Here is a 121,896-nt window from a genome sequence, read left to right on the forward strand (position 1 = left end):
AGAGATGGAAAAAAAGCGTAGAATTTTAATAGAGATAATAAAATTAATGCTTATATATTTTGGATAAATAAATATCATTAGATTTATATGGATAGAGATAATAATAATAATAATAATAATAATAATAATAATAATAATAATAATACAGCTTTATGAGGACAAGTCTTATAAAAATTGAAAAAAAAAAGAGGAATGCAGAATAAAAAAAGAAAACATAATTACAGAAACCATTATTTGTGGTTTCATAAAATTTGTTTTTTGTTTTAAAAAATAGTTTTTTAAAAAGTAAAGGAAAAAATTAAACAAGTTTAAACAAACAAATTGTGTTTATTTTTTAAGGAAAAAAAATGAAAAATAAAAAATTTAATCTAAAACAAACAACACCTTAGTTGCTAATTATTGGTTTTGGCAAAAACATTTAATGCATTAATGATGAGTCATTAGCATTAATCCTTTTTTATAGCATTAATAATGATGATTTTACTTTCCTCCAAAAATCATCCACTTTTCCACCAATTTATCCCTCCAAAAACCATCGAAGGCTATAAATGTCTTTTTGGATGTCATGATCCAGAATCATTAGGAGCCATTTAGCACTACCCTTTTATTTATAGGTTACTGTGATATCAACATTATAGGTCAATGCTATATATCAATCTGTAAGAAAACAACTGCACATTGTGGAATGCAAAGCTTGGTTTGTTAATGTTTCATGAATGTCAGTAGTTGTTCTTGTTAGCTCAAGTTTTTTATAACACTCTATTTTGATGAGCAGTGAAAATAATAAATTGAATAATTTATTATATAGATTATGTTAAGTCTTTTGTAGGAATTTATATTAAAAATATCATTCAATAAAGACTCAAATTAATCCTATTAAAGATCAAGGTTAAATGCACTCTTAAAGAATTAAAAGACAAAATTGGTTATTAACATAGATTTTTTTTTTTTTTTTTAGGATTAATAGTCATTTGTTCAAATAGAAAGAAGAATTATGCCTATTTAAGCTTATAACAAAAATATCTTCTTTTGGTTTTTCAAAATTACACTTAAAATTAGTCGTTGATCCGCACTTCGTGTGCCGTTACTTATATTATCTAAATGTAATTAACTTAAAAATATCAATTACTTACTCAAATAACCCAAAAATTCAATTTCAGAAATTTTTCATTTAAAAATTTAATTGAAATTTTAATGAATGAAATTACACAATAAAATATTTTATTATTGATAAAACCGAACCCATAAATCAGTTTGAATTGTTCAAAAATCAAGTAAAATTCTTGTAAACCAAATAAAAACTGAATTAAATCAATGAATTGGAACAAATCGATTCGAATCAAACTGTAATAGTCTAGAAACCTAGACTTCTTTTTCTTTTCCTTCTTCTCTTCTTCTCTTTCTTTCTTCTCCCCAGTGCCGCTCAACTCTTATCTCTCTCTCTCTCTGTCTCTCTCCGACTACCTGAGACAGGCTCGACGAGCTTTCATCGCATGCCACCACCACCTCTCGGTCTCTCTCTCTTTCGCATTCGTTCTCACGGAACTCAGCAGCACCAACGACTGAGCAGCGATCTCTCTCCAGTCGCCACCGCTCGACGTCGCGCCTCCTCGCCGTGACTCCAGTGAGCGCTGCAGCTCAGGCGAGTATCGACTCCTCTGCTTCAGCCGACACAGCAACTCCGTTCGCTCTCTCTCACTATTCCGACGAACACAGCCACTGTGGCCATAAACTCCGGCCAAATAATTTCCAACGTTGAGTTTTGGGTATTGAGACTAATTCTGGTTATTTTCTAGAAAATTATGAATTTTCTAGCATTTTGTGGCCAGTTAACTTAAATTTAATTTTGGGTATTATTTTATAAGTGTTGCCTTGGTTACAAGTCTTTAATGAATTAAGACAGATTTTTATTATTACTGAATTAACATAATTGACAAATTTTGGTAGGAATTATAATATAGATTTGAGATAAGTTTACAAATAATAAAAATATGCTTTTTATGGCTATTGATAATATAAAATTTTAATAATTAAAAATGGAGAAATTAGTTCTTTAATTCAAATTAAATTAATGACTATTGAGGATGAAGGACCAAATGAGGAAGTAAATTAAATAATTGGCGAATTATTTGGAGACCGAAAATTATTCAAGTAAAAGAGAATCTATTGGTGAAAAGATAATAGTTATTTTGAAATTAGAATTGTGATATATGAATTATGATGGTGGTGAATTAGATTATTTTGAAAGATATAATAAGTTAATGGAAATATTAATTTTTGAGGCTAATCTAGAATGATATATTGAGAACAAATTGAAGATTTATTTTAATTTATAAACTACCTGTTGAATATAAATTATTATTATGACGGTTGGATATCTGGATTGATATTTCCCGATTGATGGGATGTAAGAGCAATAATTAATAAATATATTAGATTGCTGATATGAAAACAGGTGGAAAGTCTTATGTTAAGGGAAATACTGCCAGAGATTTCGATAGAAATTAGATTTAGTATAGTATTGAATATTTAAGCAAAAATATAATAAATTAATTCTTTAATTCCTTATTTAAGGAAATTTCATTTTCTAATGTGATTTTTCTTTATATATATATCTAATCTAGATCAACCGAGTTTGTCTACAGCTCCTATTAATCAAAATCCAAATTAAAGCTGCTTTTCTTCTATCATTGTGAGTAATAATAAATAATGCATATCATTATTTGCATACATGCATAATTCATTCTATACTATATAAATACATTTAATACTTGGCTCTTATTTTCACATATTAATAAAATATTATTGAAATATAATTATTAATGTCATTGTCTATCTTACAAACATAATATTTTAACTATACGATTGTTATATAATCATGTACACTATGATTATACTTATGTTTTGCATATTGATTATTGACATGATTTGTTTTATTAAATGGATTGTTTGAATTACTTGTGATATGATAAACTTATGCCTTGTTTGCGTGTGGAATTGGGATGATGTGGGCCACCATGAGATTGTAAAGGTGGTCTCCAATATCGTTGGCTATGTAAGGGAGATTGGCACCCTTGTGTGCATATGATGAAATATGATATGAATGATATAGAAAACTATAGGATGGCCTCCTGTTATTAATGAAAAGAAAAGAGGAAATGGAAAATAATGTGAGGACTGGTCAGGTGAGGATTAGATCAGTTGGCCACATATGGGGATTAGCTCCTTAGTGTACACGTATGAGAGGACAGACCATGTGTGAGGACGACTTGTTAGGGGTTTCGGTGACGCCACTGACTAATCTCCACTTGATATGATTATGTGAAGGTGATATCGTTAAAGATGCTGATGTCGTGATATATGCTTAATTAATTGTGTGTTCATTATACAAATTTGGAAAGCATTTTATGTGACTACTTGGTTATACATTATTTATTATTATTCACTGAATTTATGAAACTCACCCCTTTCCTTTAAATTTTTCCTATGAGGGAGATATTTTGTTGATCCAGATAAGCACTGCATCCTTTTTCGCAAAGACTCAATAGTAATTTTCAGCTTTTGATAATGTTAATATATATAGTATTGTGTGTATGAATAATCCACGTCCATTTATTGCACTCCGCAGTTAGGATGTTTGCTTTACATATTATTATGTAAAAATTAATAGTGTGCTGGTCAGTAAACCTATGAATTATTATTTATTTGCCTTTTTAAAGGTTATGGATGTAGTTTGCCTATATTATGAATGACGTGGATTGTATATATATATATATATATATAAGCCTGAGCTATGCACTATATAAAATATTGAAGCTGAGCCAGAGATATAATTTGACAGATTAATTACATAACATCGAAATATGGGCTTATTGTTCCTAGAGTCAGCTTCTAAAAGAATTGAGTTTTCATAAATTAGGTTTACTACGGATTTCAGGGGCATTAAGTTTACTTGGGCCCTAGTGTCAGTCTGGCCCATGGTTTAGGTCGTAACAATTACATTATCTAAATGTAATTAACTTAAAAATATTAATGAAATAAAATAAAATAAATTAAAAATTATAAACTCATAATAATTTATATATCAATTAAAATAATTGTAAATAAATTTTCAGAATATATTCAAGCTCCAATTAAATTGTAGAAAAATAAAATAAATTTCTAAAAATGTTTTTTAGAAAAATAGAAAGATGAAAGGAGAGAACCATCTAGAATTTTATTTTTGTTTATAATTTAGTTGAATAATTATTATTATCAAACATTTTATTATTAAATGTGTTTAAAATCTCCAAAAAATACAATTGATTATTTTAAATTTTAACAAAGAATATACAGTAGAAGAAGAATTCTTGAAATATTTTTATATGAATTTTAAATATAAAAATCTAAATTTGTATTTATGTATTTATTTATATATTGTCTCATTACTTTGATTAGTAACATGATGTTTAAGATTTAATATCATTAAAATAATTAATATAAAATTAATAAATAAAAACATCAATTAAACTATTAAACATTTTAATAATATTTTTTTGTTATCGTCTTAATAAATATCCAAATTAAATTGATTTGTTTCCATGTATAAAAAAAAATTAATTTGTTGCCACAATACTTTAAGTTTTTAAACTTGATGTTTAAGAGAGTATTGATTATGATTTAATTAAACAACTTTGTAATTAAAGAAATATAATTGCATTAGAAAACAATTCAGAATACAAGTCAATAAATAGATTAGCAAAAACACTTAATTTGAGCACTTTGAGCACTTACCCATCTTTCATAAAGCTACCTATAAAAAAGTCCACTTCAATTGTTTCAAATAGCACAACAACACAAGCATCTCCGAGTTCAATTATCGAATCCCCTTTGGCACCTAACGGAATACATTAAGTTCAATTCTATATAGCTAGATTTTAGGTTCAAAAATTTAAAAGATAACGTTTTAGTTGAATTAGATTATGTTTTAAAATATAAAGTTTTAGTTAAATTGGATTAGGTTTTAAAAGTTATCAGTTATCATTACTATATATTAAATATTAAATTGAAAATAATTATGTTGACCAATCAAAATACAAAGAAATAAGGAAAAATTCAAAAATTTTTTAGCAAAAAAAAAAAAAAGTAGAATATTGAACAAGAACAACGCTTTAAATTTTTTTTTTTTTTCATTTCAACTTTTATATATATGTGTTTTCTTTATTTAAAATATTATTTGAAAAACTTAGAGCCAAATATTATTTCATAAATTATATCTTTCAAATTTTAAAACACCTATATGTGATCTAAAAGAGTTTTCGAGGGAAACTAAAAATTCAAATCTTACATTGGACTTCTCAAAGTTGCCTATTTTATGCTAAGCTCATATCCATTTTCCACGTTTTCTAAATCTGCTGCCAAACAACTCCCTTTTCTTCTCACTTTCTCTCTAACGTAAATATTTATTTCTAATGGGAAGAAAATCTCAGTCTATCCTTGCAATGGAGTGCTTCGGCCGTTGTATTAATGATGAAGTTGGACATGGTTTATGGTCCCCATTTTATCCTTCCCGACGAGGTCCTGGCATATCCCACTTATTCTTCGCAAATGATTTACTGTTGTTTTTTGAAGCTAGTGTTTCACAAATTAATATTGTTAAAGAGTGTTTCTCCAAGTTTGGAGTGGTTTCAGGCCAACAAATGAATTATGCCAAGTCGAGTGTCTACTTCTCCCCATTCTTCTCCTAAGTTAGCTTATGAGATTTGTCAGGCTTCTGGTATGTCTCTTTCAACTCAGCTTGACTCTTATTTCGGTGTTCTGATCTTTAAGGTCATATTAGTAAAGATGCTTTTGATGGAGTATTTGTCTCGTTTGGATTCTCATTTATAGGGCGGGAAGTCTACGTATTTATCTTTTGCGGATAGGGTCACTCTTGTCAAGTTAGTACTAACAGCTCCGCTAATCATATTAAGCAAACTGTATTGCTTCCGGCTCTATGTGCAATGCATTTGATAAAAGGGTCGGACAATTTTTATGGGGTGATGAAGGAAAAAAAATAATAGTTCCTCTTGCAAGGATTTAGCGACATGTCCTGTTCAGAAGGGTGGCTTTAGGGTTCGCACTTATCATGCTATAAATGCCTCTTTCATGGCTAAGTTGGGTTGGCTGCTCTTAATAGATGATAAGCCTCTAAGGGTGGCTATATTGAAAGGAAAATACATGGGAGGACGTTTTGGGACAGATTTTTTCCTGCCAAGAAATAATTCCTTTATTCTTTGGACAGGTATCATTGGACAACTAAATATTCTTAAATCTAGTTTTGGGAAAGTTGTGTTTAATTTGAATTTTACCAATTTTTGGCACGATCTTTGGCTTATTCATGGTCCTTCAAGACCTTTAGTTCTTGGGATCTTCCTGCTGAGTTAGAACATGTGCCTGTTTCTTATTTCTGGGATTATACCGGTTGGAAGTGGGATAGTTTAAGTCCTTGGTTATCTTATCAGTATCTTATGCTTTTGGAACCTATTGTTTATCGTCGCGAACAAATGAATTGAATAGTTGGGCTTGGCAGCTTACTTCAAGTGACTACCTAATTGTTAAATTTGTTTATGCTATTGTAAAATATGTTAATTCTGCAGCTGATGATGTTGTTTAGAAGTTGATCTGGAAAAGGAAATTCTCGCAACGGATTAGGTGCTTTCTTTGGCTTTTCTAGCACCAGAAGTTGTTGGTAAAGCAAGAACGACTTAAGCGGGGATTTACTAACCAGGCTTCTTGCCGTTGCTCATGAGGTATGGTCAGCCTTAATGTCTCCTCCGTTCCTGATTTTATTTAAGTCTACTCCAGCTGCCTCCTAGTTAGTAAATGTTGGTAATCTTGTTTTTTGCATCATCAGCTTCTTTCTCCTTTAAATCTGTTTGCCATCGTGATGTGGTAGCTATGGAGATGACCAAATATATTTGTGTTTAAAGGACTGTCCTTGCCAAGGGATTCCAAACTGCACCTTTTATATAATTGCTTTAAGGTGTAAAATGTGTCATGGGTGAATGCTGCTAGCTATGGAATGCCTCGGCTAAAACTGTTGTTGTTGTTGCTTGGCAATCTCCTGGTTTTGCTTGGGTGAAATGAAATACTGATGGTGCTTCGAAAGGTAATCTCGGTCATCGTGGTGGAGGTGATGTGGTTCGTAATCACGTAGGTCATTGGATTTTAGGGTTTTCTATTCGACCTGGTGTTTTTACATCTATGGTAGCCGAGCTGAGCGCGCTTTATCATGGTCTTTGCGTTGCTTGGAGCCTAGGCTATAGAAATGTGATGGTGATTCGCAGGCCACTATGCAGCTTGTCTATTCCAAGTGGCAACATCTTAGGCATTCTGGAGTTCTTTCTCTCATTCGAGAGTTATTAAGTTGCTCTTAGCATATCAAAATTATGCATGAATAAGGAGCAGCAAGGATGATCATGGATTGGATTCGGATTGGATTATGCAAAATTTATATCTGATGTGTGAAGATATTCATATATTTATGTCCATATCCACTCCACTCAGATTCAGATCGGATCAGATATTATCCGTTTTATTATGTTTAAAATAAAAAATAAAAAAATAATATTTAATAAAAATTCATATTATTTATTGTGCTTGAAAATATAAAAATTCTCAATAATAATTCAAATATTATATAATATGACAATTAGAAGAGACTTTAAGAATTATTAACCGCAAAAAAAATCATGCTAGTCATCGTAATGATAGACTTATATTCTTTTGTTTGAAATAAAAATTAAAAAAAATGTAAAAATGGTGAAAGAGTTAGAGATAATAATTTAAAATATATATAAATGGAAAAGAAAAAAAGAAGAGAAAAATAGAGGCAGCTGCATATCTAGAAATTATAATCAATAATTTTAAAAATATAAGAAAATAAAATAAAATTACTTCTCACAGATCGAATTATGCTCTATTTATATTCCATCCATATCCACATAGATTTTATTTTAAAAATCCATATCCGATTCACCATCATTCAGATCGGATCAAAGCGGATATCCAACTATACGGTCATACGGGAAAGCTAATAAAATTATTGATAGACTAGTCTGCATGGCAGTGGATGGAGAAGTGGGACTACATATCTAGATTCCCCTCCAAGTGAGTTGTTTCTTGTACTCCGGGAAGACATAAGAGTTTCTTTGCCAAGAGTAGTTCATGCTTCTAGCTAATCTGTTTTTTTGTGCTCTCTCCCTCCCTTGTATAAAATATATATATATATATATATCCTTGCATTTTAAAGAGAATTATTTATTAACATATTATTTAAAAGTAAATAAGGATGAAATTGTAAAATTTTATAGCGATGACATTTTCTTTCCTCCTTAATTTTTCGTTCTATCGCACATAGAGTGAAAAATACTGAAGAAAAAATAAAATAAAACAATCGCTAATCGGACAGTCATCCTTTTATCGGGGCAACAAAAACAATAGGTGGATTCTTCCGGTTCACCGTGGAAACACACGATAAATACGATGATTAAATTAATTGATTAAACAAGACATAAATACTTAATATCCCCACGTGGCAAGCAATTAGGGGGCCTGGGAAGGACGAAGAAGGACCTAATCTTCCAGAAACTTCCAGCCAACTTGCGGCGTGAAGAACAATCCAGAAACGCGGTCATGATCACGCCACATGTCGATTATCATTACGTGGCATCCAACGTGGCATATACTACGTCCTTGTAAATGATACGCATCATATTAAAAAAATAAAGTTTGTTTGACAAATCTCAAATGTTCCTCTGAAATACACACCACGGCTTCGTTTTATTCAAGAGCAGACCCCCAAGCGCTCAAAAGAGAGAGAAATAAAGTTAAGTTTCTGCAAGTTGAATTTTTACAGGAAATTTGATTTGTTATTTTGTAGTTTTGTTCCCTGAAATGGCGAGTAATGGTAATAGAGGAGAGGAAGAAACTAAAATGGAGGAATGTAAAGAGACGGCGGTGTATATGTGGGGTTATTTACCGGGTGTTTCACCAGAGAAATCGCCGATAGTCTCTCCCGTTAAAGTACCGTTTCCGCCGTCGATTGGCGGAGATGATTCTTGGAAGGATGTCTGCGGAGGTGGCTGTGGATTTGCGATGGCCATTTCAGGTTGATTTGTTGTTTTCTGGACTTCGATTAATTACTTTTTATTTATTTATTTATTTGTTTCTGTTATGAATTAGTAAGCTTGTCTTAATGATTTTAATCCGTCAAGTTTTAAGATTTGAGGTCCTTTATTGAACGAGCGCGTCCTATTTTTACTTCAACTCTTTATTTGTTCTTATTTATTTGTTCTCTGAAGTAGCTTTTTTTCTTGTTAATTGCTTTAAGAAATGAGTTCGTAACTGTTATTTAGCTTAGATCTGTTTACTGTTTTGCATGTTTGCTCTACTGTTTTACCTCTGGATTTGTAGTTTGTTTCCTCTGATTTTTGTTGATAAGCCTTAAAATATAGTCAACCAAGCAATTCAAGATTTAGGCTTAATTTTTTTTCTTGCTGTGGTATAATTTGCAATTAGGATCTGGAAAGCTCATAACATGGGGTTCGACGGATGATGAAGGTCAAAGTTATCTGACTTGTGGGAAGCATGGGGTAATACAGTGACCTTCTGATTAATGAATTATTTTGCTGCAATTTTCTCTTTGAATTGATTTGCATCTTCTTTCTGCCGCACATTATCAAGGAGATTCCAGAGCCTTTTCCTCTTCCACATGAAGCTTCATTAGTGAAGGCTACTGCTGGCTGGGCCCATTGTGTATCTGTTACAGGTATTCTCTTTTACTCTGATTTATTGTTACTTATTAGTATTTGATAAGTGTGCATTGATGGACTTTGTACAGTCTTTGGCTACTTGATGTCTGCGTACAAAATTACTGCTTTTGTTGGTGCGTTAGGAAGCAATAGTTCCTGGAATTAGTTTTATTATATTTTCAAATAAATTCAATTAGTTTTGATTTTGCTGCAAAATATAGTACAATTACAATTCATTTCTTGCATGTGCTAGTTAAAATTGGTTTTGTTTTTTATTTCAATTTTTAAGGAAAATGTGACATTATATCCATCTTCTTATAGTCCGGCACATATGAAATCTTACTATTTTTTGGATAATGCTAATTAGTGGCCCTGCCCATTTACAAGTTCAAATTAAGAGTGTCTGCAAACTGGAGTACTTGGTGAAGCTCTCAATGGGTACAGTAAAAGCTCATTTTTATAAGCTTATACGGACAGGTTTCAGTCAAAATTTTGTTATGGGATTTGTAAAAGCTCATTTTGATTTTGTTTGTGTTTGTTTAGCTACTTGTGGAAAACTATATGGATAAATGATTTTAAGCTGTCAAAATTGTGTTTTAGCATACTAAAAAACTGCCTTTGTTTTGCACTGTGTTGTGAGTTTTTCGTAATAATATGTTATACAAATAACATGAAATATTAAAATACAAGATATATATTTGAAATATCAGAATGCTAGCAAGGAAAAGAACAAAAAGCGATATAGCCTGTGGGTTGGTCACCAAATCTTCACTTAGTTTCATTAAGGTCATATAACTTCAATTTGTTGGTCTTTTAGTTGCTAAATTTTGATTTTGATTCAAATGGGAAGTCACCCATTGGAATCCAGTGCCCAACAATACTAGCATAGCGCTAAAAATAAAGTATCTTATTCAAAAAAAAAATCTTATTCAACAAATTTATGTGATCGTAATGAAATAAGCATAAAGTTTGGTTATAATTTACCCATTTGGAGTTTTAAGCTCAAACCAGATGACTTTTTAAATAAAAAAAGTTTTAGCAATAAAGTCGATATCAGTTTATGTCAAGCTTGCTTAAAGTTAAATGAACCAAACTTAAAACACCTAGTATTTGTCTTGTCTCAGCTCATTTGTGCCCTTATGTTTGTTTCGTCTCAAGAGGATGGATGATCAAAGAGTAGAAGAGAGAGAGAGAGGAGGGAATATAGAAGTTTATCCTTCCTTTGGTATGTTTGGTTAGAACTTAGAGGAAGGAAATGAGTTTAAACTATGTTTTTATATATTGAATGAAATATTGAAGTAATAAGCTCTTTTTCTTAAGGGTAAAAGTTTAAAGTATCCATCTAGCAACTTCAGCTCCCCAATCCTTTCAAATTGTGATGATTGGTTTTTGTGGCTTCTTAGCAGGATGGAACAGGTTACTTCCTTTCTCATTTTCCCCTAAACCAAATATGAGAATAATGGCTTTCCTTCCAATCCTTTCTCTCCTTTTCATTCCTCTATTTCTGTTCTGCAAGCCAAAGTAGTTATAGTCAAAGTGGGTTCACATGTCAAATTTTCCATTTACACAACGAGCTTGTGACATTTCCCATATGCAGAGACAGGGGAAGTCTACACATGGGGATGGAAAGAGTGTGTTCCCTGTGTAAAAGTCATTCGTGATTCAGCAGCTGCAGGAAGCTTCCAAAAGGATAATAATACAAAACAAAATGCAATGGTGATGGAACAAGGTAATCTTCATTGAAGCTTTTGATCTCATAGTGAAAAAAGCTTCATCCCGAAATACGAACTAATTTTACAAAGGCTAAAAATTCTCAGTGAGTTCAAGGTCTCAAGGATCAAGTTTAACCAGTGGAACAGTTTCTCACTCTGACAACAGAAAGGCTGGAGAGGAAATTATAAAAAAGAGAAAAGTCTCAGCAGTTAAAGAAGAGTTTGAAAGTTCACCTTCTGGAGATGAATTTTTTACAGTTTCACCTTCTCTTGTAACTCTGGGTCCTGGAGTAAGGATCATCAATGTTGCTGCTGGGGGGCGCCACACTTTAGCACTATCAGGTAAATCAACTACTTCTTGGGTCACTACATTGTGCACCCTTAAAAATTTCAGGTAGTCCCTTGGTGGTCACACTATGTAGTTTTGTAGGTTATATGAAGTACGAAGTAGGTTGTATGAAGTACTACAAAGCTATGGAAGGTTTTTGATGTAAAGCAAGACACCTGATCCATCATATTTTTAACCAAAGTTTCAGATATGGGACAGGTTTGGGGTTGGGGCTATGGAGGCGAAGGGCAGCTAGGGTTGGGATCCCGGATTAAAATGGTGTCTTCTCCTCATCTCATACCTTGCATTGATACATCTGCTTCTGGGAAAGACCGGTCCCTGATAGCTCATCAAGGAAGCATGGATCCATCAGCACAAACTCCTAAATTCCATGGAAGTTATGTAAAGGAAATTGCTTGTGGAGGCCGGCATAGTGCAGTAATAACAGGTTAGCATTTAGTTCTTCTAATGATAGAACCATGTCAAATTGTTCCCTGTATTATTACTTTGTGTCCTTGCCATTTCTCTCTCTCTTCTTTTTTTTTTTATATTAGTACTTCATCCCTTCCAGTTTCTTGCATAAATCTGCTCAGTTGGTTTGCATGCAAGTGCAGTTGCATAATACCTTGTGGTTCTTGATTTTTTAAATAGTGAAACTTATAATCGGTTGGCAATATTCTGACGTGCCTCTTTTCTCTTATCTCTTGATCACATTGTAGATGCTGGAGCACTGTTTACATTTGGATGGGGACTCTATGGGCAGGTAAACTATCTGCATATTGAGTGAATTTTCTTATATTGCTTGTCATCTACCGTAGTGCTGGTTGGCTTTTGAGTGCGTTTCTTAAGATCCAATTGGTGCTTATCATAAATAGTTGTCTCCGTGGAAATTTTGTGATCTAGTGTGGGCAAGGAAGTACGAATGATCTGTTGAGACCTACTTCTGTACCTTCTTTATCGGGAACTCGAGTAGAAAGCATTTCTGCTGGGCTATGGCATACCGTGTGCATTACAACCGACGGCCATGTGTATTCCTTTGGCGGTAATCAGTTTGGACAACTGGGAACTGGCACTGATCAGGCTGAGGTACATATGAAAACTGTCTTCTGATGGATTTCCTGGATCTATGTAGGCTATAATTACAGTCTTTTTCCTTTTATGGAGATATGCGGTGGAAACTGGCTCACTACTGGTTTTTTGTATCTGGAATAATTGATCCCCTTTTCTCTCTCTTTTTATTTTTTCGATCTTTCTCTTGCTTACCGATCTGTTAAGTTTGACGTGTTTAAGGTATCTTGAATGTGCATTAATATTGGATATAAAAAAAATCTTTTATCCTTGTAATGCTGGTGACCCTTTGGGGTTAACTTGGTGAGAGGCCTGCTTTGGATATGTAAATTAACTCAAGCATTGATTTGCATGTTATCCTCAGACTCAACCAAGGCAATTGGATGCCGCGAGTTTGGAAGGTAAGCGTGGAAAATTAGTATCTTGTGGAGCTCGACATAGTGCCATTCTGACAGGTACATTTGAAAATATTGGAATCTTGCATTTCATTTCAATTGTTTTTTATATTTTACTTGTATAGTGCTCTATGCACATTAGGAGATTAAATATTTCATGAAATAGTTCAAACCACTTAAGATTCTAATCGATCAAGTTTTTATCATATAGACATTTATCCAATGAGGTTCTCCTTCTTACAGCTGTGGACTTGAATTGAACCCTCTCACTACAACATTCGTCTTGCCTTTGCTACATCGACCCTTCTGTATCAGTAAATTGTGACCGAATGATACAATCAGTTAAATTTGTGACTGAAATTCTGATTATCTTTTGTTTTTGCTGTGTTCTTTATTTAAATTACTTCTTCTATAGTGCGTACAGCGAAGTTAATCATGGTCAAATCTCACTTTTGACCTGGCTCTTCGATTTGTGAATGCAGATGATGGCCAGGTATACAGTTGGGGATGGAACAAGTATGGTCAGGTATTATCCGCAAATTCTTCTCATCAAAATTAACACATTGGGAATTTGGATCACATCCATTTTAGAAAATATTGTGTTATATCATTTATCAATGGTTTTTACCTTGCAGCTTGGTCTGGGGGATTCAATTGACCGTAACATTCCATCCCAAGTTCCTATTGATGGTTGTCAACCAAAAAATATCAAATGTGGTTGGTGGCATACCCTCCTGCTAGCTGACATACCAATTTGACTCCTGTTTGTATGAACGGCTCGAGAAAGAGTTTGATAGTTTTGTTTGACTGCCTCTCCTTAACTACTGTTTCTTTAACAAACTGTCCTCTTATGAAAATTGTAAATACTTTGATGTGTTAATGTTACTTTTCCTTTTTTTTTTTTATTTAGAAACTTCATAAATAGTTCCTGACACTTACCACTAGAAGAACAACCGAATTCATACACACACAATAATCCTTGTAATATACAATAGTGTCTTTTAGGTTGAGATGTGTATTGCCTTAATATGAAAGTAAACTCTACTGAAAAAGTGACATTATACGATCAGATCTTGCTTGAGATGGGGTTTCTTTTACGCTGCTGCAGAAGTTGCATGAGAGGCCAGAAAATATCCAGTCTGTGGAATCCCTTGGAAGTCTGTAGAGAATTGTAAAATGGAAAATGCCTTCTCAAATCTTTTGCAATAAAAAGAAATAAAAACAATAATTAATAGAAAAAAACAATAATAAATAGAACAAACAATCTAGTAACTTGCCCCAACGATGAACCGAGCCCAGGTGTCATTTGATCGATTTTCTAGCACGCCCTTCAAGATGGTCAAGTCCAAGCCGCGGATCACCTGGGCAATCTCTAGGAACAGACCATTCTCATTACAAAGCATCTGCAATAGAATATATACATTGGTTATGTGGAACAACTGAAGGAATCAGAGAACTCGGAAATACTGGATAGTTTGACAGACCTCAATAAGCATGTGTCCTGGAAATGCAAGGTCTTCCACTAGTATTGGACACATCTGGATTTCGTTTCCCAATTCAAAGGCCCAGCTAGTTCCTTTTTCGTTAGTCTGTTTGGTTTTCGATGAGCTCCAATTCTTGCAACCAGCAAGCTGTGAATCATTGGCATTAAACCACTCGTCAGAATAGCCTCAAAAAAACAAAATTTCAATTAATAAAGACCCAGTACCAAATTCTCTTTGGATTTTCTATTTACTTTCTGGCCCAAGTTAAATTGATGTTATTCCAAAATTTTACCTGCAGGAAGTACTACCGCACCTCACCTATTATTTAAGAGGCTCGGCCCACATTATTAACATACTTGGGTTGCTCCATGGAAAATTATTGTATGGAAAACCTCTGATTTTCGGGATGCTGACCAGCACCAGTCAAATATGGTGATGAAACTGTTTTTAGTATGAATTTCTCGAAGTACAAAAAAGATTTTCGTTTTCTTTTCTTGAAATACAAAAAAAGATGAAATATTGAACTTAATTCCTTTGCCAATTTCCTTTGCATGCCAAGAATATGTGAATGTAGTCCTCCAAAAATATTTGCTTTAGAACAAAAGCCAGAAAGTGCAATTACTGATTAAGCACCGACTAAGATTTCTTTATATAGAATATGCAAGTTTTAAGTAACAAATGAACCAATAAATTGGCAGGACAAATTTATATGAAAGGTGGACAAATTTCACTTACCTCCTGATGCACACATTGTTTCAACTTCTCAGCTTGATCAGTTACATTTCTTAAATACAGCATGTGTTTTATGGTTCGGTCTAAAAGGCTGTCGATGCTACACTGGATTATCAAAGAACAAGCAAACTTTTGTTCACATAGCGGATAGAAGAAAAAGAATACAATAAAGGAGCTATTAGTTCTGCGACAAATGAATTCTGAGGAAGCACTCACCTTCCCACTATTTGGAACAAGCTCTCGCAACTCCTTCACTCGATCTTGGATCAGCTGTCGATCTCTTGGTCTTGGCCTATGTTGATCACCAGGTCTGGCCCTTCTTTTGACCTTATTCCCCTTCTGAAGCTGCCTGTCATCACATACTCTTTGCTGCTGCTCTTGAATAGAATTTGTGTTCATCATTTTCCCCAAAGTACTTGAAGTACCATCAGCATTCTTGTCCTCACTAATGCATGCAGATGGAAATGGGATTGAACCATTACTCACCAAGGCAATCGTATTATACTGGTTTTGTGGTTTAGGAGAAGCAGCAAAGTCTCCTGAAAAACTAGCAGATGACTTGCAACTATTGGATCTATTAGAAGTGTCATGCGAGCCATTATATGCATTGGCAACTACAGCTTCCAACAGATTGCCACCATCACCTTCTCTAGTAAACAAGGATGGTTCGGTCCTTCCACTATGATTTTTGCTGCAGGTCAGAGTATCCTCAACCATGAAAGACGTGTCCCACAGCTTTTCTGTCTGTTTCCTAAAAGATTGTCCGAGTGCTTTATGCAGCTCACAATCCTCAGGAAATTTAAGAAAATTGCTAACATCTATATTATCCATGATGGTTGGAAGGTTGCCTCCAGATGGTTCCCCTGTCATTTCACTTGCAGGAAAAGAATTCATAATATCAGGGAAGGGTTCCCCAAATGTATCTGAATATGCCTGTAGTTCTTCCAAAGAGAGTTCAAGCAGCTTGCTCTCCACCATCTCCAGTTGGATGGCATCTAATAACATACTTGAAGTTGATATTTCAGTAAGGCTAATAGGTGACATAACAATCTTATTTTCTGTTTCATATTTGAAAGCTTCTGGCAGATCTTCTCTAGCTGGCATAAATGCTTCTTGTATGCTTATCAGGGGCAGAACTTGACTTCCAATGGACGGATTGTCACTATTTAGCTCTACATTGTTGACAGGTATCAGTAAACCTCCCGTCTTCACCGAGGAATATGCTGTAGTTGCATTTAAATATCCAACGGCACTAGATATTGGTGGAGATATTAGCTGAGCTTCAAATTCCTTCTTTATGGAGAAGGCCCCACCATTTCCTGAAACACTGTGAAGGCCGTTGAATCTATCTTTGACATATTCTATTATATTGATATCTTCAGCAACCTGAAAACTAGGGACAAAATGCCATGCATGAGAGAAAACCTAATGAGGTGGCATAATACACATGCATGCAACATAGGCATATGTATGGACAAAATATAATATGCACATATTATTCCCCAATAATGCTGATGACTCCATACTAGAGAGTTATCCAAATCTTAATAGAGAAAAGGAAAACCAGATAGTAGTCATTGAAAACGGTGATATCTAAAATGCTCTATTCATGACCAAAGGAATTGTCCAGCAAATTGTACTATTAACAATTCTACTGTATAGTGAATAGTGGCCAGTTTAAACTGAGAACTTTTGAAATAAAAAAGAAAAAGGTTTAAAGTGAACAAACAGCGCACCTCTTCCAATGATCCAAGTTGCAGAACTCTATGTGGAAGCACAGGTACCAGCAAAATAGTCTGCAGAGGCATTATAAACTTATAATTGATTGAACCATCATTCATCCGGCGGCTAATTGTGAAATTTAAGCAACTAAATGTCAAGCATTCTCGACCACATTTGTGTATGTGTATGCAGTTGCCATACGCAATGACATATGCCTAAAGAGGAGCTAACTAATAGAATAATAATAAAATTTTATTTATATTTTATTAAGATGTCATAGAATATGGACTAAGTTGTAAAATTCTAAACTATTTTGCTTATATATTGAGGGTTGCACTGCACTTCTTACCAACAAATGACATATGACCCCATTATATGATATTAGTCAGAATTAACTTTACCTGGATACCCGATGCAAACTGAAGCAGCCATTCTTCTGGACACTGAATAGAAAGAACAGTATTTTGTGAAGGTTTTTGTTAACATACTTAATCCATTTAATTATCTTTTGTTGCCAGAAAACTCACCTCAGGAATTAACCGGGCTCTGTTAGTGAAAAGATTATTCAAACACACCCAGCAAGGATCCCCTGAAAAAGCCACCTTCCCGACAACCCTGGAAATTTTCAGTAACCCCCTGTCAATCCCTAGTCCCTTTAAAAGTTGAATGATGTTGCATCTAATAGAACCACACTTTGTAAGTCCACTTAGTTTGGTGGTTAATACCCTTATATGCAAAGAAAATGCACGAAGTACAAAGCGATAATGTGATGCCAGCCCTTTTATCTAGATATGCAAAGTATACGATTTAATGACCTAATAAAAGCAAATTATCATAACAAAAGTAAATTATAAGGGGAAAAGATATATAATTCTAAATTAGATGGCTCATTTTTACCCCTCTCCCATGGCATACTGAAGGTGCATCATGTTAGCCACCACATGTCCAACTCGATACTCCTCTGAGCTACCACTGGATGTATTTCTTTCGAACTGTCGAGAGAAAATATCTTTTGCATCTTTGTAGTAAGCAGCATCATCGGTTATACATTCGGCGACTTCTCTTGAATTTGGAGGATTAAAATGCCCATCTTCCCAAGTCAAAATCCTGTCATTAAGAGAAAAATATAGATCTCAAACTAAGCATTTTAGACAGATACTGGCAAACAGTAAAGTATATACTCTTTTAGAAGCGACAGTGATGAATAAGCTGCATAGAAGGTAATTAGACTTGCGTTACAAAATTAATTCCCTTAATTTCACAATATAGATCTAAATGACAATAATTCCATGGAAATTCTGATTAAGAAGTCTTCACTTAAGTGTTAGTCATATATAAGTTGGAGGATACAGAATCCCAGATGCACAAACAAATTAATAAAGAAGAGGCTGTTAGGCATGGAAGGGCCACTTAAGCATGCAATACATTGATGTGATACACAAGCAGATGTATTAATTCACTCCTACTTTACTATTAGCATTCGCCTAGGCATGCATCATCAAGATCCTTACAACTGATTACATATTGACGACTAACAACTTGTACAAATTATTCTGAAACACCTCATTATTATATTATAGGTTGAGAAAATGAGTTATACTTCAGAAACAATTTAATGGTTCCAGCATATTCAACCTACGGCCTTTGAGAGGCATACACAATTCCATTCTAAGAACCTTCTAATAATGACCTAAAAACCACTTCTTCTCTCCATAGATGAGCATCATACAAGGCCACAACATGATATAACCTTAACCATCCTAGAACACCAAAATACTTTGCTGTTCTGATGAATCTTAAGCAATGATATCTTTCATGATGATGGACGTATAAGCTGAAAAGCAAAAACTATGCCAGAATCAAGAGATGTTAGACATCAGTGTTCAATGCACACAGTGGTCAATGCACTCAAATTCATAAATAACACAACTTTAGCAGAAATTAAAGCTAACAGGTGTAAAATTAGACAAAATAAAATCAGTTAGATCTCAAAAGAAACAAACACTAGTGGAGAAATTGTTAGGCAAGAACAACTTACCTTTGGCTCCCATGGCTAAGATTCCATAGTACCGCATAATTCCAGACTGAATTATTGCAAAGACTTTTCAACAACTGCCTCAAAGCAGTAGTTCCCATTCGTTGACTTTCCAAGAAATACACAAATGTCTCTATTACATATAACAAATTTCGCCAAATTATATCCTAAACACTTCACTAGCTGCCTCGATAAGAACCTCTTCCAGCTTGTTTTATCCGCAAACCCGCCCTTCGTTTTATCGGTGGCCCCTTGGAATTGAGCATTAAAAGTACCATTGCTAATACAAGATAAACCTACCAACTCCTGATCGCTAATTTATGCTTATGTTAGAACACTTGAACAAGGCAAAACAGAAAATTCAACTCGATTTTGGCGATCATTTGGTGCAAGCAATCCATGAAATAAACTATAATCAGAGAAAGACCTTAAAAGAACTCCCTCTGCTACTATCAGTTTTAGGTTCAAAGGGAAAATTAAGCGATTAAGGTAAAGTTGAACGATCTCTGCGATAATGGCAACACTCTAACCAGTTATATTCTCAAACACTAAAAAAAATTCAGCTTAGACCACAATCTGTACGTGATCGAAGGCAAACAGCAGAGAGGAAGCACGATTTTGACAAATGAATCACTCACTTACACTGCAAGCCACAAAACGAACAGGGAATCAGCTAATTGCAGGTGGTTTGAGGAACTCCTGTTGAGAAAATGACCAGCAAAAAACAGAAAAGTTCTGTTTTCCACTTAAAATTCATTTTCTTGGCAGCCAAACAGCGGAAAAGAAAGAAAAAATGAGAATTAAAAATCCTACTTACAAGTGGAGGGAGGGTTAGTGATATTGGCAGTGTTCAAATTCGTTGGATTCCATTATCTCCACGATGTCTCCTTCGTGAGGATAAATATTGAAAAGGAGAGAGGAACAGGAGGAGTGGACAGATTCTGCTTTGCTTTTCCACTCTTTTCACACTTCTTCCATGGCCAGAAGGCGAAGGAGCCCACCTTAATATAACACCTTCGCCCCCGGTAACCAGTTACTTTACTTTGTTTCATTTATACTTTTTTATTCCAAATTTGTCCACTATAGTCTGAATTTCAATAACTTGATAAATTCCTTGGGATTCCGGGCCCACAGCTCAGTGGAACTTTTTGTTTTTCTTTAAATTAAAGGAAGGGTAATTAACTGTTTTTAAAAATTAATTTTTAAAAATTAATTCAAATGTTATGTTATCGAATCCTAATAAATTGTAAAATACGCAATACAAATTATTATCATTATATTTGACCTAAAACTGGCGGCATCAAAAGCCGACAAATGAGTTTGTGCCAACCAGCGACGAGATTTAAAGGCCAAAAAAATCCCAAATGAATATTATATATTTGTAATTCGAATATGAAGACACTTTGGACAATAATATTAAAAATAAAAATTTATATAACTTCTACTGGGTGTTGAGATTTTAGCTATTGTTTATTAATATTAATCAAATATAATTATATAGGTCAAAATTCAAGTAATAATCTAAATGTTAGTATTAATTTAAATCTTGATGCTGCCATTGCCATCGGGTACTCCTAATGAAATATATATAGGTGGCATTTAAATATTCAACATTTTTTTTTTTTGAAGAGTTAAAAAATTATATTCTAAAAATATAAAAATTATGATATAATTACTTTAAGATAGTTTTTTATTTCATTTCTTTTTCTCGTAAAATTAAATTTTATTATTTTAAGTATATTGTCAATTCAATTTTAATCGATAAGGTGGAACCGGTCCATAAATCTCTGAATAGTGACTTTTGCCTAAAAATATTTCCATACTTTTGGTACCAAAAGTAGGGGAGAGAATGCTAATATATGAAAATGAAAAATTATATCAACTTACCGAATGATTGTTGTTTTGGTAAGAAATTCAACGGGCTAAAAAAATATTATGAAATATAAAAATATTATGAACTATAGAATATAAAATAATTTTTATATTTATTTATTAAATTGATAAAAATTTTTGTGAGAAAATTTAAATTTGAGACTTTTCACTTTAAACAATTTTAATATGCACATTATTTTTTTTATTTTTAAGGACTTTGCAAAATTTAATTTTTAGCACTATATTATTACAGGATAAAATATGCCGTTACATGAAGATTACTTTTATCCAGTCAATCATTAGTCCTTCCATGCTAGAACAAATACAGTATTTGCAAGTGAAAAAGAAAATATATAGTTCTTATTTTCTCAACCATCTATTCTATGAAGATTCTCATGTAATCTGACTAATGACTACGATAGTGGATGGTGTTAAATAAATAAATAAATAAGAATTATACCTAAATTTACATGGAAGCAATCGTGTAAAGTCTCTAGTTTTAACTTTTTTTTTTAATTTATCTTATAAAATATAAAAAATTTTACATTTTACCAATAAAATAATAAATTTTTTCAATTTTCACCCCTAAATTTTTAAAATTTTTCTCCCTTAATATTTTTCCTCGTTCTATCATTGCATGAAGGAAAATTGTCCAACAAAATCTACTACTTTTTACATTAATGCAAACTCAATTATGAACAGAGTCAAATAAAAACAAAAGATTTATATATTCGACTTTAACTAGTTTAAGATTAACACTTAGTTCTCGTATTATCTGAACAATCTAATCTTACTTAAATGGCAAGTAATAAAATTGACCAAGAAAAAAAAATTTTTTTTAAAAATCCGGTATTTGATTTCTATTTTTAAACAGATTAGGGCAGGTACCTAATTGCCATTATAAGAAAGCATCTTTGACTTGGTTCGCATTATAAAATATTAAAATCATGCAACTTGCTCTTATCAATCAAATTCAAAGTCTAATTATAATAAGAAGAGTCCCGATGCAATGAAACAGACCTTTCTAACGCCAAACCATATAAGGGCTGAAACATTATTTATGTGTTAATACTAATTTATGAGGTGAACAGTCAAGAATCATCCGGACCTAAAACTAAATTCTATTTTGGTAGGTTTTTGCCATTTAGATTCGGATTTAAATTCAACCGATCCAAACCAAACAACCAATTTAATTCGAACCAAATGAATTAATTAACTGAATCTCTCATAAACATTTAACCGAATCGAACCGAAATGAATCGGTTCAGTCGGTAGTTTTTCACGTCCCTAATTATCAATCATCTTTCAATTTGAATATTCAGGCTCCACTAACTTGTAGCTTATAGATTATGACAGGAATATTTGCCTTTCCGATTCCATTCTCTCTTTATGGACAAAAAGAAGAAGAAATTAAAGAGAAAAAAAAAAGTAGAGTTTGAGTAAAAAGACAAAAAAAAAAAAAAAATTGAAAATATAGAGAAGAAAAGGAAAGATAAAAAAATAGGGAGAAAAAATGAAAATTGTTCACTTTAAAATCGGTCAGGTCCTCAAACTAATAAGGGAGCAAATTATGAAAATTACTTCTTATAATATTTGATAAAACACTAATAAAGTAGTTGACAACTATTACGACAGCTAATAATTACTAAAAAAATTAATTTTGCCAGATAAATTTTAATTCAAGTTCTTTTGGATTGTTATGGTTAAGAAATTTCTAATTTAGTTGAAACTTTCAGCCACGTGATGTATAAAGAAACATTATCTAACAACTTAAAGTCAATAAATTTTATAAATTTAATTTTAAAATTATAATATTTTATTTTTGAAAAAAATAATTTTGAAATTGTATCATTCTTACATTTAATTTATATATTGATATACTATATATATTAACCACCTAACTTATAAGTTAAGTGGCTTATTGGAGTGGACAATGACAATGAAATCGACTTAAGAATTGGATTGGGCCGACATTTTTGCATTTCAATATACAAGGATTTTATTTCTTATTTAATTAATTCAATTCCATCAATGATATTGTAAATAATTTACACTAATAAAATATTTTGGCATCAATTCAAGCGAAACAAGGCTAAATCTTAAGGAAAGAAACGTACTTGTGAAATACTCAAAAAATATTTGAAAATTATTTATCGGTTTTTCTAATGTTTAGAATGCTTAAAAAAAAAAGTTGATTAACGAAAAATATTTTTTTGATAAAAGTGAAAACTAAATCATTTTAAGTAAAAATAACTTTTTTATATAAAAAAAATAAAATTATTTTTAGACATTAAAAGACTTATTATAACTTTAAAAACACAAATTCATTAATTCATCAATTAGTTATGATTACCGATTATTGTTAATAATATCAATTATAGGACACTACCGTTCAATATTACTACCGGTCACCAGCAAGTGGTACTTTTTCTTTCTCATGTTTAACAATTAAAAATAGTTTGGCATTGTAGTTAATTCTATTGGCTAAAAATTCCAAATAAAAACTACTATCACTAACCAAAAACAATTACACATCTTAAAAAAAAAAAAAGAGAGTGATAGCTAAACTTCAACATAATTAAATATGTTGGAAATCTAACAGTACTTATCACCGCGTGGAAGGTGATAACTCAACGACATATCTTCTCATTGGCCGGATTCTGAAAGTGCTGTTATCAAGTTGGGTTGGGTTGACATCATGGATAAAATAAAATAAAATTCACAATTATACACGTGGCAAAACCATATGTAAATATTTGACACCTAAAGCTAAACAAATATATAAATTTATTAAGGCTGAGGTATGTACAGTTGAATTAGGCTGCATATGTATAAAATAAAAGAAATTGATTAAAAAGTCAATCATGAAACAAATATTTATCCGCAAAATTTGAATAAAAAACAAGAATAAGATAGTAACGTATGAACTACCTCTCCCTCCACTAGGTTTAACCAATAAATTAATAATATTAATGCTTGGTACCTTATGGAAAATATTTTTCTTTCATAATTTATTTTCCGTTGTTTAATTACAATATTAAAAATTAATAAATATATTAAAATTTTTAATTTATAAAATCTAAAATATTATTAATAATATAAATTTTGTATTTTAAAAATTTTATAGTTAAATATGAAAAAATATCAAAAAAAGGTAAATTATGAAAGTTGTAGGTGATTAGTGGCAGTCACAGATAGTGGACGGGCCCGGTGATGGTGACTGGTGGTAGAAGCGGAGTTAAAACAATTATTTTGGGAGCTAAACAGAATCTTTTTAAAATTTTTATGGGTCAAATGTAATTTTTCTATATTTTTAAAAAATGTAATTTTCATAATAAATTTTTTTTAAAATTTTTTGAGGGGTTCTGAGCCACTTGAGCCCCAATGGACCTCCTCCCTAGCTGATGGTGAACAGTGACGGTGACTGATGATAGAGAGTACCAATGATTATAAATTAAAAAATATGCATTTATAAGACTATAATAAATGTCAATGTCCGGATAATGTTTTTCTCTCTTAAATGGGAAGTCATTTTCCTTAAAAATGACTTAATTTTATTTTAACGAGAAAAATATTTTTCGTTAATTTATTTTCACGAACGCCACAGACAGCGGAAAATTGTAAAAATTATTTTTTTACAAGTTATTCTATAGAAACAAACAGAGCCTATTACAGTCATTCATTAAAAAGAAGATTACCTTTATTAAATATCTGCAATCACAGTACAAATTGATAATTATCAATAATAGTTTGTATTTACATGCTTCAGTTATTTATTGCAATTATTATCAAACAGAATTTTTTTTAAAGCGAAATATGGTTATGGTAAAACATCACTTCCTCAATAGAAGTAAGATTTTGAACATCATCATTTCTAATATTGTTAAGCTCATTAAAGAAATAGTTCTTCACATTGCTTCAATACACAATTATAAAAAACAAATGCATAAAAAGAAAAGCAAACTGTATTGAACTATATATAGTACCAAGAAATCAAAGGTTATATTTATAAAAACCATATAACATAAATAAGGAGAGGAAAACTAAATGTTTTATATTAATATTAAATCAAGCTTAAAAGTTTAAGCTTACTACAAAACCTAACTCGTTTGTTGATGGAGCTTTATTTCCGGCACAAAGTTTCTCTGGTTTTGGGGCAGTTTTCGAAGGACAAGAAGGTTAGTTCGTTAAGGCACTGTCAGGCTGCTTTCATTTATAATGCAACAATGGTTGAAGCTTTGGCAATGCGTGCAACTCTGGCATGGGCTGATATTCATATGGCAGGTAGTGGATATATTTTTTCGGATTCTCAAAAATATTGGTTTATGCTCTTCATTCAACTCAAACAGATAATTCAGACTTTGGTAAAATAGTTGATGAATTAATGTAAGAGTATTCTTACTCGTAGAAATGATACTTCTGTTCGATGGACATGTAGACAAGCAATTATAGGTGCTCACACTTTAGCAAGAGCATCCTATCAACATGTTAATGTTTATTTTCTTTCTATTCTTAATGGATGTGATGTTTTAATTTCAAAAAAAAAATAAATAAATAAAGTAGAAGATAGAAAATTAGTACAATTAAATAAAACTAACCTATTAAGAGTTCTTTTATTATTAAATCTTATCATCCATAAATTTTTAAAAAATAGATTAGATACTCTAGCTGCTTTCTCTTTCTCTCCCAAATCTAAAATCTAAAAGTTCTTTTTTTTTTTTTCTTCCACGGGTGGCATCGATGAGCTCTTACCAGTGGTCAACCTTTTTCTTTTTCTTTTGTTTTTTTTTTGAAAATATATAGATTTGAGTTATTGTGGCCCAATTATTGAAATTTGTTGTCGCCTATACATTGAGATTTTGTTCTTAGATCTAATTTTGAGTTATTGTCATCATTATGGTGATTTTGTCTAACGTCTTTTATTATTTAGATAGTTATGCAGAAAAAAATGCAGATTTCCAGAAAAAATTTAAAAGTAATTAGATCAAACTTGTAGAAAGACCATGGAGTCAAACAGTAGCCATGAATAGTCACCAAGTGAAGCAAGCGATAGCCGATGACACAAATATTATACTCTGTCAACTCAATCAGATACTTCAAATTAAGATTGTATCTTTTTATTCTTTGCATAAATGGTTTATTATTAGACTTTCTGTACAAAAATATAGAAACATGTTGATCTGTATTTCATATCAATATACAATTTCTTCTTAATGAAATTTCTAATTTGATTTCTTCTAAAAAAATATTAAAATTAATATATTATTAATATTCTTGCATAATAACTGAAAATAATATCAAAAACATAGAAAATGAACTTTAAAATCTATAAAAACAATTAATTAAAGCTTATTATCCATAAAAATATAAAAAAATTGAATTAAAATTATTTAATATTCTTACATAATAAGTAAAAATAATATTAAAAAATTAAAAAACTTTAAAAACTATAAAAAATATTAGTTGTATGCTAAATTTTATAATAGAGAAATTGTAAACTACTTAACACTCTTAAGTATAAAAGCTATAAAATTAATTATATAATAAATAAAATTAAATCCAAATAACTATATTACATAGTAACTGGAGAAAAAACAAAGAAGAACCATAACATATGCAGTACCTAGACCAATGAATTTACTTTTGAAGTTTACTGCGTCAGAAGACGTTGAAAAATTAAATTGGGTTTTTACTTTTTACAGCCGACAGAATAAAAAGAAGTGATGAAAGTTGCTGGCTGGACAACAAGATTTGCAAGTGCTGCACGTGGGCGGGTCCCCATATTCTTTTTGGTATATCCAGGTGTAATTCCCCCACTCAATATAGTATCTTTGGATTATTTTGAATTTACGTTTTAGTCCTTACAGAAATGATAATAATTTACCATCCAATCAACATTTTATTCGCGGTAAATTCCTTAATTGTTCAAGGAACGGAGAGAGCAAGCAAGCATATATACAATCACATAAGGAAACACTTAACTGTCATAATCCTGTCCTAATAATTACTAATTCGATGTGTGAATTAACTCATTAATTAGTTTTTGTTACACTTAATTGTAATTTTATAATTTTATATTACATACATCTCAAAATATAAGTCAATTTTAGAGTAATTGTTTTTGTCTCAAAATATGAATTACTTTGAATAGTTTAAAGAGTAATAAAAGATGTTTTTCGATAATACCCTTATTTATATTAGATACTGTATACTCCATCTATTCAACTTTAGTAGCTAACATATGATATTTTCACACGGACTAAGAAAATGATTGAAATATATTGATTTTTTAAAAATATATGGTAGAATCTCTAAGTTATCTTTTTTAATATTAAAAGCTCCCCACTTAGTTTTACTAGAAAACCCTAATAAATATGGATAAAATTGAAAAATAATTAATTAAAATACTCTTAAAATCCTAAATGAGCACTTAAAGTGAAACACGGTAAACTACATTTATTGCTATTAGAGTGAAACAGAAAGAGTAATAACCACTTTCACAAGTTATCTTAGTTTTGAGATAAATGATAATTTGATCAAATTACCTTTAGTTTTGTTATACTCCATTTGACCCAAAATATAAATTGTTTTGAATATTTTAAAGAGTAATAAATGAAGTTTTTCTAACATTACCCTTATTTATATTAAATTCAATAAATACTTTCACAAGTAATTATTGATTTTGAGATAAAGAATAATATGATCAATTTACTCTTAGTTTTGTTATAATTTAGAAGAATTAACTGCTTCCTTAATTCTTGTGCAAAAATCTAAAACAATTTATATTTTGTGACAGATGGAGTAATTTAGAAGAATTAATTAAGCTCCATGTAAAAATTTTAAGCGACTTATATTTTTGGACAAAGAAAGTAATTACCTATTAAATTTTTTTAAGTCAGGATAGAAGTGACGTTGACATTAATTTTTTTTTTGGGTCCATAAAAACTTAAATAATATTTAGATCAAAACGCAGGGGGCTTACGGTTATGTTTTTATTACCCAATCTTAAAAATTTCTTTTCTTTAAATTAAAAAGAGCAACATACAACAAGAATATTTCAATGTCTTTGTAAATTGTAATGAAGATACGAAATAAAAAAAATTTAAATATATAAAATTTTTTTAAAAAATATTTTTGATATTTTAATTCTAAAAGAGAAAAAAAATAAAAAAAAGTAGGCGTTATAAAATTGTGAAAACGCTTAAATTCAGCTCAAAAGTTTAAACTAACAAAAGAGGCGTGTATCATATTATCTATGATTTTTCTTAATTGCATTTCAATTAATACGTTAAACACCAATGCTATTTTGTTATAGCTGCAAAAATAATACAATTTATATGTATATTCACCCTTTTGTTAAAGCAAAGTCCACACAACAATATTTCGTAGTTTTTTGGTATGCCTTATAATAGTTTAAAAAGTTATACTAATATCATATATCAGGAGTTGAGTTAGACGAAAATGGGATACGAGGTATGAAATATACGAGATACGATAATTTTTAAAAAAAGTAGAACATTCACTCGCTTAAAACACACTACACTAAATAAGTAATACATTAATATTTTAATTAAATAAATAATTATTTATAATAAATATAAAATAAAAAACACTATATTTCTTATCTGAATGACATAAAAGCAAATATTTCATCACGTGATATGTGAACGTACGCCATATAATAATTTTTTAAAAAGTAGGAGATTTTCACACGTTTAGGACACACTAAACAAAACAAATATAATACATTAATATTTCAAATAAATAAATAATCATTTATAATAAATCATAAATGTAAAATAAAAAATACTTAATTTCTTATTTCAATATAATTAGTGAAATTCTCAAAATTATTATCACTATTGAAAAATACATTAATCGTGTTTGTGTGCATTTTTTGATGCAGGTCATACTAGGGGTGTCAAAATGGGTCACAGTTCGCAAATATGATTCGCCTAACACGCGAAATAAATTAGTTTGGGTTGAAGTTAAACGAGTTCGTGTCACAAAACGAGTCACCCATTTATGACACAAATATAAACGTGTTGTGTTACGGGTTGATTCAGAGGTTTAAGGAGTGACCCATTTATTTAAGAGTAAAGAGGTAATTTTAGTGTTAAATATAAATTCTCAAACTAAAACCTATTTAAAGTTTATTGTTGTATTAATTTTTTATTTTAATTATAAATCTTGAAAAATTTATGCATTTTATGTGTGAAATTTTATTTTTAAATATGATTAGAGTTAAATAAGTTAAAAGTTAAAAATACTATAAGTAGGTTAAGTGAGTCGTATATAGATCAACATATCCACTTAACATGTTTATAATATTAAGTGGGTTACACGAGTTGTGTATGGATCAATACGACCCACTTAACCTGTTTATGATATTAAGCGGGTTAAATGTGTCGTGTTCATGTAAACCGTCTAATTTTCGTATTGTGTTTATATCGAAATTATATAAAAAATTATTTCATCATTTAATATTGCTCGGCACATTGCACGTGTTTTAAGGCTATAAAAAGCTACTTAGTCCCGATTACCTAGGTGACACATGTGGATATGGGTGAGAAAAATATTGTTCAAACGGATAATAGGCGGATAATTCCTCACATTTATTTTTAAATTACTGTTTTTTTTTTTTTGAAAACGTCTCAAATTACTGTTTAGTTCTTCACTCAATGACCAAAATGCAATTTCTCAAATTGAAGGAGTAAATAGTTTAAGAGGATCAAATGCGAGAAACTGCAGTAATTTCTTTAGATATTAAGGATAAAATAATATTTTTGATAAACTTTAAGAATTTTGTAGTAATTTATCTTTTCATACATACAAAGGATTTGCTTTACTGGCTAAACAGACAAAAAGGAAAGGGTGTCCACATTTCTTTTTCTCCCGAGAACCTTATATTCCTCAACCATATATTAAGAATTGAATTGAATTGAATTGAATTGAATTTAACTCATTAAAGATGAGTAAGAAAAAAAAAGTATTAATAAAGTTTATTTCTAAAGAAAAATAGGATAAATTCATAAATTTATCCATATATTTTTCATGATGAAATTTTTTATAATATTTTAAATTTATTAAAGTTATAAATTTTGATAATATTATATATATCTCTCTATATTAGTGATAATAATGTTTAGGTTTTCAATTTTTACATATAAATATTAATTTAATATATAGTTAATAAAATTTTTACATTTAAACTATTCAATCAATATCTAATTGATAAAAATTTAAAATATTTAAGAAAATAAAAATATTAAATTCACGAAAGTAAACATTGAGACTCTCATAATTTTTTTTTTCGAAGATGGCTGAATTTACACAATTGGCCAAGCAAAATAACCAGCACTCAGCCATAGCACAGCATCTTCTAAATGATTGCAAAAGTAAGTGGCACAAGGGCAAATACAAGTATTACACGTGTTCCAGAGGACCAATTTTATGGGGCACAGAGCCCTCCAGCTAAGGGAGCAAAAGACATAAGTGGAGTGAAACTTAAGGCACCAACCACCAATAGGGGCGGGCAAAGGCAAAGGGCACTAAAGTGTACGACGTTATCAATGTGCAGTGCCGTACTCTGGATTTTGTTTATCTGTTTCCCTCCACTTTCAGGCCCACGTTCGTCGTTCTCAGCGTTACAACACGCGCTACGGAAGGCCCATAAATATAAAATATTGGACCTCACGCAAAGGCCTAAAAGGGAAAAACCAACCAGCGGTTGGACCGCTGGCAGTCCGTTTCAGGGCAAGAAAATTGCGTGTGCTTTGTTTGGTGGAGCCCATGAAAGAAGTGAAATTTATTCTTACTAAGGGAGGCACGCAAACTTCCAATATTCCATTTCCATGTGTATAACTCGTAGTAAGCTCACATTTTATTTTTGGTGGTAGAATGTAAATTTTTTTAAAAAAAATAAAACAAATCTTGATGAAATAAGGAAATTTTGCACAGAAATATGTTCTACATTGAGATGAGTCCAAAGTGTTTGTGAGTGGTTAGAAAATATGGTGTTAAAAATGAAAAGCAATATAATGCTGTGATGCCTGCTGGCCATTTATGAACAAACAAAATAATTCCCCATTACGTCTTGGAGCATTCCTTTTGCTTTTCCAACTTTCTTTATCTTTTACCCAAAGCCTGCATGCATATCCTCTTCTCTTCGGACCAAAACAAGGCCACCATACCTCAAAAAGTGTAGCCCTTGGATGAAATCTAACCCTCGTGGGTGTCCTTTATACAGTTGTTTGCTTCAGTAAACTTGTTTCACAGGTGAGAAATAAGAATACACAACCATAATTTATTTAACTTATTAAAAAAAATTAAAAGAGTCAAAATAATATTATGAACTGTATAATAGGAATAATAATTTTTTTAAATAAGTCTCTTGAATTTCGAGCAAAGTTAGGATTTAAACTGAAAGAAGAAAAATCTATAAACAAATAAATTAAGAGAAACAAAGTGATTAAAATATATAAAAAATATCAATTATGCGTGGTTTAATTGGTCTTTTTGTACGTCTGATGTGTAGCCCATATAGAAATGTTAAAGTAACTTTTTTTTTTTTTAGAAGAGATTGTTTTGCTGCCGCCTGAAATTTGTGAAAATTCTATTATTAAAGAAATTCAACTGCAACTTCTCATTCTCATAGTTATATGGAGAATGAGAATACACTTACTATGGCTTTATCAAATATACTTACTTCTATTGCCAGGTTACATCCAATTCAAAATATACACTTGACCACAAACTTATATATATGCTTTCACCGTCAGTTTATGCTCAAATCATATACATACTTGCCAAAAACTTGTCAGAGTAAGCAATTAGGGGAGGAGCTATGTGTTGAAGAAGGGGGCAATTGCTCCTCTCCTCTGTTGAAAAAACAAAATTTCCCATAGCAATATCGCCAAACATAGTCTTAAAACACATTCAAACATTTTACCCCTTTTCATCTCTCTATAATATTCTTTTAATTAAATTTTATACTGTAGTAATTTGCCCCCATTCTTTCTAAATCGTAGCTCCGCTCCAAACTACAACTGCACACAATAATCATAATAATAATAATACTTTTGCTTACACTATGCTCTTCTATTGCCTGTGATAATAAGGGCCATGTCTACCAAAATAAAATTTCCCATAGACTTAGTGGAGGAATGATACAACTAACTGATTTATGGATATCCATTTTGAGAACATATTTGTTGGCTTAATTTATCAGGCAAAAGAGTCGACTCTGAGTACTATCTTCTAACCAAACATTTGACATGCCCCAAAAACGCAATCAATCATATTTAGTTTACTTTTACCTAATATTTGTAATAAGTTTATATAAAATTCATTTTATTTGCAAACTAATTTTATTAAAAGATCCGTTTATAAATGAATTTCATGCTAGATCAACCATACACTTCATTCTAAATACATAGTTATATAATTTTGCTAGTATGTATAAAAAATTTATTAGCTTTAATTGATTATAATCCTCTTTAGTCGGATTCGTTTGCAAATTCTATTAATTTTGGTAGACTATGAATTAAGTATAACTATTTCACTAAAATTAGAAATATAAAATTCTTCATTTATGCCGAACACAAAAATTTAGATTTATAAATTAATTACACAAATTATATAGAACTCATAAAAGAGTGTAATATGATGCTTAGCTGGACATTCACTGCTGGAAAGATGAAACTGGAGAAACAAATAAATATATTGTATAAGAACGCATCACAGGCACTTGCTCCCCATATCTTCTATATGGCATTACAGCAATTAATCAATAGCAATGCCAAATATCCGAAATTGAAGACAAAGCAGCAAGAGAACAGATTGAACCATCCTACAGTTTTGGTAAATAGAGATCAGAGATTAAATCAATCATATACTAATTTGTTTTTGTTGTGCAAAAGTGAATCCTTACACTGGTAGTACATGATATGTTACCTTCAAGATAAAAAATCACCACAATCGGAAGTCATAAACAAATGCAGAAGCCTGAATGAAATAGGACTTTCTATAACAAAATTGATCAGTATAATTCAGTTCTTGCTAAATACATATTGACATATCAAGTGACTGCAAAAAGGTTAAACAAAGTAAAGAAATTCTAGATGCAAATATCTCTAGATATTAATCAAAACTTATTTTAACAATAGCGTCAATGCAAAGGAGATACAAGAAATTCTCTTAAATCCCAAGCCTTTATTCTATCTAGTGTTTGTCCTCCTTGGGGATGTCTTTTTGAGGAACCTTTGATTCCAGTTCTTTGGGTGTTTGCTTCTCTGCAGTCCTGAATATGGTTACATTAATTTCATATTAGCATCTGTGAGATGGAAATTAAATTAACAAGTTGGTTAAGAACCCATACAATAAGCAGATATGCTAGAAGAACAATCAAAAGCAAGTTGATAAGAACAGAGTCAGATTTTTGCAAATGTCGATTGACAAAAGAAAGGAGGGAGACTTTACAAGATATGATCTATCCAGTATCAATTTCAAATATTGAAAATATGTGTTTGCAAAAATGTTGAGCTGGACACTAGTTGTGCTAGTGGAATGACCCAACTAGACCTAGTCAGCCCGAACCGTTTAGCGGTTCTAGAGGACCCTGAACAAGAAGAGGCAAAGATGCCAGATCTGGACAGTGCAAGGTTCCAACAATAATCATATCACTAATCTTCCTTGAATCAAAACATTCCTTATAACCAATCAAATTAAAAATTTGGCATGTCGTAGTTTGGACAATTCATGACACCAGATTATGAATCTTTATCCTTCAAATGAGTACAAGAAGGATTTCAAATGAATATTGTTGGCACTTGGCACCAACAAAAGGACTTCCCTATCATAGCAGTAATTGCATTCTCATTCAATTTAAACATACAACAAATAGAAAGTGCATAATAACCACAACCCTTTATTTCAGTGTTTCCAGTAATACAGTTGTTGCCATTTCCGAGTTTCAGAAACATTTCCTTCATGGAAATGTCTGGAAACTCCTTAGAAGGATTTTTGGGCCATTTAATAAATTGGGTAATTTGAAAACGCATTTCCGCCCTCAGAAACATGTTTCTTTAATTTAAAATAAATACAAATGTACAAAATATGTATTTTTATGAGTATCAAAATTGTAAAATGAGTATTTTTTTTTTCTTTTGGATATGGTTAAATGTTGATTGGACCTGCTTTATTGCATAGTTAATGACGATTTATTTTTTATATTTACAATTATACCCCTATTTTTTCTATATTTATGAGTTTTCCCATGTTTCTATTTCCTATATTTTTGAAAATGCCATGTCAACATGTCTGTTTTCACATTTCCGAGTTTCCACATTTCCATTTCCATGTGATATGGAATTGCGCATAACATAATAATTCCTTCAAATCAAACCCTCAAAAAGAGAACAAAAGTAAAGAACAAATTCAAACTGGCATCTGACTAAAGCCATATTCCATGCAACAATACATCATCCTACAACTCCAATACAGGCAAAAGACACCAAAATCTACAACTCCAACATAAGCAAAAGGGGATCGATATTATTACTCCCAAAGCAACACAAATTTTACAATTAAACTAGAGAAAATTTTCAGAAGTAGTACAAATTGAAGCACTAAATCCTGTATTGCCTTTATGATAAATCTGTCAATGCTCCATATGAAGCTAATCAAGACTCTTATGCACCCAAACTTCCCATCAGTAAAGAAAGTAAAAGGCGAAATGGTCACTAACAAGATGAAACTGAATTCTCCTAGTTAAATCAGAAAACTAACTGCATAGTAGAACCTTAACCTTTTCCACATCATTAATTAATAGCATACTTCTCCTTTGCAACAACATAGCAAAGAGAAAAAGAACCTATTACAGACAGCAATATGCTTTTGACAAAGTTCAGACAGCAACAGGGAATAGGCATTATGCAGAAAAACCACACATAACTGAGACCTGCCAAGTATATTATTGGAACTGAGGACAAACATCGTGGGAAGAATTTCTCCTTTAGATGATTGGAAAAAAGAACCGAATGCAAGTGCGGAAGCAGAGAATCCAATTCAAAACCAGACTTACTAGAGTTGAATGTTTAGTCACAAATGCCCAACTTGCCAAAAATATTAACTATAGGAATGTCTCTGAAAGACATTCAAGTCCTAATAGCAGTCCCTTCCATAAGAGAAAAGGCAGCTAATATTATTCTATTAAATATCCTAAATCTCCAACTGTGTTGATCAGTCTTAAATTAAAATTCAGAAAATTTCAGCTGAGAAATAAGAACCTATATAATCGAACCCTAAAGCATCCATGGTACACAAATACAACGGCAAAAAAAAAAAAAAAAAAAAAAAAAAAAAAAAAAAAAATCCAATCTTATATCTCTAATAACCGCAACCAGGTTAAAGAGCGGAACCCAGAAGAGAAACCATCCAATTCAATGAAGAACCGCAATAAAAAAAAAAAAAAAAAAATTCAACCATATGTATAGAGAGGGCGTACTTGGAGGCGGCAGCGGATTCCTCCTCGAGCCAGTTGCGGATATGCTTGACGTTGCGCCTAAAAATGGCAGCCGATTGCTTAACATCACTTCTCAGCAACAAAACGACGGCGCTGACACCGGCCACCGTGATTATGAAATTTGTTAAACCCATCTCTGCTTCCAAACCCTAATAGATATCTTTTTCTTTGCGGACAACAATTGAAAGAAAAATGTGGATATTGGATTAGCTTTAGCAAATAAATTTCTTTACCTACACGAAAATTGTAGGGAAGTGATACTCAAGCATCACGGCAGAGCCAACTGCGAACTATCACTTGGTGGCTACCCATGTCGAAAACTGATAGCCGTTGGATTCCATAAGACTTAATCTACACCGTCAGTATTTACGAACCGAGTTTCTTTCAAATATATAGGGATTTATAATTAAATTTTAAATGCGATATATAATATAAAATAATAACGTATTATATTTATTAAAAATTTTAATTTAAAAACTTTTTATTTTATAATTTTAGGTAAACTCTGACTAAATTAAAGAAATTTCATTATAAATATGTAAAAAATTATCATCCAAATAAGTTTAATATTAAATTTTTATTATATAAAAGAATTTTTAAATGTTGAATCGTGTTATCAATTAATTTAATATCAATTAATTGTTCAATGATTCTTTTTTGAAAAATAATGTTTATTTTGAAAAATAATGATTAATTATTTATTTACTGAATTAGTGTCAACATTTTTATCCATCTAAATTTCACTAATAGGATTTTGAATTTGAACTTATTGACCTTTAAATATGTTGCATACTTCCACCACTTCTAGATATTGCAGGCACTTATATATATATATATATATATATATATATATATATATATATATATATATATATATAAATATACTCTTCTTCTCTTTTTTTTTTTTTTTTTTTTTTTTTTTTTTTAGTTGTAGAAAAAATTGTGGGTTTATTTGGAGAGAATATAACGTCCTTTTATGTAATTTTTTTATTTCTTAATTAACTTATTTATTTATTTTAAATTTGTAACTTAGAACAATAGAGAAACAAAATACTTGAATAAACTCATTAAGTGATCAATATTGGATCCTAGCATGATTTGCTTTATAATTTTCATTTATTGATTTGACTTTTACCCATCAAAATCAAATTTAATTAAATTATAGCATTTTCAGAGTTATTTTTGAAATTCAAATTGATAGTCTTTTAATATAATTTATTTCTTATTATACGTAGAGTTCTTAAATGAGTTTTATTTTCAATAAAAATTTGTTATTTTTAATAAAAATTTGTTATTTTTTATTTTCTTTTTCATCATTGAATTAATTTATAACCATTATCACTTTAATTTAGCAAGAGATTTATATCTCCCTTGCAATAAATAGATGACCTCCTGATTAAGCATTTTTTTATTTTCTTGATATTTTTTTTTTTATATCCTAAATATGTTTGACTTGAAAGAAAACATTGTTTATAAAATTGAAAAAAAATTAGAATTGTATATTTCTGTTTTGGTCATTTTTTGGGTTACAAGAGTTTGTGTGTATGTTCATATATTCCTTTCTCTAATGCACTGGGTAAGTAATACTATCACTATAGTCAAAATAATTATCATTATTAATTCATACCATCTTCTCATTTCTTTTCTTTTACCTACCTGTGGAAAAAATTTTATTATTATTTTTTATTATAGCTGTATGTAGATATTGATTTGAGATTGAGATTAAGGATTGGAGATTAAGTGATAACTTGATTTTCTTTTTGATACCTATCAGGGTTTTAAGAATCTATATTTATAAGTTAGGGACCGAAGGATTATATATAAAGATTGGATTGAACTTTATTTTGAGACTACTTCATTATATAAAAATAGAATCAAGTATATAAGAAATAACATTACAAGTAGCTTATACCGCAAAGTCTAATACAAATTATCCAATTGTATTTATTTTAATCTAAATAAAAATAAATTTATGTTTTAATACTATACAGATAAAAAACTAAAAGAGTATAAAAAATAAAAATATACGATGTCGACGTGCAATGCACGTCATAAAAAAGACTAGTTACTATAAATATAGTAAGATGTAAAAATTAAGGATTTTAGTAAGTAAGTTAATTTCACCAAATATGAAACTTATGGATAAGTGGATAATATAGCTTCTTATGAAGCCATGTCATATGATAAATGGCTTCTTATGAAGCCATGTCTTATGATAAGTGAATTTTTAAACAATATTTTTTTAGAGAAGAGGTAATATTATGAGCTATGCAAAGCCAATTCGGCAATTATACAAGATTCTCTATAAAATTAGGAGTAATATCCCAAATATGAAAATTGGCATAGAAACAAGCCTTCCTTACTATAGGATGAGTTTGACCGATTAACTTGTCTTCTAACCCAAGCCATTGAAGCATTGACTAATTGAATTAACAAATTTTTGCAATCAGCTATAACCATTCCACACTTGGAGAGATCAGTAGTCCCTCAACAAAATAGCAGATGAAACAATATTTTAATATTATTATTCTGCCAGAATTGAAGATTTCTGTGGAACCAATATTGTTAGATTTGGTAAAACTGCTTAAAGGTGCTCATCCATCTATAAATATGAGTCGTTTAAGGTTGTTATACAGTGATGACCCTATTCAACATTCTAAGTTGAATACCAGTGCAGACTACTTAGCTGATCTTGCTGCTTCAATGGGTCAAGGTTGTCATGTTTTGGATTCACGTCCTGTGGGTTTGAGGGAATGGTTGTAGCATGATGTGAGAGGCATTGCCTACTCAAGATTATGTCTTTAGCCTGTTTGTTACTTCTTTATTTGCCAAAAAAAAAAAAAATTTAGTTAGCCTTTAAGTTAGAAAATCTACTTAAAATAAGTTAAAAGCTTAACGCATATGTGGCAGTGAAAAATGGTCGACCAGTCCAGGTTTTTCGACCAGTCCTGGGGTTTGTTCGGTTCCTTTGGCAAAGTTATGGGGCATCTTTCAAGGTTTGAGGTTGGCAAAAAATTATGGCATCACCGCATTGCATGTCGAATGCGATAATGATTTGGTTGTGAAGATGATTAAGGTCGTGGTGGCTCTACCTTTAGGATTTCAGCCTGTAGTTGCCTCTATCAAGCAAGTAATGCATGAACGAGGAATTGTGGCTTTGTCCCATATATACAGGGAAGCTAACAACTGTGATAATTGATTAGTGAGTTTGGCGTTTTCTCTCAATTTCGGAGTTCATTTGTTTTCAAATTGTCCTTCCGAGCTTCACGATTGGATTGTTCATGATGCTACTGGTATAACATATTCGAGATTCTATCTCTAAGACTTTTGCCTTTTATTTCTACCAAAAAAAAAATATATTATTCACTTATCCTTTGTTTTAAAAAAAAAAATTCAACTTTGGAGTTTACATTATATAAAAAAAAACCTTATGAGTTTCTATTTAGAAGTAGGTTTCACTAATTTAAAAGCTAAACCATACATATTCCATTATCCAAGTCACACATCAAGGTGGGGAATTATAAATGGATATCCCACAATTTTATTTAAGCCACACCTAGAAACAGAAATAGGATGGGTACCTATAAATTTTAGCTATTTGTATCTATATCCATTTTAAATTTTACTATTGATAATAATCTCAAAATCCGTTTAAGCATCTATATTCAAATTCATTTAGAATTTTACCATCATACCCATTCTAAATTTATTTAGAGTGCCTTTCATACGACGAATATGGTATATGCAATTTTTAAATTATCCAAACCCAACTTATTTAAAATATATTTTTTAAACTAATAGTGGGCCATGATCAAACCCGTTTAATATAACAAGTATCCAAATACTCATACCTGTAATCCTATCCGTATTGGTTACGGATAATTTCACTATACATACCCATTTCAAACCTATTTATAACTATCTATATCTTTATGGGGTTTACTATATAGTCACTAGATTTTACTTAAATACACTTATAAAGACCTCAATTTTGATAATTTACTATGTAGTTCTTGCATTATGATTCCGTTATACTATAAGGTCCAATCACTATTTTTTTTTTTTTTTAAGTGATTGTGGAATGTCAAAAAACACTCCAAAGATAATTACTATATAGTCCTTTCTGTTTGGCAAAACACACTAATAAAGACCTCAATTTTCACAATTTTACACTATTTGGTCCCTATATAATATTTATCATTAAAAGGTATTTTTGACATTTTACAACTATTTAAGGAAAAAGCTACCTTTGAATCTTATAGTATAACGAAATATAATATATGGAGTAAATAGAGTAATTTTAAAAATAAAAATTCTTATCAGTACATTTGAGAAAAAGTTAAAAACTATATATGAATTACCTCTATCTTTATTAAGGGATCAAAGCGGTCACGTTTAACATTTAAAAAAAAAAAACCAAGGATAATTCTAAAATTATTTAAAAACGTGCTCATCCTATCACTAATTCAATAAAAAAAAAATATAAAGACTCGGCATTTAAGATAAAAAAAGGGCATTTTCTTGACCTTGTTGTAATTTTAAAATTTCATCAAACTAATTAAAAATATTTGTCATCATTATCATATTTTTAGGACTCTTGTTACTTAGTCTAAGGCATCATTATTCATCTCACACTTATGAGTCATGAGAAGTATCTAGATCAATGGATGACAAAATTAACCCAATACAGAACTCCTATATTAAATAAAAAAACAACAATATCATTAAATATTTGAACGCCCACTTTGTTAGCAGTTGATCAGAAAATGACCAAATTCCTTATTTTAACACTAGAATATATATCCCACCTCATCAGATTTGATGCTGATAATGAATATCTTTAATATATGCATTTATCAAAATTAAATTTTAGTTTATGAATAGTTTGAATTGATTAAATTTAAATGTTATTCTTTTATTTGTTTAGCAGAAATAAATCACAATACAATACATGAAATTTAAGAATTTCATCATGATATCAATTCAACTATTTTAGAAAAGTGAGAAATTTTATATAAGAGGATAGATTTTTCAATTTTGTCAATTTTTATTAATAATGAAATTTAAATGATTTTATTTTATAAAAGTACCTCTGAAATTTATGACTCTTACTTTCCAATCAAACAATGGAAATTCTATAAATTTTACGCTTGCATTAAGTTAAACTACTATTTAACTTTTTTTTTTTTTGACAACAACTATTTAAAAAGAGTTTATGGAATTAAATATATTTAGAAATTCTCTCAAATACCAATTCTAAAAATCTAACCATATGGATAAATTCATTTTGTCACCTGAGGAAACTCATAAATTAAATAAATAATTACTTCCAAAAAATATGCAAAATCATTTTATTGAATATTAACTTATAAAATTAAATCGATTAAACATTTATTGGATATTAAAAAAATATAAAAAATATTATTTTAATATTTTATATATAAAAGTTAAAAAACTTATTAAAATTCGTATTACTAGTATGAAGACATGTGTTAAACATTTTTCAGTGAAAATTACACACTTAAATTTATACATTTGGCGTTTCTGATTTGTTGGGGGGTTTGGATCTGTTCAAAAGGGAAAATAATACCAATTTGGAAGGCGACAGTGTGACAACAGATTGCTCAATTGCCTTTCAAGTTTCACCTAACCCCTTCCACAATAGCACGCAGTTTTTGAGTTGGCTTAGAGTATAGAGTGTGATCGATCTCTACTTTGAAGCTAATAAAATTTTATTGGATTTAGAAAAGGACATGAAGATTAATCTCTGACCGTCTGATCATTCTTATGATGCAAACAATGACTTCATCTACGATGCAGACAATAAATGGAGTGGGTATTTTTGATGAGGCAAGCAAAGCATATATAAATAATTTACATTGTCAACCCCAATTTTTTCTCCTCTTCTCCAAGTAAAGGAAGATAAAGAAATTGTATTATTGATTCCCATTTGCCTGAGGGAATTGCTTTCAGGAATATTAATACTATAAGGATATTTGTTGGAATGTTTCCCATTCAAATCTTCTCAAGTGCAATATAAGAGTTTGAAAAAATTATTCAATTATGTTCAATAATATAAAATCATTTGAATTAATTTCTGTAAAATAATTTATGCAAATGGACTGTTGCTAATATAATATTTCTATTTATAATTATAATTATAATTATAAATGATACAAAAATTCAAGATTTTCTTCTGACTTGTGACTAGTCTTCTTCATTTTCTTGTTATTCTTATCTTCTTTCTTTACTTCATTCCTTGGTTTTCACTCTGTTTTTTCCTATTCTTGATTATTATTATATTATTATTTTTTTACAACTAGGAGGTGTGATGAGTCCAAATGAAGCAAACTAGAGAAAGACAGAGAGATCTAAAAAATTATGGTGAAAAAAAAATTAGAGCCAATCAACTGAAAAGAAATTGCACTACCTGTATGCATATCATTGCAGGTTTAGATATATTTCAAGAAATAAAATCCAATTAGTCATCATTTTTTGTTTTTTTCCCTAAATTACAAGTTCAGGGATCTAATTGAATTAAAAAGTCGATTTAAAATTTTCTTTTTCTGGAATTACAAGTTTATACACGAATTGAGTTTTATTCTTGTTCCATTATGCCAAATAATTTGCTAAATCATTATCAGGTTTCTTGCCATTTGGTTCTAGCACGTTGTCCATTAGTATGGTAATTAATATGAAATTGCAATGGTGACAGATCTTATCTTGCTGTTTTCTATCGTATTGGCTTAAATTAATTAGCTTTAGAGGTGCTCCGTCAAATTTCAATTATATATAATATTTAAAAAATACACAAAGATGATTAGATATTGCAAAATACGTACTCCAAAACCTCATCTGAAAATACAAGTGGCGCCTCCAGAGTGCACCACCAACACTTTCAGATCTCTTACTCTAAAACCACGTCTAAACAAACTTACAATAGAAAAGTGCAAAATGAAACTAACCACAAGTATTATATATGTCTTAAAAAAGAAACGCTAAATAATTACAAACCGGCCAACCAAATTAAAAAACCCCAACAAACCTATCAAAATAGTAATAAATATACTCATAAAAAACACATTCTTTAGTGAGATTTGGTGAGATGTAACAATACAAATACATGTGTATATATATATATATATATATATATATATATATATATATATATATATATATATATATATATATATATATATATATATATATAATAAGGCTTTTGTAAGTTTGGAAATAGCTTTCATTTAAATGTAATTTTCAATTTCTTCGTGTGGGTTTCTATTACAAGTCTTCTTCAGGATTTGCTCAGGCTTAGTTAGCGTAAAGAGCTGGACTCCATTTCATTACGCCACATCACCACCTCTCTGGTTTTTAAACCAATCCTTTCTCCCTAACTCTCTATCCTGCCCCTTATATTATTGCTTTCCGCTCTCCATACCTAAAACTAAATCCTGAAAATTTAAAAAAAAAAAAAAGGAAAAAATGGAAGGACTTATTCCTTTTGTGTACAGAGCCATAATGCAACACAGGAATGGAAAAGAAGGACCTCTAGATTCATGGCTAATGAGTGAGTCGCCTTCTGCTTCCTACATGAGACTTCCAGGCGATTCGGGTCGGTTTCAGGCATCGGAGATTCAAATTTTCGGATCGGATTATGGGTTTTCTACTACTTCTTCAACTTCTGCTACTGCTAATATGAATTCTTCTTCTTCTTCTACCACTCAAATTATCGTATCCACCGGATCTCAATCTCCTCTTCTTCGCTTGACTTCTCGTCGAGTAGCTGCGTGAGGATGAATTTAAAACAAAAGAAAAAGAAAATGCTGTATGATATTATAGTAAGTTCTCTTTTCTTAATTTTATGTTTGAATGGTAAGTAATAAGCATGTGGAAGACCAAAGGGGAACGCATGCTTTTGTGGTATGTTTCTATTTAGTGTTGGAGTTTGCTGAAGGTAGAAGAAGAAGAAGCATGTGAAAAACCAAAGGGGGACACATGCTTCTTGTAGTGTTAATAATAATAATAATATGCAGAGCAGAAGATTAGATTTGTGTAAATACTTATGATTTGTAATGTTTGAGAAATCTCAAAGTTTATTTGTAAGCCAAAAAGAAAAAGAATAATATAATAATGTTATGTTTCTTGGCCAAAGGGCCATATTGTTGTATTAAGTGTAACAGTGCATGCTTAATCTGAGGATTCCTGGCTTGATTATCAATTGATCTTTTTATTATTAGTATTAGTATTACTATTTTTAGAAAATTTTCCACTTTCTGTGATTTTTGGTTCTTAAACTAAGTGATGTATATTCAGGAAAAGCTCTCTCCTTGTGCACTTAGCCAACAAATAATAAAATATTAAGTGTTTGTTCTGAATATGCGTTCTGGGAAAATAGGTAGTATTCAGATCCGAATATTAAAATCTGGTACGGCAACTAAAAAGAATATTTAAGAGTAAGAAAAGACCAATAGAATATGTATAGTCTATTTACAAGAAACAAGCCCCAACCTGCCAACGCCGTATGATTGAGTAAATCTTTCTTCGACTATTGCCGGTCCAAGACAATTTCTAATTCTTTTTCCTTCACATGTTTAAACTTATTCAAACTTATTTTCAAATAGACATGCTTCTGTACCAAGTACCCGTCCGCCTGACCTAACGCTGCTTATTTGCTCTATATATCAATTTATCATACTTGAATATGTTTTTTTCTTCTTTTCTTAAACCTTTCTTTGGCCCAAATTCATAATAAACTTGAATTTTATGAGTTCAGTTTGGATTTATCTTTTAGGCTGATAAATCAAAATTTTTAACTTGTAGAAAATTTTACCTTTTAAATTTTAAATATTGATTTCAATGCAAGGCTTAAATTTTAAATTTCTATTATATGCCCCACCCTTTTTAGTAGGCGTATAGGTTTCGAGTTTTTGGATCCCTGATCCGTCGATCCCAGTCGGCAGGTACTATCTGATCCCCCTTTCTATTCCGGTCCTTGAGGTATGGAGGATAATTTCAGTTCGATCGCATAAGCTCTACCACTTTGCCACCCGCAATGAACGTTGGGATCAAATATCATAGTGATTATTCCCCTTTAATTACCTCTTGTCGCTTTGATGTTAATCTTTACGCCCTCTGTTCCTGATATGTCGATGCCGACTGGGGGAAGGTTGGTGCTGGGAGATGTCATCCTTGCTTTTAAGAGATGTGTGAAGGATGTACAATCATTTTTCAGGTTCAATAAGTTAGACGTTAGCTGTATGGCTATCTCTACTCGACAGATGGATGTCTGTTGACATGGCAAAAACTCGGCGATGTATTCTCTGGCATTACTGAAAAGGAGCTCTATGTATATCCTCAGAATATTTGATTGAGATGGTTGATGGCAGAATCTGTGTTTATAGGAATTGGGACTAATCCATAATCAGGGAATGTACTTGCTATATCTATTTCTAGTGTCAGCAAATTGCCTGCTGCAAATCTTGCCAATTATCTTCTGGCTCCTACAAACATATTTTTCAGATGTTTGCAATTCTTCACTGTAACAAGCCTTACTTAATTTAAATATTGTTATTGTCAATTTGAAAAGATTTTAGGGTCAACTTAAGAAATTAAAAGGGATAAAGTTAATCTATCAATGTCAAAACTTTGCTAATTAGTCTATGTTTGGATGTGGATAATATTGATGAGTAGGATATTTTTTTATTGACTTTATTTATATATTTGTATATATAATTAAACTTTATATTTTTGAAACATGGAGTGCACCTTATGCATCCAAATTTCTGGATAAAAGAATGTTAAAAAAATTATTGATAAATGATTGTTAAAAAATTTATAAAAAACAAGTAAATTTAAGTGAAGTAAAAATAAAATCAAAATTACTTCTTGTAGTACTATTGAATTATTGATATGTGGTGCTATGGTGGTGGTGAATTTAAATATTACAAATGTAATCACTAGATAAACAGATTTCTTTTAGAATGCATTGACTAAATCGAGAATTAAAATATTAAAAAAAAATAATATTTGCTAGATTTAAAAAAGATGTAGTTTTAGAGAAAAAAAATATGAACCATTTGAATTTTATCAATTAACAGAAATACCCAAAACATTTTCTTTTATTGACATGAAGCATCTCTGTTGATTTTCCATGGGCCGACTTCCATTCCATTATGGATGGATCCAGCCCAATTATAATAACCACAGAATTCATCAATTTTGTTGACTGAACATTAATATCTTCTTTGGAAAACAACATCTTGATTCTTTTTTTTTTTATATATATATAAAATTTGATATTGTAATATTTTTAACCCTGAAATAAATGAATTTCATAAAATTTTATAAAAATTTATTTAAATTAAATTTTAGTGTTTAGTATAAAAAAATAAATTTAATTCTATGGATTTAAATCTAATTAAACAAAACTCTATCAAAGAAGGTGAAATTTCCAAATGAATTTCACAAACTTAAATAATCCAAAGTTTTATGACAAAACTCCCCCTCATAGTTTTCTAGCATTATTATGCAAGAGTATTATCGATATTATCACATTCCAATTCCTTTCCCACATCTCCCAAGGAAAATCTCGAATCGGATTCCAAATTAACAGGTTAGCATGAGCTTATCCATGCGGTTGGAACCGGACCATTTCGGTTCGGTTCCGGTTCCAGTTTTTCTGGGGCGGTTCAGGTTCTAGAAAAGCTGGAACCGGAACCGAACCGAAATGGTCCGGTTCCGGTTCCGATCCGATTACAAAACCGACGGTTCCGATTGGTTTTCCAGCGAATCGCATAATTTTAAATTTTAAATTTTGGATACCGGTTTAAAAAAAAATTTTATGTGAACATAAAAAATTAAAAAATACAGTTAAAAAATTTTAAAATATGAAGACCGGTTAAAAAAAAATTATTTGAACATAAAAAATTAAAAAATACACCTAAAAAATTTTAAATTTTGAAGATCGGTTTAAAAAAAAATTATTTGAACATAAAAAATTAAAAAATACACCTAAAAAATTAAAAAATACTTCAATTAAATTTATTTTTTTAAAGACTTGAATTGTTGAGTGTTGAACATAATGATTTTTTTTAAAAAAATTTTGAACTGAATTTTTTTTTTTAAGTTTGAACAAAATTAAAAAAAAAAAAGGGCTTGAACTTAATTTTTTTTTTTGTTTAAAAAAAAAATTTAGTTGCCTACGTATCCTCTTGGGGTTTAAAGGAATCAAAGCCCATGTATTTCTTACTTACCTTATATCAATTTCACCCCTTTTACCTTAATCGCTATTTGCACCACCGGTTGATGTTCCCGTTGAGGACCCATCGTATAAATCAAATAAATCTTCATTTTCTTTTGGATTTTCTTGGGCTCTTAGTTCGGCTTTGGTCCAATCATCCACGCACGCTTGTGCTTCTAATGAATTGGGTGTCATACGAGATCGTGTTTCATCAAGTATGTTACCTCCTTGACTAAAAGCTTGTTCAACCACAACAGTGGAGACCGGAGCTGCTAAAATTTGTTTTGCAAGTAAAGAAAGAATTGGAAAAGTATTTGCGTGACGACTCCACCAATCTAAAATTGGAAAATCTGCATCTGCATAATTATCACCAAACTCAAAAGAAGTTGTTAGATAATTGTCAAATTCAGAAATAGAACTAGATTCCCTTGTTCTTTTTTGTCTTTGCAATAAAACTTGTTGAGCAACATCAACACCACTTACCCTTTGTGTTGAAAATTGTGGAATATTAAATTGAGAAGAAGTAGAAATAGAAGTAGATGAACTAGAAACTTGAACAAATTCATTATATAATTGCATAATATTTTGTTTAACTTCATGCACTAGTACATTTATATTAACATTATCTTCTACATCAAGATTTAATACGTCATAATAAATAGTCAAATAATCACATAAAACATTCATTCTACATCTAGGATCAAATACAATAGCAACAAGATAAAGAGGTGGTATATTTTTAAAATAAGATAACCATTTTTTTTATTGAAAAAATACAATCTTTTAATAAATCATCATTTTGAAATTCTTGTAGTACAGTAACAATATTAATACACATAGGTAAAAATAAATTAGATGTGGGATAATAAACCCCACTAAATTTATAGGTAGCATCATTAAAAATTTTTAAAATATCTAAAATTTTTGCACAAATCTCCCAATTTTGTGGATATAAATTAATATCCTCAATATTATTAGTAACAAAAAAACATAATGATTCTTTATAAGAAAAAGACTCGTTTAGTAATTCATATGTTGAATTCCAACGAGTTGGGACATCCCTTGGAAAACGTTTTGGTCTTTTATTATTTTCTTTACAAAATTTTACCCAACTTTTCATCACTTGGGGATGTGTCCATAAATATGAAATAGCTTTTTTAATTGGAGAAATAAAAGAATCAAGAATTTTCAAACCATCTTGTACACATAAATTTAAAACATGGCATGCACATCTTATATGAAAAAATTTACCACCAATATTTGGTTCACAAATTTTTTTAAGTTCAATAATTGATCTAATATTTGCAGAAGTATTATCAAATGAAATAGAAAAAATTTTTTTTGTCAACCTATATTCATCTAAAATTGAAACAATTACTCTATAAATATTATTTGCAGTATGTTTATCATCAAAAACACGAAAACCATTAATTCTTTTTTGAATTTTTCAATCATCATCAATCCAATGACATGTAATACCCATATAAGAATGCATTTGCCAATGATCACTCCAAACATCACAACAAATTGAAACACGAATTTTCAATTGAGAAAATAAAAGCTCTAATTTTTTTTTTCCTTTGTTATATAAAGAAATAATAGTTCGTTTTACAGTATTTCTTGGTACTCTTTTAGCACAAGGATTTAAAGCTTTTTGACAATAATTATTAAAACCTACTTTTTTACCAAAACTAAAAGATAAATGTTCCATAGAAATCATTTTTTGCTAATTCTTCTTTTTGTATTTTTTCAGAATATTTAAATAAAGAAAGGTTAGAAGCGTACCCGGAAATTTGTTGTTGAGACCGATCAACTCCTATTTTTGTTGGATGTTTTGCCTCCAAATGCTTCCAAAATGATCCATAGCCGCCCGCTTGTTTAAATTTATAAGATTTTCCACAATAATTGCAAATTACATCGTACATTTTCTCACCTTTGAATTTTTTTGTGAAATGAATGGAGAATATGTCGGAACTTTGTTTTGCTCTTGTAACAATTTTTGCTCGTTGCTCTTGCTCTTGCTCTTCATCTTCTTGAAATTGCTCATTAAATTCGGATTCTTGAGTTGGAATATCCAAATTTTCATTTGGAAAACCTTCAAAATTAAATTGGTCGGGAATCATATCATAGATGTCGTTTGTAGGGATAGATGATTCTCCAATTTTTCCCTTGCCCTTACCCGAATTTGAGTTTCCTCCACTTGCCATTATTTGATAATAAAATATAATTTGGAAAATTGAATAAAAAAAATTAGAGAGAATAATTACTTAATAAGAGATATTGTAGAGTAGAGAAGAATAAATGAATATTATAGAGTAGAGTGTAGTATATGTATATTGTAGAGAGAGTAAGTAGAGAGTGTAGTATATTGTAGAGAGAGTAAGTAGAGAGAGTTGAGATTTTTTTGTAATGAATTTGTAAATAAAATGAGGTATTTATAATAAATCCAAAAATTCATTTTTCCAAAAATACCCTTAAAACTAGCCGTTATATAGCCGTTTATGGCTGTTGGGAGGGGTAATTAAGACATTTCACAACAAATTAAAAAAAAAAATTCAAAAATCTGACAGTTACAACGGCTAGAACCGTCGGTTCGAACCGGCCGGAGAACCGGTGGTTCCAGTCCGGTTCCGACCGATTCTCTGGAACCGCCGGTTCTGGTTCCTCATTTGCTGGAACCGGAACCGAACCGAATTTTTCCGGTTCCGATTCCGGTTCGTCCTGGTTCCGGTTCTCACCGGTTCCGGGCCGGTTCGAACCGACGGTTCCGGTTCCCGAAACCGTAATTTGGCCATGTCTACATGCGATTATGCACTCTTCGAGGAATCCATTTTCTGAAAGATCCTGACTTCGTGCTTTGGTGGGTCTCCGAGATCCTTTCAATAACCTATGTTGTGTTGAAGGAATATTTATATGATCCGATCGATTGCGTAAAGCACGCGGTAACAATAGAACCGAGGAAAGTATACAAAAAAGACAATTATTTTCTATTTTAAGTATAAAAGCAAATAAATTTTCAATTTTTGAATTTATTTCAAATATGAAAATTCATCTACAAATGAATTCTATCTAAAATTCATTTGTATATATCAGTTATATAACTCTGTATTATACATATAGATGTTAAGCATATTAATTTTCTTATAACTTTAGTTAATTAACATCATTCAATGAAATGTTACTTATTTGAAATAGCTTTCAAGATTCAATTACCTTAAAACTGTTTCCACAAAGTCAAGTTTTTTGCAACAGTATATGCAAAATATGTATTTTTTTTTTAGTATTGGGAAGGAAATTCGAATCTAAATCTATTGTCAGGTTATATATATACTTATCATTAGATTATATCTTGGTGTGTAAAGAATGATGGTGTTAATGTACACAATGCATGAGATATTTTTTTTTTTCTATTTTTTGTAGTATATGCATTATCAGGTTATGAGTAGTATTCAAGTAAAACTTTCTCAAAAGTGATAAACTCTAAATCTTTGAAACTCTTTCTCAAAAGTGATAAACTCTAAATCTTTCAAACTCCTAACCTTACACGTAAAAATTTTTACATACGAATATAAGTAAAATTATAAATAGTTGGTTGACAAATCCCTTAAGAAAACTAAGAAAAAATATGTTGTCAAATTAGAAAATTTATAAAAATATGGTAATTTGGCTCACAAATTGGAATTTGAAATGAAATTAGATACCAGAAATGACATCTTTTATTTCACAACAAAAAGAAGTTACAGAAACCCACTACTGTAATTCAAGAATTGTTCATTCTAAGATCTTGTAAAATAATAGACAATTCTAACGGACTACATATATTATATTGTTCTAGTTCTAAATCCAAAAGCTGCATTTGCTCTTCTTTATATTTTAAATTATGCTTTTTTCTTAGGTCCAAGCGCCATGGGATCTATGTTCCCTTTTTATGGGACTGACAATATTGCCAGATCGTTATTGTGCCCACTTGCCCCTGCGTTTTTTAATTTCCCAGAGAGAAGAGAGAGGAAACCATTAGAGAAATAAACAAGAAAGAGATAGTAGTTTCAGTTTGGTTCAGCTTTTAAAAGCGGGTACTAAATTTTAAAGTTTGCATCCACTTAAAAATAATAGAATATATATATATAAACTTTTTTTCTTTACTTTTCGTTTGATTTATGAAAAGATAGTATTTTGATTTTTAGATCTTCATTGATCTTGTGCTTTTTAATTTTAATCCATCTTCGTCTTATGTGGAGTTATTTTCTCTCCATTTTATATGAAGAATTTAGTTTTAATTTTTTTTGAACAGAAATGCAATATGTGAAATATCTATTTGAACATATGTTAGAATTTGGTAATAAAAATTAATGAATCAAAGTCTTTATATTCCTTATAAGTAATAAATTATTGGATAAGCAACAAATTAGGCTCGATAATAAAAATCCAAACTAATTGTATAGCTAATCACTTTGAAAATCCAATTGTTTCACCATCCGATCTTTTTAGAATTTCTTATAAAATCAGCGAATTTTGTTGTACTTTTTTTATTATCACATGATGTTCTATGTCTAATTTTTTAAGAAATGAATATTTCATTGATTATTTATATAAGCAATGAAATGCAAATATTTATTTTTGAAAAAATCTGTTAATAATGCACGAGAGAAATTTGAGATGGACCGTAAGGGGTAAAATAGATTATTAATAAAGCATAAACAAAATCAAGATCCAACTTGTTGAGTGGTATAGCTAGTTGACTTAAACATGAGCAATTTACAGCACACTTATGACAGGTTGAACTGGAATATACCAAGGAAACCTTAAAAAATCAGAAAAGCATTCATAATGTCATAACCTCCGAGAATTTAATGCAGTAAAGTGTAGTTATGACACGAAGTATCAAACTTCACGTGCACTGTTCTTTTGGCAAATGCATTGAAACTTGGATACACGCAATTTTATTGGGGTTGAACCACGCATTGTACTATGAACTAAATATAAAATGATCAATTGGTAATCTCAAATAATGCAATTACAAATTTATAATGTCCATTCTGAGATTCAAACTGAATCCCAGATTCGTATCTATTAAAATATTCATAGATCTCACATTAAGATTTAGTAATCCTTAAATTGTATCCAACCAAAATAAATAAATAAATAAATAAATTTATGAATAGATTTTAAACTAATTAAATGATTAGCAAGAATGCAAATTAACAATAATAGACTCCATATTTAATTTTGTAAACTAAATAAAAAAATCATACGGAACCAATCACATTTCAGGTAAAAGAGTAGACAATAATGTTTTACAAAAACAATGCACACGAATGTATGGTTCTAGTGATAAGTTCATACATGGTTTGATAATAGATTTGACTTTGACTTAAATTCAATTCAAAATTGAAAAATAGAGTGATCTAAATACGAAGGATCTTTAAAATTTAGTATGGAGTACTTTTTAACTTTTTATAACTCATTGATAATATCTATCTATACGATATAAAAGTGGGATTAGGGGAGAATAACAGGATTTCCTATCACCCTTAAAAAAATTTAAAATGTTCTAAAGTACACTTAATGATGATCAATTAAAAAATTATAGTTTATTAGTTGTTGGATATAATTTATAAAAATTATTTTTTCAGTCAATCATGGACGACCTAATTATTTTCTCACTTATTTGAGGAGTGAGAAGTCTCGAGTTCAAATCCTTTGGACTACAAGTGTTTCACCAATTTGATTATTGTGTACCCTACAGTGTTATTTCGGCCCATTAGGCCTCTAATGAATAAAAAAATTATTTTTTAAATAAATACATATAAATAATTAAGCATTTCAAAATTTTAAGTTTTATCTTTATTAAATTTATTTTTTAATGAATATATATGATAATGAGATATTTAAAAATTTTTATATTTTATTTATTAAATATTTAATTCTTTTAGAAAATATATATAAAAAAGGAAGAATTTTTTCTTTATGTTTGTATGATATGATTGGATATTTTTTCTTACAAAAAATAAATTTTCAAATAGAATATTTATAATATTTTTTTAGGAGAGAGATAAAAAAAGAAGAAAAAGGTATATTATTTTTATTAATGTTTTTTTTTATATTTTTAAGATTTGATTGGATATATTTTTTAAAAAGTAAATTTTCAAATAGAATTTATATAATTAAACCTAGATGGTAAACAGTTGAAAAATTTTAATTTTAAAAAAATAATATTTTATTTTTATATTTATATATCTATATACATTGAAATATTTTTTTTTATTCAGTGAGTTACCAATTTGATTGTTGTGTAGCCCGTAGCATTATTTCGGCCATCAGACCTCCTAATGAATCGAAAAAAATAATTTTTAAAATAAATACATATATATATAATTAAACATTTTAAAATTTTAATTTTTATATTTACTAAAATTATTTTTAATGAATATATACAATAATGAGACATTTGAAAATTTTTTATATCATTTATTAAATATTTAATTCTTTTAAGATGTACTAAAAAAAAGAAAATATACTTTTTATTAATATTCTTTTTTCTTTATGTTTGTATGATATGATTAGATATATTTTTAAAAAATAAATTTTCAAAAATAATATATATAATATAATATTTTATTTAGGAAAGAGATAAAAAGAAGAAAAAATATATTATTTTTATTAATTTTTTTGTTCTTTATGCTTGTCATATTTGATTGGATATGTTTTTTAAAAAGTAAATTTTTAAATAAGATTTACATAATTAAACATGGAATGATAAACAATTAAAATTTTAATTTTAAAAATATATATATAATATTTTATTAATATATTTATATATTTATATACATTGAAACGTTTTTTAGGTGAATTTTGAAAGAGTTTTATTCTTAATAATAACTTTTTATTTTCTTTTTCGTTATTGAATAATTTGTAAATATTATCATTTTAATTTAGTAAGAGATTTATATTTCTTTTGTAATAAATAGATGGCATATTGATCTTTAAGCATTTTTAATTTTTTTGATATTTTTTCTCTTATATCCTAAATCTATTTGATTTAAAAGAAAATAGTATTTAACAAACTGGAAAAAAAAAATTAGAACTATATATTTTTATTTTGGTCACTTTTTGGGTTCAAGAATTTATATCTATGTACATATATATTCCTTTCTTTGATACACTGTAGACATAATATTATTAGTAGAGTTAAAGTGATTTCCATTATCAATTCAGATCATCTTTTCATTTCTTTTCTTTGACCAAACAGTAAAAATAATTTATTATTATTCTTTATTATAGTCGTATATAAATATTGATTTAGAGTTGAAAACAGAGGGTTAGAGATTGAGCAATGATTTGACTTTCTTTTTGGGCACCTATTAGGGTTTTAAAAATCTGCATTTATAAATTATGGACTAAAGGATTAAGTTTAATAATTGAATTGAACTTTATTCTAAGATCACTTCATTATATAAAAATAGAATTAAGTACATAATAAGTAACATTGCAAATAATTTTTACGGTAAAATATAATACAAATTAATCACTCGTATTTATTTTAATCTAAACAAAATATATATATAGATAAAACATTGAATATATAAAGAATATAATCAACAACAACCATGTCATACAAAAAACTAATTTTTAATAAAAGAGAGACAAAATTGGTTGACTTTATCAGCCGTCTTTTTTATATTTGCTTGTGCCCCTTACTTGAGCTCTCATTGTAACCTAGTCGTTTCTTTTTTCCTTTTTTTTTTTTTCCTTCCTTCCCTATAAAATTTTTGTACGCTAATTACCAATAAATCACTCTTTCTTTCCTAATGGACAACAGACAATTGCTGCTCACATTATTTCTCACAATAGCCATGCTATTATACAACAGGCAAGTACTAGCCAATCGTCGTTGCCCCAACTGCGGCCAATCTCCGGTGCCATATCCATTTAGCACGAGCCCAGCCTGCGGCGATCCATTATACAAAATTACCTGCAAAGCAAACGCATTATGGTTTAACGCACTAAACGGATCCTCCTACTTAATCACATCCATCAACCCATTAACCCAACGGTTAACTATCCGACCGCCCGGCTTCGCCAAGAACACGTGCATGGCAGCTGATTTTGCAAGCCAAGGCTTTCAACTAGACAGTAATCTTCCTTTCAATATTACTGGCAGTAACACAGTAATTATCATGAATTGTTCGCAGTTAGTTTTTGAATTTTTCTCGGCTTTAAACTGTTCTTCTACCAGTAGATGCCATGACTATGTTAAAGAAAATGCAGTAGCAAAAGCAGCATGTGGGGCCATACCAGAACAGATATGTTGTTGGTTTAAAACTGGTGGGTCCCTCAATGAGTATAAAATTAGGGTTCGGACGGAAAGGTGTTCTGCTTATCAAAGTTTTGTGAATTTGGATTTGGAATCCCCGGTGAGTAAGTGGCCGGAGCCTGGGTTGGAGTTAGAGTGGAGTTTACCACAGGAGCCCATGTGTAAAACGACAGCGGATTGTCAGGATTTGCCAAATTCTTTGTGTTTGCCGGATCCGATTGGTGTTCGAACGAAAAGGTGCTTCTGCCTTGCTGGGTTTATGTGGGATCCCATCAATGGAGTATGTCTACTGAGTAAGTATGCTACTTTTCTTGTCTAAACTATTTTTTTTTTCCCTTTAAAAAAAATGATTATTTAGTATCTCAAATTTGCTCATAATTATAAATTTTAAAAAATAACTAATATTTTTGTCAAATAAGAAATGGCGAAATTGTAATTGTGGCTAAATTTAGAAGATTAAATAATTTTCTACTACTGTTTTTAATTGATATTAATATAGTTGAAAGTGGAAAATAAAAATTACAGACACTTAAATTTAAGCTTTACATTGAATTAGAGTTTAATTTAATTAGTTGAGAATTGACTTGGAGTGTTACACTCCAGTCCATATAAAGAAATTCAAAATATCAAATTTATTTGTAAATAAATTTTCATATTTGGTATTATTAATTTAAAACATCAATTGAATTCCAACTTCAGCGGGTTGAGAAAAATCTACAACTTCAAACTGTTTAGCAGCATGATTGATGATACGGTAAGACACTTCTTTTTGTACAGGTGAGAAGTGCAAACATAGGGGTCATTGTCATCAACACAAGACAAAAACTCCATTAATTGGTGGTAAGCACATTAGCAGCTAATTACATACGATTCAGATGATTAATTAAAACTAGGGTATATTCGAAATCTGAATTTAGATTTTTGCATTGTAAATCATCTACTTATTCTAAACTATTTGTAAATTATATTAAGGTTCAGCCCTTGCTGTGGTTGCAATGCTTCTTGGAATAATAGTTATCTTTTTAGTCTACAAAAAGCAGCATCTTCATCAGAAAAGGGAAAAATTAGCACAAGTAAATTTAAGCAAGGTAAGAGAAAGAATTTTAAGTGTAAACAGCGGTGGATTAATGGGCAGGATTTTCACAAGCAAAGAAATAACAAAAGCAACAAACAACTTCTCAAGAGACAATCTCCTCGGCTCTGGAGGTTTCGGTGAGGTTTTCAAAGGTATTATAGACAATGGAACCGTAACAGCAATAAAACGTGCGAAGGCAGGAAATACTAAAGGAATTGACCAAATTCTTAATGAAGTTCGAATTCTCTGCCAAGTTAATCACAGAAGCCTAGTAAAACTTCTGGGTTGCTGTGTCGAGCTCGAGCAACCTCTTTTGGTATATGAGTACATCCCTAATGGAACGCTTTTCGATAACCTCCACACAAGTAACAAGAAGGCACATTTAACATGGACACGTCGTCTTGTCATTGCTCACCAAACAGCAGAAGGTCTTGCATATCTACATTCTTCTGCTACACCGCCTATTTACCACCGAGATGTTAAATCTAGTAATATTCTGCTCGATCAAGAACTCAATGCCAAAGTTTCTGATTTTGGTATCTCCAGGCTTGCAGTGACAGATACAAGTCATATTACAACTTGTGCTCAAGGAACATTAGGCTATCTCGATCCAGAATATTACATTAATTTTCAATTGACCGATAAAAGCGATGTTTATAGCTTTGGAGTTGTGTTATTAGAGATGTTGACTTCAAAAAAGGCCATTGATTTTAGTAGAGTTGATGAAGATGTGAACTTGGTGGTCTATGGCAGGAAAATTTTGAAACAAGAGAAATTATTGGATGCTATTGATCCTGTGCTTAAAGAAGGAGCTAGTAAGTTAGAACTAGAGACTATGCAAGCATTATGGTCTTTAGCAGAAGCTTGTTTGGATGACAAGAGGCAAAATCGACCGTCGATGAAAGAAGTTGCAGATGAGATTGAGTACATTATGAGTCTTGTTATAGCTGATGAGAATTCATGTATTAACTCATCAACTATAAAAAGTGTTTAGTTATTACAAGATTAACCAAAGTAAGGCCTTGTACAACTTTAGCATTTCTGTGCATGCACCTGTCTGGTTAAGTCTTATGGGAAGCTTAATTTTAATTTACCAAAAAGGTTTACATACACTATATACAGTACCATGAATGCCCTTTGCAATGTGGAATATTTTCCCATTTTTGTCTTGATACATATTTATTTAAAGAACTCATTTGTCCATATAATTAATTATATAACGCTAATTGATAATATATAAACAAAAATTAATGAAATGCAAAACTCTTCGAACTTCGTATGTATGTATATATACACACTCATAAAGCCATGGAAAATACTTGCCTTATTACTCATGCCAAGCTAATAGTTAATTACCATGTAGAAAACTGTTTAAACTTTTCACTAGTTTGTCTCTTTTTCTACCACAAAAGAGACAATAATACCTTCATTAATTTGAGCCACATAAATTTAGATTAAATTTCTATAAACTCGATCTATGGACTCAACTATGAATCAAACCAATAAAAATGAACTTATACGTCATTTATAGTATTAGCTTGGTTTTATTCCATCATAAAAATGGACTCAACTATAGACCGATAATACGACCCTAGCTAATTAACAAGTACTCTTGCAAATCAACAAGGAAAATCTAGCGGAAAGTATGCAATCACGGAAGTACCCGACAATCCCTTTAACCCCCAAGTACTCTTGAAGAGAGAAAGCAAAGAATTTAAAACAAGAATCAGAAACTTACCTTCAAGTATTCTTGAAAACAACTCTGAAATTCTTGGCGCAACTAATCTTGTAGAACTCACAATCTTAATTACTAAGGAAAATATGATTCTGTTCATGCAAAGATGAAGAACACCATCTTTTCTTGAAGAATAAAAGAAAACGTAAAGTTTTTGATTAATTCAATGTTGGCTGCGATCTTAAAGATATGAACTTATTATCAATATTTATGAAAAATAATAAATAAAACAAATGCTACAATCTTAAAGAAATGAAAAAAAAAAAAATCACTATCATTTCCTACCCATCAAATTATATGTGCCGCATAATTTCATTCAAGATTAACATTTTTTTTTATATACAATATAAAAGTTGTCATATCAATTAAAAGAATTCTCTTACTTTGTGAGACTGAAGTGACCAAACTTTGCAACCATTCATTTGGGACAATTTAAAAGTTATCAAGTGAACCAAGTAAAATTTGAATGAATAACACTTGGTTAACGTGTTTTAGTATTCTCAAAAGATTATAACTCATGAATTAATGCACCTTATGGAATATATAAAACCTCATTAAGTTTTTGGGATGGAAACTAAATGAAAAAACAAAATAAAAGAGCACTTACGGATCAAATTAATCATAAATAAAGCATATGTTTGATAAAATTGAATATGATACCTTGAATGAGAAATCTGCGGTGAAGAATTATCTAAGAAATAGCTTTTGTATTTAGTATTTTGCAGGAATAATTCACAATATCTCAATAAAATTTCCATATAAATTAAATAAATATTAAAAAAATGAAAATATTGGAGAAATTCACAGAGATATTTTTAGTTTCCTTGAGCTCTTCTCAAAGTTGAACTTTTGCTTTCAATTGTCATCACAAAAACATGAAATTAGTGTCTGTTTGGATTCATCCAAAATAGAAAAACTGAAAACAAAATTTAGGTAAAGTTTATTGAATTCAAAGATGAAAGCTTGAGATTTTCATAATAGTAACACGAAATTAACATTTTTAGTGGAATAACTCTAAATGATTTTTTATCAGAGAATAGAGATGATATCATGGGCTAGTTTCAAATCACTTTATAAAACATATAGATATGCATATACGAGTATTTTATAGATAATAATATATTCAAAACAATTCAAAGTGATACATATCTATTTAGAGAAAATAATTTTTAAAAAAATATATATCAAATTAAAATATAGAAAAATCCAAAAATCCAAAAATTTCTAAAAAAAGGAAAAATAGAATGCTAAAAAATAAGAGCGCCACGTCAGCAATTTTAAATAATTATTTGCTCCAGAATTATATATATATATATATATATATATATATATATATATATATATATATATATAGATTTTATAATTTCCAAATAAATAATTAACGAAAATCAATTTTCAATGTATACACCAAACCAATAGTTAAATACTACTACATCCCTTCCACTTTAAAAGCAATATTTCATCTTTTACAAAAATTAAGAAAATGATTAGGTAGAATGCCTAAATTACCTTTCTTAAAATTATATACTTCCTATTTAATTTTACTACAAAACTAATGCTAGTTCTAACTTATTTAAAGCACTATTATTAAAGTAATACTTTCATTTCATTTTTTCGTACCTTTGTATAATGAAAAACTTTTAATTATTTGTGTAGTCAAAATTTGAATTTAATTATAATTAAAATAATGATAAAAAAGAGAAAAATAAAAATAAATATAAATATAAAATACACCAAATAAAAATGGGTAAAATTGAAAAAAAAAACTATTAATATACTCTCAAAATCCAAAATGAACACTCAAAGTGAAACAAAATAAAATATTTATTTTACTTTTTTTGAGAATAAACATAGATTAAATTAACGAATAATAGAGGCTAAATTCACCTGAACAAAATTGTCTAAGAAAGAGGGAAATTCCTCATCCCAAATTAGCTCCTCATGACTAGAAATGAGGGCTGTTTTAGCTAAGTAATGAGCTACTACATTACCTGATCTGTAAACATGAGAGAAAATGCAAGAAAGAGAAGCAAATCTTTTAGAACCAAAGTCCTATTTTCCAGTTCCGACAAAGGGACGTCGTGATTTTGCAGCTTCTGAACCAATGGAAGATAGTCCGTTTCAAGAATAATACTATTAAAACCCAGGTCTCTAGAGCAATGAGCAGCAAAAATAAAATACTTATTTCCTCATATTACAGTATAACAAAACATGTGTTATCACTATTTTGTCCCTTTGTTCAGTGAGAAGGCATTAATACCCTCATCTCATTTATTACTATTTGACTAGTTTCGTTTGAGTTGATAGTCTTGTTGCGTCGGTGCCCACTCAAATGAGATCCACAGAAAAAAAAAGAAGAGAAAAACGTGTTATTTGAAAAAGAAGAAAAGTTGGCGATTCTTTTGACAAAACGGAGAGCCGTAAATGAGTTATACACGGCTCTCTCATAACCTGCCTATAAATAGAGGCAGATGCGCCTCAACACACACACACCAAACGAAGAAAAAAAATGTAGACAAATAGTTTTCTAATTTTAAGAAGGGTTTTCTAAAATTAGGGGAGAGAAAAATAGTGAGGAAATTATTTTGGGGTGTTTTTGGGAAACACTTTGTGTGCCACAATTTTTGTATTACTCTCTTTGTATACCTACTATTTTTTAATAGTGGAAGAATTATTCAGAGTTTGTCCCCGTGGATGTAGCCCTAAACAGTTAAAGGTGAACCACGTAAATTTCTGTGTGTCATATTTTGATTATTCCGCTGCATCAATTTTCTCTTAATTGGTTGAAAGGACCCAATAAGTGGTATCAGAGCTGATGTCCAAAAACTGATATCAAAGGTGATCCCTAACAAGTCTAACTAATAATTAGCTTATTTATAATTAAATCCTTTTGATAGCATTTCAAAAACACTTATGAGATGCCAACATGATTAAAGGCTTTGAAATTAAATCAATGATAACTAAAAGTGAAGTGTTTTACATGTATATTTATAAATTAAAGTGTTTAATATGTCAAATTAAAAGTATAGAATGTCACACGGTTAAATAATAAAATTCAAAAGTGAATTTATATATTTAGCCGATGACTAAAGTATGAAAATAAAATTTTTTTGAGTATAATCTTATCAATTGATTCGGATCCTCTCTGTATGTTTTTTTTTAGCTGACCTATCAATTATTAAAATATGTGAATATTATTTATATACAAAGATAAATACAAAAATAAATAAATGAAAAAAATTATTTTTAATCACTAAAGCTACGTGTCAATCATGTGATGGTCTGATTAGTATTCTCATTTATGTGAGAAGTGAGAGGAGGAGCGCTACACCTCTATTATATAGCTCATAATATTATTTCGGTCTATAAAAGACTTCAATAAATTAAAAAATTACTAAAACCACATAATACACCAAAATTTAATTTTATATCTATTCTCTCATAAAACAGACGATGTCACCTTCCAATTCACAAATGAATGGGTTATACCAATTAATCCAATCCAGTTTTTTATACATTGTCTTTTGCCTCCACTTGTTTGGGAGAGGGATGTGAAAATCCAATAGAAGCAATATTAATTTGAGAAAAAAAAAAAAAAAAAGAGGAGAGGATTAATATGATTTGATTTGAAAGAGACTGCGAGATACAGATATCCTTGTCAAAACAGACATTAGTACATATCGTAGGACCTATTAAAAATTCCATTTCAAAGAGTAATAACAGTAAGCTGGACAAGAATCATCATAGCATAAGCTCTTCGTCTTGGGACTTGAAACATAACATATCTTGAATCTTGAATCTTGAGAGATTATTGCGCTTTCCACTGTGACAGGAAGTAGTAGGAACCCTTTTCGTACTGTCGACGGAGCAACTAGCTACCACTCAGAAAGGGACGCGTGTTAATTTAAGATAATGGAAATCATATTGTTAATTAGGAACCAATGTACATCTTGAAATTACAGCCAGACATGTAAAACGAACTCACGTAACCGAGATTGGACTTTCATTAATTAAACCAAAAGCGATTCTTATTATTATCGTTTTGTTTGATACTCTAGCAAAATTAAATCTTCTAACGTGTAAATTTAATCCTGTACTTCTGCCTATTATTCTTATGATTCCAGCAAAAGCTATTATTCTTATGGTCCCCTTAATTTTACCGACAATTATTATAATCATACACTTTTATGTTTTAATAATAATCATATATCTCACTCAAATAAAAATTTTACATAGATTTAATTATGATATTATATTTCACATTTTATTTTGGTGAGAAATATAATTATTACTGAAATATAAAAATACGTATTTATAATTTAACTTCCACAAAGCTTAGGAGGCAAGCGCACAGCCGCATTATAGATAGTGGGTCAAGGAGGAGCTAGCATTATAGATAGTGGGTCAAGGAGGAGCTAGAAATATTTTCTAGTAGGATCATTTTATTTAATTTGATTTTTAGTAGAATCAATTAGATTAAAACTCTAAATTTTTCACTATATATTTACTTTTTTAATTTTTTTATCAATTTAATCCTATTTTATAAATATTTTTTTAAAAATTGAGTGGATCAATTGACCCCACTTCACATAGTGTGGCGCCACCCCTAGGCGGAGCCACATTATAAATAATGGGGTCAATTGATCCGCTTAACTTTGAAAAAAATATTTATAAAATAGATTAAATTGATAAAAAAAATTAAAAAATATATATATAGTGAAAAATTTAAAAGTTTTTAATCTAATTGAACCCACTAAAAATCAAATTAAATAAATGATCCAATTGAAAAAAATTTCTAATTTTGGCACTGTTCGAAGGCTACAAAAAAAAAATTTATCAAAATTCAGGATCAAATTTATACATCAGGGCAAATTAAATTGCCATCCTTAATATAACAAAAACTAGATCATCATATTTGGATTAGTGCTATGATTAAAACAACAAAAATCTTTTAAGTAGTGCGATCTATATCTATAATTATATATGAATAAAAATTGCTTTTAATAAATAAAAGAAGACTTAGATATGATCATGCTTCTCGAATAACTAGTTCCAGCTTTAGAATTGTCAATTCCGATTCCAAAGAAATATGAAACTGAATTGAGATGCTCTTAGACGGATCTAAATCGCAAATTTTAATTCGATTCCAATTTGAAATTGAAATTAGACGACTTTTTCAAGTATTTGTTTTAATTTTTTATGTGTAGTCCGGTCGGTGTATGAGAAATGTTCGAATTCTCTCAATCACAATTGTTTTCACCAATTTAGTGGATCCAAGAGAGACTACTCTTATTGTGTATTCTACAGTATTATCTCGGTCCATCCTCTCAATGAATAAAAAAATAAATGAATAAATAAAATGAAATTTAAAAAGACATTTTTTATGTTTAAAAGGCCAAAATAGGTAAATTAAAAACTACAAACTTGAATAGTGTAAAGCACCTTTGCCCTTTTATATATGTATAGATATTTATTTTCTTAAAAAAAATCAATATATTTATTGTACCAAGGGATTTGCAAAATGTGAAAATACAATACTATCATTATAATTTTCATTTTTATATATGAAGAGTCCCACAAGCAGTCAAGTGGTGACAATGTATATGCCTGCCCTTAACTTGCAGATCCTTCTAGGAAAATGCTAAATCATTTTGAGATAAACTATACCAGCCATGTACAATGTAAAACCATTTTGAAATATGTCTCCTCTCCTCTTCTCTTCTTTCCACGCTCCAAATAACGACACAAAAATTGTCCATCCATCTCTTACCCAGATAATAAAAAATCTTCAATTTCCTTCTTTAAATATATTTACATTGCATGATACACAAGAATAAGTACACCTAAACATCCCAAACCAACACTAACATGGCCAAGACTAGTCTGCTTATGATATTAAACCTTATGTTTTCGCTTCTATCCACGTACTCCCCGTCTACTATTGCCGTGCGCTGTTGCGGAGATTGTGGCCGGACTTTGGTGCCATATCCACTAAGCACCGGACCGGATTGTGGTGACCAAAACTACAAGATTCGGTGCACTTCAGGCACATTATGGTTTGATACACTAAATGGTTCATCCTACGTGATTACATCAATCAACTCATTAATTCGACGAATTATAATTAGACCAGAAAGCATAGCCAACAATTCTTGCAAATCTAGTGAATTTATCCATATTAATTTTCCATTTAATGTTACCAGCAGTAACACCATAGTGTTACTTAATTGTGCAGAGTCAATGTTGCACTTGAAACCACCTATAGATTGTTCACCTGCGAGCATTTGTCATGCCTACACTAAGGACAAGGCAGGTGCGTGTGTTAATGCACCGTTGTGTTGTGCATTTAGGACTAGTGGGTTGCAGAGCAGTGGTTATGGAATTAAGGTTCTGGGTCGAGAGTGCGCTGCCTATCAGAGTTTTGTTAACTTGGATTTGAAGATGGTGGCCGTGCACAAGTGGCCGGAGCCTGGAGTGGAGATAGAATGGGTTTTGCCTCTGGAGCCAGTTTGCAAGACTCCAGTGGACTGTAAAGGCTTGCTGTACTCCAAATGTTTGACTGATCCAACGAAATTTGGAGAGAAAAGGTGCTTTTGTGATGCTGGTTTTAAGTGGGATCCTGTCAATGGATTGTGTCAAAGTGAGTCTTTCGTTTTTCTTTTCATTTTTAACAATTTTCTGGATTGGTTTCTGCTTTGGTTTTTGGCATTAAGCTTGCAATTAGGAATTACAGTATCTTTGAAGTTACATTTTCATAGTAGGTATTCAAAATTTTCACTCAAACAAGCTCCAATGCCTGTATCACATGGAAAATTTTCATTTCAAATGACCCTTTATCCAAACACAACGAAAAATTATTGGCTGTGGAGTGAAATCCTTCTCTTTTTGCAGATGTCAAGTGTCGCCCAGGGAAAGCTTGCAAAAAACGAAAGAAAAAGACTGCAATGTTTGCTGGTACGTACGTAGTTACCCTGAATCATATATATAAGTTCCATATCTTGGTCTGTATTTTATCAATCAGTTGAAATTTCGTTGCAAATCTACCATTCATCAGGTGTAGCTCTTGCCGGAGGAGTAATGCTGCTCGTAGTAGTAATCGGAATTCTATTCTATAAGCAGCATCATAACTCGAGAAAAGCACAAAAGAATTTGATCAAAGAGCGAAAAGAGATTCTAAATGACAAAAATAGTGGCAAATCGGCAAGGATTTTCACAGGCAAAGAAATAATAAAAGCAACCAACAGCTTCTCCAAAGAAAATCTTATTGGGTCTGGTGGATTTGGAGAAGTCTTTAAAGGTATTCTTGATGATGGAACTATAACAGCCATCAAGCGCGCCAAGCTTGGAAACAACACAAAAGGAACCGACCAAGTACTTAATGAAGTTAGAATTCTTTGCCAGGTAAATCACAGGAGCTTGGTAAGACTTCTCGGCTGTTGTGTTGAACTTGAGCTGCCTATCATGATTTATGAGTATGTTACTAATGGAACTCTGTTTGAGCATCTTCATTCGAGCAAGGCGACTCCACTGACCTGGCAACGCAGGCTTCACATTGCACATCAGACAGCTGAAGGTCTAGCATATCTCCACTCTGCGGCTGTTCCTCCCATCTATCACCGTGATGTAAAATCTAGCAACATCTTACTTGATGAGAAGCTTAACGCGAAAGTTTCTGATTTCGGGCTTTCTAGGTTAGTGGAGACAAGTGAAAATAATGATAGTCATATCTTCACTGGTGCACAAGGAACTCTTGGTTATCTAGACCCTGAATATTACCGGAACTTTCAGTTGACGGATAAGAGTGATGTTTATAGCTTTGGAGTTGTTCTAATGGAGATTTTGACTTCTAAGAAGGCTATTGATTTTAATAGAGAAGAAGAAGATGTGAATTTAGTGGTTTATATGAAGAAGATAATGGAGGAAGAGAGATTAATAGATGTTGTTGATCCAGTTCTTAAGGAGAGTGGAAACAAATTGGAATTGGAAATGATGAAAGCTTTGGGATGTTTAGCAGCAGCCTGTTTGGATGAGAAGAGGCAGAATCGACCTTCAATGAAAGAAGTTGCTGATGAGATTGAGTATATTATTGCTATTACTTCAGGAAAGGTTACTAAGAAATCCTAGCTAGTTGTATGTTTTGGCACAGCCATGAATGATTAAGTGCTATTAATTTATTGAATTTTGGTTGCTAGTTGATCTTTATTGCTTCTATTGAAACTTGTCTTTAATTTCACTTGAGGAACCCTTTTCTAATGCTTCATTCTTAAGTTGATAGCTTTTTCAATATATGGTTTTTTAATATATGGATTTTCAAGATTTGAATTTGGATCTTTTCTCAGAATGAAATATACACTTGCCCTAAATAAGAATTTTAGTTTTAAATAAATAATTATTTATTTATTTATTTAATTATTACTTAATAAATTACATTAATTGCCTTCAAAATTAATGCGTATTAGTTATTTTCATTTAGGTCACAACTCTAATTCTATATATTTTTTTTTTCAGTCACTAAATTTTGATTTTAATTCTACACAGTGGTAATTGAACAAATTCCTGTTGCTGGAAAGCTGAAATGTACATAAAATATTTCATAAAGAAAATATAACCATGGAGGAATATAGGATATTGGGAAAACAAAGGTTGCAAAATATAAGATGTGTTCCTTCGTAGAAAACTGAATTAATTTTTTAGAAAAATTTTTCAAGAAAATTGAAAAACAGAGATTAGATCAGTCAATTTTCTATTTAAAAAATAATTTTTTATTTGAAAAATTAAAAAACAGTTTTTCAATTTTTCAAAATTTAATTAAGGTTTAGAAAACAGTTTTCCTCGTCAGTTTTGAACTTGCGTAGGCCAACTCGATACCTGAGTATAAAATAATGAGTAGATTCTTTTTTTAATAAAACATTTTATTTTTAATTATTATATTTGAAATTAAAAATTAAAATTTAATGACTAAAAAATTCCAAATCAAAATTCCAAATCAAATTTATACATACGTAAACCTACTAAACTTGCCTCAAAAGTTAAAATTGTCAAATTAAAATTTCGTTTAGACTCCTGTTTATTTCTAGAAAATATTTCCTGGAGTTCCCAATATTTGAGGTGCTTAAAAAAATCAACCAACAGAAAATATTTTTCAAGATCAAAAGAAAATTAAAGGAAAATATTTTTGAATATTGACAGACTTATTGCAATCGTATATATAAATATTTATTAATTTTATTAATCACAGTTAGCTACCACTATTGATCATCTGACTATTAAAATTTATCATATTTAACAACAAAACTTTTAAGTATGAAATTTCTATAACTATAAATATTTTTATAATCTTATAAATTAAATACTGTAGTTTTTTTTTTTTTTTTAACTGATTTTCAATATTGCATCCAAACAATAGAATATGAGTTAATTGACAAATACTTTTCAAGGAAAAATATCCAAGCTAAAGGAGAGAATAAAGGTATTATTCTTTGTGCAATCTCCATGACAACCTAGATAGCTTAACTCGAGAAAGTGATTATTCTTTGTGCAATCTTAATGACAGCCTAGAACCTAAAGTGTCATATAAATGACTATATTACCGTTTTGACTTGAGCCATCTAATTTTACCTAATTTATTACTAATTCCAAATATCACCAATATAGGATGTGTTTGGAAGCCTAGAATTGAAAGATCTTTGTACAAATTTGATTAACAATATAGACTCAATTGTATATGAAAATTACTAACAGAAGCAAATCCTAGCAACAATACAATAGAGAAGAGGAAGTTTGAAGTGAATCTCAATGGCTGACAACTTCGTTACAATTACAAAGGATTTTCTTGAAATAAAGGCCAGCAAGGACTGATGTGGGGATAGAGCCGGCGATCGACTGTAAAGAAACGTGCGTGTCTGTAGGATTAGGATTGTATAAGGCTAAAACCACGCAGGATACATCATACAACAGTTTGGCTTGGATTTTGTGGTTTTTTTAACAATAAAAACCACACCAAACTAAAATAAAATAACCAAAAATTGAGAAACACCAACCAAGCCAATCAAATTTCCAACGGGTTCAGTTCAGTTTTTTGTTTAAACCGAATAATGCTCATCCCTGCTCATGACCATAACCAAAATACTTTATGTGCATAAAGGAAGCTAATTGCAAGTAGTGAATGAAAAAGAAAATCCGCATAAATTGACGGTTAACAGAAGAAACAAAATTTTACATGTGAAATATAAGATACTATCATTTGTGTATTCACTAACTCCAGAGCAATGACATATGAGTTATACTATCTAGATAGATGCTAAGATCCAGAACATCACATGAGATGATATGCTAACAAGAAGCCAAGTGAGGAAAGCAAAAAGTACGGAAATCTCAAACCTATTACATGGAAGATATGCTTGGGACTTGCAAAAGTTCAAGTCTCTTGCATAAAGAACAAGGATGCCCGCTGATGAGCTTGCAGCTGCGAGTGATAACATAGCAGTCACCTGCATATTTTCAAACCATTATTTGTCATGCGTACGCTTATATCTCTTTTCATTTCATCTTATGAATGCTTTATTCAAACAATCCAATTTAGGTGCAATTCCTAGGATGCAAAACTTTTTATAATTAAGCATCACAAGAATAAACCAAAATTTCAAAGGAGAGACTAGATAGACAAATAGAAAATTTAACGCCAACATAAATATCCTAGGTTCAGCCTCCATGCTACTGAACAAAAATAAGGAGCAAAGGTCCACCAACTGTAGCCAGACATTTAGCTTTCATATACTACCATGAGTCAATTACTAATATGACAACTGCATAAACCATTATTCATTAAGTATGATTCTTTACTTTGACATACAAAAATGAGAAGAGATGAGACAAAATTTGAAGCTACCAGTAACACGTGATCCTTGATGAATGTGGTTTTTATGCCTAACAAGATTAAAAAAAAAAAAAAAAAAAAAAAAAAAAAGAAACCAATCTGTGGGGCACAAACCTGCTAAAGTGCATCACGGATAGAGAAAATAGTGGAAACAGTAATATAGTGATAACTGACGTATTAGTATATGTATATATCACAAGAATAAGGTGATAAAAGAAGAATAGAATATTACCCAATCACCTACAACAAACAAGCTCACTAGGACAGGGTTTAGAAGATCTCTCTTTCTTCTGAAAGCATAGATGTCAAGACATGCAAGTCCAAAGCTCCACAGAACTTGAAGCCCCATCGATGCAATCAAATAGCTGAACCCAAGGGCATACATCACTATTAAAAAGAATGTTATAATCATTATTGAAGTGCAAATCTGGAAGAAAAGATCAGAATGATAATTACCTAAAACATTAGTTAAATAGTGAATATGATTCAGGCATATTGAGGTATACAGCATCAACAATATGGGATACAAGCCATCACAGAATAGTCATTTGGTCAACTTGCTTTCAATTCATTTGACTATAAAGAGATAGTCAATGGCCCATTTGTGCAAGTAAACCAATGAGTATTGATAAACTAATATACCAAATAAATCTCCAGAATTTAACATTAAAAGAAATAATAATAATTTGTGCTGTATGACAAAGATTCTTTGCAATAGCGTGCAGAAAAGAAAAATTAGTGCTCTAAAATGTTGTTATTTTCTTTTTAGGCAGTAGGAAAATTAGAGGTTGATAGATATCTAGGAAAAAGAGAGTTCAGTATTTCCAATTAACTTGCAAAATGCATGCAGGGACTCTAAAGGAACAAGAGTGCCAACACTTGTGTACCGGAAGAAAAAAAGGACTGTGCTGCCGCCTAGTGAAAAGATTTATGACCACATCAGATGATTTATTTATAAAAGCTAAAAGAAGTCATGTGACATTTAAGACTCCAAGAGACCTCGTTCCATTTCAGAGTATAACAACTATGATCTCAAAACAAAATTATGGTAACTAGAAAATTTTCGCAATGTACTTTATGTGATGGCGATAACATTATATGACCTCATATGTCCACCAAATTGCCATAAAAACACTTTGAACAAGAACATCAATACACAGGGAAAAATCAATTAGGTTGGACTTTGGACATGCTGCAGCTCATATAAATTGATGTTAGAATTAGCTTCAACAAAGTGACAAAATTACACTTATCAGAAAAAAAAAAAAAAAAAAAAAAAAAAAAAAAAAAAAAAGATAAACTGCAAGGCAGAGTAGAGGACTATTTTAATTGAATAAGAAAAGTAATTGGTAAGCTTCTATTCAATAAGGAGGAGCCTGTATCACAATTTTCAATTAGCCTAAAGTCCCAATACTTAGAATTACCTTCAGAAAAGGACAGGGAACAATTAGGGGCTTTTTCCTTAAGTACAGATGCAAGCAAATAGTCAGACAACATTATCACAAGAATTTTACCATACAAACAAATACACCATACAATAGGCATGGCATCTGATATAATAATGCCATGAGAATAATTCGACAGTATGATGTTAAATTGCCAATTCTGGATTTCCAGTAGAAATCATATTTACTAGAACTCAATGCTTCAAAGGGCTTTCAAATTCATTCATCTGCCACTATTACAGATTGTTAAACTTAAAGTTCTGCTTAAATTTTTTAGGATACAGTATGAATTTGGCCAAAAATAAAATGGTAAAAATAATTAATATCTACCCTCTCACTCAGTCAAAACCATTTCTTATTGTACAATTGATACCTCTAATCCAAATTGAACAGCATGATAAAAATATACAAATTGTATTTTCAATTGGCATTTCACTGGACTTATTATAATCTGTAGACCAATATCTATGGCTGCATTGCACATTAAATTTGCACACCGCCATATACAGTCCAAAAGTCAGGCCGGCAAAGCAGCCTAATTCAGGTTGACGAGAAGCACATATTAGTTATCTACTGGGTGAAAGTCCAATTTTGGCTAATGGTCCAAAATTCCCACCTATTCTTTTACTGTTTTTTTGCACTGAGAACTCATTGTCCAAATTTTAACTGAAAACAGACAGGCGACCACCTAATTAAGGGGTCCGTGTATCCAATGAAAAAACAGGACAAAATTTTATTCACAGGAAAAATTATGGAAGGAAGGTCGCCATCCATAAAAACACTGAAATGTAGATAGATAATAATAAAAAGTCAATCAGAAAAAGTACTTTAATTAATATAAAATAAAATAAAACAATTAGGATTTTCTAATTCCACACCAAATGACTAAACATACATCGTTGTAAATCACCAGTAATACGATCATTTAGGGGAAAAACAAAAGGCAAAATCAAAATGAGAAAAAGGGGAGCTGAAGAAGCAGAAGAAGAAATACCAGAAAGCAGTGTAGCTAGAGAAGCCAGTGGCAGAGGCCATAAGTCCAATCGAAGCAGCGGCAAATGCACATTGCGAAATTCTCAGAAATAGCCCACTAATTGTTCCTGGACTCCCTATCAACTCCTTCATTTTTTTCTATCTCAAATCAAAGGGTCCTTGCCTTGATCAAAGGACCCCAAGAAAAATTTTGATAGAAAAGGCAAACCCTAAATTTCAAAATGTCTCCGTCACTCCATATCTAGATTATTACCTTTATTTCACTTATCAGAAAGATCAGCCCTAGAACTCGAGTATTACACTCTATTCTGAGAGTAGTTAGGGCTTTGATTTGAAGGAAATGCGTTAGATGCAGGTGATGTAATTCTCATTCCAAAATGAGACTCGATTATTATTATTCTGGATTTGATGGCTTGATGGTTCTTTTTATGTTCTTGAGATAGGAGCACTGCAGCTGTTTAATAGTGCAGAGTCAGAAGCAGTGAGCCAGTGACTACTAAAAAGCAAAACCGAACTGAAACTTTCCAATGTGCAAACCGAACCGGCCGAATTAACGACTCATTCATCCCTCCGTTAAATAAGTTATGAAATTACTTCAATTTAAAAAAAAAAATTGTAATCACTAAAATACTACTTTTAATTTTGTGAAGATATCAAAAGATAAAAAATACAATTAACAAACAACAAAACCAATTAAAACTATGTTACTTTTAATGGAATTGGAAAAAGTTATTATTAATATTTTTAAAATTCTAATCAGCTTAATAGGTCATAATTGAATTGAGGCGATTCAACTTACAATAATAATAATTAATTTTAATTTTATATTAGTTAAAATCGGCCATATGAATATTTTGTTCCTATTATATTTTGTTCATTGCTACATCTTTGCTAATATTCGAAAATAATATATGTTTTGAAACAATTTTTCTCTATCCGATTCTAGGTCTATCTCTTTCATATTTAATATCTACAACCATCAACACATCATACTTACAAATTAAAACTAGTTAGGGATCTAAGCAAAATATGAGGAAATCATCTTTTACATTATTCTCTTATTTTATTTCTAATTTATGCTACTTTCACCTTCTATCGGATGTTGCCATTTCTAATCTTGTGTTACCATATGTCTATCTTAACATTATCATCTATGCAATATTTGTCTTATGAACAAATTGGACATTCAAGACATTCTTAATTAGGAAGAGTTTATGAATTTCTTTTAATTATAAAGTTTATTATTCTGGAAGATTATATATTTTCTTTTTTTAGTAAGATTTGTATTTCATAATTGGTTATTTAGAGCATTTCTAATGCAATCATGGATTACTCAAATTTATTTGTTTCGCCAGAAAAAAATTAAAGTTAAAAAAATAAAAAAATTTTCCAATGCTATTATTTATTTAGTCCGTGAGTCTCACCGACAAAAAAAAAAAGACATTGCCTATTATGCTCCCTATTTTCAGAGGGTCTCTTGAACAACGTGACTCATCTATTTATTCTTTTTTTTCCTATTTACTCATTTTTTTTTATTTTCTTTTTATGTATTCTTTTTTATTTGCATTCAAACTTTTTCTGGCGTTGAAACTGATTTTTTTTTCACGCTCGAGTTCTAATACCGGAGATGCTAAGTACAAAATAGTGTAAAAGAAAATCCCTAGCAATTGGACCAATGAAGGAACTCGATCAAGACAACCATGGCCTGACAATCCACTAACAAAATCAGGAAGGTAGAGAATATGATTTTAGTTTACTGCATTTAGTTATACGTTTAAATTTAATTATACATAATTTTGAGAAATAAAATAAACATCAACAAAAAAATTCTAATATAACCAGGATACATTGGAAAGCCATTTTAAAAATCTAACGTCTATAAATACATATTCAACCACATCACCATCTACAACTTCTATTTATTAAAACACATCAACTACAATCTATGCTTGCATTGAAAATGCTTTTAGAGCATCTTCCATGCAAATGTAGATTATGACTAATTTGTCATATAAAATAAAAGCAGACGTGAAAGGTAATATGGTTGAATGTCTATTTACAAATATTTATTGAATTTTTAAAATTTCTTCTAAAAAGAAAAACAATCTGATATCAAAATATGATGGACCAAATGCTAACACTACATTCTCAAATTTATTTTTGTAGGTCTACACGAAATGCTAACACTACATTCTCAAATTTATTTTTTCAGGTCTATAATTTAAAACGGAAGGTTGCGGCTGAGTTTGCAGTAGTGCTGGCATGGAAATCTGGTCGTCTCGCAACCATATGCTTTGGCACTAGAAAAAAACACTTCAGCTGACGTCTATACTGGTGCAAGGCGGTACCTTCTTAACTGGCGTAATAGGAGGCATCGAGACGCAGTTTCGACAATGGCAGCGTCAACTCTAACTCGGCATGCATATGTTGCTCCGACAGTGGCTGCATTAATGCATGACTGGATTTGTCATGTTGATGGTGCAATTTTCTCAGCGTTGGACTTTAGCGGTTATGGCTTTGTGATTGAGGAAAGTGAGGGCCGATTCCTATGAGGAGTATTTGGGTTCCAGGAAGGTGGTGGTAGTCCAGTGGTGGTTGAAGCTATCGCACTTCTTTCTTGTCTTCTCTTTGCACAAGATTTTTTACCTTATAATGGATGTATATTATTTGATTGTCAACATCTTGTTCATGCTCTTGTCACATCTTCCATAGATAACTCTGAATTTGGTCTTATTATTTCATATTGTAGCAGAATTTTGGATAATAGACATGATATTAGTATCACGTGAATTCGGAGGCAAGCTAACATGGGTGCTCGTATTCTTACAAGAACATCCATCCTTTATACTAGGCTCCAAGTTTGGGATATTATCCCTTCTTGTTTGCTGGATTTTTTTTCCTTCAATTAATCAATGATCATCTTCCTTTCAAAACAAGAAGGGAAAGTTACGTGTAGAGTGAAATTGGTTGTCGCCGGATCTTATTCACTCGTCGCTGCCAAAACAACTTCACTTCTATTCAACCAACTCGGTTGGTTTCCTTTTTATTTCTTTCATTTTCCTTCTTTATTTTATTTCCTCTTCTTTCTAAACACAACATTAGTGATTTTTTTAACCTATTATTTCTTTTATTCCCCGTTTGTTTTTAAAAATAACTCGGATGGAAAAATATTTTCTAAATAATTTATTTCTCATTATTTGATTATTAAAATTAGTTAAAAATATTAAAATTTTTATCTCATAAGACCATAAAAATATTAATAATAATAGACATTTTATAATTTAAAAATTTTATTGTTAAATATGATAAGAATGCAAAAGAATAAATGTAAATTATGAAAGCCACCGGTGGCAGTGGTAGGTGATAAATGGTGACTGGTGGTAGTGAGTACGATGATTAATATATTAAAAAAATGGATTATAAGGTTTATTAATGGTCCGAAAAATGTTTTACTCTCTAAAAAATAAGAAGTTATTTTTCTAAAAAAATAATTTAATTTTCCTTTGACCAAAAAAATATTTTCCGCTGACTATTTTTTTACACACTCTAAATAACGAAAAATTATAAAAAATATTTTTTTACAAGTTATTTTACGGAAATATAGCCTTAGTTGGACGTTTTGTTCCTCTTGGATAATTATATTCTTTAGATTACGGGCTAGGGCTTTTTCTTAATCAGGCCTTGGCCCACAATCATATAGCCCTAGACTAATCCCGTAGTTCAGGATTCATAAACCCTAATACTACCTTTCTCTAAAGCCAACGGTGAACTGTAATTAGAGACTTCAACAAAAAAATGGGAGCCAAATTAAAGAAAAGAGAAAACGAAACTCTGGCAGAATTCGAAGACCATGAAAATTTTGATGCCAATGAGAAGAGGAAGAAAAAGAAGAGCAGTGAAGAGGGAGAAAAGAAGGAGACGACACTTCCATCGATGATAAAGAACAAAGAGAAGAGATCCGCCGCGCACGCTAAGCTCAGACACCAGAAGAAGCTTGAGAAACGAAAGAAGCTCAAATCACGCGATGCCGATGAAAAACGCGCTCTCGAGCTCGGCGAGGAGGTTCCTTTCCTATTTCTCGCTCTCCTATAGCTTAAAATTTTTATTATTTTTTTTTGTTTAACTATAGACTATACAGAATTCGAGATCTTGTTTTTTGGATTGTTTTTAAATGAATTTTTTTTTTTTTGGTTTTTATTATATTTACAGCCTCCTCCAAGGCAGATTCCACGTACCATCGAGAACACTAGGGAATTTGATGAGACTGTATGCAAGCCTGATGACGATGAGGTATTTATGTCTAAAACAACTAAAAATTTATTCTTTTGGAATGAAAAATGGAAAAATTGGAAAATCTTTAGACTCATTTAGCTGAAAATGTGATTTGGATGCTATAATCATCTAGGAATGTTTAGTGAGTGAACTAGTTATATAGTTTTACACCCTTTCATATAGAAATGGCATTAAGTTTGAAACTTTTTCTGGAAAAGAACCAGAAGGCTGGAAATAGCAGTTCCATGGTGCCATTTAATAGTTTTGAAGTTTTTTTACTATTAAATGTAAATTCACATAAAAACAAACTTCATGGGCATCATTGCTCCTTTTGAAGTTTATAATTTGGGACGCTGCATCTATGTGCACGCCATGAAGATTACACTTTGACAGTTACAGAATTGATATTTTCTGCTAAGTATTTATTTAATATGACTTGTTTAGATAATTTGTTGTGGAATTTCAATCAATCAATTTCCTATATTGCGACAAAAAAGGAACTCTTTTGCTGATGGATTGATTCTGTTAATTTACAGCTATTTGCGGGTAATGATGCTGATGAATTTAGTCCAATTATGAGGCGTGAACGAACTCCTAAAATATTGATCACCACTTGTAGATTCAATTCTACTGTATGTGTTCGTTCTCTGTTTAATTTATCTTTGATTTGCGGATAGTAAACTAGGAGTAGAAGATATGTTGTATTTTTCAATATGGAAAAAGAATTACCATTAATTTATGTTTCTTCCTGTGAACATTGTTATCTGATATCTATTGGTTCTTTTCATTGTCACTTGGTCTCAGAGGGGACCACTTTTTATATCAGAACTGCTTTCAGTCATCCCAAACGCGCATTACCAGAAGAGAGGAACTTATAAATTAAAAGAGGTGCTTTTTATTAGTTATTCTCTCTTTTGTCTTCCTTCTATAATATAAGATGTGAAGCATGGAGTTATCCCATCATGTCTTAGAAGTTCTATAATTACATTTATGCAGATTGTAAAATATGCGAACAACATGGATTTCAGTGCTATTATTGTTGTCCACACTAATCGCAGAGAACCAGGTTAGTGGCTCATTTTGCTATTCAATAAAGGTCTCATGTTTCTCCTTGTCGGTATTGTAGTGGTTCAAAATTTGAATGACAAATTAATGGCGTCTTATAGATGCTCTTCTGATCATTAGCTTGCCTGTTGGACCTACTGCACATTTCAAGCTCTCAAATCTTGTGTTACACAAGGATATTAAGGTTGATGCCTGAACTTACTTATATTATATGTTTACTTTTTTTTATTTAACATCATGTGGGCTAGCATTTGTTTAAAAAAGTAAATTTGTGCTATTTAATTAAATGAAAATAGATGTGATTTGGAGAACTCTCTTCTGCTTGAATAATAATGCATGGAAATGTTCTGATACAGTGTTAATTAAATATAATTTTGATCCGAGAATTCAATCATTTTATTTTTATTGCTCGCAGAATCATGGGAATCCAACTAGTCACAAGCCTGAGCTTGTGATGACCAACTTTACGACACGCTTGGGTCATCGAGTTGGGAGGTATAACATTATTTTCCTTGCTCTACATTATACCTTTGTATTTCATAAATTTATGACTTGATTTTCTGTGTTATAGCTCAAAACCTTTTATTTTTCTTTTAATTCTTATACAACATGACTTATTGCTTTCTTTTGTTGGTTTGCTCCCTCCAGACTAATACAGTCACTTTTCCCTCAAGATCCAAATTTTCGTGGTCGGCGAGTTGCAACCTTCCACAATCAACGGGATTTTATATTCTTCCGTCATCACCGGTGTGCATCAACGGCAATCTAATGAACATATAGATATTTCTGGAATCATTTCTATGTTGTCTCACTGCTATGTATCTACACTTTTATGTGCCTAGGTACATCTTTGAAACTAAAGAAAGTAAACAGAGTGATTCAAAAGGTAAGAAAGAAAAAGATAACAAGGGAGAGAAGATTGCTCAAGAGAAAGTAGTTGCTCGCCTTCAGGTTAGGGTTCTCTAATAAATTTGTTTTTATGGATTTAGTGTTGTGTCCAGCAGGACTTCGAAATTTGGTGTGCACTGTGCAAAATTGCTGGATGATAAAATTTTCGTTTTACCTTTTATTTTAGCTAATAGTATGAATTAACCTAACCGCTCCCTAAAAATTTGGACAGTTTTGAAGCCTTGTTCCCATTAAAAAAAAGTTCCTCTGATGCATTTATTGTTATTGTATCAATCTACGTGGTTATATTTTTTCTGATCAAAGGCCCATGTAATATTTGAGACTCATAAGGGTAACAATCTCGCTTGAACACGCAGGAATGTGGTCCTCGATTTACGCTGAAGTTACTAAGTCTACAGCATGGAACATTTGATACCAAAAGTGGTGAATATGAATGGGTTCACAAGGTAATTTGTGTCACAATGGACTTTAATTTTCTAAAATTGACTTGTTAAAAGTTATTTAGGGCTAATTTTTCGTTTATTTTGAATGTGTAGCCGGAAATGGACACCAGCCGAAGGAGGTTTTTTCTGTGAGTTGCATTTGATCCTTTGATTTTTTTTTTTTTTTTTTTTGGGTGTAGAAATAGTAGTAATTCTTTTGAATAGTGTTGTACTGACCAAATGGTCTCAAGGTTCTGACCTGTCTTTTTGGGAGATGGCAGTCTGTAAAATTTGTCATCAGTTTGACCAATTTTTTCTGTCTGTGGAGACACTTACAATATATTTAGTTTTCAAGAATCTTTAATTCTTACAATATTTTTTTTCCTCAAAATTCTCTGCCTTTCTTGTCTGATAATTAATAAATTATCCTTTCTTATTTTTGGGCGGATGAAAGATGCCTGGATTTATGTTCAGGATTTGATTTCTGTCACTTTCATTATCCAGAGTGGAGAGAAAAGGAATGAGTTTTCTTCTTCCAGATCCCTAGTTCATGCCTAGTAAAAATATTGTACAAGGAACAAAAGTACAGGCTAGTAATGTCGTAAAGATTTAAGAAAGGAAAAAGAATAATATACATTGGATTTTCCTGTACGTAGTCAGAGATCTCCTTTGCAGGTCTTGAGCTTTTTTTTTTTTTTTTCTTCTCATGGTTGATGCAAAGCTCTAGCCATCTAATTTTTCGTGTACTAAATTCCATCTCGTAATATGAGAGGACATCTTCTTGATCAGATGAAGGCAAATCAATACAAGTACCCCTACGAAACCGGCAATTTGTAATGGAGATTGCTCTGCCGGATTCTTTCCTATTAGATAGACACAGTCCGCTGTAATCCAAATCCAACCTAAGGTTTCCAACATGAACTTGATTGTGATAATAGAGCTTTTACTTCTGTTCTCTCCCATCATTCTCTGTATAATCCTCAAACACAGAACGGCCACGACGAAAAATGCAGTTACCGACCATCCCCGATAATTGACTAGCCTTCCACCCACAACCATGACCTCTTTTCTGCACACACAGGAATCACACTCACCGGAAAATGTAGATGAAACAAGAGCATCGAAACCTGTATAGTAAGGCAATATAATGGAATCCAGGTAAAGACTTGCATGTAGAATTCCAGAAATTGTTGATGCTTCATAAATAGCATACTTGATATCTCTATCAACACCATTATCGAAAGCGAGAGCAGATATGTAAAGCATTTGAAGGATTGCAGGACCAATACAAGTAAGAGGAAATGCAGTATTGATCCTGTAACCCTTAGACAACATTAAAAGGATGACCGGAAGAGAAACCGGACCTGATGGTAGCAAGAATCTCTTTGAACGGCTAATGGAAGTCCCATCTTTTCTTAATATATCTATTACCATAATAACTAGTGTTGTCAGGTATGAAGCAGCTGCAAACAAGAAAACCAGAATGTCTACATAAGCGGGATAATTTCCAGGATAAGTGCTGTCGCAGAAATAATGATATGGGCAATTAATTGGATCTAATGTTTCTTCTACTTGCCATCTAACACATTTGAAGAAGATTATACATATATCTTCGGAAGCCCATTCCGGCTGGAACGCCGGATTCTGTGGCTGCAAGAGTTGGGTGTTCATTATTCATGGGTTGCGTTGCATTTCTTTACAATTAGTGTTCAATGCTTGTTTTCATATAATTTTAAGCAATGCGCCTTCTTTCTGTTGAAACATTGTAGGTATTGGTGAGATGGACAATGAGACTCCATCTAATTTATATTTATATGGTCTTAGTATTTCTTATTCTGAAATAGAGAACTATCTATTCAATTTAGGATGTTGCTTGTTAAATAATCTGTGATTTACCTAAGGAAAGTTCTATAGCTTAGGCCTGACCTGATTAGGTAAAAATGTAAAAACAATTTTGAATTGATTTTGTTCAGGAAAATTGGAACCATCGTGTGGTTTGGTCCTCTCAGATCCAAATCAGGCAGCAACTTGTAGGTTATTTTATTTGCTTCCTTATTTCAATTAGTTCTATGGTTAGAATTAGAAACCAAAATAGGAGGGCAGATAGAAATGTGGGAAGTTTCAAATTTTTCTTTCTTTTTTTTTTTTTTTTGAAAGTATCTATTTGCATCAATCGAAGATAATTTTATATTTTACGAGTAAGACTGAAGATAATTTTTAGAGGGAAAAAATTATCTAGATCATGTCATGGCTCTATTTATAAATCAAATTAATAAAATTAAAGATTTTTATTAAAACGAGTGTATTTTGGACCATATATTTAAAAAAAAAATCAGAACACATTTTAAAAATTCTTATTTTAATTTGTTTGGTCCATAAGTGTGGCATTAACTCTAGGTAGGCAATTGTTTTGTTTTCCATTTTTAGACGTGTAAGTTGAACATGGAAAAGCATTTTTGAACTATGGAAGGATAATTTAGTCAAATATATAGACAAGTTTATATCAAAACAATACTTATAAGTAGCACCGAGTAGCTTTTGGCAAAACTGACCAAGTCGACTAAACCGATAAGTTTGATTTATTTTTCAAAATTTGGTTTGATTTTAGTTTTACTATAGAGATCCGATTTCTTTTTTTTTTTTTTTTTTTTTTTTTTTTTTTTTTTTTAGTTTGATTTTATCAAAACCCTAGAAATTAAACTGATTTAACTGAAAAATATAACTGGACAAAACCAGTAATGTTTAATGTGATTTAGGTTTTTCTTTGTAAAAAGATTTATCTTATTCGATTTAAACCGAATTATGCCTAAAAAAAAATGTAGGTTAGAACTATATTAAAAAGAAAAAATGTAGGTTGAGGCAAGCTTGATGAGAAAGCAAAGCAATGGTGTTTGGTTGGTGATTGCTACTGATTTCATAGCAGGTTTAGCAGTGTTATTGTTGTTAGAGCGATGTTGATTTCTTCTTCTTATTATTATTATTATTATTTTCCTTTTCATTCTAATGAATAGGTTCGGAGCTCATACTCCATTTCTGACGTAAACAAAAGTTTACTTAAAATCTTATGAACATCATTTTTGAGATTTTCTCAAACCAACTTGCTAATCTCAACGTTCATATAGATTTGATAGTAATCTTTCTTGTTCTTCGAATTCGAGGCTAGGGTTGGAGGTCTTTCAATTTGGAAGCACATCATAGAAGGCTGAGCATCTAAGTTATCTCCAGCAGCATTTGGTCAGAGTGACAATTCAGTTACGATTTTAGATCAAACCTTGAGAGCTAAGCTCAGCTGACCAGAGGAAGAAGATGATCTCTAATGGAATTCAAGCAAAATATTAAATTTCAAGATAAAAAAGAATTGTATTCATTGAAAACATTCCTTAATTGTATTTTTCATTGAAATATCATAACAAATTGAACAACACTTTAATAAAGTAAAAATAAAAACAAATGAAATACAAATTTTTATTTCTTAATAAGAAAATTAAATAAATAATTCAGTACTCAAACTCTATTTTCTTGTGGTGCCTCCTTTCTATTAATTCAAAATTATAACATGGAATCAGAGGATGTATGGTCCAATTATTTGAGTTCTTGTGCTACCTTAATATAATACTCTTTTATTATATTAATTATATATTATTGTTCCTTCAAAATATATTTTATTCATTTCTTTATCCATTCACTTCTAACCAAGCCAAAAAAGGATGAATAATATTTTTAGAAATAATAAATTTGGAAATTGAGGTGGCAATTCGAGTTGAGTTCCAAACAGTATGACTATACCAAAATGCAATTACAAGTTTTTAATCTGATTTTCAGTTTGGGCTTGGCCCAATTATTTGGACTGATTTGTTCTATAAGCCCATTAAATTGAAAATGAAAACATATAAGAAACCACACAACACAAGCACATAAATAAAAATTTAAAACTCTCAAATGCGTTTCGGCGTTTTTAGTCACCAACGACCATTTTAACCATCCATGGCAACAATTTAAAACTTAAATCTATTAGTATATATTAAGTTATGTCTTAATATGTAAAAAAAAATAAAATAATATGTATAAGTGAAACTGCGAATTAGAAAAAATTTAATCAATTATGACAAATTTTGTTTATTTGGAAAGATAAATAATGTGTTTTAGAAAACAATTTTTCAATTTAATGTTTTATTTTTTATGCATCCAGAGCACGTTTGGTAAATTAAGTATTATAGTAGTTATTAAGTATTCTAATAATTGTCAGCTATTTAACTGGTGTTTAAATTCTATAAAATTTTAAATAATATTTTGTATTCTATATATTAGTTAAATGATAATTTACTAATTAAACTCCAACTTTAGCTTTATATTAATATAAATAAATAAATACTAATTTTATGATCCAAACGCAGCCTTAGATCAGATAGTTATCAACTTTTTTTCTTTTAGGAAAGGAAAGAAGAAAATAGTATGGCATAGAATACTAAGCCATGTCATTAGGATGCAAGATAGTATAGCAATAGCATATATGAAGATACACATAAAAAACTACACTCAATAGCATAAAAAATGGAATAAATTGTATTATCGGACTCTATTAATCGAAAATATATATCCACGAATCAAAATATAAATTCTCTAAATAAAGAAAATCAAATACCATTTTTTTATTAGTTTGAACTTCAACTTCATATTAATATAGATAAATAAGTATTAATTTCATGATCCAAACATAACCTTTGATTTAAACAGCTAGTTACCAATTACTCTTCTATTTTTCAGGAAAAGAAATAACATAATAGAATGGTACAGAGAATTTAAGCCACGTCATGCAGGACGCCAGATGATTCGGGAATTACGGAAAGAGCAAAATTTGGTATGCCTTTGTGGGTCCAACTAAGTAGAACTCTAGAAAAGTCAATAATCTTGCCATTTTGCATTAAAAGAGTCAAAATTGTTGGAGTTGTTTGATTGATACAAGTTTGATATTTAAGTTGTGATCTTGAAAAGGGACGAACTAGATTGACTTACGCAAGAGAAGACGTCATTTTCCTTTTGAGATATCCAGTTACGCTTATTTAATTTAAATTTTTTATCGAGAAATAACTGATAGCGATTATTAATAATTAGTTATTGGTGATTGATAGTAATCAGTCCATGTGTGTTGTGTTTTATAAAATTTTATAAATGATTGTTATTAAAATGTAAAATTACTATTAAATATAATTTTTTATACATTATATATCATAATGTATATATATATTTTAATTGTTAGAGTGAATATATTATTTTTTTTATTCTAATGTATTATATAAATAAAAAATATTAATTAAAATTTTCAAATAATTTATAATAAAATTTATTATTTTACATAATTATAAATAAAATAATCATAATATGAAAATTTTAACGGTAGTTATTTTTTGAAGTTAATGAAGTTAAAATAAAATAATGTTCAAATCAGCTAGCATGTGGGTATGAAAAAAAGCTCAAATCAAACACATATTTTAGAAGTTGTCATGTCTTAATTAAAAATTATAATCATAGAAGTCTTATCATATCTTAATTAAGAATTATATATTATTTATCATCAAACTGTAGTAAATATTTTATCTAACTATCCAAACGTCTTTGTAATTTTATTTATATTTTATTGATTATTACATTGAATTGTTTTTTATTGAAAATTAAATTAACAGTAAATATTTTTTTATAAATAATAAAAATTATAAATTAAATAATGAATAATTAAAATAATGAAGCAGCACTTACAATTCAGGTTCGTAAATCTTTTAATTTTAAGTAGTCAGTTATCACATATCTATTCTAAAAAAAGTTATCACATATCTATAATTTCAATAAATTGTAAAATATTTTCAAATAAAATAATTGTTCCACATCTGAAAAAAGAATATAAATTAAATAATTATTCCATTTAGTTACGTTTAATTCAATTTTAAATTCTTTAATAATTATTTTGAGCTTTGGGTCCCTGAGTTGTATCAGTTCACGCTTTCATTGCGCGATGTCAGTAGTTACGTCAACAACATTCACGTTTGACACTGAGGTTTGGAGACCAAAAGCAACGGTCCGGTCCCCAACGAAAGGATTCCGGCAGCTGCTTATTATTTATTAAATAATTAAAGATCCGTATCAGATTTTGCATTTGGCTTTTAATGCTATAAATAGACCAATCATTGTTCATATCGTCTCAAATATAAGATTCGGGAGGTTTTGTTTTTTTCTACGAGAAATGGCCAACGCAATTCGATTCTTTACTCTAAATACCGGAGCCAAAATCCCCTCCGTTGGCCTCGGCACTTGGCAATCTGAACCTAGCGTTGTTGGCGACGCTGTTACTGCTGCCATTAAGGTTAATATTTTTGTTATATTTTTTATTTTATTATTATTTTCTTTGATAAATTGTTGTATTTGAAAAGTTGTGAGGTAAAATTTCGTATTTTGATGCAGGCTGGATATAGACATATTGATTGTGCTTCAGTTTATGGCAATGAGAAGGAGGTGATACTTAAAAAAGAAATTATTTATCAGAAATTAGAATAAGAAAAAGAAAAGAAAATATTTGTTCATCTAGATAATTCTGTTTAATTTTTTTTTGCAGGTTGGTTTAGCACTGAAAAAGCTGTTTGATGATGGCGTAGTGAAGCGTGAGGAGTTGTGGATTACCTCAAAACTCTGGTAAGTGCAAAACGTTATTCTCTAATTCTTTATGTTTTAACATTACAAAACTAGGAAATGACATACATTTTAGATTGTATCTGTAAAGACTGTGTGAATGACCGAATTAATAATGATCTGTAGGTGTACTGACCATGATCCAGAAGATGTACCAGTGGCGTTGAATAGAACTTTGCAGGACTTGCAACTTGAATATCTAGATCTGTATCTGGTATGTTCATCAGCAATTAATCCTAATTTTTGAATTATTTTTCAGATTTTGAAATTTGAAAAAGTTAGTGTTAAAATGACTTGTTACTGATTTTTTGTTATTTATTTATTGGAAGATCCATTGGCCAGCAAGCATGAAGAAGGGTTCGGTTGGGTTTAAGCCAGAGAACCTTACACGCCCAAATATACCAAGCACATGGAAAGCAATGGAAGCACTGTATGATTCTGGTAAGGCTAGAGCTATTGGGGTTAGTAATTTCACTGCAAAAAAGCTTGGAGATCTGCTTGAAGTTTCTAGAGTTCCTCCTGCTGTTAATCAAGTAGAGATTCACCCTGTCTGGCAGCAGCCTAAGCTTCATGAATTCTGTAACTCCAAGAGAATTCACTTAACTGTAAGTATATATTCAAATAGCTGCAAATTTATATCAATGAGCCTCCTTCAGTAGTATTAGAGTGGCATCTAGAAAATCGGGAGTTCAAAACCATTAAAGGAAGACGAAAAACAAGCAACGATTTGTTGTTATTGTGAATTTCTAGCTATAGTTGTGATAAAAAATTGTGCAAAAACCCTTTTTGGAATTATGGATCACTCTTTCTTTGAATGGCCACTTAGATTATTATGACTTTGGTGTTTTTAATTTTTTGCAGGGGTATTCACCATTAGGTTCCCCTGGATTAGGAAGTGTGAAGGTTCAGGTTCTCAAGCATCCAATTCTACAGGAAGTTGCTGAGAAATTAGGGAAATCTACTGCACAAGTGGCTCTTCGATGGGGGTTACAAATGGGCCACAGTGTGCTGCCTAAGAGCACAAATGAGGCAAGAATAAAGGAAAACTTGGACGTTTTTGATTGGTCAATTCCTGAAGATTTGTTCGCCAAGTTCTCTGAAATTGAACAGGCAAGTAATGGTGCTTTTGATGTGGCAGATTTTTGTAGCCACCATTTCTGTTTTAGATGATTGACTTGATTGTTTAATTGTGCAGGTGAGGTTAATTAGAGGCACTGGATTTGTTGATCAGACCTACGGCTTTTACAAGACAGTGGAAGAACTTTGGGATGGTGAACTGTGAGAGAAAAAGACTAGATTTTCCATTTTGGCTGCTTCTGTCTTGTATTCTTACATTTCAATAGTAATCAGCTTTGCAATTTGATGCTGCACTTAATAACCAAATAAGATAGATGGAGCCAGAGGAATTTTTCATTTACCAGAATTGGAATTGTTGTTTTCTTATTTCTAGTTTAATACTACAAATAATAGTCTTAAACGTATATTTAATTTCTAATTAATGCTTATTTTAGTTTATCAATGTTTATTTATTCTATGCTTTTCTCATTCAATTCTTCTTTATTCTTGTGACCAAATAAAAGAATAGAACAGATAGAATTCATACTTGATGCTGGCGAGTAAATCATATTTTATTTTGCTCCATTCCATTCTCATACTAAATGGAGCTTTGTGTATATATGTTAATTTTTAATACACGAAACTAACAATTAATTAGCCATTTAAAACTTCACTTTTGTTTCACCCAAAAAAAGAAAATTTCATTTTTGTTATAATTTTTCCTTTTTTTTTTTCTTTAGTGAAAAGAAAAATGCAACCTTTAATTATGCCAAATATTTTTGTTTAATTTGTTTTGTGGATAAATAAAAAAAAGTGGGTAAGTGGAGCAGTTTAAAGTTCAATATTTAAGGTTGGATTTGATACGACCGCTTCGATTCTAATTATATGTATTGTATGTATGCTAATTGTATGGCAAAAGATTACCCACCCGCTTAAAATGCATTATCTGAATCCGAATTCTAATTTGATCTTAAATTAGGTATTTAAATTTGCTGAATTTATTTAAAAATCCATTTTTATTACTCAAATATGTGCTCAACCCCATTATAATTATTTATTTAAATAACTAAATCCATTTAAATACTCATTTAATATTAAAAATATTTTTTATTTTTTATTTTTCAAAAATAAAAAAGTAAGTAAAAGTTATAAAATTATATTTTTTAAAATATGATATCAATGTCAAATATAATTATAACATTAGTTATAACTAGAAAGATGTGTGTATATATATAATTTTCTTTGAAGAAATATAATTACTTTTGAATATCTTTGAAATGTTAATTAAACAAGCAATGGAGAGTGAGTATCCGAATTATTGAATTTAAACACGATCTAAACCGATACAGATAATAAAAACATTATTCAAACCTATCTTACTAGTTGAGGATTCTAGATCGATGGTTCAACCGCGACTCATCTAACTCAATTGGTATTACTGCCTTTGCTCCATATGTAAGAGAAAAAGAAGTGGCTTTTGTAGCCTCTCTTTTTTAGTTGCTTTAAGGATGGAAGATTGCGCTAAACCTTAAATCAATTTTAATTCTGTCATAAAATTTTTGAACGATGAGTTGGACGAAAGATAATAAATTGCCTTCATTCAAATGACCAACTGTGGTAGAAATAACCTCAATAGACAATAAAGGAATCCATTGTAGATCATTGACAATTGGTGATTTAGTTTTAAAAGAACAAACATTATTAAAGGAAACACAAGTGTTAGAAAATTGGAAAATTTTGGAAAGGACTATCATTTTCAAAATCATCAACCATAAGGCTTACAAGCACAAATCAAGAAGTCTAAGTCTTAAATTTTGCATGGAATGCGTGTGCAACCTTGAAAAATTCTATTAACAGAAAAAAAGAGAAGAAAAGAGACAACAAAATATATATATATATATATATATATTATTATGCCACATGTCAATTTCATAAAAAAATGATTGATATATATATATATATATATATATATATATATTTGAATTGATTAGGAATCCAAACCATAAAAACTTCCTAGATGCTCTTGAATCATGTACTTTTTCAAATTCTTTGTGTAGACAGCTTTCCATTCTCCATAATCAGCATTAACGAAAGAAGAGGGCGACTGAGAAATGGCAAAATCAATTAAATTCTTTGAGTTAGATACGGGAGCCAAAATTCCCTCCATTGGGTTGGGGACATATAAGATTGCCCCTGACGACATTGTCGAGGCCATCACCGCCGCTGTTAAGGCACTGCATTCGCAAATTATAAAGAATTTCTGGAAACTGAATTGATTTCTAAGATACAAGTATGTATATATTGACAAGAACATTTGTTACTTGGAGGTTGGATTTCGGCACATCGATTGTGCTCAACTCTATGGGAACCAGAAAGAGGTAAACAATTTTGCAGAGTTTTGAATTATTTTTTTGGCTTGTCTTAGCCTCAATTTGACCATGTTTGTTCTTAAAATTTGAACACTGGCTTAAATGTTGATACTATTACTATGTTATGTATGCTTCCTCACCTCTTAGCCTCAGATTTTTAATACATTGGTTTACTGTTTGATGAATTTGGTCCAGAAAGTTTATGCAATTTCAACTATTTTTGTCCCTTTTTCAACCCAAAAAAAAAAAAAAAAAAAAAAATTTAAAGCCACAAGGTCCAGTATTTGTTGGGATTAATGCTCTGATACCACTTGTTGGATATTAGCGCGATAAACTCCAAGATTGATTAATAATTTATAACACTAAAAATAATAACGGGAAAGACAACCAAAATAATACTAACACAAAACACCAAATATAATTATATTAATAAGAATCAAACATTCACAAAGCTTAAGGAAAGGATTACTTACTTGGTTTTTGCTTGGTGTTTGCTTGGTTTTTACAATTGAGAGGAGGGGTGGTATTTATATATAGGCATTTCCACCTCCTCAATGTACGGCTAAGATTTGTTTACAAAAATGGATGGTCTAGATTACAAGGAACATTCTAGAGTTAGGTAAGATATTTTCATTACATCTCATTTGTGGAGAATTATGGAGTATTCTAGAATGTGAGCTTGAACCTCCAACTTTGGACTTAGGTTTCCACCTTTGGGCTTGAAGCTTGCCAAGTATTTAACTTATTATGGTAGCCCATTTTAGTGGTTGTCTTTTCTTAATTAATCGGTGATATTTTAATACTCTCCCTCAACGATTAATTTCTCCTTCTTCATCATTCCCAACTGTTGGCGAAAATCTTCATATTTATTTGCGGTTAAACTCTTTGTAAAAATATCGGCTGGTTGATCCTCCGTCTTGATATATTTTATTCTAATCTCTCCTTGTAGAACCTTCTCTCTGATAAAGTGATAGTGAACCTCCACGTGTTTTGTTCTCGCATGAAACACCGGATTCTCAGCCATTTGTATAGCCGAACGATTATCACAATTTAACAGAATTGGATAGTCGATGGGTTGATGCAGATCGTTCATAAGCTGTGACAACCAAACACTTTCCTGAGCTGTTGTTGCTGCTGCCCGATACTCAGCTTTTGTCGTGGAAAGTAACACTGTAGGTTGTCTCTTGCTGCACCAAGAGATTAATCCTGAACCAAGACTAAATGCATAGCCTGTTGTCGAGTGCCGAGTGTCGTGATCTCCTGTATAATCAGCATCGCAATATCCTTCCAACTTGATAATTTCACCTCTCTTATAAAAGATCCCATAATCAATTGTACTTTTGACATATCTCAATATTCTTCGAACTGCTTCCAAGTGATGTTTTTTAGGCTTCTACATAAATCGGCTGACTACTCCAACTGCAAAGGAAATGTCTGGTCGTGTCATAGTGAGATAGATTAGGCTTCCCACTAGTTGTCTATACATAGTAGCATCTTCGAGATCATTCCCATCATGAGCACACAGCTTGACATTAGCATCCATTGGAGTAGATATTGGCTTGCATTCCATCATTCCAAACCTCTTCAGTAGATCTCTTGCATACTTCTGTTGTCCGAGGAACAAACCTTCCTTGGCTTCTTCTATCTCCAATCCAAGAAAATGCTTGAGCTTTCCTAGCTCTTTCATCTTAAAACGAGTAGCCAAATTCTCTCGGATGAGTTGAATCTCTTCACTGTTGTCGCCAGTGACTATTAAATCATCAACATATACTAGCACTATAGCTAGTCTTCCTTCTCGATCTTTCACAAACAAATTGGAGTCTGCTAGTGCCATAACATATCCATTCTTGATAAGGAATTCTGCAATCTTACCACACCAAGCCTTTGGTGCTTGTTTTAGACCATAGAGAGCTTTCCTTAGCTTGCACACATAGTTAGGATTTTCACGACTTCTGAACCCTGGTGGTTGATCCATGTAGATTTCATGATCAACTTCACCATGTAAGAATGCATTCTTTACATCCATCTGCCATAAAGGCCATGACTTACTAGCTGCTAAAGCCAGTAATACACGCACAGTAGTGATCTTGGCAACTGGACTAAATGTCTCATCATAGTCCAAGCCATACTGCTGAGAAAATCCACGAGCAACTAGTCTTGCTTTATATCGCTCAATTGATCCATCCGGGCGAGTTTTGATTTTGTAGACCCATTTGCAAGAGATGGGTTTCACATCTTTTGGTTTTGGCACTAATTCCCATGTTTGATTTTCCTCCAAAGCAGCAATTTCTTCTTCCATCGCAATAGTCCACTCCATCTTCTTTGATGCTTCTTCATAAGTTGTTGGCTCCTTTATCTCTGCTATAGCAGCATTTGCATATTTTGGATTAGGCCTTCTTTCTCGACTTGATTGTCGAAGTAGAGGATGATCTGGAACTTATTCTTCTTGACTTGGCTGCTGTTGTTCGTATGCACCTATCTTCCATGGGCTCTTCGATTTCTCTTGAACTCTGGATGGCTCTCCTTGACCTTTCTCGAGGATGAACTCTCCCTCTCCTATCTTCTTTTCAACTTTTTCTTGAATTTCTTTTGAGTCTGGTAGCAGAGTTGCTTCAGATGACCACCAAGATGATGTCTCATCAAAGACCACGTTTCGTGAAATATGGCACTTGTTAGTTGTAGGATCACAACATCTCCAGCCTTTTCTTTGCTCATCATAACCAACGAATATGCAGCGAAGTGCCTTTTTGTCAAACTTGCTTTGAAGTTCATCCGGAACGAAAACATAACACACGCATCCAAAAACGCGAAAATGACTTACATTGGTTTAATGTTCCACAGTTTCTGGAATGGGGATGTAAACTCCAGTCTTATTTGAGGTAGTCTGTTGGTGACGTACACAACTGTCTTCATGCACTCTGCCCAAAATCTAGTCGGCACATTCTTCGCATGGAGCAAACTCCTGCAAATCTCCACTAGGTGTCAATTCTTTCTCTCAGCAACTCCATTTTGCTGCGGTGTTCTTGGACATGTGAATTGCCTTCGAATGCCTTGCTCTTGGCAATATTTAGTGAATTCGTCAGATGTGTACTCTCCACCATTGTCGGTGCGAAGGCATCTAATTTTATTCCCGACTTCTTTTTCAACTTTCTTCTTGAAAGCTTTGAATTTTTCAAAAGCTTCCGACTTCTCTACCATGAAATCTACCCAAACATATCTCGAGTAGTCATCGATGAAAGTAATCATGTACCTCATATTACTGTTTATAGGTTGCTTGATCCGTCCAAGAACATCTGAATGTATTAACTCCAATGGCACCTTGGCTCTATGTTTTAACTCTTCAAAGGGAAGTTGGTGAGCTTTTCCATACTGGCATCCAGCACATATAGTGTCTTCTCCGAATTCCAACTGAGGAAGACCTTTAAGCATGGACTTCTTCATCATCACCTTAAGCTTGTGATAACTGACATGTCCCAGACGAGCGTGCCACAAGTCAGCTGTCTCACTCTTCCTTATTCTATCAACATAGGCTTCTTGTGCTGACATGACATAGATTGATTCTACTCGCCGTCATTCCATGACTGGATCTCCGATTAATTTAAGGTTACGATAAACCTTCACATTATCAGGACCGAACACCACATAATTACCTGCACTTGCTATTTGTGATACAGAGAGCAAGTTTTTCTTCATCTTTGGCTCATGGTAAACCATCTGTAACTCCATTTTCTCCTCACTAGAGGGAGAAACAATGGTTGTCTTTCCAATATGAGCTATTGGTAATCTCGTGTTATTTGCTGTGACTACAACACGACCCCCATCATAATCGGATACATCCGATAATTTCTCCTTGTTTCCTGTCATGTGAATAGAACTTCCAGAATCAACTATCCAATCATCATCATAGTTGATTCTATCACTTATAGATATTAATGATGACTCCTACTCGGGTCCTTTCATCATCATCTCTACTGGCTTCTGTGGCAAATATTCTTCCTCCTGAACAAAGAAACTATGAATATCCCATTCCTCTTCACTTTGTTGCTCGTTCTGGGTTGATGCTATGTTTCCTTCTACTCGTCTGCTTCGACATTCTCGGGCGAAATGTCCTCTTTTGTTGCACTTATAGCAACGATCACTTTCTCGCCAATCGTCTTTCTTTTGTCCTGACCTTACTCTCCCTTGCTGTGATGGTCTCCACTTTTGCTTTCTCCATCCTTGTTGATTGCTCCTTTCTTTTCCACCATCTACTCTCGCAACGTTTCGAAATCCCCTCTTTTTAGCAAAAAGAGCTTTCTCATCATCCTTCAAAGCTACTTTAGACATTTTTTCGTCTGAAGTCTCTTCATTGGACAAGATATTCTCTAACTCGTCTAAGGTTGGTTGTGTGGCCCAACCACGAGTAGCAGTCACAAGACTCTTAAATTCAGGTCTTAGACCATGGATAATGATCCTCCTCATCCTTGTCTCGTTGATCTCGTTGTCTGGATCTAATTTCGAAATCTCTTCACATAAAGATTTTACTTTAGAAAAGTATTGACTTACAGTGAGGTTCAGTTGTGAGATTGAGAACAACTCGTTTTCGAGCCGTTGCAATTTTGCTTCGTTCTTCTTGGCGAAAGCAGACTTGAGAATGTCCCATGCTTCCTTTGGTGTTTTAGCCGACTTGATCCGTTGCATCTGCTCATCTTCTACTGCAACTGTCAGCACATACATCGCCTTCCCGCATTTTGTCTCTCACTCTTTCAGAGCTTTCGCATCCCCAACTAGTGGTGCAGTATTATCTCCTCCGACAATATCCCATAAGTCTTGACCTATGAGATAATATCTCATACGGGTACTCCAGTTCTCGAAATTGTTGCTATTTAGCTTCTCGATGCTATTAGCAACTCTAGAAAAATCCGCCATAAGGTATTGGTGTTCCTGACACTCACCAATGCACAATGGTCCTTGACCAATCAAGATCACAATCCTTACTTGTGAATCTTGCTTCAACAACAGTCCCCGACTGTTAATTCCAGCAGAGTAACGATACTCTACACTTATAAATGAACACCACAAATACCACGGCTACAACAACTACCACCACAACCTGGCTCTGATACCACTTGTTGGATATCAGCTCTGATACCACTTGTTGGATATCAGCTCTGATACCACTTGTTGGATGTTAGCGCGATAAACTCCAAGATTGATTAATAATTTATAACACTAAAAATAATAACGGGAAAGGCAACCAAAATAATACTAACACAAAACACCAAATATAATTATATTAATAAGAAGCAAACATTCACAAAGCTTAAAGAAAGGATTACTTACTTGGTTTTTGCTTGGTGTTTGCTTGGTTTTTACAATTGAGAGGAGGGGTGGTATTTATAGGCATTTCCACCTCCTCAATGTACGGCTAAGATTTGTTTACAAAAATGGACGGTCTAGATTACAAGGAACATTCTAGAGTTAGGTAAGATATTTTCATTACATCTCATTTGTGGAGAATTATGGAGTATTCTAGAATATGGGCTTGAACCTCTAACTTTGGGCTTGGGTTTTCACCTTTGGGCTTGAAGCTTGCCAAGTATTTAACTTATTATGGTAGCCCATTTTAGTGGTTGTCTTTTCTTAATTAATCGGTGATATTTTAATAGTATTGAGCTAGAGTTTGAATTGTTGAATTTGCTTTTTTGGAAAGGGATTTTAGAGGTTAGGCATAGGATTTAGTTGGCTGGGTCAGATAGGAAAGAAAGACTGATTATCAGTGTCTGGTGACTGGAGATGTAGCTTGCTTCAATTATTCCAATTTGGCTAGAAAGGTTCCAGCATTATATTACATGGAAAGTCTTTTTATGTTTCCTCGTTCTTTTTGTTGTATTTTGAATTGTTTAGACTGTGATAGTTGGAAAAAGGTCTCTACCTATACACTCCTGACTTGTTTTAGTTTATTATTTTGTGAATTATGTTTTGTGACTTTGTAGTTATAGTTTCTAACTTCTGATGTTTTGCTGTTGCATTTATGCCTTTGCGTGAACTACTTTTCTCCACTTGTTCTCACAATTTGAGAAATTTTATTCTTTGATCTTAATAATCAGTTGCTTCTGGTTTGTGCAGATTGGTTTTGCTCTGAAGAAGGTTGTTGAAGACGGTTTAGTGAAACGTGAGGATCTATGGATCACGTCAAAACTCTGGTATGTATTTTTTTTGTTTTTGCTTGGAGATTTTTCTGAATTTCTGACCTGACTTGGAGGTCTGCCAGGCATTTGAAATCATCAAAGACATACTTGAGAGAATAAAATTTCAATTGTTTCTGATCTATCATGAGTTGCATATAAAGTTTATTTTGTTTTTCAAATTTTTGTTCAACTATCTGATTATCTGCAGGAACGCTGATCATGCACCAGAAGATGTACCAGAGGCATTGGACAGAACTTTGCATGACTTACAACTTGACTATGTTGATCTGTACCTAGTATGTATTCCGAAACTAAGCTTCATTGTTGTATTAGACTATCCTTTGACACACTTCAAGATGAATGTTTACATAGTGACTTTGGTAGTCAATGCTGGCATTTTCTCCTATTTTATTCATCGCAAGTCTAATATTTCTTTGTCTAGTAGTGAATTTTTTGAAGATACACTGGCCTGTTAGCACGAAAAAGGGGGGTTCAAACCCTGAAAACTTTACCCGGGCAGACATACCTAGTACATGGAGAGCAATGAAGGGACTCTTTTATTCTGGCAAAGCTCGAGCTATCGGTGTTAGTAATTTCTCATCAAAGAAGCTTGAGAATCTTTTGGCAGTTGCAAGGGTGCCTCCTGCTGTTAACCAGGTGGAATGCCACCCCATACGGCGGCAGGAAGAGCTTCATGCCTTTTGTAAATCCAGAGTTCACTCATCAGTATGTATTCCTTTTGTAGGAGGTTTTACATAAAATGGATCAATTTCATTTATTATGCAGCCTTTTCAGATATGCACTGATTAGTTATGAAAATAACATTTCTATTTAATTTTCCAGTTTAAGGGATACAGACCATTGGGTGCTCCAGGTTCACTGAAAATCACAAATGAGGTTCTCAAGAATCCAGTGATCAGGATGGTAGCAGAGAAATTAGGTAGGACTCCTGCAGAGGTGGCTCTTCGTTGGGGACTACAAATGGGTCACAGTGTTCTTCCCAAGAGCACAAATAAAGGAAGATTTAAGGAAAATTTTGATTTTTTTGATTGGTCCATTCCTGAAGATTTGTTCGCCAAGTTTTCTGAAATTCAGCAGGTGAATAATATTTTTTGTTTATTATCTTTCCACCATATGTGTCTTTCCTTCATCTGATAATGCTGAATGTTATGCTCCATTTATGCTACTTCTTTCAGTATCCTTACTCCGTCCGTCCTACTTTACCTTCATCCACTTTGGATCTCATGCTTCAGTGGTGATAGGTGTGAAGTTGAAGGAATTGCTGTCATAATTAACTTCCACATTTTACCTTTTTCAATAAAATTAAGGCACTAGCCTCGTGCCATGTTAATTCTTAGATATAGAACTTAACTTCTTTCTTGTTAATGACAATGCATATATATAAACCGCCATAAGCGTTAAGCTCATGTTACTTTAGATATGAGATCTTTGTTTAATTTCTTTATTGTTGAATACATATCGATATCTTTGTGCGTTTATATTTTTGAACTATTATACTTGGTCGAGGTCAGATACAGGTGAATTGGCTGCTTTAGATGATTGATTATGTGAGCTGTAATTTGCAGGAGAGGCTAGTTAAGGGTACTGAATATGTGCATGAGACCTATGGTGCATACAAGAACGTGGAAGAACTCTGGGATGAACTGAGCCTAAAATGGATTCATCACATTAGAACTATGTTTTTCCGCTGGTTTGATCAAATGAGGGACATGTATGTGCATTTTCATGTGGATAAAGTTAGCTGGGGGAGACAAGTTACATACGCTATACGTAAATAAAGGGTGAAGTACCATTTGCTCTACAATGAAGTAAAATGTAATACTATAAACAAATTGTGTCCTTACAAATTAATTGTACCTCCATCAAACTGATATATACTCCTAATTTTTCTGTTAGTCAACCTCAATCATCAAATATTTTTGGTGCGAGATTACCTTCCATTATCATTTGTAAAATGACGAGAATTCTCTGGAGCAAAATAGTGTTATTATTCCACTGTAAGTGTTATTGGATTTCAATTTTTGTAATTTGGAATCCGTACATTGTTTGCTGATACAATATGTTTACATTATAAGAAAACATTTTTCTTCTTTGTTCGAGCCTCGAGGGTATGAAAACGTCATTCCCTCATCCCATTGGCCATAAAGACGTAATGGCAAGAAACAAAATGATATGTCACTATCCCGTTTCGTTTTCAATGTGGACCAAGCAACGAAGTCAGGGTTTTCAAATAAAAATTTTATCTACTCAGCCAATAGATGAATTCCACGTGGAGATATGATCATATATGCTCCTTTTTTTTTGTTTGTTTTTTTGTTTTTTATCATAGATGCACCTTTATTCTGTAAATAAGAACTTCTAACTTTCTCACATAAAAAAAAAAAAAAAAAAAAAAAAAAAAAAAAAAAAAAAACTTTCCCACGTACTACAGTGGACGGTTTTAAACTCGTTTAAAGTGCACGTGTCGTCTCCTCTCCTCAGCCGTTTCTCTTGTTACTAAGCGGCTGTGGTATCTCTGCCGGCCAAGATACTTTTTCCGCACTCTTGGCCTCTTCTAATACCTCCGCTACAATCACCATTATTGAATTGCTACATTTTGAGATTTTATTTTCTTTGGCCTTTTTTGGTGTAAAAATTTTGAACTCGGAGGAGAGCGAAAATGGTAAACGAGATTCGGTTCTTCGAATTGAACACTGGAGCTAAGATGCCATCGGTAGGGCTGGGCACGTGGCAGGCGGAACCTGGTCTCGTCGGCGCTGCCGTAGCCGCTGCCGTTAAGGTTTTTACTGTTTTCTTTTGCTTCTCAATAGTATGCAATTGACTATTGATTGCAATTATAGGCTTTTATTTCTTTTTCTGCAGATTGGTTACCGCCATATTGATTGTGCTCAAGCTTATAGCAACGAGAAAGAGGTACTTTCTGTGATTCATGCTAAGTTTGCCTTTTACTTTTGTTTTTTTCCCTTTATCGCCCATTTATGCTTGTATTTCTGTTATTGTTTCGCGTTTTTAGGCATGTTTGAGGGTAATGTAATGTATTCAAAGCATTTCCACTGTAATGCACACCATGCATATCCTAGTACTAAGTGTGTATTATCTGTCAAAAGATCCAAGTTCCAATCACCTCCCTGAATAGTCCAAAGAAAAAAAGAAAGCATCTCCACTGTAATGTTTACAAACGGCTCATCAAACATAGTCTAAGTTTTGTTTTATTATTATCGTTATTATTAGTTTTTTATTCTAAACAATGGATATCTATGTGATTTTTTTTATATACTTTTCAGTCGTGTGGGTGTTTTGTTTGTAATTGGTTTCTGAACCAAAATGATCTTTATTTTATTTTTATAGGTCCCGATCTTGCTTAATGTCCTTTGTATGGACAGATTACTATATTGTTTGATTATAAATGCTTTGGTTCCCTCACTCCAAATGATCCATTATATAAAATGTTCACAGCATTTGCTTTTGGAAAATCAATATATAGAAGCTAGATATTTCTTATGGAGTTTATAGTTTTTGACACTAGGACCTCATACAGACGTGATTAAGAGCTTGTTATGTGCATTTGATTCGGCATTTGTCCTGCTAACTGCACAGTAAATTCCAAAATTGGTGCCTGTTTCTCCTCCTTGTTTTGCCCATCCTAATTATTCACTCCAATCCTTAACTCATCTGTTCATATTAGTCTTTTCGAGCAAATGATCTACAGATTTCTTTCATAAAATACTATGTAAAGAAAAGATGATCTCTTATCTCAACACAGCAGTTAAAAATTTGAGTTATATTTCATTGATTTTGGTTATCCATACAGTCCAAAATGACAAGCCATAAAATAAAACCATGTCTAAGAACGAAATCTGAGTCCCATAAACACTTGTATTAATTCCTTAATTTTGAAGCATGCCATTTTGTGGAATTTTTATTTTCTGACAAGGTACCTTCTAGATATTGGTTAGCACATACATGCAAATGCAAATTATTATATTTGTATGTATTCAACAGCAACATATAATTTAGTCACTGCTTCTTGTAGATTGGTGCAGTGTTGAACAAGCTATTTGAAGATGGTGTGGTGAAGCGTGAGGAATTGTTCATTACCTCAAAACTCTGGTTTGTTTTATCTTCTCTCATACTTGGAAATTACTGTGTGTTGGTGAGGATTCTGCAAGGCATTAGGCAGAGCTATTATGTGCCTCTTTTACCAAGACTTTGACCTTATTCTATTAGAATGTACCTCTTAAAACTGATAATATGATCCATACAGGTGTAATAATCATGAACCAGAAGATGTGGTTAAAGCACTGGAAGGAACCTTGCGGGACCTACAGCTTGATTATGTTAATTTGTACCTTGTATGTATTACCTCATCAGTGCTTATTCTCCTTTGATGCTTCAGTATTGTTAATATACTCGACAACTAAAATAAAAGGAGCAGTTCAAAGGCATATTTTTGAGAACTTTTTTATGCCATCTTGAATTTTTTGAGAAATTATGTCATGATGATTGTATTTGTAGCCCCTGAATGCAGCTACTGCTGCCTCTGTATAGCCTCGAAAATCTATCTGGTTTCAAGTGCATTATTGCAACTAAACAGGGCTGCACAATTTTGTAGATCCATTGGCCATTAAAGATGAAGAAAGGGTCAGTTGGCTTCAAACCTGAGAACTTTGAACAACCAGACATTCCTAGCACATGGAAAGCTATGGAAGCACTCTATGACTCTGGAAAGGCTCGTGCCATTGGTGTGAGTAACTTCTCCTCAAAGAAACTGGGTGATCTACTAGAGGTGGCACGTGTTCCTCCAGCCGTGAATCAAGTAGAGTGTCATCCATCATGGCAGCAAGCCAAGCTACGTGCATTTTGTCAGTCCAAGGCAGTTCACCTCTCTGTGAGTAGGCAAATCTTTGATTACTTTATGAAAACTTTACGTTGATAAAATTTGAGACTCCAATTATGTAATTGCTTTTTAAATTTTTCACTTTTTTCTATTTTGCTTTCAGGGATATTCACCTTTAGGATCTCCTGGCACTACATGGCTTAAAAGTGATGTCCTCAAGAATCCAATCCTCAACATGGTTGCAGAGAAATTGGGAAAAACTCCTGCACAAGTAGCACTTCGGTGGGGCCTGCAAATGGGCCATAGCGTTCTTCCTAAGAGTATAAATGAAAATAGGATAAAGGAAAACTTGGACGTCTTTCAATGGTTTATTCCAAAAGACTTGTTTGGCAAGTTTTCTGAAATTGAGCAGGTAAGTAATTTCTTCTCCTAAAGTACCGATATTGTTGGAAATGGTCTTAATTACTCTTTAAAATACCGAATTGGTTAAAAATAGGAATTCTCTGGAAGCTTTAAATTTTCATAATTCACGATGGTTGTTTGTTGGTCTATGAAATGGTATCGTTGAATCAATAAGAAATTGTTACTTACAGATGCTTTCTTATCCAATTTTGCAGGGAAGACTGGTTAAAGGAACCTCATTTGTCCATGAGATATATGGCCCATATAGGAACATTCAGGAACTGTGGGATGGTGAGATGTAAGCAGCTATCTTGTTTCGATGGAGGAGCATCAAGGGTGAGTGAAAGGAAAGGGTTGCAATAATTGATGCTTTTTCAGTATGCTTTTGTGCTTGGAAATGGAGAATCATTGGCTACAAATATTTGTCACTCTGTTTGATGACTTCTTCATTACATTAAATAGTTCGACAATTGAAACTTTCTGTAGCTTGAAGCTTGTTGGTATTTGAAGGAGGTTAGAATTTCGTACATGATTGCCCATTGAGAAGTTCATAAGTATATGACTAGTGTCTCTGTAGGATTGTATTGGAGTTCTGGCTTATCATACCTAGTTATCAATCCTACTTCCCAGATAATCTATATTGTTTGGAATAAATTCCTGTGCAATTTGTTTCATTTATGAATGATTTTTTTTTTTTCATTTTATTTACAAATGAATTACTTAAAAAATCATTTTGTAAATAAATTTGCATGTCTGGATCAAACATATAATTAATTCTAGATACGTAGCTACTGGTTAGCATTTCGAATTTATTAGCTTTACTAGTTTTGTAGCTTGTGCTCATTTTAAATTTAGAATTCATTTACATATTCTATTAAGTTTGGTAGAAATATAATCAGTTCCATAGAATCAAGAATGTTTAAAATTTTATTTGTATAAATTTTATGAAATTCATTTATACCAAATAGGAGAGTTGTAATGTTTTTCTCGTTGAATTTTCATTTGTTCAGCTTTATACTGGGCATCAAGCTTGACTGAATTACAGTAAGGTTCCAAGGTTTGTAATATCTATTTTTTTATTTTAATCACCAGAATGTAAAATGATAAAAAAGAACCTGCAACGTTATTAAATATTAAATTATTTTGTTCGTTCTAATTTCACAAAAAATGAAGAATTTCTACAAGATTATTTGGACATGAGCAAAATAAACTGTTTAGTAGCTCTTCCTAAAACTTTAACTTTAAACCTGTTAGCTTTTATAGTTTAAAGATTATGTTACCGAATATTACCGAATATTATAAAAAACAGCTTTCACCGAATATTATAAAAAACAGTTTTCAGTGACACATATTTATTTTGGCATTATCCAACCATTTAATTATTTTATTCCGTTTAATTATTATTATACAAGGTTTCACATATTGTGCATGTGAATGCAAACGTGTCCGCCAAGTTACACAAAGGCTATATATGCCTTTGTTTCCATCTATTTTATTTGTTCTTTCGGAGTAAAAAGAAAAAAAAGAAAAAGTCGTAAAGAGAGTAGAACTTGTCATGTATATAGTCCGCAGGGCAACCACTTATCTTTCTTATCTTGCAATCCAAACTGCCAAAATTAAGAATGTTGAAGTTCATAGGAATCTTTCGATTCCACCTTCTTCTTTCACATTATCAGAGGTTTTTTACCGTCATTCCTTACCAAAAACTTCACTTGGAAAGAAGCCTGAAAAGGAGATTATTGACATCATCGACTCCAAAATTGAAATCCAAGAATCCATTGACACGGTGAGTTTTATTATTATTATTATTATTATTGTTGTTGTTGTTGTTGTTGATTGTCTTGAAAATCTAAGAAGTCTAAAACAGATTTTTTTTTTTTTTGCTAATTAATTGGTGATTTGAGTTCATACTAGGCAATTAGAGGTTTTGTATAATTGGCTGTAATTCTGTGATTAAGAGCCCCTATTTCCATAGCCCTTTCCAGTGTGAGAATATCTAAGGTTATTGGTTAGAGATAGAACCCCCCGATCTTTGCAAGATCGTCTGCTCCCGTCTTTAAGTTTTTATCAATTTTTATAATAGTTTTGGGCTTTGGTATTTTTTATTTTTTATTTTTGAATATTGGGAGGTGAGGGATTCGAATTTGAATCAATTGTCAGGTTATATATATATATACACTTACCACTAGACTTTTAGTCTGCATTTTTTAGAATCTTTAGATTTAAGAAATTGAGAAATTGAACTTTCAGAAATTCTATTGCTCTTTTTATTTTATTTTATTTTTTAGGATGAATTCAGTACTTGGTGTGATTGATAGTCCATTTTTACATGTATAGATACAAATAACAAAGTTTGGTTGGATTGAGTTATATGATCATATTGAATTTGTACAAATAAAATCAATATTATTCCTAGTATGAAATATCAAAATATAAATTTCAAATAAATATTATAAAATTTGGTGAAATTCACTAGTAATAAATAAAAACATTAACTTAAGGATAGTATCATATTTTACCAATGGATATAGACACCAGTTTGTCACTGTAACTTTGAGTTAAATTTCAAATAAATTACAGTACTTCTGCTAAATTGGACTGTAAATGAGTTTCAATATTTGAGTTCAGCTAATTTTTTGTTAAATGAGCTTGATAAACAGGCTCAAATTCGACTTGTTAAGCTTATTGAACAAGTTCAAATGAACTCGAGTCCTGAACATTTATAAGCAACTTGGCTTATTTACCGCCTTACTAATAATCCGATAAAGTAAAGTCTTTCATGGTAGTCTGAATTAACTTATAAATTAGATTTGATGAGAGAAAATGTTAAAAGAATTGAAATTGGAAGTTAAAAAATACAATATTGGGTGGGTGATCTTCTATGTAAATTGTAATCATGTGGCCAAATCGTTCATTATGCAGGGATTGATTCCAACTGAGGTTTATAAATTTGTTTTTTCTCTGCTCTAAAACAGGATAAAGAAATCCCAAAGCTACATTTTTCTGTTAAAGATAGCGAAGAAGACATATTACTCGAAAGAGAATATGAAAATGAAAAAATCAATGTCCAAGTTGACAGACAAGCTCTTTCTAACAGACAGGACAATATTTCAATGACTGTAACAATTGACAAAGACAGCCATATATCACTGGGTTTTGATGTTCGTGCTTCTCTGGATTCAGTTCAAATCCTCAGGTTTTTCACGTGGACCAAAGTTTCAGAAAATCTGAACAATACAGATAAAGAAGTCCAATTCTCGTAAGCAAGGATTCAAATTCTCGTCTGTTTGATTTGTTCATATGTATATATAATGGGTAATTAGTTTGTATTCTCTGTCTTCTCATTTTCTTGGTTTTTTGTCTCCCTTCTCTCCAGGGACTTGGATGCGAAGATGAAGAAAGCACTCGAGAGATATCTTGAAATTAGAGGGATCCAACCAAGCATGGTTAAGGCTTTGAGCGAGCTTGTGAAGGACAAGAAAATGGACTACTCTACAATTTGGCTAAAGGAACTTAAGAATTTTATGGAGATATGATTCCAACACTAACTAATTTTAGCAACTTCATCAAGATGATTCTTTATGGAGATTTTAGGTTGTTAGTTTGAGTGCACTTGACTTCCTAATTGGAGGCATTACTAAAATTTTAGATTAGCAGTATTTATTTTAATGTTGTTTAATATTTTGAATATTGAATAATGTGATTAAGGTCTATTCATTTCAGGAAAACAACTTACTTTTGAAAATGTTTTCAAGAAAAATATATTTTCCAAATAACTTAATTATTTTCTGGGGTAATAGTTGTATAAAAAAAAAAGTTGATTTTTGAATAAATTATATATTGCCTTCAGATTTAGAGGTAAATTAAGCATTAAACTTTTTAGAATGGTATTTTTTTTTTTACCTTTCTTATCTTTTTTTTTTTTTTTTTGGAAAAAACTAATTTTAAAATTTCTATAGCTAATGCTCTGTTTGTTTGAGAAAAATAATTTACCTTTGAAAAATATTTTTCTTGAAAATATTTTCTAAATGACTTATTTTTCATTGTTTGATTGCAATTTGAAAATTAATTAAAAATATTAAAGTTTTTAACTCATAAGACCATAAAAATAAAAATACTAATAATATAAATTTCGTATTTAGAAAATTTTATTATTAAATATGAGAACAATACAAAAAAAATGATAAATTATGAAAATCGCCGGTGACTAGTGTTGCTGGCCGGTAACCGCCGATGGCCGGTGATGGTGAACAGTAAGTGGTGGTGATTTACTTATATCTATACAATATTTGTATTATTTTTCTTGTTTCTTCCAACAGTAATTTATAAATCCTTATTATACAATAACGAAGGATAGAGAATAGAATTTCCAATGAAATTAAAACTTATATTTATTAATTGAACATAATAAAATACTAGAATTCTCAATGAGTTAAAATATTAGTCATTTCTTTTTATAAGAAAAAAAATTCCAAGGTATTTTGTCCATCTAATTATTCTCCTCCTACGTTCATATTATTAATAGATAGGTGATATAGATATATATTATAGATTTGTTTTTTATTATCATAATAACAAATTAATTAATTATAAAGAATATTTTTGTCTATTCAATTATTCCTCAATCCTTAAATTTATATATAGTTTTTTTTTTTTTGAAAAGATTTATATATTGTGTTATAGATTGATAGAGTTTTTATTTACATTAATTGGTAGAGTTATTATATAGATAGATTATAGAGTCTTTAAATTTTAGCTTAGAATATATATTACTTTTTTAAATTTAATAATTTTATTATACATAGAATTGGGAAACACCTATTTGATGGGTTTAAGGAGTAAGGTAGGGTAAAGATAAATTATTTAGTTGTTTGGAAAAAGGATTTGAGGTAGATGATGTTTTTTGAAAGTTATTTGAGAGGTTGGAAATTCATTTAAACACTTCAATCTTCAACACGCTGAATTGGAGTAGAAGTATGGTTAAAAAAATTATTTTTCTAAATTTTACATAGCTATATTTAAATATCTTGACAATAGTATATTCATAATCTTTAGTTAATATTACCTTCATGTACCGTCAAATTAAATAAAATAATATTAATAATTTTTCACCGTACTTTCTCATATCATGCTTTACTAATCCCTCCATCCCTTCATCCCTTCATCCAAACATAGTGTAAAAATTCTTCAAAACCCTTGTATTTTTTCAATTAACTAAGAATGGTTCTCTGTTCCTTCCTCTGCAAAGTTTCTTCCTCAATGCTTGGTACTGGACTCTGTAGACCTTTCTTTGCTTCCATTCCAAGATCTGTTGTTAGTGCTATCTTCTTCTCTTTCTTCTTTAGTTATGGTTCGTGAATTGCCCACTTAACCTTCCCCGTCTCGCAAATACTATTTCCAAGTCAATAGCCGTTGCTTTCAAAAACGACTTGTCGATGACAAAGTTGTACAGAGCATCAACTCTGAAATCAAAAATTAAAAATTTGTAAGGTTAGTGTCTTTTTATTTTCTATCTCGTTATCGTTGTAAATCTTTGAATTTCCTACATCGGATTGATGTATATATTTGCAAATATTTATGTCGCTTGCTGTCTTGAAACAGGTACAAAGCCGTCCCAAAAGGTTTTCCTTTCAGCATCCATCTCCAAGATTTGACAGAAGATATTGTACTACGCTTACAAAAGAAGATGAAGACGGAGTCATCAAAGTCGAAGTTGAAAAGGGTGACACTGAGGATGCATTAGCATATATAAATGACAATTCTAAAGAATTAGATTATAGCAAGACAGAGATTGTGATGATAATTATAAAAATTCTGATTCTGATGATAATGATGGTGACAAGCAAGAGAAAGAATGATATAATAATAGTTATGAGGATGAAAAATTTGATTTAGACACAGACGCAAATCTGGAATTCCAGTGGTTGTGACTGTTACAAAAAAGCATGGATAGGGACGGACTTTAAAATTTGAAGTTACTGCTATGTGGTGCTCTGGTAAATGTAAGCGGGATCGGACTAGTTTTTAATAAAATTTCCACAAGTTTGCCCAAAGATCAACGGTGAAGATATGGTGTCGAGGAAGAAACCATACGAAGCATCGCATTACTTTCCATGTACTCCGATGAAGACGATGAAGATATGGAGGATCTTGATGATTCAGTAAGGCTTCGCCATTGCCTTTTCCTTTTCGATGTTATTTCTGTTTTTAGATTGCTATTGATTTTTATTTTTGTGGTGATTAATTGCAGGAAGAGGAATTTGTTGAGGAGATTCAAACAGCTAATGGTAAGTAGGACTCCTAAAGTACCAGTTCAGCTGCATTTTCTAATTGTACAAATGTCAACATATTTGTGTTTAACTTTTACTTATCAGTACTTCTAACACTAGCATAAATGTATTTTCAAAAAAAAAAAAAAATATATATATATATATATATATATATATATATATATATTAGCATAAAGGCATATGCACTGTGCTCTTCCATTTTTTTAGTTTAATTCTTAGTATTTAATTCTTTGTATTCTAATAACCTGGTTGTTTTGTCTGTCACCGAAATCATGGGCTGATATGACTATGGTTTGATTTTAAGCTGAAAATCAAATCGAAATTGAACCGCGGTCAAAGGTTTAAGGTTCTAAATTATAAACGAAATTGGATATTTAAGATTAAGTTACAATCATTTGCATTTGTAAATTAATATTGACGATTTCAATTTGAAATTGTTAAAAAAAAAAAAAAAGCAAAGATCACAAATGATTTATTGTCAAAATTAATTTTAATTTTCACCGTTACACGCGACTATCATCTTAAAATTTGTTAATATAAATATAACTTGTAAATAGTGAAAAAATAGAAAAAAATTGCTCATCATTTGAATATTTTTTATTTAAGTTTTTACACTTTATAATATATATTTTTTACATATAAATTATACAATATTTATTTTAGATTTTTTTTAAACTCTCAAATAAAAATAAAAAGCCATTCTTCTCCTTTGCAGTGGTAAAAAAAAGGGCAATTTACAAGGTATTCTTTTTAATAAAAAAATTATATTATAACTTTTTTAACTCCTAAATCCAGTTTCAAATCGAAACCTCATCGGAATTGGCAATTTTAAAACCGTCTTTGAAATTGAAATTGTCTAAAAAGCAGTTCAGTTCTGGTTCCAAATTTTTCTATTGAAAATGAATCCTAACTTCCTTTTCTCTTCTCCAACATCATTTTGAGACCTTTCTTCACCAGCTCTCTCTAGGTAGGAATGCTCAAAGTTCGGTTTTAAATCAAAACAGAATTAAAATGAAATCAATCAAAATTGGCATTAGATGGTAATTAATAGTTTTTGATTCTAAATCACTATCGAAATCGTGTATTTAATTTCAATTTTGATTTTTTGAAACTAGTACTGACGATTTTGGTTTAATGAATTTGAAATTCTGTGGGTGAAATTTTGTTATTGAAAATGATGAATTTGATCAATTTTGTTGATTCACTACGAAATTGTTCAATTTTTTATGAATTAAATTTTTGTTGAATTTTTTTTAGATAGTGAAATGCGAAAGTTTATAATATAACAAGTAAATGGCCCACTGTTATTAAGAAAAACCTACTGTTAATGGGCCCAAACCCAGGCCTTAAAACAAAAAAATGGTTAATTAAATAAATAAATAATAAAACCTTTAAAAGTTCAAAGTTAAAAAAGAAAAAGAAAATACCCCGATTAAATTTGTACTATATTAAACGACCTAAAACCCTCTGCATAAACCCTAACCGGCGCAAAACCCTTGTTTGGTCTGTAGCCACTTCTCTTAAAAATCCCGACATGGCCTTTGCTTCCATGCTTCGCAGAGCTTCCTCATCCGTACTTCCTCTCGCAATGCGCTCCGTTAGTTCTCGGAGAACTTTCCACAGCGCAATCTCCGCAGTTCTCTGCCTCGAAAAAGGCAGCGTAGGCCGTGAGGTTGGTCGGCGAAGCCTTCTTCCATTGTCGCGATTCTTGACATCTGCTGCAGTGAGACCGACCGCCGACGAGAATCTGATTCGAGTCCTGGAATCCGAGATCGATTGCGCAGAGGAACCAGCAGAAGTGAGTCCCGCCCTTTTCTTTTTAGGGTGAATTCATAACTTTTTTTAAAAATTATTTTCCTATTATGATTTTGTTTCTTTTTCTATTATAATTTATTTGACTATACCGTAAAATCTTTTTCATATAGAATTTTGATCTAAAATTTTCAGAGGATCATGGAACCGAAGGATTAATGTCCTTTTCCCATATTTGTTTGCAACTCAATACTTTCATAGTTTGTTGCCTCTGTTGTTTTCTAGTGTAATTTTTGCTAATTTCATGTTTGGTATCATTTATCTACATGAATTTCAAGAATGGAATTCATTTATAAGGATAGAATCTGGTTTTAGTTATGTTGAAGTCCACAAAATTGACTTTGTACGTTTGAAATGAACACGCTAAAACAAAGATAGAATCTTTGGTTGCTTCCGGATGTGCAGCTGATCTCAGTTTGCTCACAGAACGTTCTGTTTAACTGAATTAAACATAGCAGATAGCAGCTCTGTATGCTGCAATTTCTGTTGTTTCAGTCATCTTACTGTACAAAAGGATTAGCATGTTGACACTTGGTCTGTTCTGCAGGTTTCTAGCGATTTTTTATCATGTCACTGAATTTTTGTTTTCCTTCCTACCATTTATATATATTTTTTATTAGAACCTGTTCCAAGTCATTATGCTTTTTTGGTTTGTTGGAACCCATAATAGTTTCTTATTATTTATGAGTTGCCGATTTAGAATATAGATGCATTGTTTATGTCTGAACTCCCAAAATTATAAAAAAAGGAGGAAGTGCCTTTTTTCCCTGATAATTCTTCTCATGCTTATGCCAGCATTTAGCTTTACTAAGCTAATAACTAACCACTGCTTGTGAAATTTTGCCGAAAAAATTAATATTTGTCTTTTGAGTGTTGCTTTTAGAAATTGTCATTGAGCCTCCTTGGGATGAGCTTCACAGATACTAAAACGTCTATTAATCTTTTTTGCTCTCAATGAACCCTAAACAGGTAGAGGATATCCCAAATGGATTTCCTTTTGAAATTATTGATAATCCTGGAGAGAGAACTATATTGCTGGAAAGAAAGTACCAAGATGAGATTATCAAAGTTGAAGTTGATGCACCTACTGTTTCTGATGATGCCGAAGGAGATGGTGATGAAGATGACAATAATACAGATGCAGATTTCCCATCAAGCATTCCATTGGTTGTAAGTATTTCTAAAGGACACGGTCCTTGTCTGGAGTTCGGCATCACTGCATTTCCTGATGAGATCACAATTGATACCTTGTCCGTTAAGAATCGAGAATCTTCTGAAGATCAACTTGCATATGAAGGGCCTGATTTTCAGTAAGTTTCTAGTGTCCAATATGACTGATAAGAGTGTGTTTTGATCCCCTAATGATATATTTTACTGATTTTGGCTTTTCTTTCCCAGCGATTTGGATGAAAATTTGCAGAAGGCTTTCCATAAATATCTCGAGATTAGAGGGATCAAACCTAGCACTACAAACTTTTTGTTCGATTACATGAAAAATAAGGATGATAAAGAGTACCTACTATGGTTGAAGAACCTCAAGAATTTCATGGAGAAGTAAAAGCAAACCTTTAGAGCAATGCCACAACAGGCTATGCTGTTCAAATTTTTAGATGTGCGTTAGATGGGGAGAAACTTATTTAAACACATGAACTGTTTTTGAGGCATCCTAGTTAGCGTTCTTGTTTTATATCCAGATTCCCCCGGAAGGATAATAATGGTTTTAGTGTATGACTGAAATGATTCTATTAGGGAAATGTCTTCTCAATTAAGAGACGACACATTCAATTACTGTTGGTGATTTATGCCATCCTTTCATGGTCCTGCATCTTGATCTATGCCAAGTGTTTTGTTTTATTGGATTGCTTGTGACTCGTATAGTAGTTTCATGCTTGCAGTTTTGACAGAAAAGTCACGGTAGCTTCTCTATAAAAGCAGGAAGAGCGTTCGTGCCAAACTGCCAAGTCTATAGTCTGTCGTTTTACCGCAAATTACGAAGGAAATATCATTATGATAAGAAATTATGTTGTGGATTTTGTAAATTTTTTTTTCAGAAATGATTTTTGGCTCATGGTGATTTTGAATCATGACACTTCAGAAGGCTATTTTGTTCAAATTTATTATGTGAAATGTCATTTTTGTCCTCGATTAAAATTGATATTTTGGTGAAAAAGGGAATTAAAATTTGAATTTCAAAATTACGTCTTTGATCATTTAATAATCCTAAATAAAGTATTAAACACGTGAGATTATCAATACACATGCAAGAGATTACTGTTTTTTCTTCTTTATTAATTAATCAATTAATCTCATTTTACACTAGCCTTTTTATCTCTTTGGCACTAGTCAACCTGTGATGGTAATACTAAATGCAGAAATTTGGCACAGAGGCCCAAGTTTCTTGGACTAAAACATTCGACTTCGAGTAGTAGTCTTTTTGGTTTTTTTTTTTTTTTGTCCATGTCATTTGGGATTAGGGAATTCGTTGATGATTTATGGTTTGATCGCAAGAGCAAACTCGAGTCTTACCAATTGAGCAATTGAGTTGATTACGATAAGATAATTTTAGAACAAAGTAATTTATCAATATCAACAAAAATAAAAGTAACTTTATATAATCATATTTTTCTAACACTAGTAAAATGTTAATTAACCTCCTAACAACATTCAGATCTTTAAAAAAATTGCTTGGAAAACAATGGAAAGGCAAGGATCCATTTTTCTTGCCGTGAAACTCTACGATTCACTGATACTATGACCTGAAAAATCGTCTCCATTGCCACAAACAACCGCATCTCTCTCTTCACTAACTATTCCGAAAAGGTAATGCATCTACTTACCTTTTTTTGTTTGGCCTGAGTTTCTTATTCTGATTAATTAGCAATAGATTCCCGATTGAGTAGAGTGAATTTTCCGTGTAGAAGAAGATGGACAAGGAGAATAAACATGGACCATTGTACTTTGACCTGAATACGGGTGCTAAAATTCCATCTGTTGGATTGGGAACATGGAAAGCTGAACCGGGTATCGTTGGTGACGCTGTGAAAGCTGCTGTCAAGGTTAATTTCATATAACCATCATCTTTCCCAAATGTTCTCAATCTTATTATGGTCCAACATTTTTTTTTCTCTTTTTAATCAAATTTGATTATTTGCAGGCTGGTTACCGACACATTGATTGTGCCAAAGTTTATAATAATGAAAAAGAGGTAATATTTTGGGATTTTATTAACATTTTCACTACTAGGGTTTTGTTAGAAATTTTGTGTATTAGGTTATGTATATTAATGAAATGCAGATAGGAGAAGCATTGAAGGAATTGTTTTCCTCTGGAGTAGTGAAGCGAAATGAGCTTTTCATCACATCAAAGCTGTGGTACTTATTTATCATTTCATACTTCTTTTGAACCATCTGGTGATTACTGCAATTATCATTATGAACCTTATGAACTTCAGATTGTATCTTTTGGGTTGAAAAAAGTTTTCTTGGTTAATAATTCTCAGTTATGGCTTTAAAAATATAATAATTGTAGGTGCTGTGACCATGCTCCTGAAGATGTCTCAAAGGCATTGAGCAAGAGTTTAGAAGACTTACAACTTGACTATATTGATCTTTATTTAGTACGTCTCTCTTCTTTTACAGAAATTTATAGTAAAAACCTGAAGGTTTTATGTCTACTTAGAAAGAGCAAACTCTTTCTGATTAGATTTCCTCTGATATTGAATTTCTTATTTTGAAATGCATGTTTTATGTTATTTCTGTTTTCTGTTTTTTATTTATGTTTTCTATTGTAAAAAGTCATATCTAGAAAAAACAGGTTGAAAAAAACAAAACAAGTTTTTATGGTTTTTGCAGTTTGTGCTTATCTACATGCACAGAGATTGTCATTTTTATTAGCAGTTATGATGCAGAGTTTAAAATACTTTTTTTTTTTTCTCTTTTTACTGAAAAGTTGGCTCTTCTTTTCCATTGCAATGGCGGATTCAGTGCAACAGTTTGCTTTCCCCCACAGCCTTCAAATTTGTAAATTGTTTCAAATTCACATCACTATAGGAAATTGGTTTTAGAACTGCATTATTTTTGTCATAGGAGTGTAGAAGTTTTGGAAATTAAGCACTAACACGATAAATTGAGAGAAATCAAAATAACTAAGTTTGTCTTGTGTTGCAGATACATTGGCCATTTCGTACAAAGGCAGGGAGTGAAGGCTGGGATCCAAAAATCATGGCTCCCTTGTGCCTTCCAGAGACATGGACTGCAATGGAAGGCTTGTATGCATCAGGTCAGGCACGAGCGATTGGGGTTAGCAACTTCTCAACTAAGAAACTGCAAGACCTCCTCAAATATGCAAAAGTGGCTCCAGCAGTTAATCAAGTGGAATGCCACCCTGTTTGGCAGCAGTCTGCACTGCATAATTTGTGCAAATCTACAGGAGTTCATCTCTCGGTATTATATACAACTAACTTACCACTTATTTTTCACTTTTATTTATTTAAATAAAATGCATGAGGTTCTCTGTTTTGTGAAGTAATTATATAATGGAACGGTGAATACTGAATACCATGTCACTACCGTGAAAGAAGATTTGATGACTCCGTCTATCCATTCTATTTTATAAAATTCCCGTATGTTATCTTTAACAGATGTTATTCTTATTGAATTGTTATTTCAATTCATAGCTGTGATGTGAATCCACATATGTCATCTTTGACAGATGTTATTTTTATTGAATTTTAATTTCAACTCATAGCTGTGACGTGATATCACCGTTCCACTGTATAATTATGAATGATGAGAAAGTCTTATTTTGATTGTTGAAATAATGTGAAACTTAAATTTCCTTACAGGCATATTCTCCTCTAGGATCTCCAGGGTCTTGGGTTAAGGGAGAAATCTTAAAGGAACCAATACTAATTGAAATTGCTCAAAAGCTTAACAAATCACCAGCACAAGTTGCCCTTCGCTGGGGTATTCAAAGTGGTCACAGTGTCCTTCCAAAGAGTGTTAACGAATCAAGGATCAAGGAAAATTTAAGCTTGTTTGATTGGTGTATTCCTTCAGAATTCTTCTCTAAATTATTAGAAATCCACCAGGTATAAAATTAGCCTATAGGCTCCAACATTTACATACCTTTACTTGCATATCTGTAGTGATTGCTAATATATTTCGTTTTTTGTTGTATATACAGCAAAGGCTCCTTCGAGGGGATTTTGCAATACATGAAACTCTCAGCCCTTATAAAAGCCTTGAAGAATTGTGGGATGGAGAAATATGAGAAGATAAAATTACAGTAGTCTCTCTCTATATACAGTTGTAGCCGAGCCAAATTTTACATTGACTAAGCTTGGTTTGTTTATGTGTCATTCAATCTTGAATAGCTCAATATTGATTTTTAAATTTTTGAGCTAGCTCAAACTTTTTCACGAGCTTATTCAATTAATCAAAATTTTAATTTTTATATATTCTGTGAGTTGCAATTGAAAAATTAATATATTGAAAATGTTAGTATGAGCCATTGGAAATTGATTTTAGAATGAATTTTTGAAAACTAATGTGTCTCACCTTCCACTGTTGTATTTTAATAATCTGTTCATTTTACAGTTTACTTAAGGTTGAACTATGTAAATATGCAAGCCATTGGGCTAGTGAAGATTGTCCTTGTAAAGATAAATTTAATGGTGATAGAAATTGAAATTGAAAATGCAAATGAAAAGAATGGTGGATCCTTTGTGGAGGGTAGAAACTTAAATAATGGCTATGCCGATAATGTGCAGGAGAATGATGAGGTTGTGGAGGAAATGAAGAAATTTGGAATTGAAAGAGATGTTACGGTAGAAACCTAAATAGGAGATCCTTTTTTGATTGATGACATGCTCAATGGATTCGATTGTCAATTGAATGTCTCATTGATCAAATAAAAAATAACAAGCAAAATAAAAAATTAGGGGGATGAGGATGAACTCATTACATACTATTATAGTCTTGATAGTTATATAGGATAAAAATCACTATCATACGATGATTTTGTTCGGCAACGGCTTTTTTAAGCAGTCAATAACAGTGTTTGGTAATAGCTTTTTTAAGTAGCCAGTCAAAACATTAAACGCTATTTTTTAAAGGTTAAAAAATTAACTCAAATAACATTTAGGTTTTTATATTTCATGAAAAGCTATTAGTTAAATACTACTAAAATAGTTAACAAGTACCAAAACAATTAATTTTGCAAAATAGACCGAGACTCAATATATACGGGAATGCAAAGAAGAAGAAATTTGAAAATGGAGATTTGAGTTAGTTTTCTAATTATACCATATCATTTCATGTGTTTCTATTTTTATATATTTATATAGTAGATATAATTTAACATATAATGTTAAATCGACATTACCATACATCATCATTGATTTTAGATATTTCATATTTATAAAATCAGTGGTGGCATCATTATTATAACAACTTGCAATATTTTTTTCAACTAGATAAAGCTTAATGTTTAAAGCAATTATAAAAATCTATATTCATGTGACTGTGGTTGTGTAGTTGGCAACAAGTGAGCTTGCCATTTTCTTCACACCTATGTCATTCCCCGCATAATAGTTGTTCCATTGAGTAAGATTATTAATGAAGCACTTTGATCAGTGGCCGAACCAAAAAAAAATAAGTAAAGAGGGCGAAAGAATTTTTTCAAAATTTAGAGGGGTGATATAAAAAAAATTACTATTTTACAGGTAAAAAATAAAATTTTCTATATTTTATACGATAAATTTAAAAAAAAAAATAAAATTGAAGGGGCCTCCACTAGTTCCTCGGCTGACATTAATTAAAATTATTTTTATGTGTGATAAGAGAAAATGAGATTTATACCCTCCTTTTATTTTGGATCTCCAATTTGACGTAAGCAATATATAATTTTTTTTATTCCTTTTCAAATAATAATAATAATAATAATATAAGAAAAATCCATTTATTTGATATACTTCTTTCTGATTATTTTTCCTTTTTTTTTAATTGAAAGAGGAAGACCCAATTTGAGCCTTAAAGCATATCCAATACAACTATGGATTATGACTAATGTGTCTTACTAAATAGAAGAAAAAATCAATTTAAGCTCAAGACGAATAAAAGAGAAGATATAAAGAACAATTAAAAAAATAAGAAAAAAAGAATAAAAAGTTGAGTCACATTGTCTAACATATTCTTTGAAAATAGAAGGCGTGATAGATAATGTCTCTTTTTCTTTTTGACACATCTGATTCACAGGTTAAACAGATTTTTGTTTTTAACTTTCAATTTTTCAGACATGACAAGTAAATTAAAGCGATCTATATTTGCATAGGAGATACTCTTTAATTATATTCATTAAATCAAATGAAGCCTCGTGTTTTAATCAAATTTTAATTCTAAGCCAAATAAATAAAATTAATAATAAAAACTAATAAAAATTAGTTATTTTCGTAAAGTTGACCTAAATGTTACTTAATAACGATATTAATAATTTAATTTTAACTAAACCAAACAAATAAAATTAATAATGAAAATTAGCTATTCAGTAAAGTTGACATGAATCCCAGTTAATAATGACAATAAAATTTAAAAATTAAAAAATAAATAAATTCTCTCATTCTCTCTCCATCCTCTACCAGCTCCCCAGAAATTCATGTATGTGAATATTTGTTTTTTTCTTAAGAGATAAAAAATGGGAAGAAAAGGGAGATGAACGGCGGTCCGCACCGCAGAGGTGGAGAGAATGGAATTTATTTTTTTCTTTTTTCTTTTTTTTTTTAAGAGAAATTTATTTTATTCTATCAATTGCCATTAATTGGACCAAACCAAATTAAATTTTGCTTTGACTAAAGAAGCATTCAATTTGAATTAGTGTTTCGAAAATTTGACCAAATCAATAAATCACGGCATAACTTAACGATAAGTGTATGTATAATAAAGCCACCGAATCCTCCTTCCTCTTCCCTCCGGTTACTGAATTCATATTACATACAGGTATAGAAATATAATGCATCATTCTTCTCTTTCAGGTCATGCAATAAATAGTAATTAATCATGATTGACTCCAATAACTGTTAATGATCTCTAATAAATATACATAAATGATACATCTCCTATCTATTACCTAATTTTTAATAGTATTATTATCAAATATGTAATTAAAGTTTTAGATTATAATTTTTTTTAGTCAGATTATATATTTTAAAATATATTAGTAATCTAATAAAAATAATTTAATATAGTTTGTTTTCTTAAAATTTTTATACTTATCTTAAAACCATTAAAATTGTAAACTGTTCTGTATTTTTTTCAACCAATTTTTAACCAAATCAAACCAATTGAACCAATCAAAATGATCAACCGGTAAACCAACAGATGTTATTTTAAAAACATTTATTCCAGCATTTGCTACTTTCTTTATTTACATGAAGGGACAAACATGCCCCAACAAGGTTCACTCTTCTTATATAATGACTGCCTCTGCGTATCACAAAGCGGCAGAAGTCCTATAGTTGCTCCATTATCGCTCGATCCTCCGGTCAGCCGGCCGCATTCCGGCCAGGTAAATCTCCTCGTTCTAGCCTTCTCTTTCCCTACTTTCTCTTACGACTACAAAACGGTATACATTGGGCTATAATGATTATTAGTTAAAGCCCATGGGCTTATAAACCCAAATCTTACCATCAAACTGGAAAACGGACAGATGTCCGATTGACTCGAAACAAACAAAACGCAGTTTTATCCGGTATCGAAACTCTCTGAACTCAGAGTTCAATCCCAGATCGAAATTCCCGGATGTATGGCGTCCCACATTAATTCCATTTTCCGTTGCCCGCCTTCTAAGCCACGTTTAGCGTACAACTGTCACCTACAAAACCCTAAATCTCCTCTTACACTTAGTTACTTTACTTGTAGTTCTTCTTATGCCGTCCTCAGTCCTCGTAAGGTTCAGCTAATCATACACATACACTCTATCTCTCTCTCTGTCCTCTGCTGCTTTTGCTGGAAATTCCACTTTATTAATTTTTTTTTTTTGTGACAATTCGTTAGATATCCTGTTCCGGTCCCTCGCGGTGCAGGTTATTAACTGTGAAGTCTCATATGGCTACGGAGGAGAAGCCAATATCTGGGGATAGAATGCTGGTTAGTTCAATTTTTGCTATTGTTTGTCCGTTAATTTCCATGTCTGCTTAAGTGCTAATTCATATGTTTGATTTTATTTTCTCAGGTATTTGTGCCTCCACATCCTTTGATCAGGCACTGGATTTCAGTTCTGAGAAATGAGCAAACTCCTTGTCCTATTTTCAGTTAAGTGCAATTTGTATTTGAGCTTAGATCAGTAAGTGTTGGAAGCTTTAGTATGCTAGATCAACTTGTTGCAGAAAATGGAGGTTCTTTTTAAACCATTAGCTGTCCTGTTCTAGATTTTAAAAAAAATAATAATAATTTATGGTTTTATTTCTTTACCTTTTTAGTATTGTTTTTGAGATCTTTAATCTTTTTACTGCTATTTTTGCAGAAAATGCTCTGGCTGAGTTAGGGAGGCTACTTATATATGAAGCTTCAAGGGATTGGTTGGTAAGTTTTTCCTTTATGTGGTGTTATTTGTTAATTCTCATTTTATGTCAACTTCCTTTCAACCTATTTCTCCTTCATTTTTGTTTCTTCTCATTTGTTTTCTCTTTAGTTACATTTGGTAAGTGTTCATCCCTTGTGTTAAGGTATTGATATGAATGTGACAAGCAATTGATTCAGCTGTTGAATGTAGACAAATCTAAGTAAAGGCTGTTATATGCAAGGGACAAAAGCCAAGACAAGAAAAGCCATATTTCTTAACTTTAATTTTTTGGATTGGTATCCAAAGATGTGATTTCACAACATTTTTTTTATAAATATTCTTTCTACTTGAAGAGCGGAACAATTTTTATTTTTGATCTTTTAACATTCCCCTCTCTCTCTCTCTCTCTCTCTCTCTCTTGTGTGTGTGTGTGTGTGTGTGTGTGTGTGTGTGTCTGTGCGCATACAAGCAAGTATACAAAATTTGTGAGAATAGAAATTGGGTACTTAACCAACTGATTGAGCGTTGAAGTTAACCTCCATCAAATATTGTTTGCTTTATAATTCTCAACTATCAATAGATTATGTTGTTAGAATTTAGAACTGAGGAAGCAAAGCATAGAAGATGTACAAGGTTCCCAACAGCACTTTGGAAAACAATCAGATTAAGTCTATCCTTGTAGGTTCGTGCGTCCTATAAAATTGATGCTGCTACACTAACTATCACTTCTTCTTTATAACTAGATATATCTGGAAATCCCATCTTTAATTTACAGAAATTTGTTTATTCTCTTGTTGTTTTTTATATCCTCTATTTACTTTTTCTATATCCTTTTCCCAGCCTACAGTCACTGGGGAGATTCAGTCACCAATGGGTGTTGCCTCAGTTGAATTTATTGATCCAAGGGAGCCTGTTGCGGTTAGTTACTGGTTACAAAACTCCAACATATTTAGTCCTTGCTGTTTTGGCTTTTCGTATATGGGTGCCTATTTATTTGATTTTAAAGTCATTACTTTTACATGGAATGTGGTGTTAATTTATCAACTGTAATTTGTAGGTTGTTCCCATCTTGAGAGCTGGTCTTGCTCTTGCAGAACATGCATCATCAATCTTGCCTGCAACAAAAACCTACCATATAGGTAAGAAAAAAGTTGTTATTGCTTAAGTAGAGAAGACAGATTGGGAATGCAAGTATTTTTATTTAACAATTCTGCTTCAGAAGTAATCCTTTATGTTGAAAAACTGAATCCATATTCTGAAGACTATAATACTAAAGCTGTAGGCTTGGAATCAAATCCATTCCTCAACGGGAGTAATGGAGAGGTAGGTTCACCCATCGTATTGCCCATCTATTAGACTGGAAAAAAAGGGTGATGCAATCAATAACTTTCTATAAATAGGTTCGCTTGTTTTAATGTAACGGAACTTCTATGTTTGGCTTTTTTTTTTCGTTTTTTTGAATTTTGACCTTCTCCCTTCTCTCTCTCTGTTTTTTTATTTTTTATTCTTAAATTAAGGGTTAAGCAGAGATGAGGAGACACTTCAACCAACAATATATTTGAACAGGCGAGTATTTTATTCAGATAAATAAGGGAAATTTACATCGTTTTTTGAGGAAGTGGTCATTATTGAATGTTGTTTCTAAACAATCATGATTTGGAACTTTACTTTTTTTTTTTTTTTTTAAATTTTTTTTTTTTAGGGTGACTCACTTTTTGCATTTTGCAATTCCTTAGGTTACCTGAAAAATTTCCACCAGACTCTCGAGTATTTGTGGTAGATCCTATGCTCGCAACAGGTAATAATGTGCACTTAATGCCCGAACACCTAGCCATGTCTATCATATTATGGTGGCAACTTGATAATCCTTTTTGCATCACTTTTTGATTATTTTGCAATAACAAAAAATCACAATCTATTCTAATCCAAAAACTGGTTCTTAACAATGGAGGAACTTATGTTGTCATGATCTGATAGTTATCCTATCATATACTTATTATATTACATGAACATTCAACTTTTTTTAGAAGTTATTTTTTCCACAATTAACTGTTAATCCTATCCATTAGTCATTGCCAAGTTCTGTTGCTCAACATTAAAAATACTTTGGCTTGGTAGTTTGAGGCACCACAAGTAATTTGCTCTGATAAACCTTAATACAACATGAGAAAAATCTGCCTAACCTTAATATGAAATGCGATAATCCCATTTTCAGGAAAGTAATTACTAAAATTTTTGAATTAAGATAAATATATTTGAATGTAATCCAATTATTGACATAGCAATTCTCACTCATGGTCTCCGTGTTAATTTTCATCCCCATCTAGTAGAATTGGATGACATTTTGAAGTGATGGTTTGCTTTAGAAAATAATTGAGCTTTTCTTTTCTCATAACTTCAGTTTTGTCTTTGCAGAGTGCTTAAACATTTTCTAAATTAGGAAAATTTGTTGAATAATTGAAGCATCCTTTTTTCTTCAGCATGTTTCTGTAGCCTTTTATTTGAGGTTTTTTTGTTTCATTTCAGGTGGCACAATAGTGGCAGCCCTTAACCTAGTTAAGGAACGTGGGGTTGAGAACAGGCAAATCAAAGTGGTAAATGGTTTATGAAAAATCTCTCTTGCATTTATAAAACTGATATCTGGTTAGAATTTTCTCAAACAATTGTGGGGTTGAGAACAAACAAATCAAAGTGGTAAATGGTTTATCAAAAATCCTTCTTGCTTCATAAAACTGATGTGCAGTTAGAATCTGCACAAGCAATTGTGTGTCGAAGGCTTCTGTGGTGTGTGGTGTACTTAGCTATTACATCTTATTGATCTCTAGCACATATATAGTGTTATCAATATTTTTTTTTCTTGAAGAAAGGAAATAATTATAAGTTTTAGCATGTACTTTTTTTCTTTTTTATGATTATCTTTCTTGCATGGCTTTCAGCAAGAAAGATTGAGGGTCAGGGCTCTCCATGATTTCTTTGCATGGTTGTTATGATATTTTGAAGGTTTAGGAAAATTGGCTTGGGAATGTGTGAGAAGAATTTGCTGAATTGACAATCACTTCTCAAGTAGCTAGTTGTTTGATGGATTGATCCATATGGACACTTTTTATCTGCTGATTTGATTTCTCCTTTTTCACTTATGACATGAAGAAAAAATGAGACTAAGGGCCATTGAAGCATTTCCAATGCAACTTGAGAGGTGCAACAAAACAAAAATTATTGTATATGGAAAAGATCTGGTATTTGTTGATCGTGGGTGAAGATATATAAACAATGATTGTCTTGATCAAACTTACGAGTTGAGATTTTGCTTTTGTGGCTTAATTATGTACTTCAGACGCAAAAGCATACACATATTCTTGCCTGTAGGGGATACTTATATCTGGGATAATTTTTTGTTGCAGATGTGGTATAGTGATTTCAATTAGGCCCTGTGTTTAAAAGGATAAAATTCTGATGGTGTCTATGTATTCATTAGTTGTTATATATCAGGGTTTCCTTTTATTTGCAAGAAGAGAATCTGCTAGGCTAATTGATCAAGTGCAAGTCAGTAGTCCAAGTAGCTTGAACAAGATCAAATGCATGCTCTTTGCATCTTTCTGATAACTGTCTTTTGCAATGCAATTAATTTACTCTCTTTATCTAAGCTTCAATTAGTCTTGTGCTAAATGAAGTTACTCTGTATCAGATATCTGCTGTGGCTGCTCCTCCAGCCCTTCAAAAGCTCAGCGAGAAGTTTCCTGGGTAATGTCATAAACAACTTTTTGCAATTAAATAAGGAATTTTAGCGTTCCAGAAAGATTTACATTGTTTTGTTATTTTCCAGGCTTCATGTTTACACTGGAATCATTGATCCTACCGTCAATGACAAAGGGTGAGTACCTGTCATTGCTATTGACAATATTTGGCTCGTATCAATGTTTGGAGATATATATATATATATATATATATATATATATATATATATATATAAGGAAAAACAAGGTAGCATGCCCGATTTATATTTGTATATTCTATTATTTTCAGGTTTATAGTTCCTGGACTTGGAGATGCAGGAGATCGTAGCTTTGGCACCTAACCTAATATGGGGAATCGGTTATTGATGTATGCCTCTAACATAAGATCCGTCAAGTCGTTTTTCTCAATTTTGATATATTGAGTTTGTCATCAATTTGTAGGGTCCGCGGATTTCTTTACAGTATTTAGATTGTTTTGTTCATAGAAAACGACCTGAAATGGACAATTTACACGATTATTCTCTCGAAAATAACTATTCCTTTGCTTTATAATTCTCAACCTTGAACCATTTGAAGCATGTAATTGGCTGCAACTTGATAAACTAAATACTATTTCTATTTCAAAATACTTGTTACATTTGGGATTTTACGCCCTTTAAAAAAATTATTAAATTTGTCTAAGTTACAGCAATTTATTGAGTAAATTAATTATCTTACTTTTAATTTATTCTGAAAAAATCATTAAATTAAAGTAATAATTATTGGTTATATATAAAGGATAAATATGAAATAAAGTATTTATTGTTCTTTGAAATTATAAATGTAAAAAATATTTTAAAATAAATTATTTTTTTAATTGTGAATAAAACGGCGCCCAAAGATTTCTGTAACCGATCTATAAAGAATGGCAATAGAGTGGAGCAGGCTGATACACATGTAAGGAGGAGTGTGATGAAATATTTGAACGGACAAAAAAAAA

General features: G+C 31.3%; 16 protein-coding genes and 1 long non-coding RNA gene across 22 annotated transcripts; 13 read left to right on the top strand and 4 right to left on the bottom strand.

Moving 5' to 3' along the window:
- The first annotated feature begins 8,755 nt into the window (after nt 1-8,755).
- LOC105646706 (ultraviolet-B receptor UVR8) lies at nt 8,756-14,181 on the top strand. Of its 3 annotated transcripts, none has more exons than XM_012232620.4 (11): nt 8,756-9,130; nt 9,541-9,614; nt 9,706-9,790; nt 11,371-11,502; nt 11,591-11,827; nt 12,016-12,261; nt 12,533-12,576; nt 12,717-12,899; nt 13,246-13,336; nt 13,759-13,802; nt 13,912-14,181. In XM_012232620.4, the coding sequence occupies exons 1-11, from the start codon at nt 8,917-8,919 to the stop codon at nt 14,032-14,034; spliced, it is 1,473 nt and encodes a 490-aa protein (XP_012088010.1). In that variant the 5' UTR covers nt 8,756-8,916; the 3' UTR covers nt 14,035-14,181. The 3 variants fall into 3 exon arrangements, with proteins under 3 accessions (XP_012088010.1, XP_012088012.1, XP_012088011.1); XM_012232622.4 differs by having other exon boundaries at nt 12,022-12,261; XM_012232621.4 differs by having other exon boundaries at nt 9,709-9,790.
- Nucleotides 14,182-14,218: 37 nt separating this feature from the next.
- Nucleotides 14,219-20,235, bottom strand: LOC105646707 (transcription factor LHW). The gene is made up of 11 exons (XM_012232624.4): nt 20,067-20,235; nt 19,253-19,892; nt 18,112-18,321; nt 17,742-17,829; nt 17,616-17,657; nt 17,229-17,288; nt 15,709-16,878; nt 15,496-15,597; nt 14,761-14,907; nt 14,554-14,679; nt 14,219-14,435 (listed from the first exon to the last, which is right to left on the bottom strand). The coding sequence occupies exons 2-11, from the start codon at nt 19,348-19,350 to the stop codon at nt 14,343-14,345; spliced, it is 2,136 nt and encodes a 711-aa protein (XP_012088014.1). The 5' UTR covers nt 19,351-19,892; nt 20,067-20,235; the 3' UTR covers nt 14,219-14,342.
- A 12,893-nt stretch (nt 20,236-33,128) lies between these two features.
- LOC105646704 (uncharacterized) lies at nt 33,129-35,957 on the bottom strand. Its single transcript, XM_012232619.4, has 2 exons — nt 35,628-35,957; nt 33,129-33,422 (listed from the first exon to the last, which is right to left on the bottom strand). Exons 1-2 carry the CDS (start codon nt 35,777-35,779, stop codon nt 33,344-33,346), a joined length of 231 nt encoding a protein of 76 aa, XP_012088009.1. The 5' UTR covers nt 35,780-35,957; the 3' UTR covers nt 33,129-33,343.
- Nucleotides 35,958-42,904: 6,947 nt separating this feature from the next.
- LOC105646703 (uncharacterized) lies at nt 42,905-43,863 on the top strand. Its single transcript, XM_012232618.4, has one exon. The coding sequence runs from the start codon at nt 43,128-43,130 to the stop codon at nt 43,434-43,436; it is 309 nt and encodes a 102-aa protein (XP_012088008.1). The 5' UTR covers nt 42,905-43,127; the 3' UTR covers nt 43,437-43,863.
- Nucleotides 43,864-54,692: 10,829 nt separating this feature from the next.
- LOC105646717 (wall-associated receptor kinase-like 20) lies at nt 54,693-57,267 on the top strand. The gene is made up of 3 exons (XM_020684321.1): nt 54,693-55,482; nt 55,976-56,038; nt 56,171-57,267. Exons 1-3 carry the CDS (start codon nt 54,693-54,695, stop codon nt 57,265-57,267), a joined length of 1,950 nt encoding a protein of 649 aa, XP_020539980.1.
- A 6,356-nt stretch (nt 57,268-63,623) lies between these two features.
- LOC105646716 (wall-associated receptor kinase-like 20) lies at nt 63,624-66,199 on the top strand. The gene is made up of 3 exons (XM_012232637.4): nt 63,624-64,648; nt 64,900-64,962; nt 65,063-66,199. Exons 1-3 carry the CDS (start codon nt 63,877-63,879, stop codon nt 66,130-66,132), a joined length of 1,905 nt encoding a protein of 634 aa, XP_012088027.2. The 5' UTR covers nt 63,624-63,876; the 3' UTR covers nt 66,133-66,199.
- Nucleotides 66,200-68,174: 1,975 nt separating this feature from the next.
- Nucleotides 68,175-71,799, bottom strand: LOC105646702 (CASP-like protein 5B2). The gene is made up of 3 exons (XM_012232617.4): nt 71,324-71,799; nt 69,117-69,249; nt 68,175-68,498 (listed from the first exon to the last, which is right to left on the bottom strand). Exons 1-3 carry the CDS (start codon nt 71,452-71,454, stop codon nt 68,298-68,300), a joined length of 465 nt encoding a protein of 154 aa, XP_012088007.1. The 5' UTR covers nt 71,455-71,799; the 3' UTR covers nt 68,175-68,297.
- Nucleotides 71,800-75,064: 3,265 nt separating this feature from the next.
- MEE49 (Ribosomal RNA processing Brix domain protein) lies at nt 75,065-78,381 on the top strand. Of its 2 annotated transcripts, XM_089718489.1 has the most exons (11): nt 75,065-75,384; nt 75,532-75,612; nt 76,131-76,226; nt 76,399-76,482; nt 76,591-76,660; nt 76,761-76,843; nt 77,075-77,154; nt 77,308-77,406; nt 77,502-77,610; nt 77,925-78,014; nt 78,105-78,381. In XM_089718489.1, exons 1-11 carry the CDS (start codon nt 75,118-75,120, stop codon nt 78,141-78,143), a joined length of 1,098 nt encoding a protein of 365 aa, XP_089574615.1. In that variant the 5' UTR covers nt 75,065-75,117; the 3' UTR covers nt 78,144-78,381. The 2 variants fall into 2 exon arrangements, with proteins under 2 accessions (XP_089574615.1, XP_089574616.1); XM_089718490.1 differs by lacking the exon at nt 76,131-76,226.
- Nucleotides 78,382-78,496: 115 nt separating this feature from the next.
- LOC105646700 (uncharacterized) lies at nt 78,497-79,771 on the bottom strand. Its single transcript, XM_012232615.4, has one exon. It carries the CDS (start codon nt 79,659-79,661, stop codon nt 78,714-78,716), a length of 948 nt encoding a protein of 315 aa, XP_012088005.1. The 5' UTR covers nt 79,662-79,771; the 3' UTR covers nt 78,497-78,713.
- Nucleotides 79,772-84,056: 4,285 nt separating this feature from the next.
- On the top strand, nt 84,057-86,183 carry LOC105646699 (NADPH-dependent aldo-keto reductase, chloroplastic). The gene is made up of 7 exons (XM_012232614.4): nt 84,057-84,345; nt 84,444-84,494; nt 84,595-84,671; nt 84,795-84,882; nt 84,998-85,273; nt 85,530-85,778; nt 85,864-86,183. Exons 1-7 carry the CDS (start codon nt 84,226-84,228, stop codon nt 85,948-85,950), a joined length of 948 nt encoding a protein of 315 aa, XP_012088004.1. The 5' UTR covers nt 84,057-84,225; the 3' UTR covers nt 85,951-86,183.
- A 1,545-nt stretch (nt 86,184-87,728) lies between these two features.
- LOC105646715 (NADPH-dependent aldo-keto reductase, chloroplastic) lies at nt 87,729-96,332 on the top strand. Its single transcript, XM_089718328.1, is given in 6 exon segments — nt 87,729-88,102; nt 94,202-94,278; nt 94,472-94,559; nt 94,723-94,989; nt 95,107-95,361; nt 95,850-96,332. Coding segments are annotated over 6 exon segments (1,167 nt in total). The 5' UTR covers nt 87,729-87,835; the 3' UTR covers nt 96,063-96,332.
- A 380-nt stretch (nt 96,333-96,712) lies between these two features.
- LOC105646698 (NADPH-dependent aldo-keto reductase, chloroplastic) lies at nt 96,713-100,177 on the top strand. The gene is made up of 7 exons (XM_012232613.4): nt 96,713-97,063; nt 97,147-97,197; nt 98,318-98,394; nt 98,549-98,636; nt 98,897-99,172; nt 99,285-99,533; nt 99,739-100,177. Exons 1-7 carry the CDS (start codon nt 96,944-96,946, stop codon nt 99,823-99,825), a joined length of 948 nt encoding a protein of 315 aa, XP_012088003.1. The 5' UTR covers nt 96,713-96,943; the 3' UTR covers nt 99,826-100,177.
- A 391-nt stretch (nt 100,178-100,568) lies between these two features.
- Nucleotides 100,569-103,304, top strand: LOC105646697 (uncharacterized protein At2g39795, mitochondrial). Its single transcript, XM_012232610.4, has 3 exons — nt 100,569-101,309; nt 102,499-102,782; nt 102,900-103,304. Exons 1-3 carry the CDS (start codon nt 101,079-101,081, stop codon nt 103,057-103,059), a joined length of 675 nt encoding a protein of 224 aa, XP_012088000.1. The 5' UTR covers nt 100,569-101,078; the 3' UTR covers nt 103,060-103,304.
- A 1,098-nt stretch (nt 103,305-104,402) lies between these two features.
- On the top strand, nt 104,403-105,924 carry LOC119370955 (uncharacterized). Its single transcript, XR_005178511.2, has 3 exons — nt 104,403-105,013; nt 105,125-105,684; nt 105,774-105,924. It is a non-coding gene; the product is annotated as an uncharacterized LOC119370955 (long non-coding RNA).
- A 1,313-nt stretch (nt 105,925-107,237) lies between these two features.
- LOC105646696 (uncharacterized protein At2g39795, mitochondrial) lies at nt 107,238-109,479 on the top strand. The gene is made up of 3 exons (XM_012232609.4): nt 107,238-107,611; nt 108,595-108,935; nt 109,024-109,479. The coding sequence occupies exons 1-3, from the start codon at nt 107,348-107,350 to the stop codon at nt 109,181-109,183; spliced, it is 765 nt and encodes a 254-aa protein (XP_012087999.1). The 5' UTR covers nt 107,238-107,347; the 3' UTR covers nt 109,184-109,479.
- A 789-nt stretch (nt 109,480-110,268) lies between these two features.
- On the top strand, nt 110,269-113,081 carry LOC105646695 (NADPH-dependent aldo-keto reductase, chloroplastic). Its single transcript, XM_012232606.4, has 8 exons — nt 110,269-110,445; nt 110,544-110,681; nt 110,780-110,830; nt 110,920-110,996; nt 111,154-111,241; nt 111,792-112,067; nt 112,469-112,714; nt 112,810-113,081. The coding sequence occupies exons 2-8, from the start codon at nt 110,550-110,552 to the stop codon at nt 112,894-112,896; spliced, it is 957 nt and encodes a 318-aa protein (XP_012087996.1). The 5' UTR covers nt 110,269-110,445; nt 110,544-110,549; the 3' UTR covers nt 112,897-113,081.
- Nucleotides 113,082-116,051: 2,970 nt separating this feature from the next.
- UPP (uracil phosphoribosyltransferase) lies at nt 116,052-121,469 on the top strand. Of its 3 annotated transcripts, none has more exons than XM_012232605.4 (12): nt 116,052-116,187; nt 116,676-116,768; nt 116,854-116,932; nt 117,145-117,203; nt 118,024-118,101; nt 118,241-118,322; nt 118,701-118,749; nt 118,920-118,981; nt 119,710-119,777; nt 120,869-120,924; nt 121,007-121,054; nt 121,207-121,469. In XM_012232605.4, the coding sequence occupies exons 1-12, from the start codon at nt 116,065-116,067 to the stop codon at nt 121,256-121,258; spliced, it is 849 nt and encodes a 282-aa protein (XP_012087995.2). In that variant the 5' UTR covers nt 116,052-116,064; the 3' UTR covers nt 121,259-121,469. The 3 variants fall into 3 exon arrangements, with proteins under 3 accessions (XP_012087995.2, XP_012087993.1, XP_012087994.1); XM_012232603.4 differs by lacking the exon at nt 116,052-116,187 and adding an exon at nt 116,325-116,571; XM_012232604.4 differs by lacking the exon at nt 116,052-116,187 and adding an exon at nt 116,385-116,566.
- Nucleotides 121,470-121,896: the final 427 nt, after the last annotated feature.

The sequence above is a fragment of the Jatropha curcas genome, chromosome 2, assembly GCF_041381405.1.
Source record: "Jatropha curcas cultivar XTBG-Jc1 chromosome 2, XTBG_Jcur_1.0, whole genome shotgun sequence".
In the NCBI taxonomy this organism is placed as follows: domain Eukaryota; kingdom Viridiplantae; phylum Streptophyta; class Magnoliopsida; order Malpighiales; family Euphorbiaceae; genus Jatropha; species Jatropha curcas.

Bases quoted from the DNA above. Each gene is read 5' to 3' on its own strand.
- LOC105646704 (XM_012232619.4), bottom strand. From the start codon at position 35,779: ATGGGTTTAACAAATTTCATAATCACGGTGGCCGGTGTCAGCGCCGTC. The intron at 33,423-35,627 runs GTACGCCCTCTC...AACCATATTCAG, and splicing joins GAATCCGCTGCCGCCTCCAA to GACTGCAGAGAAGCAAACAC.
- LOC105646699 (XM_012232614.4), top strand. From the start codon at position 84,226: ATGGCCAACGCAATTCGATTCTTTACTCTAAATACCGGAGCCAAAATC. The intron at 84,495-84,594 runs GTGATACTTAAA...TTTTTTTTGCAG, and splicing joins TTTATGGCAATGAGAAGGAG to GTTGGTTTAGCACTGAAAAA. The intron at 85,779-85,863 runs GCAAGTAATGGT...TTAATTGTGCAG, and splicing joins AGTTCTCTGAAATTGAACAG to GTGAGGTTAATTAGAGGCAC.
- LOC105646706 (XM_012232620.4), top strand. From the start codon at position 8,917: ATGGCGAGTAATGGTAATAGAGGAGAGGAAGAAACTAAAATGGAGGAA. The intron at 9,791-11,370 runs GTATTCTCTTTT...TCCCATATGCAG, and splicing joins CCATTGTGTATCTGTTACAG to AGACAGGGGAAGTCTACACA. The intron at 13,337-13,758 runs GTACATTTGAAA...TTGTGAATGCAG, and splicing joins ACATAGTGCCATTCTGACAG to ATGATGGCCAGGTATACAGT.
- LOC105646702 (XM_012232617.4), bottom strand. From the start codon at position 71,454: ATGAAGGAGTTGATAGGGAGTCCAGGAACAATTAGTGGGCTATTTCTG. The intron at 69,250-71,323 runs GTATTTCTTCTT...CCTTGGGTTCAG, and splicing joins TCTAGCTACACTGCTTTCTG to CTATTTGATTGCATCGATGG. The intron at 68,499-69,116 runs GTAATATTCTAT...GAAAATATGCAG, and splicing joins TGTTTGTTGTAGGTGATTGG to GTGACTGCTATGTTATCACT.
- LOC105646698 (XM_012232613.4), top strand. From the start codon at position 96,944: ATGGTAAACGAGATTCGGTTCTTCGAATTGAACACTGGAGCTAAGATG. The intron at 97,198-98,317 runs GTACTTTCTGTG...TGCTTCTTGTAG, and splicing joins CTTATAGCAACGAGAAAGAG to ATTGGTGCAGTGTTGAACAA. The intron at 99,534-99,738 runs GTAAGTAATTTC...CCAATTTTGCAG, and splicing joins AGTTTTCTGAAATTGAGCAG to GGAAGACTGGTTAAAGGAAC.
- MEE49 (XM_089718489.1), top strand. From the start codon at position 75,118: ATGGGAGCCAAATTAAAGAAAAGAGAAAACGAAACTCTGGCAGAATTC. The intron at 77,407-77,501 runs GTGTGCATCAAC...TTATGTGCCTAG, and splicing joins ATATTCTTCCGTCATCACCG to GTACATCTTTGAAACTAAAG. The intron at 78,015-78,104 runs GTAATTTGTGTC...TTGAATGTGTAG, and splicing joins AATATGAATGGGTTCACAAG to CCGGAAATGGACACCAGCCG.
- LOC105646700 (XM_012232615.4), bottom strand. From the start codon at position 79,661: ATGAACACCCAACTCTTGCAGCCACAGAATCCGGCGTTCCAGCCGGAA.
- LOC105646697 (XM_012232610.4), top strand. From the start codon at position 101,079: ATGTATATAGTCCGCAGGGCAACCACTTATCTTTCTTATCTTGCAATC. The intron at 101,310-102,498 runs GTGAGTTTTATT...GCTCTAAAACAG, and splicing joins TCCAAGAATCCATTGACACG to GATAAAGAAATCCCAAAGCT. The intron at 102,783-102,899 runs GTAAGCAAGGAT...CCTTCTCTCCAG, and splicing joins GATAAAGAAGTCCAATTCTC to GGACTTGGATGCGAAGATGA.
- LOC105646716 (XM_012232637.4), top strand. From the start codon at position 63,877: ATGGCCAAGACTAGTCTGCTTATGATATTAAACCTTATGTTTTCGCTT. The intron at 64,649-64,899 runs GTGAGTCTTTCG...CTCTTTTTGCAG, and splicing joins TGTCAATGGATTGTGTCAAA to ATGTCAAGTGTCGCCCAGGG. The intron at 64,963-65,062 runs GTACGTACGTAG...ACCATTCATCAG, and splicing joins AAAGACTGCAATGTTTGCTG to GTGTAGCTCTTGCCGGAGGA.
- LOC105646696 (XM_012232609.4), top strand. From the start codon at position 107,348: ATGGCCTTTGCTTCCATGCTTCGCAGAGCTTCCTCATCCGTACTTCCT. The intron at 107,612-108,594 runs GTGAGTCCCGCC...AACCCTAAACAG, and splicing joins GCGCAGAGGAACCAGCAGAA to GTAGAGGATATCCCAAATGG. The intron at 108,936-109,023 runs GTAAGTTTCTAG...TTTCTTTCCCAG, and splicing joins TATGAAGGGCCTGATTTTCA to CGATTTGGATGAAAATTTGC.
- UPP (XM_012232603.4), top strand. From the start codon at position 116,425: ATGGCGTCCCACATTAATTCCATTTTCCGTTGCCCGCCTTCTAAGCCA. The intron at 116,572-116,675 runs GTTCAGCTAATC...ACAATTCGTTAG, and splicing joins CCGTCCTCAGTCCTCGTAAG to ATATCCTGTTCCGGTCCCTC. The intron at 116,933-117,144 runs GTTAAGTGCAAT...CTATTTTTGCAG, and splicing joins AACTCCTTGTCCTATTTTCA to AAAATGCTCTGGCTGAGTTA.
- LOC105646717 (XM_020684321.1), top strand. From the start codon at position 54,693: ATGGACAACAGACAATTGCTGCTCACATTATTTCTCACAATAGCCATG. The intron at 55,483-55,975 runs GTCTACTGAGTA...CTTTTTGTACAG, and splicing joins GGATCCCATCAATGGAGTAT to GTGAGAAGTGCAAACATAGG. The intron at 56,039-56,170 runs GTAAGCACATTA...AATTATATTAAG, and splicing joins AAAAACTCCATTAATTGGTG to GTTCAGCCCTTGCTGTGGTT.
- LOC105646703 (XM_012232618.4), top strand. From the start codon at position 43,128: ATGGAAGGACTTATTCCTTTTGTGTACAGAGCCATAATGCAACACAGG.
- LOC105646695 (XM_012232606.4), top strand. From the start codon at position 110,550: ATGGACAAGGAGAATAAACATGGACCATTGTACTTTGACCTGAATACG. The intron at 110,682-110,779 runs GTTAATTTCATA...GATTATTTGCAG, and splicing joins CTGTGAAAGCTGCTGTCAAG to GCTGGTTACCGACACATTGA. The intron at 112,068-112,468 runs GTATTATATACA...ATTTCCTTACAG, and splicing joins CTACAGGAGTTCATCTCTCG to GCATATTCTCCTCTAGGATC.
- LOC105646707 (XM_012232624.4), bottom strand. From the start codon at position 19,350: ATGGGAACTACTGCTTTGAGGCAGTTGTTGAAAAGTCTTTGCAATAAT. The intron at 18,322-19,252 runs GTAAGTTGTTCT...TCTTAATGACAG, and splicing joins CTTAGCCATGGGAGCCAAAG to GATTTTGACTTGGGAAGATG. The intron at 15,598-15,708 runs GTGAGTGCTTCC...TTGATAATCCAG, and splicing joins TTGTTCCAAATAGTGGGAAG to TGTAGCATCGACAGCCTTTT.